This window comes from Lissotriton helveticus, chromosome 11 (genome assembly GCF_964261635.1).
Source record: "Lissotriton helveticus chromosome 11, aLisHel1.1, whole genome shotgun sequence".
Taxonomy (NCBI): domain Eukaryota; kingdom Metazoa; phylum Chordata; class Amphibia; order Caudata; family Salamandridae; genus Lissotriton; species Lissotriton helveticus.
In genome coordinates, this window is record NC_136072.1 from 508,881,791 (window position 1) to 509,025,969 (window position 144,179).

Sequence of the window (144,179 nt, forward strand, 5' to 3'; positions counted from 1 at the left end):
AATTCTTACACAGGGCAGGGCTCAAACCATTAATATATAAAATAAAAAGCAAAGGGGCGAGTACACAGCCCTGTCGGACGCCTCTTCTGATAAAAATGTCATCAGATAGTTCACCATCATTATTAATGCGTACTCTTGCCTTGAGGTCCCTATGTAGATATGAAAGAAAATATACTAATGCATCATCCAAACCATAGTCAAGCAATTGAGACCATAACCTAGAACGGTTGACAAAATCAAAAGCTGAACTCAAATCCATAAAACCTAAGTAAAGTGGGGATTTTTTAACAATAATATATTTAGCCATGATCAAATTTAAGTTGAGACACTGCTCAACCGTGCCCACATGGCTTCTGAACCCCAGTTGGCTGCTATGAAGCACGTTTTTATCCTCAGCCCATCCCCTTATCCTCTTAAATAGTACCCTACCAAGGACTTTTAATGTGTTGTCAATCAGTGAGATCGGACGGTAGCAGGCCGGGTCAGACCTGTCACCTTTCTTAAATATCGGTACGATGACACTGTTTGACCAAGATTCAGGGATTGAGCTGTCTGTCAGATTGTTGAATAGATTGCATAATAAAGGGGCCCAAAAATTGACTTCTGATTTAATCTGGTCAATAGATAGACCGTCGGGGCCAGGGGCTTTATTACTGGCGCTCTCCAAGATTGCATCTTCCACCTCGGATATTAAAAACTTCAGTTGTTTAGCGTTATTTAATAAAGATGCAGAATCTGCAATAGGGGCTGCTACAGTATAGATTGTGGAGAAATGCTCCACCCAGACCTCACCGTTTATATTACAGCTAATAGGTTGAATATTTGAACCAAAGGACCTGAGTGATTTGACTTCTCTCCAAAACCCCGCAGTATCTATTAGCGAGGCTGTCCGTGTGAGTAACTCCCAATGGTTAACCACTAAGGCCTCGGATCTTATCCGCAGGGCGAGTTTATATTTGGATCTTAATTCTCTCACTAGGTTAAAATCCCTAGGATTTTGTTGTAAAACTGCCCTCAATTCCCTGTTGGCCTTTGAGCATGCAGAGTCAAACCATCGGGGGCTATGATCTATATTGGGCCTAGATGGTTTAGAAGATTCCCTTTTAATAGCCCCACATAAATTACTGAAAGCAACAATTAATGCTTCGCCAGTACTATCAAGCGACAAGCAAGTCTCTATTATCAGAGGGTGCTTTTTAATTACCTTAGCCAGGATAGCTTTATTATCCACCCCTTTCCATATTAATTTTAGCCTATCGGTAGACAATACCAGATTCTGTGGCCCATTCTCAGTTCTCAAAGCAGCCTTTATGGATTGAGGGTTGTCTAAGTATATTCTAAGTGGGTAATGGTCACTATATGCAGAACAAATGACCTCAGCTTTTTGGATAACATCACACAGGGAAGGACAAAGAAATATATAATCTATCGTGGAAGCACAGCCTTGACCTATGTAAGTTGGTGCAGATATGTTTTCAGCATTAGTTCCAGCAATTTCCATAGAATTAACTAAATTACGGGATGCTAATAAATTCTTAAGCTCTTCACCGTTGCGACATGGAGCACTAGTGCGAAACATATGAGCGTTAAAATCACCCCCAATGCAGATTCCGTCAAAAGACCCATACTTCCTCCCTTCCACGATGTCATCAATAAAGTTAAATAAAGACAAAAAATTTCCATTGGGATGGTTAACAAAATCATTGTTATAAAAATTAATTATACATAAAATCATCCTATGAATGTATTTCACAGCCATAAAACATTTGCCAACTGTAGGGATCTGTTTGGTTTGTACCCCGGGTTTTATCTTAGACCAGATTGATAGCCCCCCACTGGGGCGTCCCATAGATGAAGTGGAGGCCTTTAAGTTATAACAACAAAAGCCCTCCACTGTGGGGTTAGCTAAACACCAAGTCTCTTGGAGCAACAAGATGTCACAATTATTGTTGACCCACTCCAACCATTCTTTAATTTTCAGTTTGGAATTAAGACCCGCTATATTCCAACTTACAAGAGAGAGGGCAGGATCCCCATGATTATTATTCATAGTTTGGCCTCTTCCGAAAGTCCCTGCCAAGGAACGCGAGGCTTCCTGAATTCCGGGCGTCAGAATTGGTAATATACCAGCTGGGTCAACTTTCTTTGTTGGAGAGGGTCAATCTAACATATCCAAATCTGACAAAGGTGCAAATCTATTGTATGTATTAAAAGGGAAAGCTACTGGCTGGAATTGCATAGCAGGTGGCTGAAAATACCTAGGTGGTGGATGAAATTGCAAAAAAGGTGGTTGAAAATGCTTAGGGGGTTGTCTGTAGAAATAACCTAAAGGTAGCATAGTAGCAACCGTAGAAATGGCCGAACAGTTACCATTTATGTTGAGCAAATGCCTTACGATGCCTGGATTTTTAAAGTTAAGAACTATGCAATCACCGTCCTTATCTTTAGGTAATGGTCCGATCCATGGCACCCTACGGACCGATATAATTTCTCTTGATATATCATATCCAACCCCTTTATGTTTGGTCAGCCAGTCTATGCAAGATATGGTGGAGGCCGGAATTTGGGGCCCACTGCATAAGTGTCTGTTTGCAGGTGCGAGGAGGTTCCAATCAAGAGAGTGATGAATAGGGTTTTGTTCAGGGCGCCAGGCACAGGCCTGGAGGAGGCTTCAGGAATTTCCTCGGGGGTACCGTCCTGCCGGAGAAGAGTCTGAGAAGCAAGGTCAACGCTAACGATGGGCCCAGAGGAGTATCAGCATGGAAAATGCCAGAACCAACACCACGTGAGGGGTGTCTCTAAAGGGCGTTTCTATTGTAAATGTGATTTTGTATTAGGGACAGCACCCCTGGGTGGAGTTAGGGCAGATGGTCTGAGGAACCTAAGAGAGCGGATGGGTAGGCAGATAGGTTAACTGCGAGATACCGATTTACAACGAAGACTAAGGGAAGTGAGTGATCTTCTTTGGAAGTCACCACTGCTGACACCTTTTTAGGTTAAGATTTTGCTAAGCAGGGATGTCACTTAGTCTAGTGTAGGGACAATCTAATCTGAATTTTCTTCCTTCCTGTAAATGACTCATAAGCTACAGCTTGTGTCGATTCTTGCTACTCTGATGATTTTCGAATTGGTTTTGGTGATATTCTTTTGCCGACTAAGAGCATTTAGAAAATTTATGTTTGTATTGATATCAGTATATCTTTTGAACCTTATTTTGAGATGTTTGTATCTCCAGGTAACTTTGGCTTTATAATAAACTTTTAAAACTTATTCGTAGTAGGTGGTTCTTTAGATTGGTGTAAGTCCTTATTAATTGACCTAGTAGTGGATTGCCTTTTACTTTATGACAGGTACCAACGGTTCAGTCGACCTGAGTTGGGATCTAGACCTATAGCCATAGATCAAAAATCCCGCCGTATCAATAGTCTGAGGAGTTTGAGAAAAAAGGTTAAAAGGTTAGCAATCTGAAGGAGAAAAGGAATGAGAGCACATCTTCTACCTATATTTGGCAGTGTGAATTGTCTTTTGTTGCCCAAAGTCCTAAGAGTCTGCACATTCTTAACTCAATAATATGGTACAATTGTAAAAACAGTTACACCGATAGTATATGAACTCTACAACTGTAAAGGAAATAAATACATCAAGAATTAGTCATTCGAAGTCAGAACATTTCTCATTTAAAAACAAATCCTATATTTAGTATGGTGGTGTCAGTAGTGTCTTATTGTCCAAAGTCCTAAGTTTCTGCATATATCTAACATTATAATTATGGATGCCACTATAGTATGGTTTACCGGAGTTTACAACAGTTACTCTGATAGTAAATACCCTGCATATCTGTAAGTGGTACCACAAAAGTGAACGTTTAATGGCATCATAAATGAACCATGAGGCTAATCCCATAGCTGCCAAGGTTTCAGATTGCTTATGTGTGACATTTTCATAATTTCAGTGTAATTATGAGTGACATTTCAACAACTACGAGTGACACTTTCTCGTGAGCAAAATCAAGCAATGAGGACTAGAGAAACATATAAATATCGGAAATTACACCCATTTGAGCAACGAAAAACTCTAAGAATATCTTAAAACTCCTGCAAAAACACCAGGAATGGAAGGGTACTAACCTAGTGTCCTTATATAGTGGTGCTGCTTGGAAGCTGTGCATCACTGCAGCCAGGCCCCAGGTTCAGGGGTTTTGAGGGTAGGGGGAGGTGTGAGAAGGCTACATGCATGAAGGGGTACCGCCTGAAGGGTTTGTGTCGTTGGAATCATGCCCCAGATTTAGGGTTTTTGTAGGAAGGAGAGGGGTGTGAGAAAGCTTCATAATGTTGCATGACACCGACCCTCGTGACTTTGGCCCCTCTCTGCTGCTAGCTCACACTTGGAATTTGCGGACGGCCAGAGTAAAAGGATTTCCATTTCCAGCACAGTGTACAAACATCTCCAAATAAGAAGCTCACTAACCAAAAATCTCTTTCTAAGATGACCCTCTGTAAAACAATAGCAGTACCATCTTCCATCACACCTTGAGGAAGTTAGCAGGAGTCCTGTGTGAGAACGACCACAAGGGGTATGTACTGGCAGAGGGCAGGGCAAGGAAAGAGAAAGCTGCCTCCTCATGTGATACATACATGTTTTGCAAGCGATGTGAGACGACACCCATCCATTTAAACTTGATGCAGGCAGCGTTTTTGCATTCGGACAATCAACAGCACCTAAGCTGACAAGTCCACAAAAATTAAACAGCCTATACAGTCTGACCTCTCACACGTCGTGTGCCTTCTGGAGACCGGGCAGCACCAGTGCTAGCATGCCAATGAAACAGAAACTGCAGCCGGCAGACTTGGTGTATCCGGGGACAAATTCAACTTGGGTCTCAGCTATATGCCAGGTGCGCTGACAAATCCATGTGGTATCTTTCACGCGGGAGCAAGGTTCAGCTTAATTAAAGCCCCGGGCAGGCTCAATGCTGCTCCTGCTGGGGTCGCTTCTGAGCCGCCAGACCATCAGACTCACGCACTGCCTCAGCAGCACGAACAGCTCAGGTACACCGTGTTGTTCTTCAGCGGCCGCCGGGTCCGTGGTGTGTCGCGGGGTCATTTATTTAAATTTACCGCCGAGCAGCGCCAGCGCTGCCAACATTTGCTGGCCTGCCACAAGTTTAACTGCAGCCAGCGGAAGCAGGACATTACGTCCTGCGGTGCGCTACGCGCCTATTGGACACAGCACTGCCGAGTTGTGACGTCAGTCGCTATGAATGCAGCACCGGGAAAACTATTATTAAATTACAACAGCCAAGTGAGTGAGTCACTGTCAGCCCCCAAGCCCAGGAGCAGCGTGCATGACACAGCACGCCGCTGCCACTCTTTTACTTTAATCAGCACTATCAGCGATGAGCTGCTATCCCATGTATGCGTGACGTTGCATTTCAGTGCGGTGATGCGGACCACCACACTGAAATGCGTTAGTGTCACGGCCGATGCGTGATACTTGACAGGGCTGAAATCCCCCAGAAAATATTGCATCTCGGAATCGCAATTTAACCCCCGTTCTACTGTATGTAATCTCATGATCCAGGTGGCTTCCCTTCTCCTGAGGTTAAGTTCCCTATTACCGCCCCAGAGATTTAGAGGGATCTGTTCAATTCCAAAAAAACAAATTTCTCTATGTGGGCCCTGTGCTGCGCAACATGCAGCATGGGTAGCCACTGGGTATCTCACGTCTTGTTGCACAAGTGCTCTGATGTGTTCCCCTATTCTCTCCTTCAGGGTTCTGATCGTACTTCCTACATATTGTTTGCCACATTTGCACTCTATTATGTAGATTGCAAACTTGGTCAAACAGTTAATGTTGGTTTTGATGTTATACGTTCTATTGTCACATCCACTAAATTTCTTGGTTCTGTGCTTAGCCCATCTGCACATCCCGCAAAATCCACATTTGTAAAAACCAGTATTGGTTGTAGTAAACCAATTGTCAGTCCTTATCATTCTCGGAACAGTGGGGCGAAGTCTGTTGCGAAGTGTTCTGTCCTTCCTGAATCTGATTTGTGGTTGTTTGGTAATGTGACTAGCTAGGGTATCATCCACTATCAAAATGTTCCAATGTTTCTTCAGGCTTCTACGTAAGATATGACTCAGTCCATTAAAGTCAGTGACCATACACGTAGTCTGGTTTGTAGTTGCTTGTCTTAACTTAGGTTTCAGAGTATCCACCCTCTTGACCTTCATTATTCTGTTCTCAGCTCTATTGAGGTGTATAGTAGAGTTACTCCTGTCCAGGAACATAAATCTCATGTCATTGATACACCTAATGAATTCCGACTCCTCGCTGCAATTACGCCTCGCCCTCACGTACTCACCATAAGGTATCGAGCTAATCTGATGTACTGGATGTGAGGATTCAGCATGCAGGACAGAGTTACATGCAGTATCTTTGCGGAACAAACGGCTCTTAAGCTTGTTCCCTTCAATATATATTTTGATGTCAAGGAAATTGATATGTGTATGGTTGTATTCCATGGTGAACTTCATACCAAATTTGTTACTATTCATATAGTTATGAAACAATTCCAGTTCATGCTGTGTACCAGCCCACAATAGTAGGCAATCATCTATATACCTGCCCCAAAAAATTATTTTGTCAATCCATTCATTTCTACTGTCACCCCAAATCCAATCTTTTTCCAGGCCACCCATAAATAGACAAGCAAAAGAGGGGGGAAATTTCGACCCCATTGCGACCCCCCTGATTTGCTTGTACCACTTCTCATCAAACAGAAAGCAAGTATTGTAAAGGATAATACGCATCATCATGATCAGCATCTCATTGTGTAGCCATTCAGAGGCCGGCCTAGAACTAAGTATACGTGCTAATGTGTGCAGCCCCAGATCTGGTTCAATGTTGGTATAAAGAGAGACGATATCAAGTGTCACTAGCAGCAAATCTGGTTGCCACTCTAAATCTGAAAGTACACTTAGTATATGTTTGGAATCTTGTATGTAGCTAGGCAAGTTCTGTACCAGGGGACCCAAGAAAAGGTCCACATACTCAGAAAGTCTTTCTGTAGGACCCCCTATGCCTGAGACTATAGGTCTCCCAGGTGGAAAAGCTCCCTGTTTATGCACCTTTGGTAAGGTATATAGGTAGGGGTAAGTGGGTCTGAAAACCTTAAGGTATGCTAGTTCATCATCATCAAGTAGGCTCTTGGAGTGCCACTCAGCAAGGTGTCTGTTGATTAGAATAGTGAGGGGGCCCATCGGTTTATGTGCAATTTGTTATTAGCAGTTGGAATCATTCAATTGTGACATTACTTCCTTGTTGTAATCTGATCTGTTCATAATGACCACATTCTCTCCTTTGTCTGCCTCCCTTATAAGAATATATTTGTCATTGCTAAGTTCTTCTAAAGCATGTCGTTCACCACTGTTGAGGTTATCTTTGAAGAATCTATGCCTTTTTTTAGAAGACTGATTAAAGTTCCAATCGTCAAGGTCATGTAAAACTCTTTTATAAAAAGTATCAATCGAATTTTCCCCCGGGAGAGTGGGTGTCCATCTGGACTTATTTTTAAGTCCACTCGAAATGGAAAGATCCATGTCAATTTCGAGGTCTTCCAAGAGACGAGTGATCGTATGGGGGGAGTCCTCTACTTCTGTAATTGACAGTAGTAGGTTAGTGGCTTGTATATCCTGAATACTAGGAACACCAGACACATCACGCAAAATTGCATTTGGGACTTTTTTATTTAATGCAGGATTACATGTGAACAATTTCTTCAATGTAAGCCCTCCAATAAATTTGAATAAATCAACTTTCATTTTACACAGATCACCCGGGTCTCTGGGATTGAAACTAAGTCCCTTGTTTAATAGGGAGATCATATTTGTGTCAAGGTCTTTGGAGGAGAGGTTAATGACTTGTAGGGAATCATCTGCTCTTCCTATTTGTTCCTGTCCCCGCCTGATCTCAGCTTCCTCCTGTAACACACACACACTACGTAACTATTGCTTGAGCGCCACAACTTCCTGATTACTAAAACCCGTCTCTATCCACTTACAATATGCAGAAGGTGTCTGCGTTTAAGATCTTTGAAAAAAACTTTGCCCCAATAGTTAAGGACAAGACTTATTAATTTATCTAACTACTCAGAATTCCTGCTATTATGCTATACATAATTGTACAATTTTGACTACTCTGCCTATGATCTGTGACAGTCACCTTACCACATTTATATTCTAGAAATAGTGGAAAAATGGTAATGTATCTAGACCACTAATAATGGCTCTCATAAGGCCCTAATTACGACTATGGAGGTCCAAGAACTGCCAGAGTCGCTGGGCAAGGCGGTGGCAGTCGAGCCACTGCTGCACCGGTGGTCCAAACACCCTATAAGGACTTCCCAGGCAGACCACCATTGAACTGCCACAGGTGCAAGGGAACCGGTGTTCCCTGGCAGTCTAGCAGCAGTCTGAGAGCTGCACTATGCTTGGTGGTGCCCTGAGGCCCGACATGCTCTGTCATGGAGGTTCTTCCCCCATGAAAAGGCTGGCGGCGAGTAAAGCTCTTGCCCCTCTGCATGGGGGTGCATGTAGGGGGCACATATTGTGCCCCCTATATTTCTGCACCTCCAGTTCCTGCACAAGAAGAAATGCACGACATGGTGCATTTCTTCTTGTGCCGCAAAGTGCACTGGCGGTCCCACAGTGGTGCTGTTTCAGGCTAACAATGAGCCTTTTAAACAGCACCGCCACAGGACCGCTGAGCTGCCCGCCCCCAGACTACAAAAAAAATAGTAATATGGAGGGTGGGCGGCGACAACTCATGGTGGTGTAGGGGCTGGTGGTGGCGAGCCACCCATCCTCACACTGCCAAAAGTCATAACCTGGCCTTTATAGATCTTGATGGGTGGCCCTCCATCCACCAGCTCTGCTGAGATAAACATTTCTGCTGCCTTTGCAAGCTACAACCCTCAATATTTCGAGATCTTTGCCAGGCTGGTGGAGTCTATAGGGTGTATTATGATAATAGGGCGGGTCGCCACCGCCTGCATGGCAGTGGCGATCCGCCCTACATCATCCCTGCCCACCTCCAATTTCCCCCCACCATATTATGTTGGCAGGGGTGACCGCGGCAGATGGGAAGATCCTCCACCGCTATTCCACCTGGTCGACGGGTCGACCAGGTGGAAAAGGGTTGCATATGGTGGCGGCATTGCCACCATGGAAAGGCATGCGATTCCTGAGTTGAGGGAGTGTGGAAGCACATGAGGGGTACCTATGGTACCCCAGAGCATTTGCATGCACAACATGGCAGGCACCGCGTGGTGCCTGCCACGTTGTGCCTGCTATTGCACACAGTGCAGCCACAGCATTCTGGCGGGCGGTGCTGTGAGCACCACCCTCCACAATGTTGTGCATGTTGGATGCCACCATATCGGTGGCATCCTAATTGCCGGTGCGGGACCGCCGAACCACTGACAGCCGGTCCCAATGCCGCTAGGGAGGCGAGAAGACAAAAGTCTGCCCGCCATCCTAATAGGCCTCTATGTCTTCGAAGCAGCCACCGACCGGTGATTTCTCTGAAGCACTGTAAGTTTGCTGAGAGGCCTCCACGTTTCATACAACTGATTAGCAAACATTATTGCTTTAATAAAACAAAGTCAAACTGAATGTTTATATTTTATAAATCAAATAAACAATGACCATGACACTCCAGGAGTTTTCCTATAGTCATTTTTGCTTTTTCTCTTTTCAAGGCTTTTCCTCTTGGTCCCGAAGAGAATAAAAGTACAATAGACTGTACCCTTTAAATTAACCCCTTGGGCGCGGCCGCGATTCTGCGCCTGTGTGGCAGAATCGCGAGTGGGCGGGTTTATGACGGCCCCCAGCCGTCATCAGCACACGAGCCCCGTGATGCATGACGGCTGGGGGCCGTCATCAGCATCAAAGGGGTTAAGCGGATGATCTGATCTTACACGAAAGGTCCCTAGTCTTTTGGGCCGTTTCCACTATCAGAACCAGCGGGAGCACCACCAGCAGAAACAAGAGGATTCACCTGAATCTAAATAGGTCAGGAAATCTGTCAGTTTGGGGGAAAGGATCCTCCGCCAAGTTTGTGGCACAATTCCCTGTCAGCCAAATTCTAAATGTAGCTGAATGTTGTGGGACGATCAACTCAATTCCGTTAAAAGTATTTCCCCCATAAAAAAGAACATCAAACAAAATTACAGAGCAATTTAAATTGTATAATATTGATTCATGAGTTTGCAAACACAATGTTTCTATCAAAAGTGAAGTTTTTCATTTCCATGCACAAAAATGATATAGATTAAACAGCTTAAGGCACATATAGCAATACTACTTGAAACAGGCAACTCACCAATAATGCTCCTCCCCATATAATATTCAATCCAAGTAGGAGTGATCGTAAAGAAGTCCACAATCGAGTTTAACTCCAGCCAGAATTTCAGTGTATCCTCTGCAGCAACAAACTACAAAATGTACAAATCATAATATGCATTATTACTATTTTCTCTCAATAAAGTTATCATAATTTAATGGAATCTGAAACTCAGTTCATGGATTGTTAACTTCTTTATTACAGTTTATCTTGTATTACATATAACAGGAAACACGGTTGATGCTGAAGATTAAATTTCAGCTATTATTCAAGTAAAATTATTCACAAATATTTCCACAATGTAGGGCCCTATTGTAGATTGGTATCACAGAAAAGATTAACTTACAACTTTGATACTAGGCAACATGTACATATCTTTTTTGAGCTCGCAAGTGGCCCATTGGGCCGTTTGCAACCACAAAAAAACTTTTAGGATGTACAGAACCCTATTTTGTGAACCAGTAAACGATTACCAAATTGCAACATGGGTTTCCGATATGTTTTTAGGAAAGGGAGTGTTTAGTCCATCCCTTCCTAATAGCGACTCAGAGTTGCATGTGTGAATATTTTGTGGATGAAATGCAGTTGCAAAACATTTGCATTTTACCAACTACTTCAAGTAGTTGGTAACCAAATCGCAAATGGGAAAGGGTCCCTTGGGACCCCTTCTCCTTGATGAGTGATTGTAATAACTTTTTTAAAGTGCAGACAGTGGTCCCACGGACCACTGCCTACTCTTAAAAAATGAAAAGAAAACTTTACATTTTTCTTTTTGAAACTCCACCAGATTTCCTGTAAGTAAAATGGGCTAGATTTAAAGAAAAAAACAGTACTTTATTTCAAAGCAATCACAGACATGGTGGCCTGCTGATCCACGCAGGCCACCATCCTTGTTTTTTTAGCGATTCCCAATAAGTAGCAAATTGCGACCTACCTCAGGAATATTAACGAGCAGGTCTATTTGCGATTCACTAAGAATCTCAAACAGAATTTAGTACATCACTGATTGTGATTGCCTAATAGCGAACTGCAAAGATTCGCTATTAGGTAACCGGAAACACAAAGCTATGTACATCTGGCCCATTGCACCTAATCCTTATCCCTCCACTATAGCAGACTGTGGATTTTGATGCAAATCTCATTATTGCATCGTGCTTCAATTGAATTTTCCATTTTGCATGAACAAATTGAGACAAGAAGCATCTGGTGAGTGGCTTTATTTCTTCATTGTGGGTTTATTGTGGGTTTATATTGCGCTAGGAATCGACTCCCGGAGGAGTATCTCCACGCTTCGACCGCTGGGGAACCCGTCCTGGCTCATTGAACCCAGCGGCAACTTGCAATATTATTTGCATGCATTGCTGGGGATATTTATTTCTTATATAATGTTCCTCAGACTCACCAACATTCCTGATTGGTATTTGTTCCTTTTTCCCCTTTTCATTCATAGTTCCTAAGTTGTTCTGGATCATTATTATATTGTTTTGTATGACATTTGACTGAACCAATTAAATTGTGCCTGGGTTCGAATTATATGTTTTTGTTTATAAATGTTACACCTGAAGTAGCACAATGGCATAAAGCATGTATGCATATCCACAGAGAGCAATAAGATATTAGTGTTGTTGGGTGGGCAAATGACCCACATAAGGGTTTACTTCTCATGAGCCATACCCCTGCCCACCCTCCACAAAATCCATAAATGGTACATTGCACTCTGCACATCTGCCCATGTAATGTATTCAGCTAAATAAGAAGGGGATACCCAATCAACACTGACACTTTTAGGCTAACTAACCATAAGTCACAGAAAGAGGTGAGTGCAGGAATTATTTTTAACAAGTATTTCTTATTAAAAAAATCACTAAATGTGTCTGGAAAGCCATCTAAGTTAATTATGGCAACAGATATCTAAAACAACTCCTGAAACCATACATTTCTAAACCTAGTAGTTGGCATAATTTTATTTTCTTTAGCATATTTTTTCATATGTCATTTGTTTAACAAACACTCATCAATATACACAAACAAAATTATTGTCCCTCTTTGCCTTTCCCGGAAATATTTGTACATCCAATTTCACATATGTGATGTTGGTTCCATTCTTCCTCCGTGTTAGTTTGAAATCAAACCACAAGTTAACATTTGCGGACCACAGTCTTTTTTATGACTTTCTAATTTAGTTCCACAACCAAGGATAATTGATTCCTCATTTCAATCTGGGAATGTTTGCTTCTACCAGAGGGGTAATGGTCAATGCATTTCCGCCTTCAAAGTATTTGCAGCCTCATCAGGACCTGAGGTCGGTCAGTCGGTCTCAGGATCGAGACAGTGTTGGGCAGACTTAAGTCTTCCCAACATCATAATTAGGCCCTTAGTGAGTTTGAACTATTGGTTAACAATAATTCCTGCACTCGCCTCTTCCTGTGATATACGTAATATGTTCAGTCACTCATCCAGCTGCTCACAGTGTTTTTGTGTTCTTACCCGCAGTCCAAAATAGAAGACGTACACAGTATTGATGGCAACATCAGCAGTGAGGATGTGCCCCCTGCTTGTCCTGCAGAAGGTGTGTAACCTAGAATAGAAGATTTCGTCAAGTTAGATTTCAATTTTCAAGTCTCAAAACAGACTTTTTTTTTATAGGATGCATCTAAATGGAATAGTGATGGACGGGGAGGCAGACTCCAAGAACAGTGCCACCACCAAGGACACGAGGGAGAGGACGAGGACAATGTGGCAGGGTAAAAGGAAGAAGCCAGGAAGGAATTGGTGGAGAAGAAAGTGACTCAGACAGAGGAAACAAAAGAGTAAGAATATGAGGAAAGAGGCTCATGGGAAACAAAACAACTGGCTGAAAGACACAGATGTAATGGATGATGACACGGTAAATAAAACAATCATAAACCTCTCCTACCAACCTCTATCTATGCTAGAAAAGAAAACACTCTGCCTAGGCCTGTCTTTCTGCCCGTCCAACAACTTCAATTATCCGGAAACTAGAATAGACATGTGAAAACTCAAACTTTAAAAATGGCACACTCTCAGGGGACCAAGACCACCTGACCAAGAATATATTACTAACAGTACAGAACCCAGTGGCAATAAGAACAGAGAAGACAGTAATATCCTCAGTGTAGGAGATATGGACACTCTACAAGCCTTTCAAGACCTTTATGTAGAAACAGGCTTAGGTCCCATAAAAGAGAACTGGGAGATCATTACTGACCGACCAGCAACAACCAAATTCAAACCAAAATCCATCTTCTTCCCCAACATGCCAAACAACAACATTGATGCATTCCACAATATAGTAGTAAGAGATATCATGCAATTCCGCAAAAAGAAAAGAAAAACACACACATCCTCCAATTTCTCCAAGAAGCAATAGGAAATCATTAAAAGCCTATCTGATGTTGAGAATCTAGTTGTACGACCTGCAGGAGGGAGCATTGTACTTTGGGACAGAAGCATGTACATCGAAGAGGCAGAGACAACTTTGTGACTCCACATTATATGTTGTAACCAATATGCAAGAGTATAATGAAAGCATAGTCGAAATATGGAGGATGTTGAAAACATGGAAGGACAATGGGATTCTTCATGGGGAAGAATACTGCTACCTAAAATGTGATTATCCTAAAATGTTTATCTTTTACCTCTTTCCCAAAGTTCACAATAATCCCACCAAACCACCAGGGAAACTGATAGTTTCCTCTATAGGGTGTGTCTCCGAACACATATCGAAATATGTAGACCACTTTCTCTGTGAGTATGTCATGTCACTACTACCATACATCAAGGACACCAAGGATTTTTTGGGGGAAATAAGAGACATCACGTGGGAGGAAGACTTCCTCTCAGTGACGATGGATGTGAACTCCCTGTATTCAATAATAGACCCCATCCTGGGCATACAGTATTGCCATCATTTTCTTAAAAAAAGAAAATCTGCTACCTGGAACACACAGGGATGTTAGTCGAAATGATGAAATTCTGTTTGTATAATAACATGTTTATGTTTAACGGCACACTATACAAGCAAATCCTTGGTACTGCCATGGGGACTTGCTTTGCCCCCAGTTTTGCCAACCTTTTCTTCGGAGTGTGAAAAGAGGAGGTTAAAAAAAATCTAGAACCAGACAACACTGGGGGCAAGGTAATAAAGTGCCTCAAGTATATATACGATGTATTCATTGAATGGAAAGGCAGTGATGAGAGTTCTAGAAGAACAATCAACAAACAAAACAAACTGAATGAAAAGGAGTTTAACCTTAAATTGACATACACGATGAGTAGAGAATCGATCAAATTCTTGGATGTTGTGGTTGAAGTCAGGAATAACCAGCTATGCACTAAATTACACCGCAAACTGACAGCAGGCAACAGTCTCCTCTACGCTCTCAGTAGTAACCCAGAGGCTTTGAAATGGAGCATCCCCTATAGGGAGCTGCTAAGAGCGAAAAGGAGCTGTAGTAATCAGGACAATTTCCTGACCGAACAAGAGAATATGATGTGCAGGTTCAATGAAAGAGGTTACCCTGAATGGGTATTGGAAAGAGTGAAGGAAAGGGTCAGCAAAATTGACAGAGAAGGACGTAGCTGCGTGGCTGAGCAAAATGGGCCTAGTTAAGGTGTCTCCGTGACTCCCTCCCGATACCGCTAATCCGACTCACAACTCCTTACCTCTGAGCACCGACCCCGGTTTTGTGAACGACGGACATCCAGAGCCGAAGTTACAGGCGCAGACATTTGAGACTGCCTCCGACGTGGGAACTGGGGCCTTGCATGGCGACCGGACCGGGAGGGTGATCGTGTCTGCCGGCGTGACTCCTCCCCGGACGGCCCGGATTATCTGAGTCCCAATTTGCCAAATCTGAGCAAGCTAAGATGCTCCGCGATCCCGTTGTCCCTGGACTCTTGCTGCCTTACTTACGTCGGGCCCCAAGTATTGATGAGTGGCACTGCCCTAAACACAGCGTATGCAGCGAGGATCCATGCGGTGAGTGGACCGGGTGCTGGAGGGACCCACAAAGGGGTCAAGAACTGCGGACTTGTGAGGGGACCAGGAGAGGGTGCTGCTGCGCCTTGATTATTGTGGGGTGTGAAGCCATTCCCCCCTTACAACCTGATTAAAGCGATCATGGGGGCCTCCATGGGCGGCTACTGTGGCGCCAACATCTAAGGCCCCACACTCCGGATTGCCCGCTCATGCCCATCACTTAACATGCTGTGATGGCCTGCAAGCTCCTTGACGTGAAGTGGCCCCCTCTGCATCTTTTATCCTTTGCAACTGACCGTCGATCAGCCTTTTACGGTCACCCTGAAAAGACCCAGCCAAAATCAAGGAGCTCCAACGGCCACAAAAGTCAGCTGAAGATCAGAAGACCAGGGGGGCACGCTCCTTACTCCCCCCCTTCCTGCCAGTAGTGCTCCAAGCGGGACCGGCCTGGGATAAGTGGTGGTAATACCAATTGCGGAGCTTGGACTGGGTGACCATAGGGGCCTCACCATGTCTGGAACAAAGGACACAAAATCAACCCAACAGAGCAGGCTGGACCGCTACACCTGCCTGAAAGCAGACTTGCCCGCGCGAGTTGGTGGGAGACAAGCAACCAGGAGGTGCAGAAAATTACTCTCCAGACCTTACACTGAGAGACGTAATGGAGGCCATAAACGGGGTGCGCACCTCCATGGAGCAACGAATGGACAGCCTTTCTTCTGAAATGATGCTTATCAGAGCTGACCTTACAAAACACAGAGAAAAGGTTAAACAATTGGAAATTACTACGACCAGCCTTGTGAAAGGTACCACGCAATTACAAACCGAAATCAAAGAACTCCAAGCGTTTCGTAAATTCACTGAAAATAAGCTGGATGATTATGAAGGGCGCACGAGGCGCAATAATATACGCATCCTAGGCGTGCCAGAAAAATCGGAAAGGCCTGCCACAGATCTTTTTGTGGAAACCCTAATCACTTCACACCTGCAACCAAAGGGCCTATCCAACCTGTTTGTGATCGAAAGAGCTCACAGGATGCGGGCAGTTGCCCGAGGCCAGGAACCCCCCTCCTGCCGATACTGGCCAGATTGCTGAATTACAGAGATAGGGATACGTTCCTGCAAGCCACCAGAGTTGCCCCACCAATCAAAGTGGATAACTCAGAAATCACTTTCTTTCCAGACTTTACACAAGCGGTGCAAAAACAATGGCGCTCCTGTCTTGATGTCAAAAAGAGACTACGTGACAAGGGCCTGAAGTACGCCATGCTTTTCCCGACTCATCGTCGAGGCCGAGGAAAAGACTAGTTTCTTTGATCTCCCTGAAGCTGAGTCCGAATGGCTTGATGGTTGGACGGAATTGATGGAGAAGAGTTCCAGTGGCAGTTGAAGCTGACCACCTGATTTCAGCAGTAGAACTCCAAGTGGTCCCTAGCCTCCTGCCCACCCTCTGGTTTGGTTGTCACTAGCCGATAACTGGTTCAAGTAGAAATTAGTTAAGAATGGTGTGCACTCGTGGACTTTGAACAATAATACATACTGAAATTTTGGTTCAACATGGCCCAGATAACTTATATCTTAGAGTATTGGGGAGGTGGAATGACAAGATTCCTAGGCCTCCCCCCAGTTTCTTCTTTTAGTAATTTGTTGGGCGACAGGCACTCCGCATTTTGTAAATTATGGGCAGTTTTGAGCCCAGAGTGCAGGGAAGCAGGTAGGGGGGTTGTTGGGCGGGATTGACTTCATTTGTTTGTGGTTATTGGGTTTGTATTGACAGTACAGAAAGTGATTATTGTAGCAGAAGTTACATTTTAACTTGTCGTCAATGTGTGCACAGTGGAAGAACGATATTAAAATATTGACTTGGAATGTCAATGTCCTTGGGGACAAGATTAAGCGCTGTGTCGTCCTGCAACATATTAAGAGATTTGTGCCAGACATTGTGCTACTCCAAGAAACTCATCTGGTTGGGAACTCATGCAGGGTAATGCATAGATGGGGCTATTCGATAAGTATGGGCGAAATTTGCGAATTCGCGTTCCGCAAATTCGCAATCTGCAAAATCCGAGAATTTGTGCAAATTTGCAGATTTTTGTTTTTTTGCGTGTTTGCGGGGGTTTTTGCGTGTTCGCGGGTTTTTTTGCGTGTTTGCGGGGCTTTTTGCGTGTTCGCGGGCCGCTTGCACGGCGAAGTTACTCATGCGGTCGTGTATGGGCACAGCACCCTCTGGTTCACCACTGCCACCCTCTGGTTCATCACTGCCACCCTCTGGTTCACCACTGCCACCCTCTGGTTCACCCCTGCCACCCTCTGTTTCACACTTGCCACCCTCTGGTTCACCACTGCCACCCTCTGGTTCACCACTGCCACTCTCTGGTTCACCCCTGCCACCCTCTGGTTCAGCACTGTCATCCTCTGGTTCACCACTGCCCCCCTCTGGTTCACGACTGCCGCCCTCTGGTTCATCACAGCACCTCTGGTTCACCACTGCCACCCTCTGGTTAACCACTTTCACCCTCTGGTTCACCACTGCCACCCTCTGGTTCATCACAGCACCCTCTGGTTCACCCCTGCCACCATCTGGTTCAGCACTGTCACCCTCTGGTTCACCACTGACACCCTCTGGTTCACGACTGCCACCCTCTGGTTCATCACAGCACCTCTGGTTCACCACTGCCACCCTCTGGTTAACCACTGTCACCCTCTGGTTCAGCACTGCCACCCTCTGGTTCACCACTGCCACTCTCTGGTGCACCCCTGCCACCATCTGGTTCATCACTGCCAACCTCTGGTTCACCTCTGCCACCCTCTGGTCCAGCACTGCCAGCCTCTGGTTCACCCCTGCCACCCTCTGGTTCATCACTGTCACCCTCTGGTTCATCACTGCCACCCTCTGGTTCACCACTGCCACCCTCTGGTTCACCACTGCCACCCTCTACCGAGACCTTTTGTGACGCAGCGGCAGCACAAAAGATGCGCCATGGTGCTGGGTATTAACAACGTGACGCATCTGAGAGTTGCGTCACGTTGTAAAGCCCTGCGCCATCAGGAGGCGTTCCTGTGCAGAGGAGGGCGTTCCTGCGCAGGAACGCCTCCTAAAAGTGTCTGAGTGAAATCTACAAGATTTCACTCAGTCACTTTTAGGCCAATGCTGCGCCAAAACCCTGCGCCTGCTTGAAGCAGGCGCAAGGCTTGATGCAGCATTGGGGAGATAGGGCCCCCAGAGCATTGCTGGAGCTGCGTCACAAGCATCTGTGCCGTTTTTGCCACATGGTGTGCCGCATTGTAAATGCGGCGCACCATGGGTGGCGGAGCTGCGGCGCACAATAACTGGCGCATCCCTGGGGTTGCGCCAGTTATTGTAAATCTGCCCCTATACTTTTAGCCAACGAGAGAGCACTTACTGATTAGACAGTAGAAAGTACTCCAGTTGAGTAGAGGTATTGCACAAAAAGGTGGCATCTTCGTGGACAAACACGCAGGGCGGGATTCATTCTGCCCCCTGTTAGACTCGTTTTTTGTGCCCTTCTGCCCTATGTTAGACTAGTTTTTCCCTTGCTTTTCTGCCCTTCAGCCCTCTGTTAGACTCGTTTTTCCCTTGTTTCTCTGCCCTTCTGCCCCCGTTAGACTCGTTTTTTGTGCCCTTCTGCCCTCTGTTAGACTCGTTTTTCCCTTGTTTTTCTGCCCTTCTGTCCTCTGTTAGACTGGTTTTTTGTGCCATTCTGCCCTCTGTTAGACTCGTTTTTCCCTTGTTTTTCTGCCCTTCTGCCCTTCTGCCCTTCTGCCCTTTGTTAGACTGCTTTTTGTGCCTTTCTGCCCTCTGCATCACCACATCATCACTCAGCGCTACCCCAGCATCACTCAGCACCACCACATTATCACTCAGGCCCCACCACATTATCACTCAGGCCCCACCACATTATCAATCAGCACCACCACAGCACCACTCAGCACCACCACAGCATCACGCAGCACCACCACAGCATCACTCAGCACCACCACAGCACCACTCAGCACCACCACAGCACCACTCAGTGCTACCAGAGCATCACTCAGCACCACCACAGCATCATTCAGCACCACCACATTATCCCTCAGCACCACCACAGCACCACTCAGCACCACCACAGCATCACTCAGCAACACCACAGCATCACTCAACACCACCACAGCACCACTCAACACCACCACAGCATCACTCAGCACCACCACAGCACCACTCAGCACCACCACAGCACCACTCAGTGCCACCACAGCATCACTCAGTGCCACCACAGCATCACTCAGTGCCACCACAGCATCACTCAGTGCCACCACAGCATCACTCAGTGCCACCACAGCATCACTCAGCGCCACCACAGCATCACTCAGCACCACCACAGCACCACTCAGCACCACCACAGCACCACTCAGCACCACCACAGCACCGATCAGCACCACCACAGCACCACTCAGCGCCACCACAGCATCACTCAGCACCACCACATCATCACTCAGCACCACCACATCATCACTCAGCACCACCACATTATCACTCAGCACCACCACAGCACCACTCAGCACCACCACAGCATCACTCAGCACCACCACAGCATCACTCAGCACCATTACAGCACCACTCAGCACCACCCCAGCATCATCCCAGTATCACTCAGCACCACCACAGCACCACTCAGCATCACCACAGCACCACTCAGCACCACCACAGCACCACTCAGCGCCACCCCAGCATCAATCTGCGCAACCATTCAACAACAACTGGTTCAAATATGTTCTCTCAATGTTTCAAACTTTATTACAAATGTCACAAAAAGATGTTAATATTTCACTTCTGTTCTTGGATTTTCGTCACAATAAAATACACTGAACATAATCTTCACAAAAGTTATTTACAAAAGTTTAAGCTATTGCCATTATAAATTAAAATCACTTTTATTTAAGTATTAATTATTTAAAAAAATTAAAAGCCATTGTAATTTGTAATATCAATACAGCTAAAACATGTTGCATTACAAATGCTATAGGTGTCACATTTGCGAAAGTTATAACTATTGGCATTGTAAATGACAAAGCTATTAATTTAGCTATTTTCAAAACCAACACATAACTATAAAAAATTGTCATTTACAAGACCAATAGCTCAAACTTTCCTAATGCGAGACCTAATGCATTGCAATTGCTTGTTTTTATATCTGTCAGTGCTTCCTGTTGAGGTTTAATTTTCGTGACAGGCGCCTCATTGCCTACTTGTAACTATTCTCTGACCCTGCTTCAAGGGTCAGAGCAGGGTTACAGCAGGGTTACAGCAGCAGGTGCCCAAGTTGAAGTTAATTTCTTTGTAACCCTTTTGTAAAAGGTTACAAAAAATTAGCTTCAACTTTTGCACCTGCTGCTGTAACCCTGTAAGTGCTTGGCTGAAAATTCGTCCCCGCTGATTTGCAGGTTTTACCGCGATTTCGCGAGATTCGTGGATCGCGAAATCGCGGAAAATCCGCAAATTCCGCGAGCGGAACAAATTTTCAGCTGGTCGCACACGCGAGCTTCACAACCAACTCACGGGGAGTGGGCATAATGATGAAAATAACATTTCCCCTATCGCTCATGTCCACTTGGGCTAACGATCGGGGTAGGTACATCGGGGTCACTGGCACATGGGAGGGGCGAACCATAATGTTCATGTCCATATATGCACCACCGGGCCTACAATCCACCACATTTACTGATCTAAGCGCTATATTGCTAGCATTACCAGATAGACTGTTGGTGCTTGGGGGAGACTTTAACTCCATACTCTCTGGTACACTAGACAGGAACCCCCCTCGTGCACTGCCTCAATCTTTGCATTCCTTCACCGGCTTCCTGGAGGTCATGGGGCTTTTGGATGAGTGGAGAACTTACAACCCAAACAAAATTCAACACACCTTCCATTCCGAGGCGCATAATAGCCTCCCCCGCCTGGACTACATTATAGTTCCCACCCCACAGGTCGCAAACATTCATGAGATCAGACACCTTGCCAGGGGCATTTCTGACCACTCCCCGCTATGGGTGCACATAGTCCTTGACCACACACAAATGGGAAGAATCATCCCCATAAATCCGTGGTACTTACGAGATCCGAAAATATGTAAAGACCTGATCAAATCCATAGACAACTACTTTCTAGAAAACAAGAAATCAGTGGACTCTCCCCAAACTCTGTGGGAGGCCTTCAAAACTGTACTCCAAGGTCAGGCCCTCTCACTGATAGGGGGAATGAGATGCGGAGTAAGAGATATATCGCCTGTAACAGGATATGGGTCCAGATATCATACATGACGCACTCCACACACTCCACCTCCACCAAGACGAATACAGGGCATTAGTGACTGACAGAGCCAAGACACTGGGACAGGATAAGATGGGTCAGATTTACGACTGGGGGGGACAAGGCATGGAAACTGATTGCCTGGCTTGACAAAAAAGAGTACACTAGCAGGCTGGTCCCAGAGCTCAAGGATGCTCAGATGGCTCTAATAACAGACCCCCAGGATATTGTTACCCATTTTGCCGACCACTTTCGAACTGTTCACACCTCGGTGGCGCCACACACCGAAAATGAATCCTTGGACCTCCTAAGGGACATTTCTCTCCCCACTCTTTCAGTCGAGGATCGAACATACCCGGACAGCAGCCTCTCCACTGACGAAATAGCACTCGCGATACCTGCACTACACCCCGGCATGGCCCTAGGGCCAAACGGCATCCCTATTGAACTTTATAAACTCCATCCAGATAAGCTGGCCCTTACCTAAAGGTCATGTACGAGAAAAGCCTTGAAAGAGGATTACTGCCTACAGATCAAAAATTGCAACCATTGTCACAGTCCATAAAGAGGGAAAAATGAAAAACGACTGCGCCTCCTACCATCCTATCTCACTTTTAAACGCGAACCCAAAATCCTTGCCAAGTTACTTGCTAACAGATTAATCAATGTCATAGGGGACCTGGTACATCCTTACCAATCAGGCTTTATGCACTGCGTTAAATCTGGCCAGGTAACACGGGTTTTTGATTTGGGCATCCACCATACGAGAACAGGCGATTGTTGTTTCCCTGGAGGCCACCATGGCTTTTGATACGGTTGAGTGGCCCTACCTCTTTGCCGTACTCACAAAGTTGGGATTTGGACCAGGTTTTATTCGTGGGTGCGTCTTCTATACTGCAAACCTATGGCTCAAGTAGTAGTAAATAACAAAAAAATCGGAGGCCTTTACTCTCAGTCGAGGGACCCGACACGGATGCCCTCTAGCCCCCCTTCTGTTCGCACTGGCCCTGGAACCCCTTGCGGCATGGATCCGGAGAGACCCAGTTATTCGCGGTATGCCCTGGTCCCCAGATCGGGAAGAACCGTATTTCTCTTTATGCTGATGATATCCTGCTACATCCCCCAAGAAATCTCTGATCGCAGTTCTCGACATTCTAGCTATTTTTGGCAGATGCTCTGGGTTTTGTATTAACTGGCAAAAATCGCTCCTCTATGTCCTCTGTGGAGACCCTCCTCCGTTACCTCCAAATTGCCCAATACAAACTGTCACGGAAGGTTTCAAATATTTTGGGATATTTATCTCTCTCGATCAGTCACTCCGGTATTCCCGGAACCTCATCCCTCCACTGCAGAGGTTCAAATGAGATATCACAAATTGGAAGTCACTTCCACTTTTAATGCTGTACAAGGCGGCCCTTTTTAAAATTATGTCATTGCCCCGTTTTTTGTATGCACTACAAAAGTCGGCCGACCCTGCCCCTAATTCCTACTTCAATAAAATAGAAGGGCTCCAGCGTGAGCTTCTGTGGGATGGGAAACCACGCATCACCTTGCACAAACTTACACTCAACTGGTATGATGGGGTAATCGGTTTGCCGGATATCAAAAAATACTACTGGGCTGCACATCTTGCCACCATTAATCACGGCATTCACGGCTGCTTTGATGACCCGGGATTCAAAATGGATAGATGTCTTCTCCCCGGAGGTGTCTACAATTGAGTACTCTACTCCAAACCAGGCAGACACCCACTCACCGGTCCCATCAAACACGCGGTTGATGTCTGGCACTCAACTAATAAATTGCTCGGACGGGACCAGAAACTTAGACTAGCAACAACCTTATGGGATTCTCAAAGACTGGGCGATTTGTGAAAAACAAAGGGCTTTGACAAGTGGGAGCTAATAGGCATCTTGCGTATAAAATATCTCTGGGGAGAGGGCGACGTAAAACCCTTTGCCACACTCCAGCGCCAACATGAGCTGGCAGATTCAGAGCGGTTCCGTTATTTGCAAATCAGACATGCTCTGCGATTGGCCTTGCCCAGAGAGTCCTTCCCTCCTGACGCTTCCCCACTAGAGGACAGGATACTTGACGGACACTTGCTTGAGAAGGGCATTTCCCTCATATATAAAAAACTTATAAACAACATGGAGGATCCTCTCCGCACGTTGCAGGATAAGTGGGTTAGAGATGGCATTGAAATAGAGGACGAGGATTGGCAAGTAGCAGTTTCCTCCCCTAGAACAGTCGCAATCCCAGCACGTCTCCAATTAATACAATTGAAGGTCCTCCACAGAATCTATGTCATGGGGTCTCAACTACTACACACGGGAGGGCCAGCTGACGGGAATTGCAGACGGGGATGTAATCAATTGGGCGCTTTCATGCATATATTCTGGCATTGTGACTCTATTCAACATTACTGGCAAAAGGTGCAAAACGTGATTAGTGAAGTTTTGGCAATTTATCTCCACCAGGAGGTGCGTAGATGCCTCCTAAATATCTGGAAACCCACTGACCTCAACACTCACACTACTCAATTGGTCACACTTGGACTCATGGTAGCCAAAAGAAACATTGCACAGCTCTGGGGAGGTACGCACGCACCCAAAATAGCAGACTGGAAGAAAGATCTCAACTGGTGTATGCATAGGGAAAAAATGGTCTATATTGCCCATGGCTGCCCCCGTAAATGGAGAGATCTGGGACCCCTGGAATACATATTGTGGTAATATCTGTATCCCACCACCAGACATCTTAGATCCAATAACCTCCGTCTTCTGTTGGTTCCTAGATTCAGGCTTTCTCGGACTGGCGGCAGATCTTTCACCGTCACTGCCGCCAAGCTCTGGAATAGCCTCCCCCTTGATCTCAGGTTCTGCGAATCTGAGCCAGCCTTCCGCCGCAAACTCAAGACCTGGCTGTTCACTAGGCGGTAGGACTTGGAACTTCCTACTCCTCACCGTTCCCCTTTTTCTCTGTAAGATATGATCTTGGTTACTCCTCATGGGGACAGTCATGTAATTTTAGCGCCGGGACACCTCCATCGGAGGTAGCTGCGCGCTCTATAAGCTTCATAAATAAATAAATAAATAAATAATATTGATTGTGACGATGCCCCTTCTCCTTGACCCCAATGAAATATCCTATTGTACTAGTATTGGTATTTGTCTCCACTGTAATTTCACATGTCATATCCACTGTACTGTATGTTCATGTCGATACATGTTAATAAAAATATATTTAAAAAAAATTTACAGAGAAAATACAGTCCAAGAGAAACCCACACCACTAGAAAAAGGTACCACAAGTGTTATTCTCATGTACAATGAAGAATCCAGATATTTAAAAAATTCTTAACCAGAATTGGAATGACCGAGCAACAGATCCCACCAAGGTACCAAATTGCCCAGAAATCACATACAGAAAAGGTAGGAACCTCAGGATATGCTAGTGAAGGGGGACATTGCCAACACAAGCCCTAACACCCACCTTGGCCTACAGGGATGTTTCCTGTGTGGTCATTGTAAGTCATGCTGTAACAGCACCATGAGGTAGACCTACCAAACACACATAGGGAAAAAACCATAAGTCAATTTCTCACATGTGGCACGAATTTTGTAATCTACATACTAGAATGCCAGCGCAAACTACGCTAAGTAGGAAGTACAACACTAGTTGCCAAGAAAAGAGTTCTTGAACATATGAGAGCCATTACTAACAAAGACCCACATTACTCTGTTGCTAAGCTGAGTACCACCTCTCAAACAACTCACTTCTGACGTATTTTGCTATTGAGCAAATACAACAGAATGCTAGGGAAGGCAACAGTGTACTTCACCTTTGCAAAAGAGAATCCTGGCATATGATAAACCTCCAAACTAAGACCCCCGGAGGACACAACTCGGACGAAGAATTAGGTATCCATCTCTATGAAAACTAAGCTCAGCCGAAGTGAAAGATACCAAACTATAAGCTGTGTTGTTGCACCTCCAGCAATAACAACATATTGTGGAATGTCTGTCAGTACTGTTTTGAAACCGTTACATTTATGTTTTTTTTTTTTTAATCACAGGAGAAAAGGAAGGGGCCATCTCCAGGACAGGAAACATTGACTCACCCCCTACCCTTTTCTTCGTCCACATCTGCAACTGGGTGTAGGGCAGCACAGACCAATAAGAGATAGCTCTTTGTCTTTTTTGAACATTTGTTCTTTACGATACTTGTCATGTAGGGGGGCATCAAGCAGAATAATGTATTTCCAAATATTTTGTTTCACTTATTCACCTGTTTGTGGAATCCATAGCTGATGGATTTGGGCATGGAAGGCATACAGGGAAGATCTTTGAAAGGAACAGAAATGTTGTTACTACTGCAACAGAGATATTCAACAGTGTGTTCTTTTCGTATTATAGCACTGGCAGAGCAGATCCGTAGCAACGGTACTGTAGTGCGCGGGGTACCATAATATAGTGCTCTTCTCATGAGACACTGCTCCTGACACTAGGTCACGCTCAATGCTACCCACAGCCCTACCAGGAACAAATCATAACCCACTTGGGGCACCAAAACCGCCCTTTCTCCATTTCCTTGTAGCAGAGTAATTACAGAGTATCGGGCAACATGCGGACACATCCACTACTTGACACCATGACTGCACGTCCTGTTGACACCTCACAATCTGCCAGCCACACCTATACTTGCGTAATGCAGACACCAAGGACACACACTACCAGAGTACCACTCCACTAGTCCGTGTTATTAAACTGGTATTTCTTTGGCACGCTATGTCACCTGAAAGTTTATTTGTACCAACAGTTATCTGTCCTAGAAAGCGTTGGCAATCCACAGCCATACGCGAACTGTAATGATCGTACAAGTCAAGGTGGTTATTTGCAACATTGATTGCACTGTCTGTAAATAGCCTGTACAATTGAAATGCACATAACTTTATAAACAACAGAAGCAGTAACAATTTTTATTTGAGCCATTATGGAGAACCTCTCTTGACTGCTAAACGTAACTGTTGTATTTGTACAGTTTGAGGCAAAAAAATACACCACTGATCTATACGTTTTACACGTCTGTACACCTGTAATGTAAGTAACTTGATCACTAGTAACTGGAATATGACACTTCAAAATGGATGCCAATTACACATTGCATTGTGCCACTAGCCCCTTTTTCCTCAGTGTGTGAGCAAGCTCACTGTGCGAGCGAAACGCATAACTGTAAATAAAACTACTGCTGTTGACTTATCCTTTGAGTGATCGCATTACTTACTTTGGACTGGTTATAATATACATGTATATATATATTCTGTCAAAATACTTCTCCGCTCTGAAGAGATGACAGGACACAGCTAGGCTTTCTTTTGCGGTTTCTTTTATTCAGAGCAACTTTGCAGACCGGTTTCGGCGTTGCTGCCTTTTTCATATGCTCGTGGTCCCAGCATTTCGTTTCCTTCTCTTGTATTCTGATTGGCTCCTCCTTGCCCAGTGGTTGTTGGCTCCCCTATACCTCGTGCCGGCACTTAGGAATAGAAAGGGACTACCAGTCCCATGATGCCCCAAGATGCTGCTTTGGTGCAGTGCAGTTCAGGAACGAAATTAACATAAAAAATGTTCTTTACCCTTTCACTCATCCACCGCCAGCTGCGCAGTTCTCAATCGTCACTCTCGTGACACAGCAGATGGTACGGTGGAGGGCCAGAAAAGTACTCAGTTTGAACGGTAAACTCAGGAAAGTCCCATGGTTTTCTGGCCTCAAGTATGAGAGGGTCCTGCCTGCGTGCCATGGAAAACACAGAAATATTCTGTCAAAATACTTCTCCGCTCTGAAGAGATGACAGGGCATAGCGGGGCTTTCTTTTGCGGTTTCTTTTATTCAGACCAACTTTGCAAACCGGTTTCGGCGTTGCTGCCTTTTTCATATGCTCGTGGTCCCAGCATTTCGTTTCCTTTTCTTTTATTCTGATTGGCTCCTCCTTGCCCAGTGGTGGTTGGCTCCTCTACACCTCGTGCCGGCAATTAGGAATGGAAAGAGACTACCAGTCCCATGATGCCCCAAGATGCTGCTTTGGTGCAGTGCAGTTCAGGAACGAAATTAACATTAAAAATGTTCTTTACCCCTTCTCTCATCCACCGCCAGCTGCGCAGTTCTCAATCGTCACTCTCGTGACACAGCAGATGGTACGGTGGAGGGCCAGAAAAGTACTCCGTTTGAACGGTAAACTCAGGAAAGTCCCATGGTTTTCTGGCCTCAAGTATGAGAGGGTCCTGCCTGCGTGCCATGAAAAACACGGAAATATTCTGTCAAAATACTTCTCCGCTCTGAAGAGATGACAGGGCATAGCGGGGCTTTCTTTTGCGGTTTCTTTTATTCAGACCAACTTTGCAAACCGGTTTCGGCGTTGCTGCCTTTTTCATATGCTCGTGGTCCCAGCATTTCGTTTCCTTTTCTTTTATTCTGATTGGCTCCTCCTTGCTCAGTGGTGGTTGGCTCCTCTACACCTCGTGCCGGCAATTAGGAATGGAAAGAGACTACCAGTCCCATGATGCCCCAAGATTCTGCTTTGGTGCAGTGCAGTTCAGGAACGAAATTAACATTAAAAATGTTCTTTACCCCTTCTCTCATCCACCGCCAGCTGCGCAGTTCTCAATCGACACTCTCGTGACACAGCAGATGGTACGGTGGAGGGCCAGAAAAGTACTCCGTTTGAACGGTAAACTCAGGAAAGTCCCACGGTTTTCTGGCCTCAAGTATGAGAGGGTCCTGCCTGCGTGCCATGGAAAACACAGAAATATTCTGTCAAAATACTTCTCCGCTCTGAAGAGATGACAGGACATAGCGGGGCTTTCTTTTGCGGTTTCTTTTATTCAGACCAACTTTGTAGACCGGTTTCAGCATTGCTGCCTTTTTCATATGCTCGTGGTCCCAGCATTTTGTTTCCTTCTCTTTTATTCTGATTGGCTCCTCCTTGCCCAGTGGTGGTTGGCTCCTCTACACCTCGTGCCGGCAATTAGGAATAGAAAGGGACTACCAGTCCCATGATGCCCCAAGATGCTGCTTTGGTGCAGTGCAGTTCAGGAACGAAATTAACATTAAAAATGTTCTTTACCCCATCTCTCATCCACCGCCAGCTGCGCAGTTCTCAATCGTCACTCTCGTGACACAGCAGATGGTACGGTGGAGGGCCAGAAAAGTACTCCGTTTGAACGGTAAACTCAGGAAAGTCCCATGGTTTTCCGGCCTCAAGTATGAGAGGGTCTTGCCTGCGTGCCATGGAAAACACGGAAATATTCTGTCAAAATACTTCTCCGCTCTGAAGAGATGACAGGACATAGCGGGGCTTTCTTTTGCGGTTTCTTTTATTCAGACCAACTTTGCAGACCGGTTTCGGCGTTGCTGCCTTTTTCATATGCTCGTGGTCCCAGCATTTCGTTTCCTTCTCTTGTATTCTGATTGGCTCCTCCTTGCCCAGTGGTGGTTGGCTCCTCTACACCTCGTGCCGGCAATTAGGAATAGAAAGGGACTACCAGTCCCATGATGCCCCAAGATGCTGCTTTGGTGCAGTGCAGTTCAGGAACGAAATTAACATTAAAAATGTTCTTTACCCCTTCTCTCATCCACCGCCTGCTGCGCATTTCTCAATCGTCACTCTCGTGACACAGCAGATGGTACGGTGGAAGGCCAGAAAAGTACTCCGTTTGAACGGTAAACTCTGGAAAGTCCCATGGTTTTCTGGCCTCAAGTATGAGAGGGTCCTGCCTGCATGCCATGGAAAACACGGAAATATTCTGTCAAAATACTTCTCCGCTCTGAAGAGATGACAGGACACAGCGGGGCTTTCTTTTGCGGTTTCTTTTATTCAGACCAACTTTGCAGACCGGTTTCGGCGTTGCTGCCTTTTTGACACCACAACTGCACGTCCTGTTGACACCTCACAATCTGCCAGCCACACCTATACTTGCGTAATACAGACACCAAGGACACACACTACCAGAGTACCACTCCACTAGTCCGTGTTATTAAACTGGTATTTCTTTGGCACGCTATGTCACCTGAAAGTTTATTTGTACCAACAGTTATCTGTCCTAGAAAGCGTTGGCAATCGGGTCCACAGCCATACGCGAACTCAAGATGGTTATTTGCAACATTGATTGCACTGTCTGTAAATAGCCTGTACAATTGAAATGCACATAACTTTATCAACAACAGAAGCAGTAACAATTTTTATTTGAGCCATTATGGAGAACCTCTCTTGACTGCTAAACGTAACTGTTGTATTTGTACAGTTTGAAGCAAAACAATACACCACTTTTCTATAAGTTTTACACGTCTGTACACCTGTAATGAAAGTAACTTGATCGCTAGTAACTGGAATATGACATTTCAAAATGGATGCCAATTACACATTGCATTGTGCCACTAGTCCCTTTGTCCTTAGTGTGTGAGCAAGCTCGCTGTGCGAGCGAAACGCATAACTGTAAATAAAACTACTGCTGTTGACTTATCATTTGAGTGATCGCATTACTTACTTTGGACTGGTTATAATATACATGTATGTATATATATATATATATATATTACCTACTGGCGGTCGCCAGTAGGTATATATAGTTAGGATTTTTTCCCTATGGGATTTTTGAAAATTCTATGTCTAATAACTTTGGCGTTTGTGGACGGAATTGGCTGAAATTTTCAGGAAAATGGAACATTTTGTTTCTGAGCAGCCCCTGGAAATTTGGGGGGAGTTGGTCCAGGGGGGGCCGAGAAAAAATGGGGGTCCCAAAACGTGTTTTTAACATTGAGTTTTCCATAGGGCGGTTAGCCTCACTTTTAGCCCGAACGGCTGAATGGATTTGCACGAAACTTGGCAAAATTGTAGGGACTGGTAGCCCGATGTGCCTTTTGTAGGTCTCAATATATGTGCTGCAGTGGATTTTGAGAAATTAACGTTCAAAAAAAGATATATATCTGTAAGCGCGGACCAGGCAGCGCCCCGGTTCGCGTACTTTTCGCGTAACGGAACTTCGCGTAGCGAAGCTGATTGGCTCTCCGGTGTCTGTCAACATTCTAAACAGTCCGGAGCGGCCGCCATCTTGTCTCTCGGTAGGATCGAGAGACAAGAGGAGGCCAAAACAAAGGGGGAAATAACTAAAAGGGGGCATAGTAGATCCTCGCTGACCCCCTAGGTTTAATGTGGAGGTTTTAAAGAGGTCCCGCGGGGCAAAAAAAAAAAATTTTTTTTTTGTTTTTTTTCGTGGTTAGCGCCCGGTACGCGAACCGGGAAGCGTTCTGGGGAGCGTACTACAATGAAAAATGAATGATAGACTTTTCAAATGCTGTATGTTAATTGATTGTTGGTTTTGTTGATTATTTTTTATTTTATTTTTATTTTTTAAGCATTTTTTATTGTGTTTCATAATTTATTAAACTTTCTAAAATTTCATTGTCAGAAATTTCATAATTATCATGGAATATACATTGTAGTCTCTGAGGTTGTAAAATGTCCTCATTTGCAAGGAGGTTATCTACTGCTTGTACACATTGCAGTAGTTCTTGGTCCCAAGTTTCATCCATAAATTCAATCTCATTTGGATCAATGATTTCTGTGTTGGACTCTGGAAGGACAATTTCAAATGAAATTTTTTGTTCACTTTCCATTTTCCCTGAAATTTGCATAAAAAAAATATATATTAGTAGAGGTAGGGCACTGTTGGGATTAATTTTAGATAGGCAGTTTTTAACAGTGAATTTATCTTTGGGCAGTGTATAGTATCAGAGTGGAAGTAGGAATATAAAAAAGTGTATCTAAATTTATAAGTACTACAGAGGGATAGTATATAACTAACAGAAAAAGTTTGCCATATTAACTTAAAGTGCACAATATACTTCAGTTTTAAAAATAACAACTTACCTTTAAAAAGAAGTTGAAGTTATTAATGAAAATCCTATTGAAATGTACACCAGGAAGTAGTAGTCAAAATGGCTGTGTTTCCTTCTCTTCCTTTATATATATTCGGGTACATAACCAATCAAATGTCAGGTAAAAAAAGTAGAAAATGAAAGTAACATTTTAATTGGTTGTCAATTCCAACACTTCAGATGTGTTTTGTGAAGTAATTTACCTCACGGTATTTAGAGAGGTCTACAGGCTAAATGGCTAAATGGAATTCCAATCAAATTTGTGAAAATGGTAGGGATTGGTATGTAGTATGAGCTAATCTATATTTGGAGAAATTGTCTCAAGTGGCTTTTGTGTGAACTACTTTCCCACCTTTTTTGATGGTGCGCTTCCCAGGGAGCGACCCGGTACGCGAACCGTTGAGCGCCCCGGTTCGCGGACCTTAAGCGTTCCGGGAGTCCACCATTTTGTGTTTCGGTCGAATTAAGATACAAGATGGAGGGCAATTAATGTTCGGAATGGGTAGAAGGGGGCACGGTAGAGTTATCTTGACCCCCTAGGTTTTCTGAGGGTGGCTGAGGAGGTTTATATGTGCGAAAAAAAAACATTTTTTTAAAAAATTTCGCGAGGTTAGCTCCCGGTACGCGTACCGGGTAGCGCCCCAGGGAGTGTACTTTGTTGAAAATTAGTGAAAAAAGTTAGAGTAAAATAATAATTGTGAGTGATTAGATGTAGGGTAGCTCTGAGAAGAGCTTTTGGGTTTATGGTACATTTAGGTACTTATAAGTAGGTACCAATGCACATTTTTAAATTCAGAGTGAAAATTCTGTTGCCCTCATTTGAGAAGTGAACTCCATCTCCTCTGTAGCTATCTTGCATGTAGTAACGCAAGTTATTGTTGTACAGGGAGCCCATTCCATGGTCTCTCATGTAAGCTGAAACAGATTTGTTTACATGCTTCCTCGACTTCTCAATTTGTGGACAAAATTGGTTTGACCACCTCCATTTCTGTCTTTGGCATATATTTGAATATACCAAGGCAGTCTGAGGAAAAAGTGCCATTAATTGCTCAAAGGTGTCCTTTAAAAGCATTTCCAGACCTACACCAGTCAAAGTGCCCAAGTCATTACCTCCACAGTGCACAATTAACAGGTCAGGTTTTGGCAAATGCATAAAGGTTTTCACCAATGGTATCAATTGGTGACATTTTAATCCTCTGTGGCCAAACCACTTAATTTCCACATCTTGTAAATTGAGGTTAGGTAAATTCCTGCTTTCAACGTACCTTTGAGCCCAGTGAATATAACTATGACCAACAATCCAGACAGAAAACATGGTGAGAGAAGGTTCTCCTGCAGTCAGATGAAGTGTGGCAATGAAATGGCAGTTGAAAAAATGAGAGTTTGAAATGAAAAAAACTGTGGAGTTTCTGTGTTCATGAAGCAGTAACAGTGATTGGTGGATTTTGATTGATGAAAACAGAAAGTTAGGGTGTACAGATGTGTTGTTTGAGAGATGTATTTTGAGTGGTCAATAAAAAATCATTAAATGAAAGAAAGCACTGGATATGCAGGTGCACTGAGAGTTCAGAGTTCAATTGCAACATTGTTGTGTGAACTTGCAAACACCAGAGTTTCTCCAAGAGGTGGTTGCTATGGAAAATAGGCAGAAAGGGCAGAGGGGGAAGGGTTTTCATTTGAAAAAAAGTGAGGGAAGAGTTTTGATTGGGTGACATGAGAAATATGTGTGAAGAATTACAGCATTTCTGTGCTTTTGATAGCTGCAGACTCTGGAGTGCATACCTTTTGCTCTGCTGAAGACAAATTGGTGTGTTTCTTAGACTGTTTTCAAACTCAAAGTATTTGCTAAGGTGAGAAAATATTTCTTTATTTTAGATAGAGAATAGTGTGCTTTAAGGAGAAAATTATGATTTATGTGGCGCAAATTGCTTGTAAATATGCTCTCACATGTGCATGGAAAATTTTGATTTTGAATGTTTGTGTTACATAGCCATGTTAAAAGTGACCCAACCATGCTGGAAAGCCAATCAAAAAATGATTTCATGTGTTTTAATGACATTTTAAGTCATTTTCTCATGTGCAGTGTTTAGAAATTATGATTTGAAAATCGTTTTTGTGGAAAAGGAATTGTTTTTAAATTCATGACAAGGATATAATGGTGTATGGTTCTTTATAAGGCAATTGACTGTCCCTGATGTTATTTTTCTCATTTTAGTGTAAGACCTTTCTCTGTGGCGCAAATTGCTTGTAAATATGCTCTCACATGTGCATGGAAAATTTAGATTTTGAATGTTTGTGTTAAATAGCCATGTTAAAAGTGACCCAACCATGCTGGGAAGGCAATCAAAAAACGCTTTCATGTGTTTTAATGACATTTTAAGTCATTTTCCCATGTGCAGTGTTTAGAAATTATGATTTGAAAATCGTTTTTGGGGAAAAGGAATTGTTTATAAAATCATGACAAGGACATAATGGTGTATGGTTCTTTATAAGGCAATTGACTGTCCCTGATGTTATTTTTCTCATTTTAGTGTAAGACCTTTCTCTGTGGCGCAAATTGTGTGTAAATATGCTCTCACATGTGCATGGAAAATTTTAATTTTGAATGTTTGTGTTACATAGCCATGTTAAAAGTGACCCAACCATGCAGGAAAGCCAATCAAAAAACGCTTTCATGTGTTTCAATGACATTTTGAGTCATTTTCTCATGTGCAGTGTTTTGAAATTATGATTTGAAAATCGTTTTTGGGAAAAAGGAATTGTTTTTAAATTCATGAGAAGGACATAATGGTGTATGGTTCTTTATAAGGCAATTGACTGTCCCTGATGTTATTTTTCCCATTTTAATGTAAGACCTTTCTCTGTGGCGCAAATTGCTTGCAAATATGCTCCCACCTGTGCATGGAAAATTTTGATTTTGAATGTTTGTGTTACATAGCCATGTTAAAAGTGACCCTACCATGCAGGAAAGCCAATCAAAAAACGCTTTTATGTGTCTTAAGGACAATTTAAGTAATTTTCCCATGTGTAGTGTTTTGAAGTTATGATTTGAAAATCGTTGTTGAGGTAAAGGAATGTTGTTAAAATTTATGTGCGCCATATGCCCCCAAATTTCTTTTTTAGAGTTGCAGCAGGGTGTTCTTGAGACACCCCTGCACCTTTGGAATAAATTCCTAATTTGTGATGAGCAAATTGTTAATCGCAAATTGCACCTTCATTTATATGAGCCTCCTAGCCCATGGAAATGAATGGGTAATTTGCAATTAGCAATTTTCTCATCGCAAATTTGGAATGGTAAAGAATCGCTATTTATTCCTTAAAATTCGCTTTTTTGGAAATGCAAAATAGTTATATGATACATATGGCGGTTGATGTCTAACAAGATAAGAAGCTTAGGGATACATTTATGATGACTGGCGCAATGAAGTAGAAATCACTTACTTCATTGGTAGGCCTTTACATGAATTATCTCCTCTGTATTCTTCATCAAGCGTAACTTTAATCTGCAATCCTGAGTAGGCCTCACCTTAAACAAACCTCTGGATAGGCCACATCCTATTGTCATCCTGAATTAATCATTTAAAATGCTAGGGACAGATTTATGATAGGTGTATACCTCTTTTGTGCCACTTAGAAAACATTGTCCATGGGGAAATGACTTAAAATGTCCTTAAGACACATGAATGTGTTATTTTAAAACGTTTGCAATTTTTTTGGGTCACTTTCAACATGGCTATGTGACTGAAACAGTCAAAATCTAAATTTGCAATGCACAGGTGGGAGCATATTTACAAGGAATGTGCTTCATGGGGAAAGGTCTTATAATGTAATATGGGAAAAATGACATTAGAGACACTGAAATGCCTTATAGAGAAGCATACACCATTATGTCCTTGTCATAAATTTGCAAACCATTACTATTCCCCAAAAACGATTTTCAAATTATATTTTGAAAACACTGCACATGTGGAAATTACTTAAAATGTCAATAATTCAAAATTTGCGATTCCTTAAATGCAATGTATCAAAAAAAAAATATGTAAAAAATGATATTAAGGATTTGGAAACTACCACCAACTTCTAGTTTGTGGTAATTTGCGAATTCTTTTCAAAAAGCATTTTTTTCAAAAAAAAAAAAGGTCCCATATGACGCCCATACATGCCATTAGGGCATGTAGGTGTGCCATGTGCTCTCAAATTTCTTTTTCAGGGGTGCAGCAGGGTGTTCTTGAGATACCCCTGCACGCTTGAAAAAAATCCTATTTTGTGATGAGCTAATTGCTAATCACAAATTGCAACCTTAATTCCTATGAGCCTCCTAGCCCATGGAAATGAATGGGTAATTTGCAATTAGCAATTTGCTCATTGCAAATTAGGAATAGTAAAGAATTGCTATTTATTCCTTAAAATTTGCTATTTAGGAAATGCAAAATAGTTTGATGGTACATATGGTGGTTCATCTGTAACAAGATAAGAAGCTTAGGGATACATTTATGATGACTGGTGCAATAAAGTGCACATTACTTACTTCATTGGTAGTCCTTTATATGTATTATCTCCTCTGTATTCTTCATCAAGCGTAACTTTAATCTGCAATCCTGAGTAGGCCTCACCTTAAACAAACCTCTGGATAGGACACACTTTATTGTCATCCTGGATTAATCATTTAAAATGCTAGGGATAGATTTATGATAGGTGTATGCCTTTTTTCTGCCACTGTGCGTCACTTTTATGATGCAGCGGTGGTGCAAAATATTTGCTATGAGGTGACAACATTAAAAATTGATGCATTTAGGCAGATATGTCATGGTGTAAAAAAAAAACGTACCACATAAAACCCAATCAGCAGTAATGCAAAAGATGCACCATGTCGCAAGACAGGCCTCACTTGGGGCCATATGTATCAAGCTAATTAGCATTTGCAAAGATCAAAATTCTATGAATTTCGGCCTTTGCGAATGTTAATTAGACAAATGGTATGTATCAAACAACTTTGATGCAAAATAAGGAGTAGCAAAATTTGCTATTCCTTATTTTGCGATTGCACTGAAGCATTTGTAAATTTTGTGACTACTTAAATGCAATGTATCAAACAAAAACTATGTAAAAAATGACATTAAGGATTTGGAAACTATTGTGGTAAATTAGTGGTAATTTGTGAATTCTTTTCAAAAAGCTTTTTTTCAAAAAAACAAAAGGTGCCATATGACGCCAACACATGCCCTTAGGGCATGTATGTGTGCCATATGCCCCCAAATTTGTTTTTTTAGGGGTGCAGCAGGTGTTCTTGAGACACCCCTGCACCCTTGGAAAAATTCCTACTTTGTGATGAGCAAATTGCTAATCGCAAATTAAACCTTCATTCATATTAGCCTCCTAGGCCATGGAAATGAATGGGTAACTTGCAATTAGCAATTTGCTCATCGCAAATTAGGAATGGTAAAGAATCGCTATTTATTCCTTAAAATTCGCTATTTAGAAAATGTAAAATATTTTGATGATACATATGGCAGTTCATCTGTAACAAGATAAGAAGCTTAGGGATAGATTTATGATGAGTGGCGCATCACCAGGGATGTGACAGTCATCCTGCGCCACTGCTCCGCCACCCATGTTGTGCTGCATTTACAATGCGGCGCAGCATGGGGCAAAAACGGCACAGATGCGTGACGCATCTGTGCCGTAAAGGTGGCGCATTGCTGGAGTTGTATCGCAAGTGCGATGCAGCTCCAGCAAGGCTCAGGGGTGCCCCATCTCCACAATGCTGCATCAAGACCTATGCCAGCTTCAAGCAGGCGCAGGGTTTTGACGCAGCTTTCTCCTATCTGATTGTAAGTAGTGTGTTATGTTTTTGATCACTATTACTGATTTACTGTTTGATAATAATGTTTATTAACATTTTTTATTATATTTTTCCTCAGATTCAACTGCAGATCATTTCAAGATTTCAATATGCCTACAATACAAAGACAGATAAAGGCTGCAAAACGTCAAAGACAGCAGGAGAAAAAAAAAACGCAGCAGTCCTCTAACAAAAAGATTTCTCAAGCCACGAAGAAAGCACCGGGTAAGAGCTCTAAATATTTCATAAGAAATATTTGTAATAAAAAAAATATTACTACAGAAAATGTTTCAGTCCATAACACGAGAAGTAAATCAAATGGAAAGAAAAGGACAATGGAAAATGTTACTGCTAGAGCAAGAGATAAATCTGTGCATGATAGTAGAAGGAAACAACAGTTTAGGGAGATTCGTAAACGAATGTTCCGCAACAGGATAATTGGCAATTTGTTAAAAAATATTAAGAAAGGTCAACAGAAACTAGTTTTTTATAAGAGAAAAAAAAAAGTTGAGAAAGTTATTGATCAGGCATTTGAAATTAAACGTAAGTTATTTATTTTGATAATCAATAGAATTAGGAAGCTAAACAAGGCAATTTTTGATTTCAAAAGAAATAGTAGATGGAAGAGAATAGTTAATCGTAGTAATTTTTGTGAAGTTTTTTTCTGGAGAATGGATGCATAGTTCAAGCTGTGAGGCATTTTTTAATGAAGAGAGTTATTTCCAGGATAATGATTTGGTGCATGCAGTTGACATCAGTGGTCGTGCTTATGAAGTGAAAGATGGTTGTCCAGTTGAAAAAGAAAAACTTGTGACAACAGAGGCAGAAGAGTTGTTAGGTAATGAGGTTTTAGGAAGACGTGCTAAGGGTCCTGTGTACACCTGGAAGTGTAGTAGTATTTGCAGTGTGCGACAGGATTCCATCAATTTGCTTTGTGATTTTGTACGGTCATTTAACAAAAAAAGTTTGAAGCAGAAAATGAGGTTGTTGCAAGAATTAGATCCTTGCAGAGTAAGAGAAGTGACAGGTTTGCATGGTCATTCACTGGCTTGTCTTTCCAGGAGAGTATGCCAGAGTGTTTTTCATCATTTCAGGATGCTAGCAGTGCATCATAACAAAGTGAGGAAATTAGTTAGAATGTTGTATTATGCTAAGAGTCCAGCAATTATGCTGAAACAATTATGCGCTGCTCTTTTGCATGGTTCTGAAATAGATGTGAAGAATATATGTGAAGAAATTGAGTTTTATTACTTTGGAAGTAAAGAGGAGAATGTTGAAATTGAGCAAGAAGTAGAGGGTCATTTGGAAGATAGTGTACATGTTTCCAGTACAGATAATTTCCAGAGGGAAATTGCGACGTTTGACATGAAATCAAGTGAGAGGCCTAATTTCACTTGTGTGTGTTGTAGACGCACTTATTATAAGAATCAGACTAAGTTAGTGGATTTATATGCAAAAAGTGAAAGGGAAAATAATAGTGAATGGAAGGATTTTGCAACATACTTGATGGTAGAAAATTGTTTTGATTTGGGATTGGATCAACGTGTGTGTACTTATTGTTGTAACAAATTAAAACAAAACCAGATGCCTGCTAGAGCAGTTCATAATAATCTGGAATTGGTTGAGATTCCTTCTGAATTGAAGGACTTAAATACTTATGAATCTATTTTGATTCAAAGTATCCATCCCTTTCAGGCTATTGTAAGAATGGAGCCAAAGACAGGGAAATTGCCTCCATCAGATTTACAGAGAGGATTAAAGGGAAGAGTTGTTTATTTGCCTCTAGATTTGAAGAAAAACATTAACACAATTGGAGTAGAAAAAGTGGAAGAGGAACCTCTGGTTATCTTAGTTAATGGGGTTCCGACAAAGAATAAGAAAATATGGCAAGATTTAGTAGATGTTAGGAAAGTTAAAAAGGCAACATTGTATTTGAAAAAAAATAATAAATACTATAAGAATGTATATGTTGCAGAAGAGGAAGTAAGTGAGGAAGAGGATAGCGATTTGTGTGCTGGTCAAATTGAGAAAGTAGAACCCTCTACTAGTGAGGAAATATATGAACATTATAGTGTTCATCCTTTGCATTCCAAGGAAGTCATGGGGAATGCTATTGAGTTGTTTCAAATGAAACAAGCCAAAGGGAGTCCCATTAGTGTTTGGGAGGAAAGTTTGGAAGCTCGGTGTTTCCCACAGCTTTTTCCAACAGGTCAGGGAGGAAGATATGATGAGCGACCTCATCAAATTCCTGCTTCTGAATACCGGACTTTGCGATTGTATGCAGGAGATGCTAGGTTTCGACAATGCATTCCTTATTTGTTTCATCTCCTGTTTGAAAGCGATCTGTCTGGACTGTCATATGCAGTGAACCACATCTTGAAAAGTGGTATACACATGCAAAACATCTCGGCAAGTGATTTTATGGATAAAGTGAATGTCCAAGATAGTATTTTGGATTCTCACCTGATTAATCTCATGGCGTGTCAGCGTGGTACTAATGAGTACTGGTACCGTCGTCATGGTGATTTAAAATGTATGCTGAGGAACTTAGGTACTCCCACATGGTTCCTCACTCTGAGTTGTGCCGAGTATGGCTGGGAAGACTTACTTCAATTTCTACGAGAGGCAAATGCTAACGTAGATAACATCGAATTCAAGACACCCGGAGAACTGTGCTCTTTGGATCCAGTCAATGTATGTAGGTACTTCAATCATAGATTTGAAGCTATGATGTCTTTCATCATGAATAAGAAGAATCCACCTCTTGGAGAGGTGTTGGATTTCTTCTGGAGAAAGGAGTACCAAGCAAGAGGTGCTCCTCATATACATATGTTGCTGTGGATCAAGGATGCACCTAAATTTGGAACGGATCCAGAAGACTCAGTGATGAGTTTCATCCAACAGTATTCTACGTGTGCTGTTCCAAACGCAAAGGAGAAGAAAAGCCTAAGAGAAAAAGTTCTGCGTTTCCAAAGCCATCGATGTGGAAAGTACTGCCGTCGTAAATTCCGAAACAAAGACAAGTTCTACACCAAATGTCGTTTCGGCTTTCCACGACCGGTGATTTCTAAAGGAAGAGTAAACAGTTTGATGTCTTCGCTGCGACATAATGTGATGAAGAAATCACCTAAAAACACATACAATTTGAAGAGGAATGAAGAGTCCAAGTACATCAACGACTACAACCCGGTGATTTTGTCCATGTGGAATGCTAACATGGATATACAGTTTGTGGCTGATAACTGTATGGCTGTGGCTCGGTATGTGACGTCTTACATCACCAAAAAAGAGAAGACAGAATTGAAGGATATGTGGGAGGACATTTCCCATGAAAAGAGCCTCAGCAAGAAGTTGTACAGTTTCAGTCTGAAGATGTTGTCGCATCGAGAAATCGGAGCGTACGAACGTTCTGACCGGTTGTCTTCAGCAAGTCTCTATGCCAAGTCCAGGAGTATCGTTTGGGCGAGTCTTGGTCTTGCTGCAACGCGTAATCGAGTTCTCAAACCTGTGCGGGAAATTGAGTATTTGGCGGAAAAGGAGCCAAACAGTACCGACATTTTGAAGACAAACATGTTGGATACATATTATCCAAATCGAAGCAGTCACCTAGAGAATGTTTGTCTGTATGAGGTTCTGCAAAATTACATATTCAAGAGGAACATCAAAGAAGATACTGAGAAAGGAGTGTATGGTGTAATAGGAAGTGAGGGATGTCTGGTCAAGCAAAGAAAATGCCACTTGATAAACCATCGAAAATTGAGTGGCGAATCTCCTGAAAAAAAGGAGTTTTTCTATTTAGCACTTTTGCAACTTTTCAAGCCTTGGCGTGCAGAAGAGGAACTGCTTGGAGATTTCCTCTGTTACGAAGACTCTTTCAATGCCGCCAAGGAGACCATAGAATGTCCTGCTTTTCCCAAATATGTAGAAATGTTGAATGCGGAAATTGAGCAGGAAGCAACGATTGCAGCCGAGATTGCCAGAGACAGTTCTCAGGACAGTCAGAGTTCTGCTTCATTGAGTCAGGATCCACTAGGAGGACCTCTTATTGAAAATGAAGCTGCCACTGCTATGAATGAAGTGGAAAGAGCCATGGCACATGCTCAAGAGGATGCGGTTAACTTAGAAGAGTTGGAAAGGCAACTCAACGTTGAGCAGAGGAAAATATATGACGAAGTTACCATGCAAATTGATCATGGATTAAGTCATGATAAGAAAGAGTGCTCATGTACGTCGTTGAAGCCTGTCCGACTGTACGTGAGTGGAGAAGCGGGAACTGGAAAAAGTTTCCTCATTAAAGCAATTTCATGCTATTTGCAGGAAAGGACAGAGTCATCGCTGTCTTGTGTTGTCACTGCTCCAACTGGACTGGCAGCACATAATATTAAAGGGATTACTTTACATCGTTTACTGATGCTGCCAGTGGAGCATGACAACAAATTAGAATATCACAAGCTATCTGGAGATGCTTGTTTTGAAGTTTCAAGAATCTTGAGGAAAATGAAACTTCTTATCATTGACGAAGTAAGCATGGTTTCCAATGTCATGCTTGCCTTTGTGCATTTGAGGATGCAAGAAGTTCTCAAAACAGAGTATGATGTGTTATTTGGTGGCAAACACATCATTGTTTTCGGAGATCTTCTGCAGCTGACACCAGTGAAAGGGCAACCTGTGTTCAAAATGCTCACGCATGAAGATACCAGGAAGTGCCTAGGCAGCATTGGCAACGTCAATATATGGTTAAACTTCAATTATGCTGAACTGCATGAAAATATGCGTCAGGCGAAGGATGAAGTTTACAAGACTATTCTACAAGATGTTAGAATTGGAAAAGTGACTGAGCATGGGAAAGAAGTTTTAAATGCACGATTACTGTCAAATTTATATCCAGAACAAGATGTTGTGCCTGAGAATATTTTTCAGAAAATTACTGAAAAGAAATCTGGAATATGTTTGATGCCAACTCTTGCAGAATGTGCCAAATTTAACAACAAAATGTTGCATTTAGAAAAGCAAGAGATTGTGAAACTGGAAGCTATTGATAGAGTAGAGCATATGGGATCAACAATTATTTTGTCTGAGAATCTGAAAACTAAATTGGATTCATTAGAGAAGAGTATATCTAAAACTGCAGGTTTTGAAAAGACTCTGAATGTGTGCTTGAACTGCCGTATAATTTTAAGAAGGAATTTACATGTTGAAAGAGGTCTGGTAAATGGATCAATGGGTAATGTTGTTGATTTTGTGAAATACAGAAATAGAGATGGAATTGAATTTTTAAAAATTAAATTTGATGGCATTGAGGAAGTACAGCTAATTGCTCGTTGTTCTGCTAGATTTTTGCTTGTAAAAGACTTATATGTTCGCCGTAAGCAGTTCCCTGTTTGCTTGGCATATGCGGTGACAATCCATAAATTGCAAGGTTTAAGTGTAGACAGTGCATTGGTGAATATTGGCAGTTCTGTGTTCAAGGAGGGTATGGCATATGTGGCATTGTCACGAGTTAGAACTTTATCGGGATTGTACTTGATTGAGTGTGATGTCAGAAACATTTGTGCAGATCTAGATTGTGTTAAGGAATACAATAGGTTAAGAAGAGAGTATGCGCCACATTTGCCTCAGTTTCCTTTGTTTGAGAAAAGTCTGGTAGGCCGGAAACGAAGAAATGAGAACAATACTGGGGAGGTTGTAGCAAAAAGACAAAAAGTGAATGAACCTAAAATTACAAGCAGAAACAAAGAGGATTCTGTTGAAGATGTTGTTGGTTTTCAGTTTGAAAACAGTTCTGGTGTCAACTGCTATGCTAATGTAGTAATTAATGTTTTGTTTTCTCTAAAAAATGTAAAAGAAGAGATTGTGGTCAATTCTGATCAAAGATTTTGCAGTTTGTTAAATTCTGTGTTAGAGAAATGTACCACTGATAGAAGAAACATAGAAAGTGTGTCTGAAATTAGAAATCTGTTAGATAGATGTTCAGGCCAAACACAATTCTCTCAAAATATTCAGCAAGATTGTCAGGAGTTTTTAATGTATATGCTTGATGTATTACATGCTGAAGGTGTAGATGTAGATCAGCTGTTTGGGCTTTCTTATCAATGGCAGCATGACTGCGAGAACTGTATGGTATCAAGTACTACTAGTGTAGACTCAGAAAGATTTATATATTTAACTTTGCCAGACAGTAAATCAGTCTCCTTTAATAAGCTAGTAAAAGCTGCTAATCACAACATGGAGTGTAGCCAATGTAAATCTGAAATGATGTCCACATTATTTATACGAACATATGGCCAGTACGTCATTTTAATGTTCCAACGATGTAGGACTGATGGAACAAAATTGACAACTTTAATAAAAAAATTTGTAGCTTCGCAGTTGTCAATATCAGGAAGGACTTTTGTAACTACAGCAATTATATATCATGACGGCCCTTCAATAACATCAGGACATTACACAGCTTATTTAAAGTCTAGAAATGGCTGGTCATTCTGCAATGATTCTGTTTTAGTTTTCAAAAAAAAATTGCCGTATGACCTTAAAAACTCTTACCTGGTGTTTTTAAAACCAACATTTTAGGGAAATAATCTCGGGATGTGCTCTGTGGAATTTCAAGAAGTTCTAATGGCTCCTACACAATTTGGCCTTGAGGATAAGTGTAGTTCAGAGACATAACTTCTAATCATAGGACTGGACATCATGGAGATATATGTGCACTTTGAATGAGTTCAGAAAAACTGTTTCTTTTCATAAGCTAATTGAAGCAGCCAATCAAAACATGGAGTAGAGGGAATGTAAGTCTGCAATGCTGTCTACTGTTTTACATTGCTTTGTGATTAAAAGTGATGTAGAGAATTAAATAATTGTAGTACTCATAGAGGTAGTGTAAGTCTGCTTCATATTAAGCAGTATCAGTGTCATAGGAAATGTAGAACATGACTGAGCAAGAAGGGGAAGATATTACTATTCCAGGATTGTGAAAATGATCTTCAACATTTTAATTGTGAAAGTTGCGGAAATGCCAAATGATGGGATTGGCTTACAAGAAATCCAAGAGTTATAAATATCTCTGACTAGATTTGGCCTTGTGGAAAATAGTGGTAGAGAGCAAGAAGTCATTTATTGCATGTAACGTGTTTTTAAAAACGATGGAGGTTTTCTTTCAGAAAGTGGCGGGCTGAAAGTAATAACAGCACAAAAGAGTGTAAGCTGTTCATAGGACATCCTTGGACGTCATGGAAAGTAAGTTAACTTTAAGGAGTTCTGAATTTTAATTTCTGATGTTGTATGGGTTTTTTAAACACAATCATTTTGATTGTGTTTTTTTTTCCCCGCTGTTACATGATGAATACCTTCAAGTCACTGTTTTTAGTGAATTTTGATACATTCTGAGAACAGCAAAAATAAACCATTTAACATGTATAATTAATTCTGTACTGTTTGCATTTATGATGTATATGTAGAACTGTGTAGGAGGCATGGAGAAGGTGAGTTTTCTGTAAGTGTTAAATTTATTGCATGCAGTGCTGCACTTCTACGTATTCTTTCATATGCTGGACTACATCTGCACAATGAGATACCTAAGCAAAGGAAACACAAGTGATGTGATTGTGAAATGAGCAAAATAAATTGCACATATTTCAATTACATCACCTGTGTTTCCTATCATTATGAATCACATTGTGCAGATCAAGTTTAGGTCTGTCCAGGGAAACATAGGAGGTTTCTACTTTGTTGAAGAGTGCAGTGGACATGACTCACTTCATTGGTAGACTTTCACAGATATTATCTCCTCTGTACACTTCAACAAGTGTAAATCTCATCTTGAACTCTGAGTAGGCCTCACCTCAAACAAATCTCTGGATAGGAGACATGTTATTGGCATCCTGAAGCGACACTTTTCTGAAACAAGAGCAATGCAAAAGATGCACCATGTTTTAAGATAGGCCTCACTTCATCTGCATCAAGATACTGTTAGTTTAAAATGTATATCTTTAGGATTGTGTAGAGGACCTGGAGAAGCAGAAGCTTCTGTCAGTGTCAAAGTTGTTGAAAAACTATTTGTCCTTCAATATTTTCCCTTGTCTTTTGTAATTTTTAAATACATGTTTTAATATTTTTCAAATGTTGGTTCTCTCTTTCACAGATTGAAAGTATAAAAATAAAATGTGATTAATTTAACGGCAATTACAAGGTAAATAGTTGTACTCTTTTCGTTACATTTCTATCACATTCACCTACTATTAGATCCACTGCTTCACTTCTTTAATCCTCAGTTTCCTGCCTTTGCTACTTTCCTCATTCCTTTCTCTATTACCTACTTACTCAACTCCTTCCACTCTTTTTCTCAGTCCCTCTGTTCTCATAGTTCCTCAGTCTTGTTCACTCACTCCATCTCTATTACTCTTAGTGTCTGTGAATTACTTTCCCACCTTTTTTTTTGGACCGCTTCCCGGGAAGTTGCCCGGTTCGCAAACCAGCAGCGTTATGGGAGTCCACCATTTTGTGTTTCGGTCGAATCAAGATACAAGATGGAGGGCAAATAATGTTCAGAATGGGTAGAAGGGGGCACGGTAGATGTATCTTGACCCCCTTGGTTTTCTGAGGGTGGCTGAGGAGGACCATAGTTCTTCACTCTTGTTCACTCTCTCTGTTTCTATTAATGTCACTGTTTATGACTGATCAAAAAAATTTTTTTAAAAAAAGAACAGTAACTATAAGGGAAGGAAACAGACAGTTATGTTAAAAGAAAGACAGCTATAGGGAGTAAACTAAGGATACTGTTACCTACAATCCACTGCTGTTGATGTTACTGACCATGTCATGAATGATGTAATATGTGACATCATCAGCAGTGGATTGTAGGTAACAGTATCTCTTGTTTACTCCCTAACGCTGTCTTTCTTTTCACATAACTGTCTGTTTGCTTACCTTATACTTACTGTTCTTTTTTTTAAAAAATATTTTTTTTGGTTTAGCTTCCGGTACGCGTACCGGGTAGCGCTCCGGGGAGCGAACTAAGAGAAATAGAGGTTGGCAGAGTTCCAAATATTCTACCAATTTTTTTGTAATGGGGAGTTAGTTCTGAAAAGAACTTTTTTTTTATGTTTTTGTTGTTTTATATTTTTTTTAGTATTTTTTGAACATTTTTTTACTTTTTTTGTATTTTCTGAACGTTTTTAAAAAATTTTTGGTTTTTTTTGGGGGGGGGGGAAACAAAAACGATCCATTGTAAAGGGCTCAACAGGAGCAACAAAAAAAAAATAATTTATTTTTTGGGGCGTCTCGGACAAACATTAACATGATTTTGAATAGCTCGCAAAATCAAACTGATGCTACTTTCCCTGTAGCAGATGAAAGCGCCACATTCCACGCACACTTGCTTTACGTGCCCAAACAACATTTGGATGTTTGCGATCATCTCCCTCGCCTCTGGTCCCGACACCTCTGGAACAACCGATCTTCTTGCCATTGGGAGGGGATTTTGTTGCTCGTCACGTAGCTGGGCAGCACTATAATTATTTGGGTGCCACCTACTCATATGCCGATGCATAGTGTGATTGCCGTAACTGTATTTTTTATCAGTTCCCCTTGACAATCTATCACCGCATATACGGCAAAACACGTAGCGTGCATTCACTTTTTTTTGCCCCTCAGGAATTCTATAGAATTGCCAGATGTAATTCTCCTTTCGATTGTACCTCCTGGGCTCCTCTGGCAAAAACCTTGGCTCTTCCTCCTCTTCCTCCTCTTCCTGTTCTTCCTCTTCTTGCAAAATTACTTCTGCAGGTGGTCCTCTCTTTCTTGGATTTGGTGGAGGTGGTGGGTTAGCACCAGCTGAAGCTACTAATGAAGCCATCTCAAAGTCTAAATAAAGGGTCTTTCTCTCACCAAGATGAAAGTCAGAGTGAGGAAAGAAGGAGGGGTTTTCATCATTTGGGAAAAACAAAAGTTCTAAACCAATGAAAAGTGTTCATTTTAGATCACATGACCTAGTATTACATCATTAGGAAACCAAAAGTGAAATGAACCAATGAAAAGTGTTATTACCGAGTCACATGACCTGCTGTGTTTACGTTACGCGGTCGGCGCCGCGCCGCGGATCGCTTCCGGTTCGCGTACCGCTGCGCTTCCGGGTACGCGAACGTAGCACGTAATATGACGTATTACGCGAGAACGCGAAACGTCATGCTGACGCGACGCGTCACGATGTTGTTTTGTAACGCGAGAGGTGCGCAAAAGGAACGTTTACCGGTTCGCGTACCGGGTCGCGCCTCCGGATTGAGCTAACGGGAAGCTAACCGGTACGCGTACCGGGAGCGAAACAAAAAAAAAATAAAAAAAAAATTGTATTAAAAACATGTAAAAAATATTTTTCTATTTAAAGAATAATACATTGTAAAGGTTTTGATATTAGCTATTAAAAAACCAATGAAATTCACTGAAAAAACCATAGGTTATAGACCATATATAGTTAGGAATTAGCATTTACAAAACCTTGAAAATTCACTGAAAAAACCATAGGTTATAGACCATATATAGTTAGGGATTAGCATTTAAAAAACCTTATTTTACTCACACAAAACCATTGAAATTCCATATATAGTTAGTTGTACTAACTATATATCACGCACCCGCAATCCACTGCTGATGATGTCACATATTACATCATTCATGACATGGTCAGTGACATCACTGATGACATCACTGATGACATCTCAAATGACATCACTGATGACATCACTGATGACATCTCAAATGACATCACTGATGACATCACTGATGACATCTCAAATGACATTACTGATGACATCACTGATAAAATCATTCATGTGATAATACGATGAACCTCTTCAGACTCTAATATAACCTTAGATACACTCAGTGTAAACACAGACTCACAGATTGTCACTCATCCATGAAGTTACACACACACCTAGACAGTCATGCAAACAATCAATCACACCTCCATTTCCTTAACTATACAGTTAAACACACCTTACTTATTCAAACATATACTAAAACATATTTACTCACTTATACAATCCTGGATACAAGTTCACAATGATCCATACAGCCACTCACACATTCACTGGCTCTTATGCACAGTTATTTATATATGTCAACTCTCACATGTATTGTATTTTACATATGTACTTAATTTGACATGTAGCACTGAGATATCTATTCACTCACCAATACAGTCATGCACACAGTCAACCGCCCATACAGCTGTTTCCAACATGCACTTTTGAACCCATACATCTATGCACAGAGTCATACACTTCCCAGCCACCCACACACACACTCAGTCTCCCATACAAATGCTTGGGCAACCAATCAATAACCCATATAGTTACTCATATAGCTACTGATCAACACATGCAGCAGTTTACAGAACAACAGACATAATGATGCACAAATTAAGACAGTTTAGTCACTAACCCATGCACTCAGTGAGACACATTTAATCACTCACTCATACATTCAGTCATGCACCTACTAAATCCTTCGTCCAGACACTTATACATCGACTCATTCATAAATATGTAAGACATATTTTAACTTTACAGAAAAATACAGTCACTGGATTTTGTCATCAGTGATGTCATCAGTGATGTCATTTGAGATGTCATCAGTGATGTCATCAGTGATGTCATTTGAGATGTCATCAGTGATGTCATCAGTGATGTCACTGACCATGTCATGAATGATGTAATATGTGACATCATCAGCAGTGGATTGCGGGTGCGTGATATATAGTTAGTACAACTAACTATATATGGAATTTCAATGGTTTTGTGTGAGTAAAATAAGGTTTTTTAAATGCTAATCCCTAACTATATATGGTCTATAACCTATGGTTTTTTCAGTGAATATATATATATTCACTGAAAAAACCATAGGTTTGACACCAGTTATAGTTAGCTGGGAATTTTACTGACATAAAACCATTGAAATTCCCACGTTATAGTTAGTTGGACTCACTATAACTTGCGTGTGAAATGCACTGCTGATGACGTCACATATTACATCACTCATGACATGGTCAGTGACATCACTCATGACATCACTGATGACACCATCCAGTGAATGTGTGTCTTTCTGAAAAATAAATATGTTTTATATATGTATATGTAAAAGTTGATGGAAGAATAAATGTTTAAAAAAGTGTCTAAATGGTTGTTTTAAATAAAAAAAATTGATTGGTTAACTGGCTTATTAAGTGTATCCTAGTGAATACATATATTAGTGAATAATGTTTAAATATTTAAATATATGTGTTAGTGTTTCACTTTGTGTATAAGTGGCTGCATGGGTTGGTGAGTAGCTACATGTGTATGTATATGGGTTATTAGATGTTTTTTTAGTATCAGTATGAGTGTCTGTATGGTTTGGTGGGTGTATTACTTAGCACATAGATGCATGAATGACTGACTCTCTGTTTGTATGTGTTTTGAAGACAGCATATGTGCAGGACTGTATGGGTGGATGAGTGTGTATATGTGTGTGTTACGGAGTGAATGACTGTCTCACTAGTGTCTTTATCAGTAACTACATATGTTTTAATGTAGTATATGTGAATATTGATGTATATAAGTGAGTATATGTGAGAGTAAGAGATTGTAAGAGTTCCTGTTTGAATAAGTATGTGTTTCTATAAGTGATTGTTTAAGAGAGTAAGTATGTGTAAGTTTCCTTAGAAGTAAGGTGGTAGTGTGTGTATAGCTGTATATGCAAATAAATGTATGTTCAATAGTTTATTTGCATGTGTGAGTATGTGTGTGAGTAACTTTTGGATGACTGTCGGTGTGTAACAGGATGTATAGGTGTATCACTACATATGATGAGTGAGTATATGTATGAGTGACTATATAGAACTGTTGGTGAATGAGTGGATGTGTATATAGATGGTGGAATTACTGAATTGGTTGTTGTAACTGGTATGGGTATCTCCATTTTTTTGAAAATTTTAGTTTCTATTTTTGAATATGTGTTTCAAGGGTTACATTACACTGAAAGGAGGTCTGTCACTCTGTCACAAGGATGGTGTCATCAGTGATGTCATGAGTGATGTCAGTGACCATGTCATGAGTGATGTAATATGTGACGTCATCAGCAGTGCATTGCACGCGCAAGTTATAGTGAGTCCAACTAACTATAACGTGGGAATTTCAATGGTTTTATGTCAGTAAAATTCCCAGCTAACTATAACTGGTGTCAAACCTATGGTTTTTTCAGTTAATTTCATAGGTTTTGTAAATGCTAATTCCTAACTATATATAGTAAGCATGGGCGGATTTTGCGAATTGGCAATCCGCAAACTTGCGTATTTACGGATTCGCAATCCGCAAAATCCGCGAACTCTCGCGAATTTAGCGGATTTTTTTTTGGGTTTCGCAAGAGTTTCTGCTGTTTCGCGAGAGTTTTTTACCAGTTCGCAAACGCGAACTTACTTGTCAGGTAGCAACGGTCGCGACCATGTTGTTTCTACGTATGGTTCATCACAGCACCCTCTTTTTCACCACTGCCACCCTCTGTTTCACCACTGCCACCCTCTGGCTCACCCATGCCACCCTCTGTTTCATCACTGTAGATTATGGGGGGGAAAGCACACCTGCCCTGCCTCAACTGACATGGCTGATTGATTAATGTGTCACTGAATTTGAACTTCCAGTCTGGCACCTGCTTCCTTATCTGTAATTGCTTTCTGTTGCAGTCTAATTTTTTTTAGCAGGACCTTTGGCATACTTGTAGCTAGTCTCTGAGCCTGCTGTGAGGGTCAGAGCAGGGTCATAGAATAGTTGCAAGTAGGCAACTGAACTCTGGAGGGGGCCCCTCATGAAGCACTAGAGGGAATTGTTACTAATGTTAAGATTGAACTTTTGTACCTGCTGAGTGCTTTCAGTTTTGCAAAAATTGTTTTTCTGCAATTTCGCGCGATTCGCGGGGCGTGAATTTGTGCGAGATCGATTTCGGAAGCCGCAAATTCGTGCAAATACACGATTTGGTTTTTTTGCGGCGTGTTTGTTCGCGTGATTTTTTGCGTGTTCGCAAGCCGCTTGTAGCGCAACGTTTGCGAAGTTACCCTAGCGGTCGTACATGGGCGCGGCCATCTTGTTTGCGTGACGTAATTCCGTTTCCGGGGGCTATGTGTAATCTCGCAAAGTGTGCGGCTCGCTAGTACATGTTCGTGTGTGATCGCGGGGAAAATCTCGCGTGAACTTACCCACGTGGTCGTCAACGGGCGCGGCCATCTTGTTTTTCATTCATTGCTATGGTTCTGGGCATGCTTTCTGTATCCTCTGTCACTCTCTGCCATCCTTTGCTTGTTTGAAGTTTTTTTGTTCTATTTTACTCTATTTTTCTAGCTCTATATTTCTCGGTTTTCTGCTACTTTGGGTTAATTTTAAACTACTTTTTTTTACCTCTTTTCTTTTCTTCTTCCCTATTCTATTTCTTCTTTATTATTTACCTTCCTTTCTGCCCAGACCATGGTAAAGGGAGCCGGGAAGCAGCCCGCGAAGGGGAAGGGTCCGGCACCCCGTGCCCGGCTCCCGTGCGGGTGTTTGAGGGGGGAGCAAGTTATAGCTCGGGAAATTTTTAGTGCGGAGGAGGTGGCCGCACTAGTCTTTCATGTCCAGCGCCGCCTCCCCAAGACCATCATGGGAGGCGGCAAGATCATCGCTACCGGCTACGGGATCCGGGAGCGCCGGAAGCGGTGGGAGAAGATGTGCCGGGCCATGTTTGAACACTCTGGGGTCTGCGCACCTACAACCAGGCCACCCACCGCTAGACGGATCTCATGGACCGGGAACGCGACTTGCTGGACGTGCTCGGCGTCGAGATCCCCGGGCTTGGCGAGTAGTAGTAGCTATTTCTAGCTATTTCATCACTACTCTGTTTTCTCCCGCTCTGTGTGTTATGATATTGCAAATTTTTGTTTTTTACCAAGAGCAATAATGCTGCCGATTACATTGTAGGTAAATTATATTTCAAAATCTTCTGTGCATTTCAGGTGCACTGCTCTCCTTCTCAGTAGCCTTGCTACTATGCTTATTTGTTTTCTGTTTTGTGTTCATTTCATTGTCCTGAGAAATGATGTATGAGTGTAGGGTAAAGAACTGCGTAATGCTAGACACTAAGGGTCAGATTTTCAATTACCGGCACATCCCTGCAAAGTAGCAGGGATGCGCCAGTAATTGTGCGCCACGCCACCACCACCCATGGTGCGCCGTATTTACAATGCGGCGTACCATGGGCCCAAAACGTCACAGAAGCCTTACGCATCTGTGCCGTAAAGGCGGCGCATTGCTGGAGTTGCGTGACAATGATGGCGCAGCTCCAGCAATGCTCTGGGGTGCCCTATCTCCCCAATGCTGCGTCAAGCCGTACGTCTGCTTCAAGCAGGCGCAGGGTTTGAGTCACGCATCATTGTCCTAAAAGTGACTGATTGACATCTTGTAGATTTCTCTCAGCCACTTTTAGGATGCGTTCCTGCGCAGGAACGCCCTCCCTTGTGCCGGAACGCCCCCTGATGACGCAGGCCTTTACAACGTGATGCATCTCCCATATGCGTCACGTTGTTAATATACGCCGCACCATGGCGCCTCTTTTGTTATGCCTCTGCGTCACAAAAGTCACGCAACAATGGAGCAAAAGAACCGCAAGGGGCTTGTAAATCTGCCCCTACAGACTCCAGTCCAGTCCTTCCTTTGTACACCTGGCAATAAGAAGAAATAGTGGTGGTGGATTGATAGTTTCAGTATTTTAATGACTGGTTAATGTAGTAGGAAACTTTTTAGTGTTGTCGCTGATCTGCAATCACGATGGAGTTTGTCTGTCACTTCGCGTGCTGCGGACTGCTGCCTGCCAGTCCTATGCGAACCTTTTTAGTAGTTTGTTTAGTGAGTTGCATAACTTTCCAAGTCGACGGTCCGCAAATCAAGCAATACTAATATCGTAGTAGACCACATGAGATAGGTCAATATATCCCGTTCAATAGTTGTCTATTTGCTATTTCGCCAAAAGATTTTGTTATTGTTCTTTTGAAATGTTTAATTTGGTTGACAACAATCATCCATGTTTTTGGGTCTTTCTTTCTTTCATGTTGTACATCAGCTCCCCCCAGGGGCAAGAGGACATTGGAGGAGGCAGCTGCTGCTGAACCAGGCCAGGATCAGTCAGGCGAGGGCTCCTTTGCTGGCCCCGGTAAGTTTTAATTTTAATATAGAGTACCTATTTTTTCCTAGCGTTCCTCATTCGATTTTTTCTAAATCGTCTTTGATCTTCTTGTACACTGTATCTAAATTCTTATCCTGCCTCGACTATGACTCCCTGTGGTATTACTAGATTATTCTTATTTGTCTGTCTGTGTAGCTAACTAAGATTGAACATTTGGCAAAAGGTGTAAAACGAAACTCCCATTCTAGTCTGCAATAGCTCTATGCTCTGAGTGCAGTCCTCTGGGATTGTCCATAATGTCTTTTCAAGTCTTCTAAATGTTTATGCTTTGACAATTACCAACAATAAAAAGGTGAATGACCACCAAGAAAGAATAAGATACTACTTTACTTTTGGTTTGGATAGGAGGACAATCCATACTACTACTGTTGCAGGGACAAATCTGTACAAACAGAACTATGGACACTAAAGTGCATTGTTTATCAATTATAATAGGCACAGGTCGACTTTCCACATACCTCAGTGATATCAGACTTTGAAGAACCCCCAATCTCCTTACTGACTAGATAGTGTGGCAGAGTCATTTAGCTCCCGAATTCATCGATGATTGATCCCCAATGATAATTATCCAACGCAGGACAAGAGTACGGAGTCAGAGTCCAGAAGTGTCAGAGGCACGGGCTCACGGGAGAAGTGTGGCTCAGTGGTTAGAGGAGGCAGACCTGGAAGCAGAGGTCAGCCCGGGACCAGGGTTCAATTCCCGGCTCGGCGGGGTCTTGAGTCCTAAAATGTCCATGGACTCGACAATTCTCGCTCCGGTGCCTACTTGATTCACGGGTTCACACTCTGCGACTCTGGGCAATAGCTTGCTTAATCTCCACAACGGCCCCTCGCGGCGGGATGCCTGGCTTTCACCTTGCGAATACCCTGCCGGGGTTATCTCACAGGGGAATACCAGGACGGGTTCCCTAAGCAAGCGCTTAGAAACCGCTTGGTGATTTGCGCTATATAAAAAATTCCTGTACATTCCTGTACATGCATTGCAAATTGCAAAACCTTTTGCTCATTCACTCATGACCAAAAACCACAGAGTCTATTTAAGTTTTAAAGCTTTATTAAAAGTAAAAATATTTATTGAAATCAAGCTTGTCATAAAACATAAACGGTTGATTAAAAATAGAAAAGTGCTTATAGTGATTTATTTCACACATTTATTGTGGGCGAGCCGAGCCCTCACCTGGTTTGAACTTTAATTTTTCTTTTTGGTGCTGAATCGTTGGTCCCTCCGTCCTAGTGATGATGATTTGTTCTTAGAAGTGAAGATTCTGTCTGTTATGAGACAAATGGTGCGTGTTAAAAAGCAAGCATTCATCAGTTGTGCCAAAAAGTGCAGCAAGACAACACCCTTCCCTGTAAAAAGGGACATTTTTACTTTAGAGTAGACAGTCACAAATTATTAGCTTGTTTTCAGTATTCACATTTCTTCATTCCTAGACAAAATACTAGTGATTGGTGTATGTCTATGACATCTAACATTCTTAAATGTACTTTGTAGGTGGAACATCTGGTGCTGGGCCCAGCGCGGAGGTGGAGGAGGAAAGTTCTGGGGAGGAGGCGGTGCACGTGCCGGACCAAACTGCTGTGCGGGTTGCCACGGTAGTGGCGGGCAGTGGTAAGCTCTTATATTCCTTACTTATTGAGATTGCAGACTGCATAGTGTGCTCCCCGTGAGAAAACGTAAGGTTTGTCCAGATGAGAGACATGAAGAAGAATGATTGACATATAGTTTGAATGGATGGATGCCTGGATCATGGTACTATCTGACTCTTAGATAGCATATGTGTATCACGACAGAGTAGACGGTCACTGGATGAACTAAGTGTTACTTTGAAGAGCATGTAACACCGCACCCGCACGTCCGTCCCAGTGTAGGAAAGGCAAGGAAAAGAAGTTGTAATTTTGTCCAAATACTACCATGAATAGTAGCAGTAGTTTTTATTGCAAGCACAGCATATATCTGGCTATTACGATGGCCGCTCACTACATCTGTTAATAAGTTTATTAGAACTCGGTCATTCTTGTGTGAATATATCACTGTTCACTCAATAAAAAGCAAAGCACCTAAAGTCATCCCATATGTAAGCAAATACATACCATATGCAGTGATAGATAATCAGATTATTTATCTTCTTCATTTTCCTTTTCTAGTATCTATTCATTGGCACTGTAGGGTGAAAGTTAAATTAATTAAGCAGTAGCCCTTGTAACAGAGTATTCTCAGTGCCACCCGTAATAGAAAAGTAAGAGCATCACCATCTACATGTACTGGACTGGTACAGTAACGCAAGTCTGTCTCTCTCATCATGGCGGGCGTCTGTTTTTCTCGGGTGCAAGTTGACTGCGCTGGCATTATGCTGGCTTGCAGAAGTTAACGTACCAATTTTGCTAAACAAGAGAGAAGAAGAAGAATAAGACTGGTGTACCGTCATAGTCGACTCTAATGGAGTGAGTCCATAGTGCTCGTAGAATTGATTCCTTAAACTCCCACTAATGTTAGAGCAAGGATGAAGAAGTGGGAGGTTAGATAGATACTGGCCACAATAGTTATGTACTGCGCTTCCAAGTTGCTAGTTCTACTGTGACATAACTTTCTGCTGAATCATTTTGTGTTAATCTTAAAGAGCATTGGTTACAGACTATGTCTTTCTTTCTTCATATAGATGCTCCTTCCAAACCAACAAGGAAGGAGCTGGCTGAAAGGGCCCGGCAACGGAGGCTGGAGGCGACTGTCGCCGAATATCGGCGGCTGGTGGCCCAGGAGGAGGAGGACACGCAGAGTATGTCAACAACATCCACGGCGACACCTGCATCCTCCTCCGCGCTCCCTGGGTCAGCCAGTCAGCGCAGGTCTCCAGCGGTATGGAGCTGGGGTACCGCAGCCACCCGCCACCACCGAGCAGCAAAGAAATCAGCTGCCCCCCACAGTAGTTGCAAAAAAAGGATGCACCGCCTTTCCCTGAGGGTTTCCTACCTCGAGCAGGAGCTCCTCAACACCAAGACCCTGCTCGAGACCCTCCGCAAGGAGCATGCTGACCTAGCTCGAAAAGTCAACAGCAGCCAGTAGGAGGAGACTGTCCCTTGCCCCTTTTTTAAAGACTTCTGGGGGGGTGGGAATTGGGAGTTGGGTTTTCTACTTTTTTGGACTTTGTTTTCAGGGACATTCCTTGGGGTTCGGGGGGGGGTTGGGCCTTGCGGGAGATTTATGTTACTGGATATATAAATATACTTTAAACTTTATCTTAGCATACGTGTTTTTTACTGCTTTTGAGGCTGGTGGGTGGGGGTTTAACAGTCCTGAAACTTAAGTGGCATCTTGATTCAAGTTGTGTAAGTACTAATGGCCCAAATGTTTTCAAAACTAAGTGCCTCTCACAGAGTAAGTGAATTAAATAGTCCTAGGACTAGTGTCAGTCTCTCGTATCTCCTAATACTTCATTATACTACCTCCCCCAAACGCTTATCTTACCTGTAATTTGTGTTTGGAAATAGGGCTAGGCACAGGGCTGGCTGCACGCGAAATGGCGATTAAGGTTGGCAATCCTGGGCGGATGAAATGTCATCATTGCGGTGGTACTTGTGGTGTTACACAGTGGCAGTTGCAGCATCTGAAAAAAAAGAAAATGAAACCTTGTTTGTCCTTATCGTAGCATTAGAACGGTACGATAGAGAATATAGCAGGTGACAGTACACTAGAACAGTGCCACAATGTCGCCTAACAAATGGTAAAGTATTTAAAGTATAACTACTACTTGCGTTGAATTTCTTTGACATTGGCTACTATTACAAGAAATAGTACTGAAGGTGAAGGACACAGCAGCGTAATAATTTCATTTGCCACGTCTAGGAGGAGGATGTTCTTGATGACCAATCAAGTTGATGGCGCACATGAAAATCTGCTTTCATTTGCCAATAGTGACTCGGTGTCAAGCTGAGTAAGAATATATCCTCGGATTCCTTCACCATCCTGTTGCTATGACCTTATCCTCCCCAGCATGTGTGTGGAATTATTGCTGTCATTTAGTCACACATCAATCAAAACCACACAGCCCGGGGGAAGAGGGCTAGTGTTTGGAAAATGGATGGGAATGGGGGTTTTTGGGAAAGTTTTGTTGAGAGAAGAAAAAAAAAGCACAGCATGGACAAACATTAATTGAAGATAAACAAATCTTTGGGTACAAAGCTAACCATGAATCTTTTAAGTGACATAAAGGAAGTGCATGCACTACTGCATGCATGGTTACTGAAAAGTAACTAGTACTTTCGACAACCGTGAATGAAAGAATGCGACAGTACAGGGCTGCAGTAATAATTATGCGTTTTCACTTGCCTATCTCTGCACTCAGAGAAACACTTCGTACATTAAATTAGGTTTGAAAAATAGCAGAAGTAAAACCTATCCAATGGCTGTAGGGATGAATTTAGAAGCAGAGATCAAAGAAATGCAGAGTCACACTCCTAGAAGTTCACAGCAATAACATTACTTTAAAGATAATTAGAAAAGAACGGATACTGTATCTGTATGTTGTTGTAGTTGTCCTGTTGAACTTGGGAAGTTGTAAGATGCATCCAACCATTCCTCTTATTAGCGGGACTCCTCCATTCCATCTGACGCTCCGTCCATCAATGTTGGTGACCAGAAGACACCCTGTCCACTGCCTGCCGGATGCTGAATTGCGGCTCGCTAATGTGAAGCCTGACTTCATCCTTTTTTTCCCATTGCACAGGCTGAAACCCGGCCTGTAATTATTGATGGAAAAACAGGAAGTGATATTAGAACACCAATGACAAATAAATATAAGGTATGTACGCTGTGTAGTGCAAAAAGTCACACTTTGAGATTCCTAATAGACAGTACAATATTTTTGAAAGTGCCTACTCTGTCTGAGTCTCCTTTTGAAGGATAAATAAGTATGGGCGAATTAATTTAGCGGATACTTCCCCTCAAGCTAGGTGTACTGTAAACTGTGTTTTAGAACAAAATTAGACCTTCCCAGCAGTGCTCCCAGACCCTTACTAAACCCAGTCGCAAAAATGTAGAAGACCCTAAGAAGACCCCCAATCAGATCTCAAAAAACGAGTCCTAGTAGAAAATGGTGACAAAATGTACTTTGAAAGTAAAGTAGGCCCAAATCCCCCCTTACCCACCGTGGATCGTATTCAAACCACTTGCAAGCAAGCAAAAGTATCCATACCCAGCATTGCTCCAAGACTCGCAAACCCCCCCACAAACAGCCCCCCGCCCAAACACATGCAATACAAATACTGCTAACCCTAACGAGCCCTAAGTTAAGAATAGTGGCAAACGCTTTCTTTAACTAGGCCAAATCCCCCCTTCCCCACGATGGATTTTCTCCAAACCACTTTTATCCGGTACTAGACCTTCCCAGCAATGGCCCCAGAGCCGTCAACCCAGGCGGAAACAAGTAGAAGACCCACAAACAGCCAAAAAGCAAAACTACAAAAGTGGGGACTTAGTAATTTTCCTGGCAAATTTCCAACATCACTCCACGCGCGCTCTGCAGCTAGGCCCTAAGTCCCCTTTGCCACCATGGATGTCCTGGAAAACAAATGCAATCAAAATTAGACTGTGCCAGCGTTGCTCCCAGACCCCAAAACCCACCCACAAACACAAGGAACCCCCCCAAACAGGCCACCGAAAACATGATAGTGAGCAAAAAGGCAAACACTTTTTTGCTCCGATTTTCTCCAAAACACTTTTAGCCGGTACTAGACCTTCCCAGTAATGGCCCCAGAGCCGTCAACCCAGGCGGAAACAAGTAGAAGACCCCCAAACAGCCAAAAAGCAAAACTACAAAAGTGGGGACTTAGTAATTTTCCTGGCAAATTTCCAACATCACTCCACGCGCGCTCCGCAGCTAGGCCCTAACTCCCCTTTGCCACCATGGATTTTCTTCAAACCACTTGCAATGAAAAGTATCCATACCCAGCGTTTCTCAAAGATCCCAAAACCCACCCACAAACACCAGGAAGCCCCCCAAACAGGCCCCCAAAAACGCTGTAGTGAGCGAAATGTCAGAAAATTAAAAAACGTTTTCCTCATGGATTTTCTCCAAAACACTTTTATCCGGTATTAGACCTTCCCAGCAATGCCCCAAGACCCGCCAACCCACTCGCAAAAAAGCACAACACCCCCAAACAGACAAAAAGCAAAAATGGAAAATCTCATACTTAGAATTCTTTTTCGGCCTTCTTTCAATTCTGTCCAAACGCGCTGTGCAGCAAGGTCCTAACTCGACTTTTCCACCATGGATGTCCTGGAAAACAAATGCAATCAAAATTATACTGTGCCAGCGTTGCTCCCAGACCCCAAAACCCACCCACAAACACCAGGAACCCCCCCAAACAGGCCACCGAAAACATGATAGTGAGCAAAAAGGCAAACACTTTTTTTGCTCTGATTTTCTCCAAAACACTTTTATCCGGTACTAGACCTTCCCAGCAATGGCCCCAGAGCCGTCTACTCACCCGCAAAGAAGTAGAACACCCCCACAAGTCTGCTTTGAGGGAAATAGGAGTCTGGAGGAGGAGGATAGAGGAGCATGTTCTTGTGAACTTGTGAACCTGAGGAATGCAGACTGCGGCACCTTCAAATCAATAAGCAAATAAGTGAAGACAGTTCTGCTGATGGGCTTGTTTTTTGTGATTAGGTGATTAAAGTTTTTGTTATATAGATTTTGCAAAACAAAGAAAGAGACACACAGGAATAAAAGTGAATGAGGACGAAACAGAAAGTTAGTGATTCATTGACTCATTTATTTTCAAGGCTCGGTGTCAGGGAAGAAGAGCTTGTCGTCAAACTCTGCGAATTCATACGGGAGTAGGTCACTTAACAGAGAAGAACTTCCCTCATCTAAGTTGGTGTCCTCCTCGTCTTCTTCCTGCGTGCATTCTCGTATTTTGTAATCTGGTGGTATGAGGTGCTGATTCATCTTGATCATTGTTAACCTCTCCACATTTTTGGGCGAGAGGGGGGTCCTTTTGGAAGTTACAATGCCACCAGCAGCACTGAAAACTCGTTCAGAAGACACGCTTGCAAGTGGGCAAGACAAGTCATTTATAGCCAGGTTGGTGATCTCTGGCCAAGCAACTGTTTTCCCATGCCAATACGCCAATGGGTCATGAGAAAGATGGACCTCTGTTGAGTCAGTCAGATAGGCCTGCACCATCAACTCGAGGTTCTCCCGGGTTCCTCCACTTTGCTTACTTTTTTCTGGGACCATTTCAGAAGCAAACCCAAGCTCAGTTAGCCAATCCTCTTCATCACCCGATATTACTGTTGTGTCTGGTGCAGATGATACGGTTGCTGGTGTCGTTAACGGCTGAGAGGGCAAATCACTCACTTCTGCCACAGCCACAAATGCAAAAGGGGATTTTTTTGACTGCGGACGGCCTGCTGATGCTGATGTACTGCCTTTTCCTTCAATTTCCTGCCGTTCTCTTTCAAACCGAGTGGCTGACACAGCTACCCAATGTTTGGACTTTGTAACATCTGCGTCATCAAAAGGAAAGAATACTCTGCCTGCCACTGCCTTTTTGAACCGTGGATCCAGAATAGTAGCACAAATGTAATGCTGTTCTGTCTTGATCATTTCAAGACGATCATCGCCAAGTAGGCGGTGTAATAACTTCTCCGCCAACTCTAATGCTTCTTCCTTTCCATCTTTTTCAAACTTAGAACACACCGCCTTCAGTCGGTGCTCTAGCATGCTCAACAATGGGATAGCTTTTCCCAAATTACAGTCCTCCCTGCTGACTGCACGCGTGAAGACCTCAACAGGACGAAGCATGTCTGTCAGGCTTTTAACTAGGTGCCATTACTCCACCTGTATCCTCATGTCCATCATAGGTGTACCCAGTTTAAAGAAATACTGATCGACTACCGCATACTGCTCATACAGACGCTCAAGCATGTAGAAGGTTGAGTTCCAACGTGTTGCCACCGCCTGGATGAGTGCTTTCACTGGCAATTTACGTTCATATTGCAGGCACCTCAGCTGCTTCCGGGCCTTAAAAGAATGGTTGAAATGTGTGCACATTCTTCGGCAGGTGGTCAGTAACTCGGCGACTGGACTTTCTTCACTCAAGAATTTTTTAACAACCAGGTTTATACAGTGCGCCAGACACCGCACTCTGAAATAGTTACCCATATCCATGGCCTTAACTACATTGGCGCCATTATCCGTGGAAACATAACCAATCATGCGTTTTCTTGGGGACAGCCATTGAAAGACCGTTGTGTTAAACTCATGCAAAATGTTTTCTGCTGTATGACTTTTCTCCATGGCAAACATGGCTATTGTTGCATGTTTCTGAGCAGCTTTATAAACGTTGTCCTCATCAACACCTTGCCTTATTTTGCCTTTAACCCCTGAAAAAGAGACCCAGTGTGCAGTGATGCACATGTAATCAGTGGCTGCACAACTGCTCCACATGTCTGTTGTCAGATGTATAGTGTGAACAGCACTCTTCTGCAAAGCTGCCCCAATCACCTCGAGCACATCTTCATGTAGTGCTGGAATCGCAACTCTGGCAAAATAGAACTGGCTAGGAACCTTCCATTTAGGGCAGAGCGTTGCCAGCCATTTCAAGAAAACCCACCCCTTCCACAAAAGAAAAAGGGAGAAGGTCCAGCGCTAGCATTTTAGCCAGCTTACTGTTATACAGACGCGCCATTGGGTGGTTGCGTTCATATGGCTCTTCTAGAAACAACATGCTTCTAATGGTGGGCTGGACCAATTTACGGGATGATGATGACTTCTGCGACCCAGTTACGCTCCGTGATGAACTTTTTTGCGTTGGTGTCTCACTCTCTCCCACACTCTTAGTGTGGCTCATAGATCTGCTGCTGACAGGGTTACTGGGTGTAAGTGAAGAAATGTCTGACGCTTCTTCTTCCTCCTCGTCATCAGCAGATGAAACATCAACGGATACTATTTGTTGATTTGCAATTCGGGCATCCTTGATCTCCCTTAGGTGCGCCAGCCATTTGACAGTGTGCTCTCTCTCAAGATGACCTCTCTGGCCTCCGGTACCATAGTTAGTACCAAGCTTACCACGACTAACTCGAACCTTATAAATGGTACAAATGGCTATGTTTTCCCTTGTTGTGCTAACACTAAAGAAGTCCCAAACTGCGGATTTCAAATGTCTGTGGGGAGCGGAGGAGGCGATACTGGGAATGCTGCTAATGCCAGATGAACTGGAGGATGTGTGTTGCCGAAATTTAGTACGTTGTGCACTTACAGCACCACTAATTGAGGACATGGAGGTCGAGGTGGATGGAGGTCCCTTCTGGCGAGAAAATATGGAAGCTGTAGGTGGTGGTGTTGGTGTACTAGTTAACTGCATTCCTGGTGGTCCCATTCCCACGTCGCCATTATCATCATCACGCTCAGCAGCATTTCGGGCTAGGGTGAAAATGTCTGTGTGCTGCATGCCCGCTGAGGCTGGATTGACGCCTATGATGACTGCGTCTTCGTCGTGAGAGTCTTCATCAGCAGGAGCAGTATACGCCCCTTCTTGTTCAGCGTCATCATCACACTCCATGACTCTGAGACTTTCAGGGACCTTCCATTTACGCTTAGCTACCTTTGTCAGATCATGGTGTGCCTCACTCTCAGACGGCCGTGGTGGTTCCCAAGTTTTATCCATATCATCAGAAGGAAGGGGGCTTGAAGAAGAAGTAGACACCATCCTTGATCTTTTCCTTGCTGGGGATCTGGAAGACAATGAATCATCAGGAGGAGTGGCTTCCTCATGTGATACCTCGGCTTGAATGTCGATTTCCGGATGTGCCCCTACTTCGGGAGGAACAACTATTGTGGGCACTTGTGCCACTCCATGCACCTCTGCTTGCTCCTCTCCTTGCACCGCCTCTCCTTCCACATGTACTTGGGCTTGTACTTGCACATGTGGTTGTTGTTGCGGCTGTGGTTGTTCAACACTCGTCAGATGAGTTACAACAACCTGTGTTGATTGAGGGATGCTGCTACTTTCTTGCGATGAGCCAACATCACTGGTCGATGGTGATTGAGCAACTATACTGGCTGCCTCTGCAGCACTCAAGGGCTTGGACCTACGTTGGCGTGGTGGTGGTGGCACTAAGCCCAATGCAGCGGAGGTGCTGCTCCCAGCTTGGTTCCCAGCAGACCACGCTGCTGCAGCAGGCGTACTTTTTTTAATCCCAAAAAATGTGGCGGTCGTCACACCAGTCTCCTTGGTAAGTGGCGCCAGTTGCTTCTTCTGCTCCTTGCTGGCAACTTTCTTGCTAGAGGAGCTACGGGCAACTTTTTTTGGGGCCATCTTCTTCAGATTACAGAACAGCAGGCCTCAGTTGCACAAGTTGCAGAGTTGTGTGTGGCCACACGTGACGTTGTGCTGCAAACACCGCAGCAGGACTTCTTCCTGGCACTGATGAGGAACGATGAGGCTGATGATTCGTCTTTCTGCACCTAAAAGCAAACGAAGCCAGAGGAACATCAGTTAAATAAATGTTGCATATGTAGCGCTTCAATTAATAGTTTGCAAGTAAGCAATTTTATTATACCCACCCCCCAAAATATAAAGTCCAATAAAATGCACCACTGACAGAGTACCCCTGGGCATAATGGATGAAAGGATGGCAGACTGGGTGCAGGCCTATGACACAACAAAGCACACTGCCTGCCTTCAAAATGGCCCCTTGCACCCCAAGCACATGGCCAGGGCCTGCCTGTACCAGGAGTCAAAATGGCCCCCACCCACATGGCCAGTCCCCATCAACAGTACACCCCAAAAAAACGAAAAACACACAAAAATCACCACAATCCAATGCCATCCATGCCCTCCATGATGTTTACATGAAAGAGACCCCACAGAAAGACTCAGTCCATGCACCACTGGGTACCCCTGGGCAAAAGGCCCCAACAGCAGCCAAAAAAATAAAAAAAAACACAAAAATCAGCACAATCCCATGCCATCAATAATGTTTACATTCAAGACACCCCACAGAAAGACTAGGCCCATGCACCACTCACTACCCCTGGGCATATTGGATGAAAGCTAGCCAAAATGAGTGCAGGCCTATGACACAACAAAGCACACTGCCTGCCTTCAAAATGGCCCCTTGCACCCCAAGCACATGGCCAGGGCCTGCCTGTACCAGCAGTCAAAATGGCCCCCACCCACATGGCCAGTCCCCATCAACAGTACACCCCAAAAAAACGAAAAACACACAAACATCACCACAATCCAATGCCATCCATGCCCTCCATGATGTTTACATGAAAGAGTCCCCACAGAAAGACTCAGTCCATGCACCACTGGGTACCCCTGGGCAAAAGGCCCCAACAGCAGCCAAAAAAACCGAAAAAAACACAAAAATCAGCACAATCCCATGCCATCAATGATGTTTAAATTCAAGACACCCCACAGAAAGACTAGGCCCATGCACCACTCACTACCCCTGGGCATAATGGATGAAAGCTAGGCAAAATGGGTGAAGGACTATGACACAGCAAAGCACACTGCCTGCCTTCAAAATGGCCCCTTGCACCCCAAGCACATGGCCAGGGCCTGCCTGTACCAGGAGTCAAAATGGCCCCCACCCACATGGCCAGTCCCCATCAACAGTACACCCCAAAAAAACGAAAAACACACAAAAATCACCACAATCCAATGCCATCCATGCCCTCCATGATGTTTACATGAAAGAGACCCCACAGAAAGACTCAGTCCATGCACCACTGGGTACCCCTGGGCAAAAGGCCCCAACAGCAGCCAAACAAATTGAAAAAAACACACAAATCAGCACAATCCCATGCCATCAATAATGTTTACATTCAAGATACCCCACAGAAAGACTAGGCCCATGCACCACTCACTACCCCTGGGCATATTGGATGAAAGCTAGGCAAAATGAGTGCAGGCCTATGACACAACAAAGCACACTGCCTGCCTTCAAAATGGCCCCTTGCACCCCAAGCACATGGCCAGGGCCTGCCTGTACCAGCAGTCAAAATGGCCCCCACCCACATGGCCAGTCCCCATCAACAGTACACCCCAAAAAAACGAAAAACACACAAAAATCACCACAATCCTATGCCATCCATGCCCTCCATGATGTTTACATGAAAGAGACCCCACAGAAAGACTCAGTCCATGCACCACTGGGTACCCCTGGCAAAAGGCCCCAACAGCAGCCAAAAAAATAAAAAAAAACACAAAAATCAGCACAATCTCATGCCATCAATAATGTTTACATTCAAGACACCCCACAGAAAGACTAGGCCCATGCACCACTCACTACCCCTGGGCATATTGGATGAAAGCTAGGCAAAATGAGTGCAGGCCTATGACACAACAAAGCACACTGCCTGCCTTCAAAATGGCCCCTTGCACCCCAAGCACATGGCCAGGGCCTGCCTGTACCAGCAGTCAAAATGGCCCCCACCCACATGGCCAGTCCCCATCAACAGTACACCCCAAAAAAACGAAAAACACACAAACATCACCACAATCCAATGCCATCCATGCCCTCCATGATGTTTACATGAAAGAGACCCCACAGAAAGACTCAGTCCATGCACCACTGGGTACCCCTGGGCAAAAGGCCCCAACAGCAGCCAAACAAATCGAAAAAAACACAAAAATCAGCACACTCCCATGCCATCAATGATGTTTAAATTCAAGACACCCCACAGAAAGACTAGGCCCATGCACCACTCACTACCCCTGGGCATAATGGATGAAAGCTAGGCAAAATGGGTGCAGGACTATGACACAACAAAGCACACTGCCTGCCTTCAAAATGGCCCCTTGCACCCCAAGCACATGGCCAGGGCCTGCCTGTACCAGGAGTCAAAATGGCCCCCACCCACATGGCCAGTCCCCATCAACAGTACACCCCAAAAAAACGAAAAACACACAAAAATCACCACAATCCAATGCCATCCATGCCCTCCATGATGTTTACATGAAAGAGACCCCACAGAAAGACTCAGTCCATGCACCACTGGGTACCCCTGGGCAAAAGGCCCCAACAGCAGCCCAAAAAATGAAAAAAACACACAAATCAGCACAATCCCATGCCATCAATAATGTTTACATTCAAGACACCCCACAGAAAGACTAGGCCCATGCACCACTCACTACCCCTGGGCATATTGGATGAAAGCTAAGCAAAATGAGTGCAGGCCTATGACACAACAAAGCACACTGCCTGCCTTCAAAATGGCCCCTTGCACCCCAAGCACATGGCCAGGGCCTGCCTGTACCAGCAGTCAAAATGGCCCCCACCCACATGGCCAGTCCCCATCAACAGTACACCCCAAAAAAACGAAAAACACACAAACATCACCACAATCCAATGCCATCCATGCCCTCCATGATGTTTACATGAAAGAGTCCCCATAGAAAGACTCAGTCCATGCACCACTGGGTACCCCTGGGCAAAAGGCCCCAACAGCAGCCAAAAAAACTGAAAAAAACACAAAAATCAGCACAATCCCATGCCATCAATGATGTTTAAATTCAAGACACCCCACAGAAAGACTAGGCCCATGCACCACTCACTACCCCTGGGCATAATGGATGAAAGCTAGGCAAAATGGGTGCAGGCCTATGACACAACAAAGCACACTGCCTGCCTTCAAAATGGCCCCTTGAACCCCAAGCACATGGCCAGGGCCTGCCTGTGGATACAAAAGGGGGTTGCTGAACTGTTCCTATGGAGGGATAGGGAAAATTTACCTGGCGTGACCAAGGGTGTTAGAATGACACCCTGGGGCATCCATTATGTTGGATGTAGTTGCCTCACACACCCATAAGGGTGTCATGCTTCATCATCGGCGGTTGCTCCTCGTCGGGGAGGCGGTGCAACCCCCGACGGGCTCACCTCAAGGAGGGGCTCTTTGGCGGAGATCTTTTTATCCAACAGCCTTATGGTGAGGTGAGGGTGTGTGGGCAGAATGGTGTATTGTTGTGGTAGGGTTATTAAAATGTAGCAAGGGGTACCGGAATTCACTTTATTCTGGGGGTCCCCTGGCTGCAATTAAAACGTGGGGCTAGCTCGCTAGGTGTCAACAGGTTAGGTCGAGTGACCCTAGAGGAGACTAGATGTGAACGTGGTCGACATGTATCTCGCAATGGGTTAATCACCCGCGATTCTTCAGGACCTTATAAAAGTGAGAAAAACAACATCATGCTAGTGTCATGTGTGTGGTGTATGTTACCTCTGTGGATTCTCCTATGCCTACTGGTCAAAACACTAATAGCCACATGAGGGATCGGCGGGACAGGACATCAGGGATGAGCCCTAAGGGTGTAGCTCTAATCTCCTGTGTCCGCGTGGGGAGACCTACCCATAACCGCCCATAACCGCCGAGCTCCCATGCCATCAATGATGTTTAAATTCAAGGCACCCCACAGAAAGACTAGGCCCATGCACCACTCACTACCCCTGGGCATAATGGATGAAAGCTAGGCAAAATGGGTGCAGGCCTATGACACAACAAAGCACACTGCCTGCCTTAAAAATGGCCCCTAGCACCCCAAGCACATGGCCAGGGCCTGCCTGTACCAGCAGTCAAAATGGCCCCCACCCACATGGCCAGTCCCCATCAACAGTACACCCCAGAAAAACGAAAAACACACAAAAATCACCACAATCCAATGCCATCCATGCCCTCCATGATGTTTACATGAAAGAGACCCCACAGAAAGACTCAGTCCATGCACCACTGGGTACCCCTGGGCAAAAGGCCCCAACAGCAGCCAAAAAAAATATAAAAAAACACAAAAATAAGCACAATCCCATGCCATCAATGATGTTTAAATTCAAGACACCCCACAGAAAGACTAGGCCCATGCACCACTCACTACCCCTGGGCATAATGGATGAAAGCTAGGCAAAATGGGTGCAGGCCTGAGAACACTGCCTGCCTTCAAAATGGCCCCTTGCACCCCAAGCACATGGCCAGGGCCTGCCTGTACCAGCACTCAAAATGCCCCCCACCCACATGGCCAGTCCCCATCAACAGTAAACCACTAAAAAACGAAAAACACACAAAAATCCCCACAATGCAATGCCATACATGCCCTCCATGATGTTTACATTAAAGAGACCCCACAGAAAGACTCAGTCCATGCACCACTCACTACCCCTGGGCAAAAGGCCCCCACAGCAGCCCCAAAAATAAAAAAACACACAAAAATCAGCACAATCCCATGCCATCCATGCCCTCAATGATGTTTAAATTCAACAAAACAGTTGTATGATGCACCCATAACTAACCCTGGTCCTACTGGATACTGTGGCTACCCACAATATATTTTATTTAATGTTCTGAAAAAGTTCAAAAATTGTAGTTGCAGCAACTGTAATGCCCCAAACAAACTTACTTGTGAAAGTTGATTTCTAATCCAAAAGTGATCCAAAGAAAGTCAAAAAGGCCTCAAATCCAAATATCCAGCAGTATCCACAAAAAGTAATCCTTCCAGGTCAAGATCCAAATGAAAATGACCAGCACATGAAGAAAGCACTGGGAGGAGCCTGCTTTACAGGAACAGGAAGTTGGAGACTGTGGGGCACTTCCTTCCCCCCCCCCAAAAATGGACTCCTTGCAAAAAAAGTGCAGGCAAATGTCAACCTTAGGAGTTATTCTGATAAAAATAATCATTTTTAGAAGGTTTATGCTGCTTGCTGGTGGATTCTTGTGCAAAAATGCAAATTTTGAAATTTTGCGAGTGCGAGATTGTTGCTGCTCGCCGCATCTACGTGTTCGCAATTGCGAACTCTCGCGATGCGTGCTGTGCAAGGTGGCAAGCCGCGATGACGTAATCGCGGTCGCCAAACTCCCGCGGGATCCCGCAGCAAGATCCAAAATGGCGCAGCACACGCAAAATATGGAGAAAAACAACTCTGCAAACGCTGAATGACGGTAAGTGAACGCCGCGCGCCGCAAAATTGTATCACCAAGCAAAAAAATCCGCTGCGTGCAAATTTGCGGATTTTTGGCAAATTTGCGCGAGTTCGCGGATTGCGAATTTGCCGAAAATCCGCAAAATCCGCGAGCAGAACGGATTTTACGCCCATGCTTAATATATAGAGCCTCAAACCTATGTTTTTTTCAGTGAATTTCAAAGGTTTTTTAATAGCAAAATTCTATAGCTATGTAAATGTAAATGTATTGCGACTTATATAGCGCACGTATTACCCGAAGGCATCAAGGCGCTTGCCTTGGGAACCCGTCCTGGCTTTTTCCCTGTGAGATAACCCCTACTGGGTATGCCCAGGGTGAAAGCCAGGCATCCCGCAGCGGGGTGGGCCGCCGTAGTGGAGATTAAGCAACTATTGCCCAGAGTTGCAGCGTGGGACCCCATGATTAGAATAGGCACCGAGGCGAGAATTATGGAGTCCATGGACATTTTGGGCTCAGGACCCTGCCGCGTCGGGAATTGAACCCTGGTCCCGGGCCAGACATCTGCATCAGAGTCTGCCGCTCTAATCAGTGAGCCACACTCCTCCACTATGAAATATAATATTTTTTATAATGAATCCTATATTGTATATTTATGTAATACTATTTTTTTTATGTATATTTTTCATGTTTTTTTTATTTCATTTTTTGCTTTGGAGCACTCCCGGTGCGCGTACCGGTGAGCGCACCGGTAAGCGCAGTGCTGCGGCGCGCCCCGGTGCGCATACCGGTGAGCGTCCCGTTAGCGCTATTGCCACGAACGAAAACATCATCGTGACGTATCGCGTAGCCGCGTGATGCGTCTTATGACGCACGGCGTAAGTGTACCCGGAAGCGCCCGAGCGCATACGATCGCGCTACGCTATGCGCCCCCGGGCGCGCCCGACGCGCTTACGCTACGCGCCCCTTGGCCCGCACCGGGGCGCGCCCCGGGGCGCGTAGCCTAAGCGCGTCGGGTCATGTGACCTGAAAATGACACTTTTCATTGGTTCAGAACAGTTTTTTTTTCCAAATGAGGAAAGCCCCCACCTTTTTTCCTCATTCTTACTTTGTACTTTGACTGAGGAAGACCTGTTTGTAGTAATGGCTACAGTAGCAGCAGCAGCAGGAGCATCTCAACCACCACAAGGACCACAACAACACCACAGTGGTGGTGAAGAAGAAGAGGAGGAGGAGGAGGAGGAGGAGGAGGAGAGGCGGTTCCTGCCTGAAGATAATCCCCCCTATAAACCAAAGGAGCACATTGTGTGGGAGTTTTTTAAAATCCCAAGGGGACTAAAAAAAGTAAATGCGCCAAAAGTGACATGTCTGATCTGTGGCACTGTACTTTCCAGGGGGAACCCTACAAAAAAGTACTCATTTGGCAACAATACTATGATTCGCCATATGCAACGCAGGCACCCAAACAACTATGCTGCGGCAGAGGTCAGAGAACTGACCGGAAACCCTCCCCAATCTTCTCCCAGCATCTCCAAAAGCAAACAACCCACTCCATCAGGTCCAGAGACAATGGAGATGGTCCCAAATATCCAACCCCAGTTTGGAGATTTTAAAATAGTTTGTATATTTTGCGGGACTACAATTTCCTATGGAGAGCAAAGTATAAAACTAATCAACCGCGCTGGAGACAACCACAACTGCAGAAAGAAACCTTAATTTGTTCCTGATTTTTTTTGCTCCAGTTGAGCCGTTTACAATTCCCTGTTTTTTGTTTGTCCCCATAAAAATTACAAAAAAATATAAAATTGTTCATAAAAGCCAAAAAAGTTAAAAATGTTCAAAAAAACAATAAAAAAATATAAAACAACAAAAATAATTTAAAAAACAGTTCTTTTTAGAACTACCTCCAATTTATAAAAAAATGCTACATTTTTAAAAAACTCTGTCATTCTTTTTTCTCCAGGGTACGCTCCCCGGTACGCTCCCCGGTGCGCGTACCGGGCGCTCCCCCCGCAAAAATCGGAAAAAAATAAAAACATTTTTGCCCCGCGGAGCCCTTTTATGGCCCCCACATCAAACCTAGGGGGTCAGGGGGGGGTCTACCCTGCCCCCTTTTGGTCATTTCCCCCTTTGTTTTTGCCACCTCTTGTGTCTCGATCCTACCGAGACACAAGATGGCGGCCGCTCCGGACTTTTGGAATGTTGACAGACACCCGAGAGCCAATCAGCTTTCCGCTCGCGTACTCGCGTAGCGCGCTGGTACGCGCCCCGGTGCGCGTACCGGGGCGCGCTTATAGATATATATATATTTTTTTTAACCTAAATTACTCAAAATCCACTGGAGCACATATCTTGAGACATAGCAAAGGCACATCGGGCTACACAGTCCCTACAATTTTGCCAAGTTTGGTGGAAATCCATTCAGCCGTTCGGGCTAAAAGTGAGTCCAACCGCCCTATGGAAATTAACATGGGGAAAACATGTTTTGGGACCTCCCTTTTATCTCGGCCCCCGCTTGACGAATCCCCCCCCAAACTTTCAGGGAAGGAGCGGAGCGGAGCTGGCCATTTTCTTGGAGAAATTCAGCTAATTCCGTCCATCAACGCCTAAGTTATTCCCAATAGAATGTTGCTGATTTCCTATGGAAACCAGGTCCTAACTATAACTACCTACTGGCGACCGCCAGTAGGTAATATATGTATATATATATATTACCTACTGGCGGTCGCCAGTAGGTAGTTATAGTTAGGATTGTTTTCCATAGGGAAATCGCAACATTCTATTGGAAATAACTTTGGCGCCGGTTGAGGAATCTTCCTGAAATTTTCTTAACTTTGCCTCACGGCGCTCCGGTCCTACCCTGAAAGTTTGGGGGGGATCCGTCAAGCGGGGGCCGAGATAAAAGGGGGGTCCCAAAACGTGTTTTCCCCATGTTAATTTCCATAGGGCGGTTGGACTCACTTTTAGCTCGAACGGCTGAATGGATTGTCACCAAACTTGGCAAAATTGTAGGGACTGGTAGCCCGATGTGCCTTTGCTATGTCTCAAGATATGTGCTCCAGAGGATTTTGAGTAATTTGGGTTTAAAAAAAAGATATATCTATAGCCGCGCCCCGGTACGCGCACCAGGGAGCGCACCGGACGTGCAACGCGACTTGCGCACGGAAAGCTGATTGGCTCTCGGGTGTCTGTAAACATTCGAAACAGTCCGCATCGGTCGCCATCTTGTGTGTCGGTAGGATCGAGACACTAGAGGTGGCAAAAAACAAAGGGGGAAATGACCAAAAGGGGGCAGGGTACACCCCCCTGACCCCCTAGGTTTGATGTGGGGGCCATAAAAGGGTCCCGCGGGACAAAAAAATAAAATAATTTTTGTTTTCGATTTTCGCTGGGGGAGCGCCCGGTTCGCACACCGGGGAGCGTACCGGGGAGCGTACCACGGGAAAAACCCAGTGAAATAGGAAAATAATAATTTAAAGTGATTAGAGGTAGGGTAGCTCTGCATAGAGTTGTTGTGTTGTTTGGCTGTTTTAAGTACCAATATGTAGGTACCAATGCTGAGTCTTAAATTTAATGTACACCGTTTCCTCTGTAGATATCTTGCATGTTGTTACAGAAGTTATTGTAGTATATGGAATCCATATCATAGTCTGTCAGGAAAGCAGAAAGAACATGGAGGCAGGAGATGAAAAAGAGATGTCAAATACACATTGGAGATAATAAAGTGGGAGATAGGAAGTAACTATGAGCAAAATTACTATGTAACACAAATAAGTTGCACAGTATACTATAAGTCTGACTTTATATTATAATCAATTTGGTACTAGTTTATGAATTACATATAAAAATGAATAATGTCTCGAACAATTTTTGATTATTAAATATAAATATATTTTTGTGATTGTTTTTCAAAATTTAATAGAACTTCTAACAACACATTGTCGGAAAGGTCCTCATTTTCAATCAGTGAATCTACTGCTTCTACACACTGAACTAATTCATGGTCCAGTGACTCATCCATAAAATCAAAGTCATCATTGTCTTCAATAATTTGTTCAGCGTTGTTCTCCAGAACAATTTTGAAGGAAATATTCTGCTCTCCTTCCATTTTCTTGCTGTAAATTGCATAAAAAATAAATATATCAGTAGAGATAGGGCACTGTTGGGTTTAAGTTCTGACAGGTGGTTTTGATTTTTTAACAGTGAAGTTATCTTTGGGCAGTGTATGGTATCAGGCTGGAAGTAGAAATATAAAAAAGTGTATGTCATAAAGCCTAAGTAAATTCATAATTATACAAGGCAAGCCTAACTCCATCCATAACTATAACAGAGAAGCCTATCTCAATCTATAACTATTACAGAGGGATAGTATATAACTATCAGAAAATGTTTTCCAAATTAACTTAAAGTGCAAAACATACTTCAGTTTTCAAAATAACATCTTACCTTTGAAAAAGCTGTTTAAGTTCTCAGTGAAAATCCTTTTGAAATGTACTTCAGGAAGTAGTAGTCAAAATGGCTGTGTTTTCCCTCTCTTTCTTTATATATATTCATGTACATAACCAATCAAATGTCATGAAATAATAGTAGAAAATGAAAGTAACATTTTAATTGGTTGTAAATTCTAACACTTCAGATGTGTTTTTGTCATGTAATTAACCTCAGGATATTTAGAGTGGGCTCCAGGCCAAATGGCTCAATGGAATTCCACCAAATTTGGGAAAATGGTAGGTACTGGTATGTAGTATAGCCTATTCTATATTTGGTGAAAGTGTCTCCAGTGGTTTTTATGTAAATTAATTTAAAAAAAATTTTGGGAGCGCTTCCCGGTGCGCGCCTCGGTACGCGTACCGGCAGCACTACGGGAGTCCTCCATTTTGTGTTTCGGTAGATTTGAGACAGAAAATGGAGGACAAACAACGTTGGGAATGGGTATAAGGGGGCACGGTAGGCACTCCCTGACCCCCTAGGTTTTCTGAGGGGGTCTTAGGAGGCCCATATAGGCAAAAAAAGAAAAAAAAGAAATTATTTTTAGCGGGGTGAGCGCCCGGTACGCGCACCGGGAAGCGTACCGGGGAGCGTACTTTGGTGAAAAATAGTGAAAAAGGTTAGAAAAAGATAATCATTTGGAGTGATCAGAGTTAGGGTAGCCCTGAAAAGAGCTTTTGGGTTCTGTGGCTGATTTAGGTACCTACAAGTAGGTACCAATGCACAGTCTTAAATTCAGGAGGAATATTCTATTCCCCTCATCTGAGAAGTGCACACCATCTTCTCTGTAAATATCTTGCATGTTGTAACGCAAGTTATTGTGGTATATTGAACCCATTCCATCGTCTCTCATGTAAGCAGAAACAGATTTATTCACATGTTTCCGTGCTTTCTCAAATTGTGGACAAAATTGGTTGGACCAATTCCATTTCTGTCTTTGGCATATATTGGAATATACCAAGGCAGTTTGTGGAAAAAGTGTCATCAATTGCCCAAAGGTGTCCTTTAAAACCATTTCCAGACCTACCCCAGTCAAAGTGCCTAGGTCATTTCCACCACAGTGCAAAATTATGAGGTCAGGGTGTGGCAGATGGTGAAAGGTTTTCACCAATGGTATCAATTGATGACATCTTAATCCTCTTTGGCCAATCCATTTGATGTGCACATTTGGTAAATCAAGGTTGTGAAAATTTATGAGAGCTGCATACCTTTGAGCCCAGTGGATATAGCTATGTCCAATAATCCAGACAGAATACATGGTGAGAGGAGGTTCTGGTGCAGTCAGATGAAGTGTAGGAATAAAATGGCAGTTGGAACAGTAGGAGTTTGCAACAAAAAAAACTGTGGAGTTTCAGTGCTCTTGAATCATAAGCAATGATTGGTGGATTCAGATAGTTGAAAACTGGAAGTTAGGGTGCATGGTTCTGTTCTGTGAAAGATGTAATTTGAATGGTTAAGAAAAAGTCATTTAAAGAAAGATTGCAGCGGATAAGCTGGTGTATTGAGAGGTCAAGCATCCTTGCTGAGTTCATTTGCAACATTGTAGAATAAACTTTTAACCTTGAGAGCTCAGTGAGGAGGGAGTTGCTATGGTAACAGGTAGAAAAGGCTGAGGGGGGGAAGGGTGTTGGTTTGAAAATAGAGAGGGAAGAGTTTTGATTGTTTACCATGAGCAATATGTGTGTAGAATTAGAGGTTTTTTGTGCCATTAATGGTTGCAGTGCCTGGAGAACATACCTTTTGCTCTGCTAAAGAAATATTGGTGTGTGTATCTTACACTGTTCTGAATCTCCCAAAGCATTTGTAAAGGTGAGTTATGATTCATTTAGATAGAGAGTTCAGATTAAGAAGCACATTGATTTTCTTTGCTGTTGGTTTGTGTGATGCTTTTTGAAAATGCATGGTTTCTATATTTGCAAAATAGAGGATTTGTATTTTGTGAAATAGTGATGTTTCAGTAGTGAAGTTGAATGGTTGTACATAGGACTTGCACTCTGTATCTAAAATGTTATTTTAAAAAACAATTTTAGGGTAAATCAATGGGTTTCAGTAGTGAAAATGAATGATTGCATTGGACCTGTGTTCTGTTCCTAAAATGGTAATTGAAAAACGATTTTAGTGCAAATCAATGGGTTTCAGTAGTGAAAATGAATGCTTGTATATAGGATCTGTGCTCTGTTTCTAAAATGTTAATTGAAAAACGATTTTAGTGCAAAACAATGGGTTTTAGTAGTGAAAATGAATGCTTGTAAATAGGATCTGTGCTCTGTTCTTAAAATATTGATTAAAAAAACAATTTTAGGGCAAATTAATGGCTTTCAGTAGTGAAAATGAATGCTTATACATAGGACCTGTGTTCTGTTCCTAAAATGGTAATTGAAAAACGATTTTAGTGCAAATCAATGGCTTTTACATTTTTAAGAAGGAATAAATAGTGTGTGCATAATTACATAAAAATATTTGAATCTTTTACAAACATGTTACCTGTGTTATCTCAGATTGGGAAGTAGACTGAGTTTCTTTGCTGTTGGTTTGTGTCATTTCTTTGGGTAATGCTTGGTAGGAATGTTTGCAAGAGAGAGGAAATGTATTTTGTAAAATAGTGAGTTTTCAGTACTGAAATGGAATGCTTGGACATAGGATTTGCACTCAATCAATCAATCAATCAATCAATCAATCAAAGCATTTATAGAGCGCACTACTCACCCAGAGGGTCTCAAGGCGCTAGGGGAGGGGGGTCCGCTACTGCTCGAACAGCCAGGTTTTGAGTTCTTTCCTGAAGGCGAGGTGGTCCTGGGTCAGGCGGAGGTGGGTAGGGAGGGAGTTCCATGTCTTGGCGGCGAGGTAGGAGAAGGACCGTCCCCCTGTGGTGGCTCTTCGGATGCGGGGGATGGCAGCGAGGGCATGGCCGGTTGATCGGAGCTGGCGTTTGGGAGCGTAGAAGTTGAGGCGACTGTTGAGGTACCCTGGGCCTTGGTTGTGTAGGGCTTTGTGTGCATGGGTGAGGAGACGGAAGGTGATTCTCTTGTTGACCGGGAGCCAGTGCAGGTCTCTCAGGTGTCCGGAGATGTGGCTGCGACGAGGGATGTCCAGGATGAGTCGTGCTGAGGCGTTCTGGATCCGCTGGAGTCTCTTCTGGAGTTTGGCGGTGGTTCCGGCGTAGAGGGAGTTGCCGTAGTCCAGGCGGCTGGTGACGAGGGCCTGGGTGACCGTCTTCCTGGTCTCGGTGGGGATCCACCGGAAGATCTTACGTAGCATGCACAGGATGTTGAAGCAAGATGAAGAGACGGCGTTGACTTGTCTGGTCATGGAGAGGGAGGAGTCCAGGATGAATCCCAGGTTGCGTGCGTGGTCTGTTGGTTTGGGTGCGCTGCCCAGGGCGGGGGGCCACCAGGAGTCGTCCCAGGCGGAGGGTGAGGATCCCAGGATGAGGACTTCCGTCTTGTCCGAGTTCAGTTTCAGGCGGCTGTTCTTCATCCATTCGGCTACCTCTTTCATCCCGTCATGAAGGTTGGCTCTGGCGGCGGCGGGGTCGTTGGTGAGGGAGAGGATCAGCTGGGTGTCATCGGCCATCGGCGTAGGAGATGATGTTGAGGTTGTGCTGGCGTGCGATGGCTGCGAGGGGGCTCATGTAGACGTTGAAGAGGGTAGGGCTTAGCGAGGAGCCTTGGGGAACGCCGCAGATGACTTCGGTGGCTTCAGATCTGAACACTGGGAGGCGGACTCTCTGTGTTCTTCCGGCGAGGAAGCAGGTGATCCACTCCAGTGCCTTCTCCTGGATTCCGACGTTGCTGAGACGCTGTACTAGAGTACGGTGGCAGACAGTGTCGAAGGCCGCGGAGAGGTCTAGGAGGATGAGGGCTGCTGTTTCTCCGTTGTCGAGCAGTGTTCGGATGTCATCGGTGGCTGCGATCAGGGCGGTCTCGGTGCTGTGGTTGGCCCGGAAGCCAGACTGCGAGAGGTCGAGGGATCCGTTCGTCTCGAGGAAGGCGGCCAGCTGTTTGTTGACGGTCTTCTCGATGACTTTTGCAGGGAACGGGAGCAGCGAGATGGGGCGGTAGTTCTTGAGGTCGGTGGGGTCGGCTGATGGCTTCTTGAGGAGAGCGCTGAGTTCGGCGTGCTTCCAGCTCTCCGGGAAGGTAGCGGTGTCGAAGGAGGTGTTGATGATGTCCCGCAGGTGGGGTGCGATGACAGCATCGGCCTTGTTGAAGACGTGTTGGGGGCAGGGGTCGGTCGGAGATCCGGAGTGGATGGAGTTTATCGTGCGGACGGTGTCTTCGGTGCTGATCGGGGTCCAGGCGCGGAGGGTGGTGGTGGGGGGCGGTGGTTCGGTCATGGCGTGCGTTGGTTGAGTGCTGAAGCTGTTGTGTATGTCCGTGATCTTGTTGTGGAAGTAGGTGGCGAGGGAGTTGCAGCTGTCTTGCGAAGGTGTGATGTCGTTGTTTCCGGCGCTGGGGTTGGAGAGCTCTTTAACGATGTTGAAGAGTTCCTTGCTGTTGTGTGCGTTGTAGTCCAGTCGTTCTTTGAAAGCAGTTTTCTTGGTGGCATGGATGAGTTGGTGGTGTTTTCGGGTGGCGAGCTTGAGGGCAGTCATGTTGTCCGGTGTTGGGTCTCTGCTTGTAAAATGTTATTCAAAAATCAATTTTGGGCCAAAGCAATTGGTTTTAGATTTTTGAGAAGGAATAAATAGTGTGTGCCTGATTATAAAAAAATATTTGAACCTTTCTCAATGATGTCACCTGTGTTACCTCAGATTAGGAAGTAGACTGAGTTTCTTTGCTGTTGGTTTGTTTCATTTTTTGGGTAATGCTTGGTAGGAATGTTTGCAAGAGATAGGAAATGTATTTTGTAAAATAGTGACTTTTCAGTACTGAAATGGAATGCTTGTACATAGGACCATAAACAACAAAACAAGTGCCAATACCGGATAATGCTTCACTATTTTTAGAAGCGACCCCTATGAAAAAAAGCATAAAGGTCCGTTTTTTGAGTTACGTCACTAGTTTATTTATTTATTTAGACACTAGTGGAAAACTTTATTTTCTTGAATAGCCAACTTAGTTATGGTGTATATACAATTAGAACAAAGAAAATCACACAAGAAATATATTTACAAATAATTCGTACTAAACAAATCAATTTACAGTATTTACAATACATCCAACCTTTCACACTGGCCAAAACATTCATGCATACACAGTCATACAAAACAACAGCACTAGTCCTCAGGGCCTAATGTCAAGCGAAATATATAGTATTTTAGTTCCTATGTACATATATACAATTGCACATCATGTAATTGAAACTTATTATGATTCATAGGGGTTAGTCCTGTTAATACACCCTATTTAAGATAGCTGTTTCAAATTTGACAAAAGGACCCAAAAGCAGGTCGACGCGTTTCGAACTCCCCAATGCGGAGTTCTCCTCAGGACCAACAACCTACAAAATAAACAAACCTTTTTAAGACTCAATGAATACAAAAAAACATTCTCAATAATGAAGTAGCATCTCCAGTTCACCCTTCTCACCATACCTTAAAGAAGTGAACAAAACACTCCACCAGTGGATGGCGTATGTACGATAGACAGCTGTAAATGGAGAGACATCACATACATTTATGGACACACCTACTATATCTATTGAAGCTCTAATTGTCCTAAGTAGGGAAACCCCACTTACCTATATTGGAGTATTTGTTGCCATATCTATAGGATAAAGAGATATATAGCAGATTTTGTAAGTGAAGCTCTCTGACGGCAGATCATTCGACTAAACGTCAAGGAAAGTCACTTACCATGTACTTTAAACATTTGGTTTCAAGCCAATAGCCGGCGCGCAGTGAATTTATTCGCACATAGCCTGAAGACAAAGACAAAGAAACACCGCGATACCGATTTAGTCCAGTTTATAGCGCATGGTTCTAAACTGAGCTTAGTTTATATTAAATTACGAACGAGGATTCTCGCTTACCGGCAGTAACTAGTTCGTTTCCTCAATAGTAGACTGGCGTGGTGTGCGGTAACAGTGTTGTGACACAACCACTGTTATTGGACGCTTCCTATAGCACGTGACCGCAAGCTCCGTGTGGTTCCCGAAGATGTTTAAAGCGGTAGCGTCATGGATTGCCGTATTGGATTCAAACTTTATTGATTGTGGACACTGATTGTGTTGCCGCTTGACGCAAGGAGGCAAATGATCTATCCAAACATGATATGGTATTAAAACGGTGTATTAATACACTCATGAAGAGTAGATTCCAGCTGGTTGTTGTATGCGAAGAATATGTTTGATTCTAGACCCGTCTGACGTTTAGTCATAATGGAGACAGCAATCCAATGGCTCTGTCTTTGCGAAACATGTCGATTTTTAAAAAAAACATGCACAATCCAAACAGGGGTGCATAAGATTCTAAACAGTAGCCCCACGAGTTGCTTTAAAAGATATACCCATACGCATGTCCAGGATTACTACCAAACGGGCCCCAGCTCATGGAATCACAGTGTACATGCAATGTTTTTAAATATCCACTCTCATGATTTCAGAGATCTCATTCAGTCCAGTAACCGCAGTATTGAATTTCATTATCAACATAGCTTCACGTTGATTCAATCTTTCCTCCACATTGCCTCCACGGTTACATAGGACATGCACTGTGTTTCTAAAATGTTATTGAAAAATCGATTTTGGGGCAAATTAATAGCTTTTATATTTTTGAGAAAGAATAAATAGTGTGTGCATGATTACATAAAATAATTTGAAGCTTTCACAATCATGTCACCTGTGTTACCTCAGATTAGGAAGCATACTGAGAGCCTTATTTATGATAACAGCGATGCGTCACTTTTCACTGTGCACTCCTTGTGACACCAATGATGCATTATATTTAATGTATGACGCATCATGTTTCTAGGACTTACAGATAAGTCAGTATTTCTGATGTATCTGTAAGCGCAAAAGTGACGAATTGCTGGAGTGTGTCACAAAAATGACGCAACTCCAGCAATGCATCCTTTCACATGGGGAAAGCCACATGTGAAAGCGTTTGCCTCAGTCTTACGCCTGCTGTGAGGCAGGTGCAAGATTTTGACGTAACAGTGTCCTAAAAGTGACGCAGTGAAATCTCATAGATTTCACTGCGTCACTATTACGAGGCTTTTTGCGTGGGAATGCCCCCTCTGTGTACATTACACCTGACAGAGGTATAATGTGGCGCAGAGGTTTAAAAAGTGATGCATCTACCTACATGCATCACTTTTTAAATATGGCGCAAAAAGGCACATGTTTTATGCCGCCGATGTGTCACAAAAAGTGACGCATCAGCAGTGAAAAACTGACGCAGGGCCTCATAAATGAGGTTAATCTTTTTTTGCACACTACTCCAGTTTAGTCCTGTCCACTGCACTCTTGGACACAAGCTTTACCTTTTGTGCTCCCCTGGACAGGCTTCATCTCATCTGCACTCCTGCTTAGGCCTCAGAATCTTTTTTTAGAATAACATTTGAAAAACAGAGAAAAGGTCATATGTATAAGCCTTTCATTACACTACTAAAACATTTTTGGCGCAAATCAATGACTTTCACATTTGCTTGGTTCATAAAATATTAATTAAAAAACGATTTTAGGGCAAATTAATGACTTTCAGTAGTAAAAATGAATGCTTGTACATAGGACTTGTGTTCTGTTCCTAAAATGGTAATTGAAAAACGATTTTAGTGTAAATCAATGGCTTTTACATTTTTAAGAAGGAATAAATAGTGTGTGCATAATTACATAAAAATATTTGAATCTTTTACAAACATGTTACCTGTGTTACCTCAGATTGGGAAGTAGACTGAGTTTCTTTGCTGTTGGTTTGTGTCATTTTTTGGGTAATGCTTGGTAGGAATGTTTGCAAGAGAGAGGAAATGTGTTTTGTAAAATAGTGAGTTTTCAGTACTGAAATGGAATGCTTGTACATAGGATCTGCACTTTGTTTGTAAAATGTTATTAAAAAAAAAAATTTGGGGCAAAGCAATTCGTTTTAGATTTTTGAGAAGGAATAAATAGTGTGTGCCTGATTACAAAAAAATATTTGAACCTTTCTCAATCATTTCACCTGTGTTACCTCAGATTAGGAAGCAGACTGAGTTTCTTTGCTGTTGGTTTGTTTCATTTTTTGGGTAATGCTTGGTAGGAATGTTTGCAAGAGATAGGAAATGTATTTTGTAAAATAGTGACTTTTCAGTACTGAAATGGAATGCTTGTATATAGGACTTGCACTGTGTTTCTAAAATGTTATTGAAAAATCGATTTTGGGCCAAATTAATAGCTTTTACATTTTTGAGAAAGAATAAATAGTGTGTGCATGATTACATAAAAAAAATTGAAGCTTTCACAATCATGTCTTCTGTGTTACCTCAGATTAGGAAGCACACTGAGGGCCTTATTTATGAAAACAGCGATGCGTCACTTTTCACTGTGCACTCCTTGTAACACCAATGATGCATTATATTTAATGTATGACGCATCATGTTTCTAGGACTTACAAATAAGTCAGTATTTCTGATGTATCTGTAAACGCAAAAGTGACGAATTGCTGGAGTGTGTCACAAAAGTGACGCAATTCCAGCAATGTGTCCTTTCACATGGGGCAAGCATGATTAAATACATATATTTCATCCTTTGACAATAATGTCCCTTGTGTTACCTCAGATTAGGAAGTAGATTGTGCAGATGAGGTGAGGCATGTGCAGAGGGACAGAGGAGGTGAGGCTGTGTTCAAGACTGTAGTAGGAGAGAGGCCTTTCCTGGAGAGGGTAGGTGGTGAGGCCTGTGTCTAAGAGTGCAGTGGACTAGGCTTCATGAAGCCTATCCTCCACTGCACTCTTAGACACAGGTCTCATCTTCTTTGCAGCCGTGGACAGACCTCTCTTCCAGTACACTCTTCAATACAGGCCATACCTCTTCTGCACCCCTAGACAATCCTCACCTCATCTGCAACCTTGAATAGACTTCAACTAATCTGCATGCTTAGACAGGCCTCAGCTTATTTAAAACCTTAGACATGCGTCACCTCATCTGCACCCAGTTACCATCAATTATACTCAATACATGTTAGGGTTTGTTTGTAAAGCGCACGTACGCCTGTTTAGAGGACAGAGATGAGGTAAGGCTTGTCCAAGAGTGAGATGAGGTTAGTCCTATCCACTGTAGTCATGGACACTGAATGCTTGTACATAGGACCTGCACTGTGTGTCTAAAATGTTATTTAAAAAACGATTTTGGTGAAAATGAATGACTTTTAGTTTTTTGAGAAGGAATAAATAGTGTCTGCATGATTAAATACATATATTTCATCCTTTCACAATAATGTCACCTGTGTTGCCTCAGATTAGGAAGTAGATTGTGTAGATGAGGTGAGGCATGTCCAGAGGTACAGAGGAGATGAGGCCTATGTTCAAGACTGTGGTGGGAGAGAGGCCTTTCCTGGAAAGCATAGGTGGTGAAGTCTGTGTGTAAGAGTGCAGTGGACTAGACTTCATGAAGCCTATCTCCTACTGCACTCTTAGACACAGGTCTCACTTTCTTTGTACCTGTGGATATACCTCTCTTCCACTACACTCTTCAATAGAGGTCTTACCTCTTCTGCACCCCTGGAGAATCCTCACCTAATCTGTAACCCTGAATAGACCGTTTGCTTTTTGTCATTGCTTTGTTGCTTGATAATAATGGTCTATAATGTGCTATTTTTTTCTTTAACACAGATTGAAATCAAGATTTCAAGAGTAAGGAAAGATGCCCTCAAGGCAAAGAAGAAGGAAAAATGATAAGCGGAAAAAACAAAAACAGCATCGGAATTACAGCACTCCTTCACAACAAAGACTTCAAAAAACAGGAAAGAAGCTCCTGGTAAGATAACTAAGTCTTTCTTATGGAACATATGTAGATCAAAAAAAATGTTGGACAGCATATAGAAAAAGAGAAGGAGAGAGTAAATTTGAAAAGGAAGGAGGGGCCATCAAAAAATCTTACTACTGGAGCAGGAGAGAATAATATGTATCGGAATAGAAGGCAGAATCAGTTTAGAGACATTCGTAAACGAATGTTTCGCAATAGGGTGGTTTTAAATTTGTTACAAAACATTAGGAAAGGAAAACAGAGAGCTGCTTTTTATAAGAAAAAGAAAAATGTAGAGAAGAATGTTGATCAGGCTTTTGAAGTTAAGAAAAAATTATTTATTTTAATAATCAATAGAATTAGGACACTTAACAAGACAATTGATGTTTTTAAATCAAACAGTAGATGGAAAAGAGTAATGAATCGGACTAATTTTTGTAAAGTTTTTTCAGGAGAATGGATGCACAGTTCAAGTTGTGAGCCATGTTTTAATGAGGAGAGTTACTTCCAGGAGAATGATTTAGTGCATGCAGTTGACACCAGTGGTCGAGCATATGAGGTGAAAGACGGTTGTCCGATTGAAAAAGAGAAACTTGTGCCTAGAGAACCAGAAGAGGTGTTAACTGATGACGTTTTAGGGAGACATACTAAGGGTCCAGTGTACACTTGGAAGTGTAGTAGTATTTGTACTGTGCGACAGGAATCAATTGATTTGTTTTGTAATTTCTTACGTACATATAGTAAGAAAAGTCTAAAACCATAAATGAAGTTGTTGCAAGACTTAGATCCTTGTAGAGTGGGAGAAAACACAGGTTTGCAAGGGCATTCACTGGCTTGTCTTTCTAGAAAAGTCTGTCAGAGTGTTTTTCATCATTTTAGGATGTTAGCAGTGCATCATACCAAAATGAGGAAATTAGTGAGAATGTTGTAATATGCAAAAAGTCCAGCACTTAAGCTTAAACAATTAAACAGTGCTCTTTTGCATGAAACTGAATTAGATGTGAAGAAGATTTGGGAAGAAATTGAGATTTCTTATTTTTGTGAAAAAGAGGACAGTGTAGAAATTGACATAGAAATTCAAGGTAATGTGGAAGACAATGTACAGATTTCAAGTACAGAAAAGTTTGACCAGGAAATTACAAGGTTTAAGGTGAAATCAAGTGAAAGGCCGAATTCTACTTGTGTGTGTTGTCGACGAACTCATTATAAGCATCAAACTAGATTAGTTGATTTATACGTAAAAAGTTAAAAGATAAATAATTGTGAGTGGAAGGATTTTGCAACTTATTTGTGGGTGGAGAATTGTTTTGATTTGAGTTCTGATCAGCGTATTTGTAAATATTGTTATGATAAATTAAATCAAAACAGAATGCCTGCTAGAGCTGTTCATAATAATCTGGAGTTGGTAGACATTCCTCCTGAATTGATGGATTTAAATACATATGAGTCTATTTTGATTCAATGTGTCCATCCTTTTCAGGCTATTGTTCGCATGGAGCCTAAGATAGGGAAATTGCCTCCTTCAGATTTACAGAGAGGATAAAAGGGAAGAGTTGTTTATTTGCCTCTAGATTTCAAGAAAAATATTGATACCATTGGTGTAGAGAAAGTGGAAGAGGAACCTCTGGTTATTCTAGTTAATGGGGTTCCGACAAAGTGTAAGAAAATCTGGCAAGATTTAGTGGATGTTAGGAAAGTCAAAAAGGCAACGTTGTATTTGGTCAAAAACAATGAGTACTACAAACATGTATGTGTTGAAGCAGAGGAAACAGCTGCAGATGAAGACAGTGATTGTTCAGCTGGCCAAATTGAAAAAGTTGATGTGTCTAGAAGTGAAGAAATATATGAACATTATACTGTTCATCCTTTGCATTCCAAAGAAGTGATGGGGAATGCAATTGACTTGTTTCAAATGAAAGCAGCAAAAGGAAGTCCCATTAGTGTATGGGAAGAAAGTTTGGAAGCTCGTTGTTTTCCACATTTATTTCCAACAGGTCGAGGTGGACAATATGACGATCGACCACTTCAAATTCCTGCATCTGAATATCGAACTGTAAGATTATATGCTGAAGATCCAAGGTTTCGTCAATGCATTCCCTATTTGTTTCATCTACTGTATGAAAGTGACTTGTCTGGGCTTTCTTATGCAGTAAACCATATACTGAAAAGTGGAGCACATCTGCAAAATGTTTCGGCGAGGGACTTTATGGAGAAAGTGAATCTGCAAGATAATATTTCAGAATCTTATTTAATCAATCTCATGGCATGTCAGCGTGGTACAAACGAGTATTGGTACCGTCGTCATGGGGAATTGAAATGTATGCTAAGAAACTTAGGAACTCCTACATGGTTCCTCACTCTTAGCTGTGCCTAGTATGCATGGGACGACTTACTTCAGTTTCTACGAGAGTCAAATGCAAATATACAAAATATAGAATTCAATACACCTGGAGAACTGTGTTCTTTGGATCCAGTGAATGTATGCAGATATTTTAATCATAGATTTGAAGCTATGATGTCTTTTATTACCAACAAAAAAAATCCTCCCCTTGGAGAGGTTTTGGATTTCTTTTGGAGAAAGGAGTATCAAGCGAGAGGTGCTCCTCATATACATATGTTGTTGTGGATTAAAGATGCACCCAAATTTGGAACAGATTCGGATGAGACAGTGATGAGCTTCATTGAAGAGTATTCAACATGTGCTGTTCCGAAAACTACCGAAGAAAACAGTTTAAGGCAACAAGTTTTACGCTTTCAATCCCATCGTTGTGGAAAGTACTGTAGTCGAAAATTCATAAACAAGGACAAGTTCTACACAAAATGTCGTTTCGGCTTCCACGACCAGTGATTTCTAGAGGAAGAGTCAATAATTTGATGTCTTCTCTACGACATACTGTGACGAGGAGATCACCCAAAAATACATACAATTTAAAAAGAAACGAAGAGTCCAAGTACATCAACGACTACAACCCAGTGATTTTGTCCATGTGGAATGCTAACATGGATATTCAATTCATTGCTGACATCTCTATTGCTGTGGCTCGATATGTGACGTCTTACATCACAAAAAAAGAAAAGACAGAACTGAAGGAAATGTGGGAGGACATTTCACATGAAAAGAGTCTAAGCAAGAAATTATACAGTTACAGTCTGAAGATGTTGTCGCATCGAGAAATTGGAGCATATGAATGTTCTGATCGATTGTCATCAGCAAGTCTCTATGCCAAATCTAGAACCATCATTTGGATAAGTCTAGGTCTTGCTGCAACACGAAACCGAGTTTTGAAATCTGTACAAGAGATAGAGTATTTGGCGTAGAAAGAACCAGAAAGTACAGATATTTTGAAGACAAACATGTTGGATACATACTATCCAAATAGAAGTCCTCACCTTGACAACGCTTGTCTCAATGAAGTTCTTCAAAGCTATATTTATAAGAGGAACATCAGAGAAGATATCAATAATGGAATATATACTGTCATTGGATGTGAAGGATGTCTAGTGAAACAGAGAAAAGGTCATTTGATTAATCATCGAAAATTGAGTTATGAAAATCCAGACAAAAGAGAATTTTACTATTTGGCTCTTTTGCAACTCTTTAAACCATGGCGTTACAGAAGAGGAACTACTTGGAGATTTTCTTTGTTATGAAGACTCTTTTAATGCAACGAAGGATACCATAGAATGTCCTGTTTTTCCAAATTATCTGCAAATGTTGAATAAAGAAATAGCAAGAAGCAACAATTGCTGCAGAGATTGCGGGAGACAGTTCTCAAGACAGTCAGAGTTCTGCTTCATTGAGTCAGGATCCACTAGGAGGACCAATTATCCAAAATGAAGCTGCCACTGCCATGGATGAGGTGGAAAGAGCTATGGAGCAAGCTCAAGAGGATGTAATTAATTTAGAAGATTTCGTGAAACAATTAAACCTTGAGCAGAAACAGATATATGACGAAGTCACAGAACAGGTTGAACATGGATTGAGTCATGAGAAGAAAGAATGCTCATGTACATCATTTAAGCCTGTCCGACTGTACGTGAGTGGAGAAGCGGGAACTGGAAAAAGTTTTCTGATTAAAGCAATTGCAACTTATCTGCAGAAAAGGACTGAATCACCGCTGTCTTGTGTTGTTACCGCTCCAACTGGGCTGGCAGCACATAATATTAAAGGGATTACTTTACATCGTTTACTGATGCTGCCAGTGGAGCATGATAACACATTGCAATACCACAAGCTATCTGGAGATGCGTGTTCTGAAGTTTCCAGAGTCCTGAAGAAAATGAAACTTCTTATCATTGATGAAGTAAGCATGGTCTCAAATCTAATGCTTGCTTTTGTGCATTTGAGAATGCAAGAAATTCTTAGAACAGACTATGGTGTCTTATTTGGAGAAAAAAACATTATTGTTTTTGGAGATCTACTGCAGTTGACTCCAGAGAAAGGTCAACCAGTGTTTAAAATGGTCACGCATGAAGATACCAGGAAGTGCCTAGGAAGCATTGGAAACGTTAATATATGGTTACATTTCAAATATGCAGAACTACTCCAAAATATGCTGCAGGCAAAGGATGAAGATTATAAAAATATTCTACAAGATGTAAGAATCGGAAAAATAAGTCAGCATGGGAAAGAAGCTTTACATGGACAATTAATTTCAAATTTGTACCCAAATGAAAAAATTCTTCCAGAGAATATTTTTAAGAAAATTAACAAGAAGAAATCTGGCATATGTTTGATGCCTACTCTGAAAGAATGTTCCATGTTCAACAACAAAATGGTAAAGTTAGAAAATGAAGCAATAGTGAAACTGGAAGCTATAGATAAAATAGAGCATATGGGAGCAACAATTATTTTGTCAGAAAATGTGAAATCAAAATTGGATTCATTAGAGAAGACTATATCTAAAACTGCTGGTTTTGAAAAGACTCTAAATGTGTGTTTAAATTGTCGTATCATTTTGAGAAGGAATTTAAATGTTGAAAGAGGTCTGGTAAATGGAGCAATGGGTCATGTTGTTGGTTTTGTGAATTACAAAAATAGAGATGGAATTGAAATTTTAAAAATTAAATTTGATGGCATTGACGAAATAGAAAAAAATTGTAGTTGTTCAGCTAGATTTTTGCTAGTGAAAGACTTATATGTTCGCCGAAAACAGTTTCCTGTTTGTTTGGCATATGCAGTGACAATTCATAAATCTCAAGGTTTAAGTGTAGATAGTGCTTTGGTGAACATTGGAAGTTCTGTATTTAAAGAGGGTATGGCATATGTGGCATTATCACGAGTCAGAACTTTATCAGGATTGTACTTGATTGAGTGTGATGAAACAAAGATTTGCGCTGATCTAGATTGTGTTAAAGAATACAATAGGTTAAGAAGAGAGTATGCTCCACATTTGCCTCAATATCCTCTGTTTGAAAAACGTGTGGTAGGCCGAAAAAGAAGAAATGAGAATAATTGCAGTGAGGTACTAGCAAAAAGACAAAAAGTAGATGAAACTGTAATTGTAAGGAGAAAGAAAAAGGATTCTGTTAAAGATGTTGTTGGATTTCAGTTTGAAAACAGTTCTGGTGTCAACTGCTATGCTAATGTAGTAGTTAATGTTGTTTTTTTCCTTCAAAATTTACAAGAACAGATTGTTGAAAATCGGGATCAAACATTCTGCTGTTTATTGAATTCTGTGTTTGAGAAATGTAGCAGTGATAGAGCAAAAATAGAAAGTGTTGCAGAAATTAGAAATCTTCTAGACATATGTTCTGGTCAAAATCAATTTTCACAGATAATTCAGCAGGATTGTCAGGAATTTTTAATGTATATGTTTGATGTATTGGAAGATGAAGGAGTAGATATAAAAAATCTTTTTAACCTTTCTTATCAATGGCAGCATGACTGTGATAACTGTACTTTATCAAGTAGTACTAGAATAGACACTGAAAGATTTATATATTTGAGTTTACCAGACTGCAAATCAGTGCCTTTTAATAATCTCGTTAAAGCAGCTGATCACAATATGGTGTGTACCCAATGTAAGTCTGCAATGCTGTCCACATTATTTCTACAAAGTTATGGTCACTATGTCATTTTAATGTTCCAACGATGTAGACCTGATGGAACGAAATTGACAACTTCTATCAAAAATGTTGTGGCTTCTCAGTTATCAATTTCAGGAAGAACGTTTGCAACTGTAGCTATTATTTATCATGACGGTCCTTCAACAACATCAGGGCATTACACATGCTATTTAAAAAGTTGTAAAGGTTGGACCCTTTGTAATAACACTCATTTGACTTTAAAACAACGTTTGCCTTTTGACTTAAAAAATTCATATCTAGTGTTTTTACAACCAAAAATTAAGTAAAGGTAATTGGCCTATGAAGACGGGAGCAGTTAATAAAGGTTAGTTTGCTGTTTAAAATTATAGTCTGAGTAAAAGTGATCAAGATAATATAAAAAATTGAGTTGTCATATAGGTACTGTAAGTGGATCTCATAGTAAGTGATATCAGTATTAAAGGAAATGATGAACATGAGTGAGTCAGAGATAGAATTACGAAAATTTAAATATTGTGAAAATGTTGTTTGAGTCTTTCTTTCAGAACGTCGGAAAAACGGTAAATTTAGAGTTTGTTTTAAGTAATTTGAAAATATACTGATACATCTGACACTATTTGGCCTTAAGGAATGGTGAAGGAATGAGTAAAGAGTCTTGACTGAAAAAAGGAGAATATGAAATAATGAAAATATTTCAGATGTTCTTGGAGCTTTTCTTCTAGAAAGTCGATGAAATTGATTTTTTAGTGAACAGCAGAGTACTTTCCAACGAGAAAAGGACCTTCATGATATACTATTTGGCCTAAAGGAAAAGTAAGTGAATCAAAGATTAGTGTACATTTGTCATTTGTCAGTATCTAAGTTTTTTTTAAAAACACAATCTTTTAGATTGTGGGTTTTTTTCCCGCTGTCATATGATGAGTAATTTGAACTCACTGTTTTAAGTGAAATTCAATATATTCTGAGAACAGCAAAATTAAACTATGTAACATGTTGTACAAGTTATTCTATACTTTGGATTGTGTAAATTAAATTGTATTCCCATTGTCTGACACTCACTTTCCTTTTTCTATCCTCTTTCAGGTCTTTTTACTCACTTATAATGTCTTTCTCTCACTCTTTGTAGCCCCCGTTCCTTTACTCCACTTCTTTCACAACCCCTCATTCTCATTTCAACTGTCTGCATCCCCTCTCTCCCTTGCATAACTTTTCAGCTTTCAGTCTCTCTGCTTTACTTCCCTTTTCCGTATTTTCCTCCTTTGCTCTTTTAGTAATTCCTCTTTACTCACTCAGCAGTATTGTCGCACTCTATCACTATAAATCACCCACTCTCCCTCGCCTATCTTTGTTTGCTCCTTTCTTATGACCTCTTCTCTCTATTTTTCGTTCACTACCTCTATGTCCTCAGTGCCTCACTTTCCTTGTGTTATGTTCACTTGTGTTTACGACCTTCTATCATTTCTTTTATAACAACTTCACTGCTCTTCTCTCATCGTTCTTCATCCCATTTCTTTTAGTCTGGTTCCATTACTATCCCTCATTTCCTTTCTTTCAATGTCCTTCTCTTTACTTTCATCACCAAATTATTTTCTCTCAGTACCACTGTTTTAGTCGTCTTCTCCTCTGTTTCCTTTTTTTGCTCCCTTACTCATTTCCTTTGCTTACTCATTGTACTCCACCTCACTCAGTTTTTCTCTTAGTGTGTCTGTCTACTAACTTCCTCACTCCATTTCCCTCAATCATTGTATATTATCCTCTCTCCCTTCATCCCTTCACTCTATGACTGTTCTTCACTTACTCTCAGTTATCTTCTATTCCTCATTCTTCTAAATGCATCCTTAATTAGACTCTTTTCCGTCTCTGTCATTATCTTTTTACTTACTACTGTTTCCTGACTTAGTTTTGCTAACTCACATTGTTTTAGTATCTTTCTTACCTACAGTTCATTTCTCTGTTCTTCTCTTCCTCTCTGTCAGTGAATCTATATGCCTTACTCTTACTAATTTGCTCTCCTTCTATTTCTTTTTCTCTCTTTTTGTCCTTCTACCTTACTTTATTTCTAAATACACTGTTATGCTTTTTAACCTCTTCATTTGTATCTTTTAATTTAAAATACATATTTTACTAATTATAACTTATTTCTTCTTCTCTTTCACAGATACAAAGTGTAGTAAAAAAAATGTAATTAAAGTTACATTTATTATATGGTAAGTGTGACTAAAAAAATGTAGTTTATTATCACCCTTTGCTTTAAGCTCACTAATATGTTCTCAACCAACCTCACTCCTGTTTCTTTACTCTGCTTCCCTCACTTATTCTTATTCTCCATCTTTACTCCAATTTCCCTATTTCCCCTCTCATATTCAACTTCTTTCAGTCCCTATTCTTTACTTCACTTACCCTCTGTTCCCTTCCTTTGCTTCTTCACTCATTCTGTTTTTCTTAATTATTTACCTTACTCCTACACACACACCTCACCCCCTCCCAACACATACACACACCTCTAACATACACCCCACACACACACCACACACACAAAAAATCCCCCCACACACACTCCTCACACACACACACATTCCATACACACACATACATCCCACACATATACACCCCACACCCATACACCCCTCACACATATTTCACACACCCTCACCTCCACCCACACCAAAACACCCCCCACACCCACAGACACACCTTACACACCCACACCCCGACCTACACCCACTGACTCCCTATAAGTCACACACACTGCATTACTTACCTTTCTTTGCTGTTTCACTCAAACCCATTCAGGCACTGTTTCCTTTACTCTCTTTGTCCTTTCTCTTTGTCACTCCCCATGTCTTATCCTAATTCAATTTTTCACTCTCTTTCACCCCTCTTTACTTACACTAACTGGTCTTTTCTCACCCTCCTTCACCGTTCTTCATTTATCCCGGTTCCGCCACTACCCTTCATTCTCCATTTTTTACTGTCCTTTCTTTTTCTTTCAACACCCACTCACTTTCTCCCACTATCTCTACTTTAGTCTTCTTCCTCTCTCTTCCTTTCTTTCGCTCCTTTAGTCATTTTACTTTTCTCACTTTCACCCTATCACACCTTCTCTGTTTTTTACTATGTAATAAACAATCCCTCTGTGTTTCTCCCTGTAGCTCTCTTTCTCTTAACATTACTCTCTTTGTGTTCTTCCCTCATGCTAACTCCTTCATTAATTTTTTTTTCTATTTTTTGGGTGCGCGCCCCGGTACGTGTACCCTAAGGAAAAAAAATTAACAGAGATTCTTTAAAAATATAGGTTTTTTTTTCTTCTTTTTGTTGTTTTATATTTTTGTTATTTTTTTTAACATTTTGTACTTTTTTTGGTTTTTCAAAACAGTTTTATATTTTTTCTGTATTTTTTGTGGGGAGAAACAAAAAAAAGGGAATTGAAAATGGCTCAACTGGAGCAAAAAACAAAAAACGGAAAAAATTAGGGGTTTTTGGGGCAATTGTGATTGTCACCAGCAAGGACGATGAGCTTTACGCTTTTCACCATTGGAGATGAGTTTGCCACAATGAATACATGTAATTCTAAAATCTGCAAATCATTGTTGAATGCAAGGCATCGTCTCCGTTGTTTCTGGTCCCGATGGAGTGGGTTGCTTTCTTTTGGAGGTGGTCCTTGAAGACTGGGGGAGGTTACTGGCCAGTTCCCTGATCTCTGCAGCAGAATAGTTGTTTGGATGTTTGCGGGTCATATGTCTAATCATGGTATTATTACCAAAAGAATATTTTTTGTTTGGGTTGCCCCTTGAGAGTTCCATGCCACAGATTAGGCAAGTTACCTTGGCCGCATTGACTTTTTTCTAGCTCCCTCAGGGATTGAAAAAAACTCCCATACAATGTGTGGCCTTGGCTTGTATGGGGTATTGTCTTCAGGCAGCCATCTTCTCCTCTCCTCCTCTTCCTCTTCCTCCTCCTCCTCTTCTTGACCACCAATGTACTGTTGTGGTGGTCCTCTTGGTGGTGGTGGTGGTGGTGCAGATGCTCCAGCTGCTGCTGCTACTGTAGCCATTTTAAAGTACAAAATAATTCACTTTGTTGTTGAAACAGGTCTTCCTCAGTCAAAGGACAAAGTCAGAATAAGGAAAAAAGGTGGGGTCTTTCATCATTTGGAAAAAAAAACTGTCCTGAACCAATGAAAAGTGTTATTTTCAGGTCTCATGACCCGGACTTTCATCATTTGGAAACCAAAACTGTTCTGCACCAATAGAAAGTGTTATTTTCAGGTCACATGACCCGACGCGCTTACGCTACGTGCCCTGGGGCGCGCCCGTAGTCGCGCTCCGGGGCACGCCCGGGGGTGTGTAGCGTAAGCGCGTCAGGACGTTCCGCGATCGTATACGCTCGCGTGCTTCCGGGTGCGCTTACGCTGTGCGTCATATGACGCATCACGCGGCTACGTGATACGTCACGATGTTGTTTTCGTTCGCGGGAATAGCGCTACCGGGACGCTCACCGGTACGCGCCCCGGGGCGCGCCGTAACATTGCGCACACCCGTGCGTTCACCGGTACGCGCCCCGGGAGCGCCCCAGGGTAAAAAAAAAACTATAAAAAAACTATTACATAATTATACAATATAAAATTTGTTATAAAAAATATTACATTTCATACCAATAGAGATTTGCTATTGAAAAACCATTGAAATTCACTGAAAAAACCATAGGTTTCACACTAGTTATAGTTAGGAATTAGCATTTGAAAAACCTATGAAATTCACTGAAAAAACCATAGGTTGCACACCAGTTATAGTTAGGAATTAGCATTAAAAAACCTATTAAATTCACTGAAAAAAACATAGGTTTCACACCAGTTATAGTTAGCTGGAAATTTTACTCGCATAAAACCATTGAAATTCCCACGTTATAGTTAGTTGCACTCACTATAACTTGCGCGTGCAATGCACTGCTGATGACGTCACATATTACATCACTCATGACATGGTCAGTGACATCACTCATGACATCACTCATGACAACATCCTTGTGACAGAGTGACAGAGCTCCTTTCACTGTAATGTAATCCTTGAAATAAATATTCAAAAATAGAAACAAAAATTTTCTAAAAAATGGAGATACCCATACCAGTTACAACAACCAATTCAATAAGTCCACCATCTATATACACATGCACTCAGTCACCAACAGTTCTATATAGTCACTCATACATATACTCACTCATCATATGTAGTGATACACCTATACATCCTGTTACACACCGACAGTCATCCAAAAGATACTCTCACACATACTCACACATGCAAAAAAACTATTGAACATCCATTTATTTGCATATACAGCTATACACACACTACCACTTTACTTCTAAAGAAACTTACACATACTTACTTACTCTCTTAAACAATCACTTATAGAAACACATACTAATTTAAATAGGAACTCTTACAATCTCTTACTCTCAGATATACTCACTTATATACATCAATATTCACATACACTAGATTAAAACATATATAGTTACTGATAAAGAAACTAGTGAGACACTCATTCACTCAGTAACACACACATATACACAGTCATCCACCCATACAGTCCTGCACATATGCTATCTTCAAAACACATACAAAGAGAGAGTCAGTCATTCATGCATCTATGTGCTAAGTAATACCTCCACCAAACCATACAAACACTCATACTGATACTAAGAAAAACATCTAATAACCTATATACATACACATGTACCTACTCACCAACCCATGCAGCCACTTATACACAAAGTGAAACACTAGTACATATATTTAAATATTTAAACATTACTCACTAATATTTATTTTTCAAAAAGACACACATTCACTGGATGGTGTCATCAGTGATGTCATGAGTGATGTCACTGACCATGTCATGAGTGGTGTAATATGTGACGTCATCAGCAGTGCATTGCACGCGCAGGTTATAGTGAGTCCAACTAACTATAACGTGGGAATTTCAATGGTTTTATGCGAGTAAAATTTCCAGCTAACCATAACTGGTGTGAAACCTATGGTTTTTTCAGTGAATATATATATATATATATATATATATATATATATATATATATTACCTACTGGCGATAGCCAGTAGGTATATATAGTTAGGATTTTTTTCCTATGGCATTTTTGAAAATTCTATGTCGAATAACTTTGGCGTTTGAGGACAGAATTGGCTGAAATTTTCAGGAAAATGGAACATTTTGTTTTTGAGCAGCCCCTGGAAATTTGGGGGGGTTTCGTCAAGGGGGGGCCGAGAAAAAAGGGGGGTCCCAAAACGTGTTTTTCCCATGCAATTTTCCATAGGGCGGTTGGCCTCACTTTTAGCCTGAACGGCTGAATGGATTTCCACCAAACTTGGCAAAATTGTAGGGACTGGTAGCCCGATGTGCCTTTGCTATGTCTCAAGATATAGGCTCCAGTGGTTTTTACGAAAATTAACTTTGAAAAATATATATTGGGCTACATTGGGCTATATATATGTTGGAGCCCAAATGTAGCCCAATGTAGCCCAATGTAGCCCAATGTAGCCCAAAGATGGCCACCAGAGACAAAAAAAACAAATGTAGCCCAAATATCAGCCAGATGTAGCCCAACTATAGCCCAATGACAGAATGTCCCAGAGTGTTCTAAAGAACAACTAGAGTGCTAACAGTCCTACTTATTACAAAGGTATGGCACACCTGAAGCCATCTTGATTGGAATAAAGTGGTAACTCTTAAAACATTTAATTTAAAAAGGAACAAAATGAGGGGGTTCATTTTGCCATAGAAAGGATGATTAGCGAATATATGACGAAATCCCGCATGTACTATTAGGCCGCAAATTAAAATAACGAAAACTTTTAGAACGAATATGCCTTTAGCATACACTAAACAACTAAACTACCCTAAACCCTAAAACACTACCCCCAGCATGACCCTACACTACACAAACAGTACAACACTACCCTAAACCCTAAAACACTACCCCCAGCATGACCCTACACTACACAAACACTACAACACTACCCTAAACCCTAAAACACTACCCCCAGCATGACCCTACACTACGCAAACACTACAACAATACCCAAAACCCTAAAACACTACACCCCAGCATGACCCTACACTACGCAAACACTACAACACTACCCTAAACCCTAAAACACTACCCCCAGCATGACCCTACACTACACAAACACTACAACACAACCCTAAACCCTAAAACACTACCCCCAGCATGACCCTACACTACGCAAACACTACAACACTACCGTAAACCCTAAAACACTACCCCCAGCATGACCCTACACTACGCAAACACTACAACACTACCCAAAACCCTAAAACACAACACCCCAGCATGACCCTACACTACGCAAACACTACAACACTACCCTAAACCCTAAAACACTACCCCCAGCATAACCCTACACTACGCAAACACTACAACACTACCCAAAACCCTAAAACACTACACCCCAGCATGACCCTACACTACGCAAACACTACAACACTACCCTAAACCCTAAAACACTACCCCCAGCATGACCCTACACTACGCAAACACTACAACACTACCCTAAACCCTAAAACACTACCCCCAGCATGACCCTACACTACGCAAACACTACAACACTACCCTAAACCCTAAAACACTACCCCCAGCATGACCCTACACTACGCAAACACTACAACTCTACCCTAAACCCTAAAACACTACCCCCAGCATGACCCTACACTACGCAAACACTACAACACTACCCAAAATCCTAAAACACTACCCCCAGCATGACCCTACACTACGCAAACACTACAACACTACCCAAAACCCTAAAACACTACCCCCCAGCATGACCCTACACTACGCAAACACTACAACACTACCCAAAACCCTAAAACACTACCCCCAGCATGACCCTACACTACGCAAACACTACAACACTACCCAAAACCCTAAAACACTACCCCCAGCATGACCCTACACTACGCAAACACTACAACACTACCCAAAACCCTAAAACACTACACCCCAGCATGACCCTACACTACGCAAACACTACAACACTACCCAAAACCCTAAAACACTACACCCCAGCATGACCCTACACTACGCAAACACTACAACACTACCCAAAACCCTAAAACACTACCCCCAGCATGACCCTACACTACGCAAACACTACAACACTACCCTAAACCCTAAAATACTACACCCCAGCATGACCCTACACTACGCAAACACTACAACACTACCCAAAACCCTAAAACACTACCCCCAGCATGACTCTACACTACGCAAACACTACAACACTATCCTAAACCCTAAAACACTACGCCCAGCATGACCCTACACTACGCAAACACTACAACACTACCCTAAACCCTAAAACACTAGCCCCAGCATGACCCTACACTACGCAAACACTACAACACAACCCTAAACCCTAAAACACTACCCCCAGCATGACCCTACACTACGCAAACACTACAACACTACCCTAAACCCTAAAACACTACCCCCAGCATGACCCTACACTACGCAAACACTACAACACAACCCTAAACCCTAAAACACTACCCCCAGCATGACCCTACACTAAACAACCACCACAACTCTACACTACACTAACACAACACTACACTACACAACACTACACTACACTACACAATCACTAACCCACGAAAAAATTAACACAAACCCACTTACCTCTCTCGTCATCGTGGTTTTCACAACGCAAATGCATTTACCATACATGCCTTTAAAACGTAATTCTTTGTAAAGGCATGCGCGATAAATGCACATGCGTTTTGAAACAATGCGGGATAATGGTATGCGAGGTCAATGACCTTGCGGGATAATGGTATACGGACTGAAAGTCTGCGGGATAAAAAATGCGGGAAAATGGCTGCAAACCATGATTAGCAGCAGACTTCCCTGGTGAGCACTAGCTTTACTACAGTGATCTAATGAGCAACTAGAGTGCTAACATTCAGAATTTATGGCAAATGTGTGACACATCTGAATGCCTTCTTGGTAGAACCAAAGTAAACAAGCATTGAAAATGCAATAGATCTCGCCCTCGTTTAAGTTAAAGCCATTCTGTTTGTAATGAGGTGGCTTTTTAGCTTTGCTTTTATTAGTGTTTTTAAAACTTTCATGTAAATAACAGGCATATGTATGCATATATGTATATGTATGCATGCATTTATATTTATATAGATATGCAGATTATATATGTTTATATATGTATATTACCTACTGGCGATAGCCAGTGGGTATATATAGTTAGGATTTTTTCTCTATGGGATTTCTGAAAATTCTATGTCTAATAACTTTGGCGTTTGTGGACGGAATTGGCTGAAATTTTCAGGAAAATGGCACATTTTGTTTCTGAGCAGCCCCTGAAAATTTGGGGGGGGTTTCGTCAAGGGGGGCCGAGAAAAAAGGGGGGTCCCAAAACGCGTTTTTCCCATTCATTTTTCCATAGGGCGGTTGGACTCACTTTTAGCTCGAACGGCTGAATAGATTTACATGAAACTTGGCAAAATTGTAGATATGGTTTGCCCGACGTGCCTTTGCTATGTCTCAATATATGTGCTCCAGTGGATTTTGAGAAATTAATGTTTAAAAAAATATATATATCTGTGACAGCGCTCCGGTTAGTGCCCCGGTTCGCGTACCTGACGCGTAACGGAACTTTGCGAAGCGAAGCTGATTGGCTCTCCGGTGTCTGTCAACATTCTAAACAGTCCGGAGCGGCCGCCATCTTGTCTCTCGGTACGATCGAGAGACAAGATGTGGTGAAAAACGAAGGGGGAAATGAAGGAAAGGGGGCAAGGTAGACCACTCCTGACCCCCTAGGATTGATGAGGGGGATATTAAAGTCCCCCGCGGGGCAAAAAATAAAAAATAAATTTTTTTTGCGATTTTACGCCGTAGAGGCGCATCCCGGTACGCGAACCGGGCAGCTCACCGGGCAGCTCACCGGGCAGCTCACCGGGCAGCTCACCGGGCAGCTAACCGGGCAGCTAACCGGCAGCGTAGCTGTCAACATTGTAAACAGTCCGGAGCGGCCGCCATCTTGTCTCTCGGTAGGTTCGAGAGACAAGATGTGGTGAAAAAAGAAGGGGGAAATGAAGGAAAGGGGGCAAGGTAAACCCCTCCTGACCCCCTAGGATTGATGAGGGGGATATTAAAGTCCCCCGCGATTTTTCGCGGTAGAGGCGCTTCCCGGTACGCGAACCGGGCAGCTAACCGGCAGCGTAACGGGAGTCTGCCATCTTGTGTTTTTGGAGCGTCCGGTTCGCGTACCGGGTAGCGGCCCGGTAAGCGTAACAAGGGGAAAACCAAGAGAAACAGTAAAAAAAAAATTAAGGGAATAGATTTCCAGCAAACTTGGCAAAATTGTAGGGACTGTTTGTTTGATGTACCTTTGCAAGGCCTCAAGATATGTGCACGTGTGGATTTTGTCTAATTAAGGTTAAAAAATATATATATATCTGTAAGCGTGCTCCGGCATGCTTACGTTACGGGTTTTGTTTGCGCTGCAGAGCCGATACGTCACGGTTATGCGACGCGCCATGAGGCGTCTCACGTGGCTACGTGATACGTCACGTAATAAAGAATATATTTTACAGCTATAGATATTAGCTTTTAAAAAACCAATGAAATTCACTGAAAAAACCATAGGTTATAGACCATATATAGTTAGGAATTTGCATTTACAAAACCTTGAAAATTCACTGAAAAAACCATAGGTTAGAGACCATATATAGTTAGCTGGACATTTTATTGACATAAAACCAATGAAATTCCATATATAGTTAGTTGCACTAACTATATATCGCGCACCCGCAATCCACTGCTGATGATGTCACATATTACATCATTCATGACATGGTCAGTGACATCACTGATGACATCACTGATGACATCTCAAATGACATCACTGATGACATCACTGATGACATCTCAAATGACATCACTGATGACATCATGACACACCAATACCAGTTACTACATACGCACTCACTGATTCCTACGTCTACACACACATTCACTCATTCACCCATACAATCACTCATACATACAGTCACTCATTATTACAACACTATCATATGCACTCATACACCTATGCAGACACTCACACACTGCCACTCATCCATGGAGTTACTCACACACCTAGTCAGTCCTGTAAAGAATCAATCACACTTCCATTTCCTCATCTATACAGTTAAACACAGAACACCATACTTCAGTGACATCACTGATGACATCACTGATGACATCTCAAATGACATCACTGATGACATCTCAAATGACATCACTGATGACATCATGACACACCAATACCAGTTACTACATACGCACTCACTGATTCCTACATCTACACACACATTCACTCATTCACCCATACAATCACTCATACATACAGTCACTCATTATTACAACACTATCATATGCACTCATACACCTAGTCAGTCCTGTGAAGAATCAATCACACTTCGATTTCCTCATCTATACAGTTAAACACAGAACACCATACTTTTCACACATATACTAACACATACTTACTCTCTTATACAATCACTGATACAAGTACACATTGATATGCACAGAGTCACACACCTCCCAGCCAGCCACACACACACTCAGTCTTCCATACATCCACTCATTCTTCAATATGTAAAACATATTTAAACTTTACAAAAACACACAGACACTAGATGATGTCATCAGTGATGTCATTTGAGATGTCATCAGTGATGTCATCAGTGATGTCACTGACCATGTCATGAATGATGTAATATGTGACATCATCAGCAGTGGATTGCGGGTGCGCGATATATAGTTAGTGCAACTAACTATATATGGAATTTCATTGGTTTTATGTCAATAAAATGTCCAGCTAACTATATATGGTCTCTAACCTATGGTTTTTTCAGTGAATATATATATATATATATATATATATATATATATATATATATATATATATATATATATATATATATATATATTCACTGAAAAAACCATAGGTTATAGACCATATATAGTTAGGAATTAGCATTTAGAAAACCTTATTTTACTCACACAAAACCATTGAAATTCCATATATAGTTAGTTGCACTAACTATATATCGCGCACCCGCAATCCACTGCTGATGATGTCACATATTACATCATTCATGACATGGTCAGTGACATCACTGATGACATCACTGATGACATCTCAAATGACATCACTGATGACATCACTGATGACGTCTCATTTGGCATCATTCTTGTGCTAATACGATAAACTTCTTCAGACTCTAATATAACCTTAGATACACTCAGTGTATACAGACACTCACACACTGCCACTCATCCATGGAGTTACTCACACACCCAGTCAGTCATGCAAAGAAACAATCTCACCTCCATTTCTTCAACTATACAGTTATACACACCTTACTTATTGAAACATATACTAACACATATTTACTCTCTTATACAATCCCTGATACAAGTTCACAATGATCGATACAACCACTCACTCAGTGGCTCTCATGCACAGTTATTTATATATGCCAACTCTCACATGTACTGTGTTTGACATATGTACTTACTATGACATGTAGCATTGAGATATCCATTCACTCATCAATACACTCATGCACACAGTCAACTGCCCATGTAGCTGTTTCCACATGCACTCTTGAACTCATACACCTAGTGAATAAACTGCTCACACATCTATGCACAGAGTCACACACCTTCCAGCCACCCCCACACAAACTCAATCTCCCATAGAAATACTTGGGCAACCAATTAATAACACATATAGCCTCTCGTATAGCTAATGATCAACACATGCAGCAGTTTACATCACAACAGACATAATGATGCACAAATTAAGACAGTTTAGTCACTAACCCGTGCATTCAGTAAGACGCATTTAATCACTCACTCATACAGTCAATCACGCACCTACTAAAACCTTCATTCAGACACTTATACATCCACTCATTCTTCAATATGTAAAACATATTTAAACTTTACAGAAACACATAATCACTGGATGTTGTCATCAGTGATGTCATCAGTGATGTCACTGACCATGTCATGAATGATGTAATATGTGACATCATCAGCAGTGGATTGCGGGTGCGCGATATATAGTTAGTGCAACTAACTATATATGGAATTTCAATGGTTTTGTGTGAGTAAAATAAGGTTTTCTAAATGCTAATTCCTAACTATATATGGTCTATAACCTATGGTTTTTTCAGTGAATTTTCAAGGTTTTGTAAATGCTAATTCCTAACTATATATGGTCTATAACCTATGGTTTTTTCTGTGAATTTCATTGTTTTTTTAACAGCTAATATCTGTAGCTGTAAAATGTATTCTTCTTTAAATCCAAAAATATATTTTATATGTTTATGAATAATTTTTTTTTTAAATATTTTTTTTTCTTCGTTCCCGCTTCGCGAATCGGGAAGCTTCCCGTTAGCTGACCTTGATGCCGCGAAATAGACCGCGAGCCGGTAAACGTTTCTTTACCGCAAGTGCCGCGTTAGAAAACAACATCGTGACGCCTCCCGTCCGCATGACGTTCCACGTTGTCGCGTGATACGTCATATGACGTGCTACGTTAGCGAACTGGTACGCGAAGCGAGTGCCAAAGCGCAGGTTTCTGGAAGCAAACCGGGAGGCCCTGCAAAGCGCTTAACGTAAACACAGCAAGTCATGTGACTTGGTAATAACACTTTTCATTGGTTCATTTCACTTTTGGTTTCCTAATGATGTAAGACTAGGTCATATAATCTAAAATGAACACTTTTGATTGGTTGAGAACTCTTGTTTTTCCCAAATGATGAAAATCCCTCCTTCTTTCCTCACTCTGACTTTCATCATTGTGAGAGAAAGACCCTTTGTGATCACTGAGCAATGGCTTCTTTAGTAGCTTCAGCTGGTGCTTCCCCACCACCTCCACCACATCCAAGGAAGAGTGGACCACCTGCTCAAGTTGTAATTCAACAAGAAGAAGAAGAAGAGGAACAGGAGGACGAGCACGAAGAGAGGCAGTTTTTGCCTGAGCAGCCCAAGACGTCTCACCGGAAAGAAAACTTCATTTGGCAATTTTTTAAAATTCCCAAAGGTCAGAAAAAAGTAAATGCAAGATACGTTACTTGCCTTATATGTCAAGATAGACTGTCCAGAGGGACCGACAAAAAATACAGTTTCGGAAACTACACAATGCATCGCCATATGACTAGGTGGCATCCTAACAACTACAGTGCTGCACAGTTTCGGAACGACCTAGATAATCTCCCTATTATGGCCAGAAGATCTGTTGTACCGGAAGTAACGGGACCAGAGGGCAGGGAGATGGTGCCAAATATACAAATGAGATTTGGTGAAGTAAAACACACCTGCGTATTTTGCGATGGATTCATTTCCTACGGAGAAAGAAGCATCACTCTGATCAACAGAGCTATTGACTATCATATGCAAGTTTGTCCGAAACGCCCAAAATAATAAATACTTCTTTTTTTTGTTTTGTTGCTCCTGTTGAGCCCTTTACAATGAATCGTTTTCATTGCCCCCTCCAAGAAAAACCCCAAAAAATATAAAACTGTTCCGAAAAATTCAAAAACATTAAAAAAATGTTCAGAAAAATAAAAAAAAAAGTTCTTTTCAGAACTACCTCCCCGTTATTAAAAAATTGGTACAATATTTGGAACTGTGCCAACCTCTATTTCTCTTAGTTCGCTTCCTAGTTCGCTCGCTGGTACGCGAACTGGAAGCGAACCAAAAACAGTAAGTATAAGGGAAGGAAACACACACTTATGTTAAAAGAAAGACAGCTATAGGGGAGTAAACTAGAGATACTATTACCCATAATCCACTACTGATGATGTCACATATTACATCATTCATGACATGCTCAGTGACATCATCAGCAGAGGATTGCGGGTTTTTTGGCAACATGCCTTATCCACGGTTTAATAACGCTGCCTTTTGCTTTATATAAGTTTTCAAATTGTATGAAATATATACCAATAGGTCTTTATGAACCTTTAGGTAGTGCTTTTGTTCATGAGGTCTGGTCGCTTCCATACACATACAGATGTTTCAAAGATGATCAAGAAGTTTATCTGAATGGAGAGGAATGCACTGAGACGCCAGATCATTCACTAATGTGTAGGCACATACAGTTACACGATTCATGCAACAAACACCGACCAAATATGGCTTGCGTGTTGCAAGGCACGCCAGTTCCTGCTATCATCCCCACGTTCAAGTTGTTGGAAAATGGTAGTTATTTGATGCTCAATAATGAAGATTGTTCTGAGTTAATTAAAAGTATTCCTTTTATCGTAACAGTAAGTGAACGGGTTATTTGCTGCAGAAATGTTCTATTTCCTCCCACACATGAACATAGGGAGTTTTCAATCTGGCCACAAATACCAACCTTGGGACACGTTTCAACGGCATGACAAGAATAAGAGCTCTTTTGTCTCAGAGAGAGGTGGCCTTGAGTTCGGCCCGTGAAACTTTCGTACTTCACATAGCGAACACCCGTACACAGGTTTGCCTTTCAATTTCAGCAACATGTTTCCGACTATCTTTAACGCATCCTCCACAAAATCCCTGACACACTTTTTTAAAGTTGTTACCAGTGGTCTCGTGACTTCATTTGAGAAAATCTTTGGAGTCATCCCTGCTCCCTTTCATTCCATTTTCTCCACTCTGGTTCGTGGATTGCATTTTTACTTGCATTACCAGCGGACGCTCTTGTGCTTTTTTACATTTTTAAATATGGATGTCCCTCCTATGCAACCTCCGACCCTGCAGCTGCTGACACTGTTCCGCAATCGCATGCTAGAATATTATGGCACAATGCCGTTGGCGATATTAAGCACGGCATATGGATTATCTTTTCGGTTCTCCTACTTCACCTGTGTCCAGCCTGTATTTCACTGCCTGACCTGTGATTTCGATTGGGCCATTGATTTGTGTCTCTGCGGACCGGTTTCTCCTGACGTCGACTTTAATCAGCTGATGACTCCTATCATTACTCACGAGTTGATTTGTCCTGGCGAAAGGATTATGGCTGTGGCATTGATGCATGGACTACTTGGTCCCTGGAATTTACTGGCGGCAGCACAGTCTTTCTTGGAACACAGCTTTCTTGAAAACCCACCGAGCTGTCCTCTGATGGTGATAGAGGATCCGGTGCTGGGAGAGCACGTATGTTCTTTTCCGCTTTTAAATTGGATGGCTGAACTGTTTTCGGATGAAGACGGTGACTTCCTGTTGGAGGCTGTTGCAGCTTATTTTGCATACACAGTTATGTCATAGACCTTTTTCATGTTTCATATGCTGAGTACTAGCATTTCATTGACAATTCATTGACTTAATTGTCAAGTTTTTATTATTTACCTTGCCTATTGGCTTAAGACTCGATAAAGTACTTGGCTGTTTTATTTTTCTTTAGCATTGAATTTTCCTAGTTTTTAATGCTTTACCTTGCGGACCGTCCACATATAAACTTGCAATCTGCTCTCATGAGATGGCACTTCTATTATCTTATTCAGTTCGTTTCCGGATCATGAGGAGGTGTCATCTAGGTCCTGGATATCTTTACACCGTGTTAAGTTAGCATGGGCTCATTACCGGTTTAAACGCCATTTTTCCTTTTTTGCAACTTCTGCACACGACATTTAGTTGTTGCTTTAGCTTTCCACCTAGTAGTTCATCGTGGTTTACATGAGAATAATATGTTATTGGTCTACTATCTGCTTTACTTGTTAAACTATATCTGTACAGCGAGTGCTAAAGTTTCAAGAACAACACGATACAGAATTGTTATGAGGTCTGATCTCCACGACTTCATACTCATAACATAAGTGCAACTTCTGCCAATTCTGGGCATGAGGCGGGTTTTATATTGCTTTGCCGAACACACATACACAACAGTTGATGCGGTTCACATGAAGAGAGAGCTGGTGTATGCTGATGTGATTCCTTCAAATCTAAGACACTAAAGTATGGGCACGCCCTAAACCAACACAAAGAGACCTTCTTAGCAAATAATATAATATGTGTATTAGGGAGGGTGAGATATAAGCAGCCGCGGGCCGTGGAGGGAGTTACGGTGAGGCAGGGAGGCGGGGAGGGGGAGAAGCAGGGTGGAGCCCTCTCTACCTTGCCCCTCCCCCTCCCCGCCTCCCTGCCCCACCGTAACTCCCTCCACGGCCCGCGGCTGCTTATAAGTGTTGCTAACTCTTATTCATTTACAGCATGTTAACATACTGTCACCATTCGCTTTTTATGTACTAGTAACTATGCTGGTAATTTTGCTACTGATAATATGTGTACTTGTATTCTCCACCCTGCTTCTCCCCCTCCCCGCCTCCCTGCCTCACCGTAACTCCCTCCACGGCCCGCGGCTGCTTATAAGTGTTGCTAACTCTTATTCATTTACAGCATGTTAACATACTATCACCATTCACTTTTTATGTACTAGTAACTATGCTGGTAATTTTGCTACTGATAATATGTGTACTTTTATTATCTAAGGTACTACGCCTGAGAAGACGGCATTAGTAAATAAACATTTCAAATACACATGTGTTCTTCTTAACTCCATGTTCTGGTTTCTAAGAAATATATAACGACCGACTGTTCATGAGTTCCACGTATCCTGAGGTACTATAAGTTCATATTCTGGATTGTCTAAACATTGAGAGTTTGTTATATCCAATGTGACACTGTACCTAGCTTGCTAAATAGTTTTTGATTACTAACGTGAGTTTTGGGACACCCTAATTCGCCGAGGTTCCAATCCTCTGTCCACAGTTCTGTGTGAGAACAGAAACCCTGCGACAGGGGCACCCCCGACCCTTGCTGGACCTTCATCACACTTGCGATACAACTCCAGCAATGCGCCACCTTTACGGCACAGATACATCACGCATCTGTGCTGTTTTTGCCCCGTGATGCGCCGCATTGTAAATGCAGCACACCATAGGTGACGGAACAGCGGCACAGAATGACTAACACATCCCTGGTGATGCGCCAGTCATCATAAATCTATCCCTATGCTTCTTATCTTGTTAGAGATGAACCGCCATATGTATCATCAAAGTTATTTGCATTTCCTAAATAGCGAACTTTAAGGAATAAATAGCGATTCTTTACCATTCCTAGTTTGCGATGAGCTATTTGCTAATTAGCCGAATGTAGCCCAATGAAGCCCAATGTAGCCCAATGTAGCCCAAAGATGGCCGCCAGACACACAAAAAAACAAATGTAGCCCAAATATCAGCCAGATGTAGCCCAACTATAGCCCAGTGACAGAATGACCAATCAGCTTCGCAAACCTCCGTTACGCGAAGCGGAGCGCTGTTACAGATATATATCTTTTTTTGAACGTTAATTTCTCAAAATCCACTGGAGCACATATATTGAGACCTAGCAAAGGCACATCGGGCTACCAGTCCCTAATATTTTGCCAAGTTTCGTGCAAATCCATTCAGCCGTTCAATTATTATTTTTATTATTTTTTTTTGCCCCGCGGGGCCCTTTTAAAACCTCCACATCAAACCTAGGGGGTCAGCGAGGATCTACTATGCCCCCTTATAGTTATTTCCCCCTTTGTTTTGACCTCCTCTTGTCTCTCGATCCTACCGAGAGACAAGATGGCGGCCGCTACGGACTGTTTGGAATGTTGACAGACGCCGGAGAACCAATCAGCTTCGCTTCACAAAGCTCCGTTGCGCGAAAAGTCCGCGAACCAGAGCGCTAACCGGTCCGCTGTTACAGATATATATCTTTTTTTAAACGTTAATTTCTCCAAATCCACTGGAGCACATATATTGAGACCTACAAAAGGCACATCGGGCTACCAGTCCCTACAATTTTGCCAAGTTTCGTGCAAATCCATTCAGCCGTTCGGGCTAAAAGTGAGGCCAACCGCCCTATGGAAATTAACATGGGAAAAACGCGTTTTGGGACCCCCCTTTTTTCTCGGCCCCCCCTTGACGAACCCCCCCCAAATTTTCAAAGGCTGCTCAGAAACAAAATGTGCCATTTTCCTGACAATTTCAGCCAATTCCGTCCACAAACGGCAAAGTTATTAGACATAGAATTTTCAAAAAACCCATAGAGAAAAAATCCTAACTATATATACCTACTGGCGACCGCCAGTAGGTAATATATATATATATATATATATATATATATATATATATATATATATATATATATATATTCACTGAAAAAACCATAGGTTTCAGGCCTTATATAGTTAGGAATCAGCATTTAAAAAACTTTGAAATTCACTGAAAAAACCATAGGTTTCAGGCCTTATATAGTTAGGAATTAGCATTTAAAAAAACCTTTGAAATTCACTGAAAAAACCATAGGTTTCAGGAGTTATATAGTTAGGAATTCATTCATATATAGATATTTCCTCTGGGTTGAACACTTCACAACCCGCCTGCAGACCAGCACTAATCCATCGTTTGGCTTCACTCCTTCACACCACCCCCCCGGACTGGCCGACACAGAGCCTTCTGGGAGTTGTAGTTCATCCATGGACACTGAACTACTACGGGTGTGACAACCTCATTAGGGGAGGAGCATCGAGTGTTGGAAAGTACTTTACACAGGTGGGAACTTACAGGTGAAGGACATTTGACAGCATAGCAGAGACAAAGACACGCCCACTAAAGGCGGTTCCACTTGAATAAAGAATGAATAAACAGGTGATGCAACTGTTGTGCCTTTATGTTCAGCCCATGAGGAAGAGGCGCGATTGCCTCGAAACGCGCCGGGCATGTTAGAATTTAAGGAGGACTGAGGCGCGAGCTGCAGCGAGGCAGAGAACACCACAAGGTGCAGGACAGCATTGAGTGCCCGCCTGAGCGCAAGGGCTTTGGAATAAAATTACTGGAACGCGGCTGCCCGAGCCGCGGTAACAGGCTGAGCACCATTTTGAACATTTGAAAGGCTGGGAAGAACAACAATTCCTCTCCATTCAGCATGCTGTTCATATGCAAATTTGAAGCCCGCTACCCCAGAAACTCCGTCCTACTATAGGAGAAAGGACAAGCTGGAAGATAACACAAAGGCACGCAACCTACTAAAGGAAAGCACTGGAAACTCACCTGAAGAACTGCGAAATCCATCATGCAACACGGCATAGCAGAGACAAAGACACGCCCACTAAAGGCGGTTCCACTTGAATAAAGAATGAATAAACAGGTGATGCAACTGTTGTGCCTTTATGTTCAGCCCATGAGGAAGAGGCGCGATTGCCTCGAAACGCGTCGGGCATGTTAGAATTTAAGGAGGACTGAGGCGCGAGCTGCAGCGAGGCAGAGATTACCGCAAGGTGCAGGACAGCATTGAGTGCCCGCCTGAGCGCAAGGGCTTTGGAATAAAAAAAAAATATATATATATATATATATATATTACCTACTGGCGGTCGCCAGTAGTTATATATAGTTAGGATTTTTTCTCTATGGGATTTTTGAAAATTCTATGTCTAATAACTTTGGTGTTTGTGGACGGAATTGGCTGAAATTTTCAGGAAAATTGAACATTATGTTTCTGAGCAGCAACTGAAAATTTGGGGGGGTTTGTCAAGGGGGGGCTGAGAAAAAAGGGGGGTCCCAAAACGTGTTTTTCCCATTTTAATTTCCATAGGGCGGTTGGCCTCACTTTTAGCCCGAACGGCTGAATGGATTTCCACGAAACTTGGCAAAATTGTAGATATTGTTTGCCCGATGTGCCTTAGCTAGGTCTCAAGATATGTGCTCCTGTGAATTTTGAGTACATTAGGTTTGAAAAAAGATATATATCTAGAGCCGCGCCCCGGTGCGCGTACCTGGGAGCGCTCCGGGCGCGCCACCCGACTTGCGCATGGCAAGCTGATTGGTTCTCGGGTGTCTGTAAACATTCGAAACAGTCCGCAGCGGCCGCCATCTTGTGTCTCGGTAGGATTGAGACACAAGAGGTGGCAAAAATCAAAGGGGGAAATGACCAAAAGGGGGGAGGGTAGAGCCCCCCTGACCCCCTAGGTTTGATGTGGGGGCCATAAAAGGGTCCCGCGGGTAAAAAAAATTTTAAAAAAAAATCGATTTTCACGGGGGGAGCGCCCGGTACGCGCACCGGGGAGCGTACGGGGGAGCGTACCATGGAGATAAAAAATTACACTATTTTTAAAAAAAAAAATAGCAATTTTTTATAAATTTGAGGTAGTTCTGAAAAGAACTTTTTTTTGTTTTTGTTGTTTTATATTTTTTTAGACTTTTTAAAACGATTTTATATTTTTTTGGGATTTTTGTCAGGGGAAAAACAAAAACAGGGATTCCAAAACTGCTCAACAGGAGCAAAAAAATGTGAAAATTTAGGGACTGGCAGGGCAGCGGTGTTGCTGTTTCTTCATGGCAATGAGTTCAACACTCTGCTCCCCATAGCAGAGCAGTTCTTCACACTCTGTGCACAGAAATTTGATGCCTGCAAACACCGGCTGAATGTTAGGGACCATTCTTCCACGGGGTGGTCCCGAAGGTGTTGCTCCACCAGTGGAGGTGCTGCCGCCATCTGTGGGTAAATTCCGTGCCAGCTCTCTGACACTCTCCCTGGCAAAGTTGTTAGGGTGTCTTCTTTTCACATGCCTGATTAAATTAGCATTTCCAAAACTATATTTTTTCAGAGGATTGCCTCTGGATAAAGTACTACCACATATTTTGCAGGTTACTTTTGGAGCGTTGACTTTTTTTTGCCCTTCAGGGATGTCATAAAATTTCCAGATGAAATGGTTTTTTTTCTTCTGCTGAGGAGGGTCCTCATCTAAAAATCCATCGGAATCACTGCTGGATGACTCTCTTGCAGCCATTGCTGTATGTAGATCAGAAAAGTAGGAGATGAACAAAGTACACAGAACAGCTCTTGCTCTCTCCAAGTACAAAGCAATAGTGAGAGAAATGGGTGGGTTTCACACAATTTGGAAAAAAAAAAGTTATGAACCAATGAAAAGTGTTATTTTAAAGTCACATGGTTTGACGCGCTTACGCTACGCGCCCCGGGGCGCGTCCCGAGGCGTGTTTCGTAAGCGCATCAGGGCGTTTACGTTGCGCGATCGTATGCGCTTCCGGGTGCGCTTACGCGGTGCGTCATAAGACGCATCTCGCGGCTACGCGATACACGCTTATGACGCAAGGCGTGGCGGCTACGCAATACGTCACGATGTTGTTTTCGTTCACGGCAATAGCGCTATCGGGACGCTCATCAGTAGGCGCCCCGGGGCGCGTCGCAAGATTGCGCTTACCCGTGCGTTCACTGGTCCGCGCCCCGGGAGCGCACCAAAAAGAATAAATAAAAAAAAGATACAATATAAAATTCGATTTAAAATTTATTATTTCTAAAAACTATAAAAATTTGCTATTAAAAAACCTATGAAATTCACTGAAAAAACCATAGGTTATAGACCATATATAGTTAGAAATTAGCATTTACAAAACCTTGAAAATTCACTGAAAAAACCATAGGTTATAGACCATATATAGTTAGGAATTAGCATTTACAAAACCTTATTTTACTCACACAAAACCATTGAAATTCCATATATAGTTAGTTGCACTAACTATATATCGCGCACCCGCAATCCACTGCTGATGATGTCACATATTACATCATTCATGACATGGTCAGTGACATCACTGATGACATCACTGATGACATCTCAAATGACATCACTGATGACATCACTGATGACATCTCAAATGACATCACTGATAACATCTCAAATGACATCCCTGATGACATCACTGATGACATCTCAAATGACATCACTGATGACATCTCATTTGACATCAATGGTCACATCACTGATGATATCATTCATGTGACAATACAATGCATCTCCTCACACTTTAATATAACCTCTGTTACACCCAGTGTTAAATACAGAATATAATTTTTTAAACCATTGACACACCAATACTAGTTACTACATACGCACTCACTGATTCCTACGTCTACACACACATTCACTCATTCACCCATACAATCATTCATACATACAATCACTCATCTTTACAACACTATCATATGCACTCATACACCTATACAGACACTCACACTCTGCCACTGATCCATGGAGTTACTCACACACCTAGTCAGTCCTGTAAAGAATCAATCACACTTCCATTTTCTAATCTATACAGTTAAACATAGAGTACCTTACATTTTCAAACATATACTAACACATACTTACTCTCTTATACAATCATTGATACAAGAACACATTGATCTGCACAGAGTCAGACATCTCCCAGCCAGCCACACACACACTCAGTCTCCCATACAAATACTTGGACAATCAATCAATAACCCATATAGTTACTCATATAGCTACTGATCAACACATGCAGCACTTTACAGAACAAAAGACATAATGATGCACAAATTAAGACAGTTTAGTCACTAACCCATGCACTCAGTGAGACACATTTAATCACTTACTCATTCATAAAGTCAGTCACGCACCTACTAAATCTTTTATTTAGGCACTTCTACATCTACTCATTTTTCAATATGTAAAACATATTTAAACTTTACAGAAACACACAGTCAATGGATGATGTCATCAGTGATGTCATCAGTGATGTCATTTGAGATGTCATCAGTGATGTCATCAGTGATGTCACTGACCATGTCATGAATGATGTAATATGTGACATCATCAGCAGTGGATTGCGGGTGCGCGATATATAGTTAGTGCAACTAACTATACATGGAATTTCAATGGTTTTGTGTGAGTAAAATAAGGTTTTGTAAATGCTAATTCCTAACTATATATGGTCTATAACCTATGGTTTTTTCAGTGAATATATATATATATATATATATATGTATATGTATATATATATATTTTTTATTACCTACTGGCGGTCGCCAGTAGGTAGTTATAGTTAGGACCTAGTTTCCATAGGAAATCCGCAACATTTTATTGGGAATAACTTTGGCGCTGGTTGAGAAATTTGCTTGTAATTTTCCAAAATTCTGGCCAGCTCCGCTGCGCTCCTTCCCTGAAAGTCTCGGGTAAATTCGTCAAGCGGGGGCCGAGAAAAAAAGGGGCTCCCAAAACGTGTTTTCCCCATGTTAATTTCCATAGGACCTTTAGACACGACTACAGCCCGAACCGCTGAACGGAATTACACCAAACTTGGCAAAATGGTAAAGTCTGGTACGCAGATCACGCTTTTGGTTAAATAGTGTAAATCCCTCCAGTAGTTCCTGAGAAAATTAAAGTTGAAATCAATTATATATCTATAAGCGCGCACCGTGCACGGCAAGGTGCGCGCACCGGGCGCGCACCTTGCCGTGCACGAGCTTCATGCTGATTGGCTGCCACTGTCTGTCAACCCTCCAAAACAGAAATGGATGGCAGCCATCTTGTGCCTCAGTAGACTGAGGCACAAGAAAGCAGAAAAAAAGTGTAGAACTCAAAAAGGGGGCAGGGTAGAAGCACCCTGACCCCCTAGGCCTGCTCAGGGGGTCCCACAGGGACCCCCAAGGTGAAAAAAAAAATATTCGAAAAATCGCGGGGTGCGCGCACCCCATGATTTCCCCCCCGAAAAAATGTGGGGTTTTTTTGCCTTGGGGGTCCTTGTGGGAACCCCTGAGCAGGCCTAGGGGGTCAGGGTGCTTCTACCCTGCCCCCTTTTTGAGTTCTAAAACTTCTCGAGCATGAGCTGCACGCTCATTGGCTTTCAACACTTCAAACCAGGAAGTGTTGGCAGCCATCTTGTGCTCGGTAGACTGAGGCACAAGAAAGCAGAAAAACAAACGTGTAGAACACAAAAAGGGGGCAGGGTAGAAGCACCCTGACCCCCTAGGCCTGCTCATGGGGTCTCACAAGGACCTCCACTTCCGCTCGCTGCAACATGCGAGGTACCGACGGAGAGAGCGGGGCCTCATACTCCCGAGCGGTCGCCGGGTGAGGTGAGGTCTTCACCCACACAAAGCTGGGAAGAAGATATATTGCTCTACCTCCAGTGAACACTTAAGTATTGAAGTTCATTATGGATAATCAATTAATATATTGTTTTGTAGTACATTTTTTCATGTCTTACACTTTAATATAAGTGCAGTAGCCATTCAATGTTTATAGGTCCTGAAGAAAGCCGGGGTAATTGCCCCTTTGGCTGAAACATGTCGACCGTTCTGCACTGTGCCAGTAGGTAGTCTTACTACGTGGCGCACTTTTTTAACAGTGACACATGGACTTCTGTTTAAACCCTTTTCAGAGTCTGCGTAGCCATTTTTATCTATCACTATTACTTTAGCACTGCACGTTCTCACCAGTATCACACTAGGATGTTTATTTTGACTACATTACTGTTATCCATTCCATCTCCGACACTACACAGTCGGACGGAGTGTTTAGCAATTCCCACATGACGCAATATCCACCAAAAAGGGTGGTCTGATGGGAATTGTCTTAAATTGCTTAAAGTTTTTCCTTAACAACTGTTGTTGAAATGTTTTTTCAATGTATTGATGCTGTCAGCAACCTTTACTCACACATGCACTACGTGTGACCACGGTGTCTGGTAGAGCCACACAGTGTCCCCAGACCTGGTCTGTTCTTTTTGTGTATTATATGTCTCACAAGGACCCCCAAGGCCAAAAATGTTTTTTTTAAAAACCTGGTATGTTTATTTAAAAATTACCCCCCAGGGGGACCAAATTGTGGGGGCATAGTGATAAAGAAGTGTGGGGGGTGCCCAATCCCCCCCACACTGCCCCGGGGACCGCCGCCCTCCGGGGCAAAGCAACGCAGCCCCCTCGCGCATACTGGAGGCTCCTGGTGGGCTAGTTGCCTCCCAGGGAATTAGTTTCCCCTCTGCAAACGCGCCCGTGGGCTGCGCTGCAGAGAGGTGTAAAAAAGGGTGTGGCCTCATTACACCTCTCTGCAATGCAGACCCCTGGGGAATACTGGAGGTTCCTGGTGGGCTAGTTGGCCCCAAGGGACCCCCAGTATGCAAGGGGAATTTGTTCCCCCTCTGCAAACGCGTCAGGGGGCTGCGTTGCAGAAAAATAATATATCTAAAAAAAATAATTTTTATAATAATAATAATATAGTAAATCAGTATTTTTTAATCAGTATCAGTATAAAAATATAACAATTATTACATAAAAAAATTTCATTTACAAAACCATTGAAATTCACTGAAAAAACCATAGGATTTTCACACATTATAGTTAGGAATTAGCATTTAAAAAACCTAGAAAATTCATTGAAAAAACCATAGGTTTTATATCAGTTATAGTTAGCTGGACAATTTAATCATACAAAACCATTGAAATTCCCACGTAATAGTAGTTGTACTCAGTATAACTGGCGCGCCCGCAAAGCACTGCTAATGACGTCACATATTACATCACTCATGACATAGTCAGTGACATCACTCATGACATCACTGATGACATCTCAAATGACATCACTGATGCTTTGCGGGCGCACCAGTTATAGTGAGTACAACTAACTATAACGTGGGAATTTCAATGGCTTTGTATGAGTAAATTGTCCAGCTAACTATAACTGATATAAAACCTATGGTTTTTTCAATAAATATAAATATATATATATATATATATATATATTCAAGAAAAAGTTAGCCCAAAGTGAGAAAAGGCCGCAGGCAGATTTGATTTTGTTCCTCTTTATTTAGTCTTCAAAGTGCAAGCCAGCCGCATACAGGATTCAGCCCTCATTTGTTAAAATGGCCAGACGCGTTTCAGGAGAATTCTACTCCTTTCATCAGTGGCATAGCTGCTGAAATCGACAGGATACTTCCACCTTTGCACCTGATTAAATTCAAAGTCCCGCCCTTGTGGGCGTAGCCACCCCCGTGGCTCCCTGGATCTTGTAGTGCAGGTAGGTACTGTTCAAATTAACTCCAGTCGACTTCGAGCCATAAATTCAATCCCCAGTGGGTTAGAAGTCGAACACTGTAAACTGCACCGCCTCTGCTTATCAATGACGACGGGAACTCCTGCCATCTCATGGAGTCAGCATTACCTGGTATTCCGAGCCTGCACGCAGGCAGGGGGCCTTTTCTCGCGGCCAGACTGAGCCGCTCACATTCAAGAAAAAGTTAGCCCAAAGTGAGAAAAGGCCGCAGGCAGATTTGATTTTGTTCCTCTTTATTTAGTCTTCAAAGTGCAAGCCAGCCGCATACAGGATTCAGCCCTCATTTGTTAAAATGGCCAGACGCGTTTCAGGAGAATTCTACTCCTTTCATCAGTGGCATAGCTGCTGAAATCGACAGGATACTTCCACCTTTGCACCTGATTAAATTCAAAGTCCCGCCCTTGTGGGCGTAGCCACCCCCGTGGCTCCCTGGATCTTGTAGTGCAGGTAGGTACTGTTCAAATTAACTCCAGTCGACTTCGAGCCATAAATTCAATCCCCAGTGGGTTAGAAGTCGAACACTGTAAACTGCACCGCCTCTGCTTATCAATGACGACGGGAACTCCTGCCATCTCATGGAGTCAGCATTACCTGGTATTCCGAGCCTGCACGCAGGCAGGGGGCCTTTTCTCGCGGCCGGACTGAGCCGCTCACATTCAAGAAAAAGTTAGCCCAACGTGAGAAAAGGCCGCAGGCAGATTTGATTTTGTTCCTCTTTATTTAGTCTTCAAAGTGCAAGCCAGCCGCATACAGGATTCAGCCCTCATTTGTTAAAATGGCCAGACGCGTTTCAGGAGAATTCTACTCCTTTCATCAGTGGCATAGCTGCTGAAATCGACAGGATACTTCCACCTTTGCACCTGATTAAATTCAAAGTCCCGCCCTTGTGGGCGTAGCCACCCCCGTGGCTCCCTGGATCTTGTAGTGCAGGTAGGTACTGTTCAAATTAACTCTATATATATATATATATAATTAATTATATTATATATATAATTACTTTTTTTCTATATGTTTTATTTTCCTTATTCATGCTCAAGGCTAATAGGCAGTCTACTGTGATACATTGTGTCAAATCGATGTTAACAACTAGAAAAATCCAGTTTGCTGTTTTAGGACACTTAAGCTAAGAGTTAATTTTACTATTTGGGTAATTTCCAGTGGAACTGCGTGGCAGCTGACATCCTTTGGCCAACAAAGTGAACAGGCTGTTGCAGAAGGTGCATAGACTACATAATATGGTTTCATAATGTTGGATTTCAATTGTCAAGACACAAACATTTTCTATATGTATCTTATTTTGCTTGTAACCGCATTAGGCAGTCTGCTGGGAAACATTGTATCAGAGAAATGTTGAAAGCCCCAAAATCCACACTGCTATAATATAGGCCTTAAGTTGAGGGTTAATTGGGAAACTCAGTTCCTAGATGCTGTTCCCATCTTTGGGGTCCAATTATAACCATAGTTTTAAATGTTGCTACTAGCACTACTTGGACAGTTTATGGCCCCCGTCTATTTTTGGCCCTTTTTTAAAAAGGGTGCCAAGAAACATTCCCATAGCTATCAACCAATTTCACTTTTGATAGGTTCTGGAGCACATCAACACAGTAACCACAAAGTGTCAAATACGTAATTAACTAGAATATGAGTCAATGGAAAAATTGAGGTGGACACTGAGGACCTTTATTATTACAAACCAAAAAATATATTATCTTGTGCTCCAATTGTTAGTGGGCAATCAAAGTTACAATATGTTTCAATATACAACAATGTTATCTTTAGAACAGTCCTTTTAACTTCTAGTCTGGCAATGTTTACGTTTTTTCTCTGCTTGCACTTAGGCCCTAGGGAAAGAGTATGGTTTAGAGTATAATGGTAAGCATACAAACATTTTTAATCTGGCTTGAGAAAGGTGAGACAGGGTTGCATTTTAGTCCTAATACTAATACTATGGATATTGTACATAATGATTAAGCGGTTGCTCTAGGGATACGGGCAAAGCAACCACAGGTAGGGTGATGTACAATCCCGGTTATTCTATATGCTAATGATACCATGCTCATGGCCCACACTTCCAATGACCTAAAGAAATTGTTTGTTTGCTTTGTTTCTTTTATAGAATATAGTGAGTGATTTAGACACCAACCAGTTTTAATAAGACTAACATTTTGAAATTGAGACCTAACTCCATGGGACACAGAACTTTTGTAATAAAAACATAGGTTCTTGACAAACTCCAGCTTGTCTGTCATCTTGGAGTAACATATGGCAATTCTGATTGATGTTCCCATCTTATGCGAACTAGGGAGCTAAGGTTTTTCCAGACACAAGGAGTAATTTTTAATTTTGCTATGAGATTTGGCAAAAATCTGCTAAACATTTATGTTAAAAACATACATAAAGTCTCATGCTTTTCCTCTGTCTGTAATGGCGCTGGAGTGTGAGGCTTCGTCAATATCACCAGTCTCCAGACAGAAGAAAAAAGACGTCTCTTGGCTTTATCACAGAGTACTCCTCACTTTTCTTTCCATGAAGAACCTGAACTGTCTTGTTTGGAGGATGCCATCAAGAGATCCCCCCTTTTAATGTGTGTGTCAATTCTGGTTAATCTGGCTACTGATTTAAATCGTCAACTTATAAAATTGTAGGAGAATGAATGCCCACTCTAAAATTCCGTGGCTTAATTATATAAATACAAAATCCCAAACTTGACCTCTTCATCAAGAAAAATAAGATTTGCATCATGAGTACTTTCTATCTACAGATACTTTTTAACTAGAATCAAAAGAGATAGTAAAACCTTCTGTTACATCATTTTTATTTTTAAAGACTACTAATGTTGTGAAATCATAAATATACTTTGTTATAAATACATATGAACATTGTTTATTATCCATGGTTAATGGTTCACTTTAAATTCTGATGCACTTTAAGTTTTTATCCAACTTTTATTAGTCTTGTAGACATTAGTTCCGTGTTCCCTTGTAAAGAATTATTGGATTCTCTAGTTGTAGTCTCATGTTATTATCAGGAGCGTAACACAGGCCCCCGCAGCCCCCGCATTGCGGGGGGGCCCGTGCTGCAGGGGGGCCCCACGCTACAGGGGCCCTCTCTTCACAAATGAAATGGTACGCAGTGTGCACGGCATGCCCAGACTCTAAATAATTTAAATGGTGAGCATGGTGACAGCACGCACACCTGGGCCCCGGCTGGGCCTCTGAGCCTCTTCATTAATTAAATGCCATGGGGGCCCGGCCGGGCCTCTGAGGCTATTTATATTAAGGGGAGCTCGCCTTAACTTGTAGAAAAAACAACTAATCTTCAGGAAGGAAAGTTACAAGCAATAGTACGACTTTCAGGGTGTGTACACAAGGGTGTCGATTCCGATCCGGTAAAATGCGCTCCGAATCGTCGTACGGGGCATTTTTTCCCCGTACGAATCGTATCCGTAGACGTGTCATACGTACGATGAAGTACGATCCGTACTAGGTGCCGAACTCCGTACGAGTCGTACAGGACTCCGTACGACTCAAATCTCCGTACGAATCTCACGCGGAACCCGCTGTACGCGACATCGCGGCTAGTTTTTACGACCCAGCAAGTACGATTCGTATCGGGTACGCACCGTACGACCCTTTTCCTACGGGAGCTGAAAACAGTCGTAAACGCACCGTTCGCGCCGAAACAGGTACGGAACGCCCCCCCCGGGTATGGGACGTACCCACCTGGACCCCAGGGGTACGCGCCGTACCCCTGTGATCATGCGGGGTACGTTCCGTACACCCAGCGTACATGGGGTACGCGCCGTACCCCATGTACGGTGGGTGTACGGCACGTACCCCATGTACGCTGGGTGTACGGCACGTACCCCGCATGATCACAGGGGTACGGCGCGTACCCCTGCGATCATGGGGGGTACGCGCCATACAGTGTGTAGGTGATCATGCGCTTTTCCGTACGAATCGACGTGTACCGTACGAATCGCGTCCAGGTCGGCCGATCGGAATCGTCCAGTCGTACGGCGTCCGTACGAGTCGTACGGAAACGGCTCCGGATACGAATCGTACGGACGGGGATTTTACCGGATCGGAATCGACACCAAGGTGTTTATTGTCGAACAGTGTAATTTGTTAAAAGTGTATTCTTAGAAATATTAAGGCAGATCAGAGTTCATTATTGAAGCACTGTTCATGACTTACAATAAAGTGGGGATTCGGTTCCGTGGGAGCACTGCGCTGAACGTGGACTTTTTTAATCTACAGTATCTGTTTGACTGTAATGCATGTATATTGTGGGCAACTGCAGCATTTAGAGTGAAGACAGACAGACATTGAATACATTGGGGCTCTGGAAAGAGCGCCACAGGCCAGGGCCTAGCAAGTAATTGTAGAAAAGCCCAAGTGAAAAGGAGGGGAAAGAGACTGATTAAGTTCTAGATGTAAGACAGGAGCGGAGACATTTGCGCACACAATTGCAAACTCCAAGTTTAAAGTGTGGACAGATTATTAGAATGAGGCACTGTGTCAAAGGGGGCAGATAGATGAAGTGAAGCCTGATGAAGTACACACTTGCACATATCTGAAGGTTTAAAAGCCATAAAATTCTCATTTAAAATTCCACAGGTTTATTTCCGCAACTGCACCTTTCTGTCTTGGTCTTTTCCAGTCCATGTCTCGATTGTCATTGACACGTGGGTCGTGAATTCACTACTCTTTTTTTTTTTTAAATAATTAATACTGATTTTACTTAAAATTTTTACTCACTCCAACATGCTTCATAAGAGCTAGTTCTAAAGTCTTTCACTAAAAATCATCCCACTCCAGCCGTCTCATTCCAAGTACTGCAACAAAGGTGAAAGTGAGCAGAATCGGTGCTTGTGGCGCTTGATTCTACTTTCTGAAGTTAGGAGAGATTGTGCTTGTGTTCCTGCGAAAATTCTCCTCAGGTAACACTCTGAGGAATTTGTTTGAGAAAAGCAAAGCATACAGTGGCATACTGTGTGCTTCTATCAGCCAGGAAGGTAGAAACAGCATATTATTTCCCATTCCTCAAAGAAAACTGAGGCAGCCATTAAACCCACCCTGGATATTATTGTGCGGTAATGCTGTATCCCCGGCAGATCCAGCAGTCCTAGTAGGCAAGGCTAGGTACGTCATAGCCACAGTAGCGCATACAAGTCTCTTCGCCGCTCTGCTCTCACCTCGTTTATTGATTTCTCTTCGGACTTGTGAAAAAGAAACCTTGTTCCATGAAAGCAACATTTTATTATGTCAATGTTTGCTTATGGTGCAGGTGGTTGGTGGTTCCTGGGTGGCCCAATGGCAGCAGGCAACCTGAATTCAGTCTCCATAGGAAGAAACTTGCATTAGCACACCCAGCAGAGTTAAGTATTGTATTGCAATGTTTATAAAGCGCTTACTACTCTTACGCCGGGTGCTAAAGCACTTGTGTAGAAGAGTAGCATGATACACCATATGGAGTGTGTGGCTGCAAGTATGTTGTCTTTGTTTTGATCCTATGTAGGAAGTGTTTCAGTGTCGTGCGTGAGGTACGGTTATAGTGTTATGGGACGCAGCCCTTAGCAGTGTGATGGATGAAAAATTGTGAGACAGAGGCGCACAGTTTATGGTTTTCAGTAATCTGGCATCTCTGTAGGTCCTTTTATTGTATTTTGTTAGGATCATAGTCCGCTTAGCTGGTTACTTTACTCGATTGTCCATTCTGAGGTATTTTGTTTAAAGTTTGTGGTACTGAGCAGGCATAGGTACAGAGATTCCCACCCAGATGTGCAAATGATTGTAGATGTGTGGGTCTCAAACTAGGTATACTACGATGAAAGTTGGCTTAGGAGAGCAGAACCACTCCCCAGCTATCATTGTCACTGTTCCCTGCTCATCACTCCAACCGCGCCTTCAGCCAGCCTGCCAGGGCTACCTTGCCATCCTGGACCATTCAGGACTTGTTTGCCTAGAGCAGAAATTTAGTGAGTGATCAGCAAGAAGCACAGTAAAGGCAATACCTAAACTAACATTGGCAAATCCAATAGGTATTGCCTATGAAAACCTTCATCAGTGGTTGTAGCCATGATGTACATAATACCTGAATCTATGCAGCATGTCCTTTTAAAAAGAGAAAAAAAGCAACACCCAGCCCAGCCATGTTGTTTTGTAGGCACATACCTACAGAATGTTGCTTTCGTTTTTTTTGTTTGCCGGTCTGAGTTCGATCTGTAAACAAAAAAAAGTAGCAAGGTAGGGGAAGCTACACAGGGGAAAGGGAATTAACTGGGTGCAGGGAGGAACAATGGAGCAACACTGAGGTGGAGCAACATGAAGGGGTGTACAAAGCAATTTGGTGGTGTGAAACACAGAGGGTGTAGAGAAGGAGCACCAATGGCAGGGGAAGAAAATAGAGAGAAAGAAGAACATGTGGGAGCATATGGATGAGAGAACACAACGGGGTGGTAAGGGGAGCAGCATATGGGCGAAAAGGCAACGTGGAGTGATATAAGCACACAAGGGCATCACAGGGAGGATGTGGGGGAAGCGCACAGGTAAGGTTTGGGGGCAGGGCTTAGAGCATGGCCAAGATGATGGCATTGAGTGGGATTGAGATTTTCTAGGTGTGCATCCACAGCGCCTGGTGATCTTAGAAAGCGGTAGGGTGTAATACCCGTTAGGAGTCTGTGGCTGAGTCAGGCGCACATTGGTGGTGAGTAGGTAATCATAGGGTCACACAGGGCGTCAGTGTTTGAGTAAGAATTGGATACTCAGGATGGTGAATGATCTTCTACAGGTAAACGCAGTCTCAGATTCACAGCCAAGAGCTGGACACAGGATAGGGAGCTGTCTATCCTCAGGGCACCCTGAGTAAGTGACTCAGTTAGGAGTTAAATCACAGCAGTGAATGTGCAATGCTCAGGTAACCCCTAGAGGCAGTAGCTGAGTCAGGCACTCACACGGAGTAAGAGAGCTATTGTTAGGAGGTGGATACATGAGGTTGCGTAGCCTTTGATAGATCACTCAGAGTCAGTGGCAGACTTCACCCTCCCCCTGCTCCTGCTGATGTGTCCAGTGTATGAAGCCTGCTTGGATGCTGATGGGCCCCCGAGCAGCTTTTTTTCTCAATCTGCCCAGGGAGGGCACTGCCCCATGGTTTGGAATGACTGTTCTGCTTCTACTCTCAAACCCTTGCGATTTTGTTACCTACGTTCATCCCCTCTCCCTCCCGTCCCCTCCCCTCCGCCTTGTTATGGTAGTTTAATGAGTGGAGGAGGCCCTGGAATATTTAACCTGATCCTTAACACTATGGATGGCTGTTAATGGCAAGATCACACAGATGAAGGCCTTATGCTAACAGCAGACCTTGGTGAGTGTATGCCCTCTGCCATGCTGTGCTTCTGTATTCTGAGTCAGGAATTCAGTGCTGCGATATTCTCGACCTTTCTCAGAATATTACCAGGGGTGGAAAGCAGGCACAACACACTTGCACACTTGCACAACTACACTGGCACTCCCACATGCACACAGGCAGACACACACTCCCACACGCTCACAGCATTCAGCACAGATGCACAAAAGCTCTCATCCAGCTAACATTCCTTTTTAGTATATCCTGTGTGCCCAGGAGCAAAGAAGATGGCACACCCTACATCACTTGTATAGGGTGAATAACACACTGGGGTTTGATTGGTCCCTGGGCTGTTAACCACAGTGTGATGCAAGGCCCATCCTGTCACCATATGAAATGAGCCATTGCTAGATAATTCAGCCGGGCCTAGTTCACTGACACTCCGGCTGTGACAGCCTCATCATCAGAATTGCAACACACCGTCACTTGAACCTGGTCCGGCCCTTGCTTAAACATCATTGGTACAGGTGCTCTCTTTGGCCAATGAGAAGTTCCTGTACAATAAGGGAGGAAAGTGAAAAGGGCCAGTACTCAGTACTGGTGAGTACCGGCGCATTTAAAGCACTGACCATAGCTTGTTACCCTGAATGTTGGGTGTGCAGGCCCACAAGGAACACTGCGCTCTCCTCTCCTCCTTTTGCCTACATCATCCAAAACCACTCCCTAATAAACTTTCATATATATTATTATTAATATTATATTCACAGGCAGACCCATTTTGATCTGAGAGTTTGACCTGGCGTAATATGAAATCAACAATCCATGATTAATGCATGAAAAACCCTCTCCCAAATCCTGTTCATCAATGTTTGTAACAATATGGTTCTTCTCACACTGGTCCGTGAAGGTCTCTTCTCTGTATGCTCACCACGTTTATGCAAGTGCCTGTCTCTATATACTTGACTCACAGACCTCGTATAGTTAAATGTTCACAACTTGTTAGAGAATTTTACTGTGCAGTCCCATCTCATGTATCTGCACCTGTCCACAGCCAAAAGCAACTACTTTGAATTGGTAGTGCCGACCACCCACCATAAATTGCAGGTACTTTTGATGCCATTTGTGTATGGCCAGGAGAAAATAAGCATCCTCTATATCTGGTGATGTAAATATTCTAGACGAATGATTGACAGAAAAATGTCCAGGCAAGAGCTCATCCTGAAGCCTTGCTTCTTTAGAACTTGTTTAGTGCTCTCAGATCCAAGAGGAGACACTACTACACACATTTTTCGCTGTCTTTCTGAATGTCTGAGGCTGTGCTGTAGAGTCAGCACTACATCTGACCCTCGAATTGCCTGTTAAAAAATAATAATATAGAGGTGGCAACTTCATGTCCACTTGGACCATCCACCCCAAGAAATCTCAAGACGTCATCTTCACAACTGCTATGTAGGTGACAACCTCCGCCCATTCTGATCCAAGACTTCGCAAACTACATGAATAGAACTACTTTTACATTTCACTTGTAGTCAGTCAGCTGTTTATAGTCCAAGTATTAAGTAAACAGTGAGCAAAATGTCTGTATACCCCAAAGCTATTGATGGTATTTGTTGTACAAAGTACAATCTGAAATGCCTATTGGTGCTTACTTTTAGACATGCAGGACTGGGTAAAGAGAACTGTTTTTTTCTGTACACGGGGTGGCCATTTAAGGGCCAGATCACTGTAACCGAACTGGTGTTGCTCTAGGTAAGGACGATATTCTGCACTGGAACAAGGACAATTTGAGTGTTAGATCTTCAGATTCCAGATGGAGATGGAAAACCAAAAATTCTTGTAATTGCTTGTGACACTACAGATTTTTGTGAGGTCCACACGGGGACCAGTTTCCTAACACCAGTGGGTGTAGATATTCTCTTAGGTGGATTATGAGTGCCAGCTGCTTGAACAGTATGTGTAGATTAAATGTACTAGTGCTCCCTATGCATTGCTCCCAAAGCAGTTTTGCTGGCACTTTTAGTTTCTGAGGATGCTTGAACAGGAACCTATGAGGGTGGGGAGAAAGACAGGAATGCGCTGGCAGTACTAATAGTTGAATACTGATGGGCTTATCAGGTGCACGGTTCAAAGAGAGGAAGCCAGACTGCATTTCAACGGATATCTCTTACTGTGAATTTGATAGTTGTATCTTGAGATTAATAACTGCTTTCCCACATGTTGATCATGTTGAGGTCATACAACTCCACAACTGTAGCCATTTGCGAGGCAAAATTAGGTGGAACAAACAAAATTGAGCTACAGCAGAGACAGGCTGGACTAAGACAAGCAGGGGCAGAACAGGAGACAGGCAGTGGTGACAGACAAGAGCAAGAAGCTTAGAGCAAGGACCTTCACACTCGGAGGCAGAACAGGACATTGGGAGAGAAATGGGACACAGGCAGGGTTTGGCAGCAAGAGTGACAGTACTAGACACCATTGAGGGGCAAAGAAGAGAGTAACATTGTACAATGGGTGCTTCTGATGATTCTCCAGCAAACAGCACCGCGGCAGTGTATTGAAACGTTCTAGTTAATTTGCTGTCATTTTGTAAAAGTGGCAGAGGGACAGCTAGTCCAGTTGGGCCACTCTGATGCAGTTGACCCTTGGCGTAAGACAGGCACCGCAACCCCCGCGGTGTGTGGGGGGCCTGAGCTCTAGGGGTCCCCCTCAGCACAGTACGGAGCAGGGGCCCCCTCCAAGTGCCTTGCAGGGGGGCCCCCTCAAGTTTCGTTACGCCACTGGTTATTATATTTGGAGATGTTGGCTAACCCCATAGTGTTTTACACTATGAGTGCTTTCCTGTGCACTACCATCAAGATTAGAGAAAAGATTCTTGGATTAGATACCACACAGCATGATGTCACTTATATGTTTTTTGCTCCACAGTTATAATATATTTATTATTAGAAAATGTATGTGTTCTTATTTATTTATAAAGTTTTATTTTCCACAAACATGACCCTTGCAGGTATCAGAGCGCTTTACAATGCTCGAGGGGACATGTATAAAAATATAAACATCATTAAGGAGGGACAGGGTATAGGAGAATCCCCTAAAGAAACCCACAGGTTCCAGGCAGACAACAACCAGTAAAATAATATAAGAACATAGAGACCACCACCGATAGGCCAATTTAATCAAGTTTACCACCCACTACATTTTGATGGTGGGCAGCTGTGTGGCGGTTGGAAAGACCAACTGATATGGATCTGACAGGCTCAAGGAGCCTTTCAGTCCTTTGGAGGGGTTTGTAGTCCCTACAATGCTGGGGGTGCACCGTCGTAGGGATTGCCATGTCCTTTACCCACCAGCCTTTCCATGGCAGGTTACCCGCCAAGGAAAAGCTGGTGGAGAGGGACAATGGGGGCCCGTAGCGGTCCCTCGTTCCGCCCTGGTCCACAGACATGGGACCTGGGGCGCACCTATTGTGCCCCTCTTCATATCCCTGCACCATGTGCCAGGTTCCTCATGGAGCCTTCCACCTAGTGCAGGGATATCTATGGGGTCTGTGTTTTGTATTGCAGTGGGTGCTGCAGAGTGCAGCACCTGCTGCAACACAAAACATGGTCAATGCAACCTCTACCGTGGCAGTTGCATTATAATTAGCCCTATGGAACCACCGCCTTATAGCCTAAAGTCTGTCCGCCATCATAATCACCCCCTTAGTCTGCAAGAAGTAAGCATGCATGCAGGCTAAGGGAGTAATCATGTTTTGGTGTATAGTTCATTCTTCAACAGCATAACTTTGTTCATCAGTGTCCTTTTGGCTCAAAGTGCATGTTTGCAGAAGAAGACATTTAATTATCAAACTAAGCATTAACAATAATTAATCAATTTTCTGGAACAACCCAGTGTGCCTGATTTGCAAGGATGTATGACGTTACAACGCATGCTTTTACCACGCATACTGTTACAACGCAGTTTTTACAACACAAACCTTTACAACGCATAGTGCTGGATAGTGAATAGTTTAATTTACTATTCCAACTCCAGTCCCCGTGGACACTAGGGAAGGTGTTGGATAGTAAATTAAATCTATTCCCTATCCTAGAGCGCCCCCCAGCGCAATGCGTTGTAATGGTTTTACGTTGTAAAACCTGCGTTGTAAAAGCACTGCGTTGTAAAAGTTTCGTTGTAAAGGATGTTTCCCGATTTGCAAAGGTAACTTACACTTTTCAGTACGTTTACGCTTTTGAGCAAGCTTACTACTTTTTGGACCTCAATCAGAAAGGTTACTTACAATTAAGCGTAAGTCTACATGTTTGAGTACGTTTACTGCTTTCAGTATTCACAAAGTTCAAGTCTGAGTTACTACTAAACAAAAAAAATGCAGTAAGACCAACAATATACATGGTCAACCACAGGTACGGCAACACACTCCGGTAGAAAATAATACAAGTTGCCGTACTGGACATGTGAGGTGTTGGATTTAGTACAACTTTTTTGTTTAGTAGTAACTTAGACTCAGAGCTTGTGAATGTCGAAAAGTAGTAAACATAGTAAATGTACACAAAGGGGCCAATTCCGAATCTGTAAAATCCAGTCCGAATCGCCGTACGGAGCATTTTTCCCGTACGATTCGTATGCTGAACCATACCCGTACGTACGATGTAGTACGATGTGTACTCAATGCAGTTCTCTGTACGAATCGTACAAAAGACCGTACGATTCAAGAAACTGTACAGATCGCACTCGGAACACGCAGTACGCGATGTTTGTACAGATCGCAGCAGCCTTTTATGACCAAGCAAGTACGATTCGTGTGGACACCACTCCGTACAACTCTTTTCTTACGGGAGCTGAAAACGTCTGGAAAAGCTGATTTCCCCTCGTAATGCGTACGGAACGGACCCCCCGGGTACGGTGCATACACCCCATGATTGCAGGGGTACGGTTCGTACACCCCATGATTGCAGGGGTACGGTTCATAGGGGTAAAGTTTTGTACACCCCCCCATCATTGCAGAGGTACGGTTCGTAGGGGTACGGTTCGTACAGCCCATGATTGCAGGGGTACGGTTCATAGGGGTATGGTTTGTACACCCCCCCATCCTTACAGGGGTACGGTTCGTACACCCCATGATTGCAGGGGTGTGGTTCATAGGGGAACAGTTCATACACCCCATGGAACCGTACCCCTGCAATGATGGGGTGTATGAACCGTACCTCATGGAACCGTACCCCTGCAATCATGGGGTATATGAACTGTACCCCTATGAACCGTACCCCTGCAATCATGGGGTGTATGAACCGTACCCCTACAAACCGTACCCCTGCAATCATGGGGTGTACGAACCATACCCCTACGAACCGTACCCATTGCACGGTGCGTATGTGATAATGTGGCTCTCAGTACGAATCGCTCATACCCGACATTTCCGTACGAATCGCGTTCTCATCCTCCGGGCCGGATCGTACTTGTCGGGTCGTACAGCATGTTTACGATTCGTACGGTTCACTGTGAGGGTCAGTGTCGTTCGTATTTTCCCTTGCTTTTTGTATGGTTTGCAAAGATTTGGTTGTATATTTTTCGTACAAATCGTACTACGCGATTCGGACGTAATTGTAAGATTCGTACTGGAAGGACTACGGATTCGAATTGTCGTACGGATTAGTTTACCGAATTGGAATCGGACCCAAAATGTTAACATACTCGAAAGTGCAGTTTGTGAATCGAATCAGGTACTCTATGGATGGTAATGCGCTGGTGTTGCAAAAAAACGAATTATGAAAATTTTTGCCTATACTTTATCATGTGGAGATCTCCACCCGCAACTTCGGATTCCCCTATGTAAATGTTTAGGGATTTTTTTTTAACCAAAAATAATTATTACAAATATTTTATGTCAAATAATAATGAAAATTCATTTTACATATTAACTTTAAATGTAAAACAACAGTTTAAAAGATGCTGCAGTTCTGTTAAGTCAATTCTGAATTAAAACTTTAATAATGGAATTATATTAAATTCATGATTTTTTTTAAAGTTTATAAATTTAAGAAATATATTGTGCAATAATAAGTATTAAAAGTTTCATATAGAATTGATCAAAAATAATATCTTGATTAAAAAAATTGATTGCTGCAATATATATTACATTCATCAGGTCATTAAAATTATGGATAATTAGATCATAAATATGTGCTATTATAACAACGCTTCGTAAGGTTAAATATCGGACAACAGTGAACATAGTACCCTTACGCCCTTTGTATCATAAAAATATAAATATATACAGAAAAACTATTAAGTGCACATTCTTCGTTCCCAATAACCAAATTCAACTCTCTCTATTTGTGATAGACACATGAATGCTTAAGTACAATGTCTGACTAAATACGTGAGCTAAAAACTCAGAAAAAAGTGCAGAATGCTGTCTTTTTGATGCTAAAGTACCACGCGCAAAACTATCTTTGACTGTCCATAAATTAATTGTCAACCCATCTTATGAGAAAGTGCCTTGTGCTTCTTTGAAGTATTCTACACAAAAAAAAACAAGTCCTCCAAAATGCAATGTGATTGTTGTTCATCCCTTCTGCCTCTTATTAGATTTCTTTTTTTACATTATAAAGTGCCATGTGTTCGAAACTAAAACTTAGTCTCCATCATAATACTGATTCTTCTGCGGAATGGCTTGCAGTCTCGGTTCATTAAAAATAATTAATCATCCATAGATGTACATGTAGGTCCTCTTCCAACTGTCTCAGGCACTATTCCCTATTAACTCCTCTACAATGGACTGGTACCTGGACTATGGCAAAGTAATGTTAATTCTCCAAGTTGCCATCATGCCCTTGCTCAAAGCATCTTGCCACTTGGTACGAGGAATCCTTATTAACAATTGCCCTAATGTGTTGCAATACTCTCATGTGGACATTTAAAATTGTGCTGTCTATATACATCTTTTGGCAAGTGCATCTCAAAACATATACTACATGGTCACTTTTGCAGTGTAATGAATGCCAAACTGTCCACTGTTGATCTGTCAGAAATATTCTAATATTCACTCCATATTTACATGCTTTGCACCTGTGGCACCTTGTAAAACCTCCTCTGCCACTCAATCATGATACACCTACCCTCATCTTAGGGCTGCTTACCACCAGGTCATCTCTCATTTATCTTCCTCTACGAAATGTCTCAAAAGGTGTTTTACTTATTTTGTGGCCAATGATGGGGTCATTGTGCAACGAATGGCAATTCTTCCAAAACGTCTGTCTAACTGTCTTATGCTCAGTATTGAATCTAGTTATAAATCTCAATTATTGTTCCGAGTTGTCCTGCACCTTCTCAGGGAACAATAGTTTGTCTCTTTCCCTACAATTTGATTTGGCTCTGGGTTCATTCAAAACTCTCTTACTGTATCCCCTTTTTGTGGATCTCTGCTCTAGTTCTCATTGTGCCACCTCTAGTTGTGTGCCCTCTCTGCAATTCCTCTGCATATGGAGCTTTTCTGCTCTCTCCCTGTCATGCAATGCAGCGCAGCAACTTTGGGTGATGTTCTACGTTCCATGATATTGATGGAGCAAGGTTTCAGAGAAAAGAGACTTGCTCGGAAGCAGTCCGTTCGATTAACTCACTAACAAGTTATTAATAAAGTTTTGTGGAAACTAATGCGCAATCACACAAACATCTTTGGGTTAATGAAGCTTGCGTATGGATGTGCTAACGCAGATAATATTAAAGAAGGACTAATACCCCTTTAAACAGGAAATAATTTTTGCGCATGCGTCAACTACATCTACGTAGGATGACGAGTTATTGCTTGGAGGGAAATTATGGCGCATGAGCAGAAGCTATTAATATGGCGTCTTAACGACTCACATGCATTGCACCTGCTTATTTAAAATTAAAACAAGCTTATTTACTAATGCTAATGTGGCGATAAGGTTAATAAATACAATGGGATAGAGTACAGGTGGGTGGTATACAGTGCAAACACTTTATCTGAGAAATGAACACCTGTCTTTTGACTTTTATTATTAGTGCGTATTTTAGGCCTTTCTCACATAACTGAATGAGCAGAGTGACGCGAAATCTGCGAATTTCCACTGAGTCAAACCATGAAGGCCATGACAAAGCAGATGAAAGGGAGCCAAGATCAAGTACTACATCATGGGAACAGGATGGTGCAGAGTTCAACTGTGAAGAGTTCTATTCATCATAATGTTTAAATGTTTCAATATTGATACAATTAGTATATGGGAATAAATTGTATGAATACAAAGTAAGGGGTTGGGTTTACGGATAAAGGTTTAACTGAATATTGTGACATGTAAGCATGGTGTGATGAAGAACCCCCTTTACCTGACCAATCAAATGTCCTATAAACCTGATGTTGAAACATTAATGGTTTGGAACATGCACAACAAAAGGTATAATTAAGGGAGCTTTAGCTAGTTAGTCCGACCGGAGATCTGAGAATGCTGGGGAGAAAAGCTAATGCTGTGAAATGCTAGAGTTGCTGATGAAGAGCTGATTGCAGAACCTGAAGCTGAAATTTCTATCCTTATTGAATTGGGTTAGATTTGAAGATTGCAGAAGAATCACGAGGAGGAAGAGAGTGAAGAGAGGGGTGCGGCGCAACCGTCGGTATGTTAGAGAGGGTAACTATCCTGTCCTGATTCCTGTCCTGAAGTTTTAGCCTCCTGAATCTATCTCAGGGGACCCCCAAAAGCCCTTTGGCCAGGAGGTTGGTCTTCCACACCATCCTTGGTAATTATAAATTTCTGTTATTTGCTAATGTTCTTGATCGTTTCTCTCTGTCCTCTCTCTTTCCGGTATCAATTATTGCGTGAGTCAGAGATAAATGCAATGTGTTTATTAATTGAATTTTCTCTCCTATGAATGATGCTGACTACATTATATTGAGATTGTTCACATGCATATAAAAATTTAGATAAAGATTTAAAAAACTTCTTGAGTGTGTGGTGATTCACTTATAGTATAAAAAAGTTAGTTTATGTAAATTATCGCCATCAACTAGATTCAACTAATGGTCCATCGACCAGAGGAAACAACTTATTGAATAAACTAATCCTAAACAGTTTGTGACATTTTAAAAAACTTGAGCCCCCCCGCCCCCAGTGGTTTAACCACTATGGGGCCGATTCCGATCTCGCTCAAAAGGGCTTTGAACGGGATCCAGCCAGAAAAAGTACGAGCCGTACTCGTGTTCTCCACCCGACTCGTACAGCTGTATGAGCAAGCAAGTACGATGCAAGAAATGCAAAATCACCGACTGAATCGTTTCCGGGTCCAAACCGCTCCGTTCGCCACATCCGTAAGCAAACCATGCCGTGCCATGGAGGTGATTTCCAACCAAGCTAGTACGATGCACGCGTCGTACAGCCGGATCGAGCTGAAGTTTACGGCTCGCAAAACATCTAGGAAGCAGCCTTTGGGGGTCCGTGTCGGACCCCTATCACCAGCAGCCTTACGACTCAGACACAGGGGGAGACCCAAGGGTCTCCCCAACACAGGCATGTACGGTGCGGATGGCACCGACATGTACCCACTGCAGGGGGCGCCCTTGTGCGAGACGTACCCATTTAGTCAATGGGAGTCCATGTATGAGTCGTACGACCGGCTCCCATTGACTTCTACGGGAGTCCGACCGAACCGCATCCGGCAGCATGCCGCCGCATCGTACTCGCTCGGTTGGACTGCAGGAGTCCGACTCGGTCGGAAAACACTCCGGTTCCAACTCGGTCGGAGAGCTTTCCAACCCAAATCAGAATCAGCTCCTATGAGTTTATGGGCCCAGGTGAATATATGGTAGTGGAGCATCTGTTGGTGGTGAACAGCTGGATCAATATCATTATAAATTTGAGCCTGTAGTTATAAAGTTTTCACCTAACGCATCAAGCCACCTTGCTGCACTGCATGAATGGGAATGGGCAGGAATGTGAGGTATTTACAAGTTTAAGGTGCATTCCTGTCCTTTCCTAATGCAGTGCACTTTTGGCTGCCTATCACCAATGCAGGCACCCTTACACCATGGAGCGAGGGCGCCAGGGTTGTAAACTGCATAATACAGCACACATAGAAAGAGGAAAAACAAGGACAAATAAAGTGATTTCTCTTCACTACACCACACTTGGGGAGACCTCGTTTTTGACGCACTCCCAGGTGCCCTACTAAAGGTAATTTGTGAATGTGCCAAAATCCATAGGTGGACCCACTCTCCACCCATGGAAAGCCTTCCTGCTGCAGAGTAATGCAAGGCAGCCATTTGCCCTGTCTTTCATTACTCTAGATTTATTAAGCAATGCAGGGCCATGCAAGGTGGCCTTGCATGGGCTTGATAAATCTCAAGTAGGTTTTTTGTTAGCCTTGCGCCCCCTTGAGTGGAGCAAGGGTGACACAAAACCTTGATAAATATGGGCCATGGGCCCTAGCAGTGATCAATGTGTGCCCATTTTAGTCCTTTGGTTTGAATGACCCCTTAAGTCTTCACGTTAAAAAAACAGAAAACCAAACTTTACTTACGTCAGGCAAATGGTCCAGTAGATTCCAAGAGATGCAAGATTCATCAAGAACATGACGAGTGTCTGCAAAAGGAAACATTTGATTCAGGTTGATCATGACAGTGTACTTAGAATTGGTTTACATTAATGGAAACATCAGCAAGGACTACTAAGCCATCCTAATTGCCAACATGCTCTACACATTTTTGCATCTGTTGATTTCCCCCCATTAAGCATACAAATTGCCGTCTAAATACCTAGATGATTTGTCAAATATTAAATGTCTTTACCATAACATTTGAATACTTTAAAGTGAGCTTGTCCTATTCTCAAATTTTAACTTGAATGGTGCTATGGTCGAATTTTCTTTTGGAAATAATGCTCATTTTGTTAAAAATACTTTTGTCTGTCATGCTTGCCATTCAGTTGGAATCCAACAAGTCATTGTACAAGGGGACTTCAACATCCCACTTATTCAGGAAACAGAGATAAATAGGCCCATATTGTCTAACTTATCGCCAAATGGCCTGCAGTAGTTTTGAGTCATGGCCACTTACTTTGGGTTTGTTTATAGGTGACCCAGAGGGGCAGTTGGAATTTATTGTCTTGATAAAATTTGATATTCCTGATTGTGGAATTTCTCAGATACAATAAATCCCACCTATTTTAACCTAATGGGACCACGATGCAGAGTTTGACCAAATCATGTTCCTCTATATACTGGTCACTTATCACCCATTAAATTCCAGCAGGTATGAACTGGCAAGATATTTCATGGAATGCTAAATTTACTGCACCTGTTAATTAATTGATCCGATAAACTCTGCAAAACTCACATTTCCACCCCTGCACAAATGTTGGGTTTCAGCAGGCCTCAGCATTTTAGAATATAGAGTTTTAATAAACTTGATCTGGTCATCATGCTCTTCTAAAGCGGTCGACTATTGCTACTCCTGCTTGAGGAACTATACCTAGAAACAAGCTCTGGAGAAAAGGAAAATAAAAAAAATAACTTTGAATAAAAAGCAATTTGTACCCAACATCACTGTCTAAAAGTCCCAGTAGCCATGACAAGAATGTTTGAATGCTTCCAAGGTAAGTTGTCAGGCATGGAATAGAATGCCACTCCATGGCACCAGAGGCCAAGACAGGGCAACATAGGAGGCCCATTATGGGGCTTTCAGATACTCCTCAAATGTTCCTGATCCTTTAAGTGTATCTGAAACGGCGAGACTAGTTGAAGCTATTTACGTTTCTAGAGCTATGTACCTGCTTTTACCTACAAAGACATGTGAAGGCACTGGGGTAAGATATACGATTTTCAAAAGGATCCATGTAATAAGCACCTATTTTTCTGCCTGAGTTTTCTAGAAGCACATCAGTGCATTCTGGAATTTGCAATTTTAGTTTAGTTCAATAAAGCAAATCAGGTTAAAACACCTGAAAATAATGAATTATAAAATTAAGAGTTTTGTCCCAGTGGCAGGGGCCATCTGATAAACCAATGCCAAAAGAGCAAATTTATGAACAGAATTCAGAACAATGTCATACATTCACCCCAGTACAGAGACCTGGGCCTAAATCCATTGTTTTTTTTGCTCCCCGCACCATTCCAGTTTGAACCCAGTCATATGCAAATCAGTCTTGACCCTGCGCCCAATGGGAACAGTCCAGCCTGAAGTGCCAGGCCAGGTCCTCCCTGGACTGGAAACAAGCATCCTAGTACATAACTTATTTTCTATGTTTCTACCATCATTACTCTTTGTAAGTTGTTTTAATATCATATTGCACCCTATGAGCCTATTCTTTGTGATCCTGGTAGTCAGTTGCCTCTACTAGGCAACAATTATGGCCTCTCCCCATCACCATGAGCCAGCCTTCCACTCATGCCCAGAGCCAGAAGAATATTTCCTAGGGGGCATGGCCCTCAGTTATGACTTAACATTTAAGCTGAGCTCCATAGGTGCATTATTTCCAAAATACTGTTGGTACTACTAAATAACAGCCCCCAGGATATTGTGGTACAAGAAAAAAGAGGATAGAATACTAAACTGTAAGTGCACATAGGAAGGTATAGATTTACTATTCCTAACACCACTTCTACATACCTTGAATAAATATATATATATATACACACACACACACACACACACACACACAAACATATATATATATATATATATATATATATATATATTTTTTTTTTTTGCAGGCTCACTTTCCGTCAACTTCCTTCACTCTCGACCGGGTGCTTGTAGGCGGGGCGACGGACACCACGCTGGTCTCCCAGACCTTAGCTCGATTTACAAAGTTCATAAAGTACAAAGTACACAGCACTCACAGGAACGTGCCCAACAGGTCTTTATTGGGCTTTAACATACACTTTCCAGATGCGTTTCGGCTACCGCCTTTGTCAATAGAGGCCGGCGCCACCATTAGGCAGGATTTAAATACATATGTTAATTAACATGAAAAAAGGACATAAACCATCAGTCAGGTATGCCACCATTTGTAAGTGTAAGTGGTAAATACAGTTCGTGATTCACCGTATCCCATTACGGTGAATCACGAACTGTATTTAAATCCAGCCTAATGGTGGCGCATCCTAAAGTCTCCTGCTGGGGGATGTGGGGGTACCCAAGAAACCCCCCTTTAAAACCATGCACTGTGTGCCAGGCACCATGAGATGCCTGTGACAGGGTGCAAGGTTTTCCGCAGACACCCCTTTTCTACATAGGTGCTTGTGTTTTCGTTTGAAACACAGGCTCCCATTGATGTCCTTGGAGACCTTCCGAACGGTTTTCAGGAGCATCGCAATCGTTTGTGCGGAATTGCTGACTGCGATTCAGTCGGAACCGATTCCGACAAGGAGTCAGGTGGTAAGTTACCACATGACCTCGTAATTGGCCCCTTAGTGTATTTTCTAAACTGTTCACGCTTTACACAATGCAAAGTTTATCGAGTTGTTTTAAAAAAAAAATACTGGGCTCAGCTCAGAGGCACATTAATTACAGCAAATAATTACTCTAAAAACTACAAACACTGCAAGAGAGGAAACTCTGCTGGATTCTTGCTACAAACAGTTATAGAAGAAAATATACATCTCTACAACTACATATCCAAGTAAGTAATACATTTATTTATACAAAAAATTTTAAATTACTAAAACAAAGTATTGTTAATTAACAAGTAAGAAGCAACACACTCTCTAACTATTATCGTTTTGGGCAGACTACCTGAAAGAAAAGAAAACAACTTCCAAACCAGCAAGCTACTACAAAATCTCATTTTTAACAACACACCAATTTATAAATTAAAGTAAGCAGAAACAATATAATAAATTAGAAACTCACCCAAACAGCACCCAAAAACAAACCAAACTCCTTAATTTTTCAACAAGCTAGTAAAAAATACCAATTTAACTTACTCTAACTTGTTTCCTCTTTCGACAGAAAACTAAAATCTGCTCCACGATTAAACGAGCTGAAAGGAAAAGCTACAAAACCATGCAAAACATCTAAAAAAATAAGTAAATTCAATAAAGTTTACTGCTTTGTAAATATATTAATAACTAACATACATAATTTAACTATAATATATATTTATATAATTAAACTACTTTCAGATATAAGGACAGAAGGCACCAAATGTATCACTTCACAAGAAGGAAAGCAATTATTGAGTCATATGGGCTACAACTAAAGGCAAGAAAGTGCATAGGCAGAAACCATGAACAGGAAATGTTCTAAATATTATTCTAATGCATGTCATGGAAGGGCAACTACAAAAGAAAATGTTTTAATTAATGTAAAAGAGCAGAGCCACCCCCAAATGTTACAGAAATAGAAGTGAGAGAATTCTACAAGACATAAGAGAGGCAACTACTAGTTCTCATCAACATACAACCAAAATCATTAAAAACATACAACCCAAAGTCCCTGAACACCTAACTGGCCAAATGCGATCTATACAAACTTTATAACATGTAATTACACACAATAAAAAAGCCACCCGTATCACCCCACCTGCTCCTAGAAGATATCAGGACATAGACATGCCAGACCATTTAACAATTACACATAAAGACAAACCCTTCCTTTTGCATGACAATAAACATAACGAAAAAGGAATGCTAATCTACTCCACTGCAACTTAATGAAACTTACCCAATGCCAAATGTGGATGATGGATGTGACCTTCAAAATAATTTCCAAACCAATCACTCAGATATACACTATACATCGTGAATATCAAAACAGCAATATCTATTTCATATATGCTTTACTCCTTATTAAACAGAGCAGTACCTACTATGAACTTCTAAACTATATAAAACAACAAACAAATAACTACCACCCACAACAAATAATCATAGACTTTGAACAAGCTATGATTCAAACATTGCTAAAAATATACCTCCACACAGCCATGCAAAACTGTTACTATCACTTTAATATAAGTATATGGTGACATGTCCAAAATTATACATTCTGGGGCCATTTACGAGTTAGGTGGTCCAATCGATAAACTGCCAATGTGGCGGTCAGGAAAACACCTCCAACCTGGGGGCTTCCTGACCCACATATTCTGAGAACAGTGTCTGGCTGGTGGTGTTCTGTCAGCAGTGCCACAGCAGTGACCTACTTAGGTTCATAGAAAGAGCCTGAAGCCTATGCCATGGGAGCGCCGTTTACACGTAAGTGCACCTTGTACCTTGCACCATCTTGTGCATGGCACACAATGCACTTATGACAGTGCATGCAGTGAGGGGCACAACATGTGCCCCATGCATATTGCTCCATGGGCAAATTAACCTATTAGCCCTGTTTGAGGCCCCTTCCCTGATTTTCTGCCAACCTTTGGGGTCGACAGACAGAAAGGCAGGTCGGAATTGGAATGGCAGTGCCAGCATCACCTCCATTATCTTCTGCTTTCCCACCCAACACCCCATCGGGATCCAGGATCCTGGCAGTGGTCTAGCATCAGGCTATTGGCGATTTGACAGCATAATCATGGGTCGGTCAGACGAGGAGGTAGCAGTCAGACTGCCACTGCTGGTTCAGTGGTCTTGGGACCGCCGTGTTCATAATTGGCCCCTAAGTGTAGACTATGCCACTAAAAGCCAATTCGCTTTCGAAGTCAAAATAATGATTACACTAGCTTACGTTCCTGTCACAGGGGTGATCAGCCACTATAACTTACTAATAGAAAGCCCTTTCTACCAAACAAATTAAGACAAACTTAGGTCCTGATTACCCTGTAGGCAAGATCGGTCCCGCCGTCACTTTTTCGGTGGTCCTCCCAGCCTCTTCTCTGGCGGTACGAGCGCTTGATTTGGAACTTAGTGGGAACTCGACTACAAGACCGCCGGAGTCTTGCTGCCTCCACCAATACTCCTGCTCCCGCGTCCATGGCGGGAGAGCCATAGGCGAGTCCATGGAGGAAGTACCACCGAGCTTCCTGCCATGCAGATTACAATCTGCCTTTCCGCCAAGCTTTTCCTGGCAGGGACATCGCCATGCGCAATTTGGCAAAATTATAGTACATGAGCTAAAAAATCGCATCATTGCGGGCCCCGCCTTGGAATCTGTGTCAGACACTATCATCCAGGACCTTCCTGTGCTGCTCCTGTGCTGCTCTCCTCAGCCCACAATGCTCAACAACTCTGTTGTCATCATATTCTGAAGTAGGCTTCTCTGTCACTACTCCAATATTGTGTATGGAACATTGACTTTCAGCTCATTTCCACAAGCGAAACATGACTGGGTCATGACTCTGCCGACAAGAGATCACCATCCCATTGGGAACATCTTAATAGGGCAGTTAGAAAGGCCTGCAGCTCGGCAGAGTACTCAGTCCCGCCATCGCGGCTGGATGGTGGTACGACTGTATACATCACAATCAGGCCCTTAGTCCCCTAATGAACTATTTTGAAGATACATCGGTGACAGACTGCATTGGTCAGGACACATACACCAAGAAAAATTCCAGATATTCTGGTGGAATGTCCATGAAGCACCCAGGCACAGGAAGCCAAAACAAACAATGTAGTGCAAGGATGGCATAATGCCTTCCAATCCGCTCTAGGCAAAACTCAACCTACATTATACAAACATTTTGAAAGCCCTAAAATTAACAAACTAAAAAATATGTACAACATGGAATAAAGTATAGTCAAAATGTTCATAAATCACAAAGGGTTAGACTACTTACAAGTAACTGCCAAATCGATCCTCTAAAATAAATATTAACCTACCAAAACCCTAAAAACTACTACATACTCAGACACAACAATCCAAATATATACTTTATAATAATAATAATAATATAAGTATTTTCTTACATCAGTGAAAAAATTATAGAAAATATAAAACCTATTAATCGCTGATGTAATAAAAATACTAATATTAATGAAAAAAATACTAAACAACTAAGCAACTTAATTTTTGTAATATGTAACATCAAATACATGTAACACATAATGCAACACAATACCACATATAAAAAAAATAAACATACCATAGACAATGGAATATAACATTTCCACCCACAACAAAAAAAACTAATAAAATATAATACTTCCAGTTCTGTAGGTGCGGATCTCTCACTAAATCCACGTAGCAAAAAATAGTAATCCCCAGAAAAATAGAAGAAAATTAATACAAAAAGGCCCTCCAAAAATCTAAAAATATTAACAATCAATTTAAATCTCTTGAAGCAATCCAAAGGCTGTAGGTTTGCACCGTTGCGCGGAGGGCGGGTCAGGGAGAGCCAGGCACTTCCTGTGGGGTGATTGCTGGAGCGGTTAGTGCTCTAGTGCCTGCTTTTCTCTGGGCGATTTAGCCCTCGCCCCCTCCTGAGCGCGCAGCGGTCGCGCGCAGAGGAGCCGAAGCTACGCCGATGAGAATCCAAAGAGTTGCCCGTCTGCGCCCGTCCGCGACCGAACGGGGCTAGGGGCGAAGGGCTAGATACTCTGTCTGATCTGAGATGGAACTTACGGAGGGCTTCAGACTAAGGTACACCTTCCAAGCGTTGCATAACCTACGACCACAGGGGGTGGGGGTTGTGCTCGTGATCAATGGCCATGCCCGGAAGGTCCCTTTTCATGCGAACAATGTAGATTTCAAGCATCTCATACCGCTATCTCCATTGGACACGCGGTTAAGGAAACGCCAGTGTCTAAGGGCTGGAAAAGTTTTCTTCTTAATGTACGTTCATTGCCCAAACATTACCTTGAGATATGGGATCTCATAAACTCTCTTAGTCCCGAAATTTGTTTCTTAACAGAAACTTGGTTAAAACCACATGCCACTCCGGCAATAACATTAGGAATTCCGGTAGGATATAAAATCCTAAGGCTCGACCGCCCAATTAAAACCGGAGGCGGGATAGCCATAATATATAAAGAAGACCTGAAAGTCTCCATAATTGAACAGAGTTGCTGCCCATCGATGGAAGTGATGATTTTAAGATAAAGTCAGGCTCCAAAGAAAATTGGAAAGGAGCTCTGATTATAGTCCGCCCGGGCCAAGTAATGGATTTACTTTATCCCTAACAGAATTATTAGCACGACATCTAGAAGCTAAAGAAAACTTTCTCTTATTAGGCGATTTTAACTTTCATGTAGACATCCCCGACCACCCTGAAACTCTGTCCCTGCTCTCTGACCTTTCCCTGTTAGGATTTCAGCTACAAAACAATGGACCTACTCATATAGGAGGCCATACCCTAGATTTAATTTTCTCTAATGGCCCCACAATATGTAGCCGCCCCCGACTCGAGTTAATTGGTCAGACCACTGCCTAGTTGAATTTACCCTCCCTGGATTAGCAAAACCTGTTTAACAACAATCCGCTCCCCCCATATGGTGCAGACAATGGCACACGGTTACTCTAGCAGAGATCCAGAAAGTATGGAAAGAACCGCTTATTACAGCAACAGATAATGCGGAGTCAGCTCTTTCCAAATTTAATACAACCCTTAAAGAAGCTGTTGATCTCCTAGCTCCGCTGAAACTTATGAAACAATATCCTACATTAAAGCAGGAGGTATGGTACACGGAACAGCTGAGATTAGAAAAGCAGGGTTGCAGGAAACTGGAAAAGGCATGGAGAAAGACCCACACTGAAGAAAGCCGGAAAAATCACTCAGAAGCTTTAGCTTCCTATTATAAAAACATCAGGCTAGCTAAAAAGAACAGTCTAACATCACAGCTAGCAGAAGCAGGGAACTCCTCTAGAGAGCTGTTCAGGATCTTACAGACCTTTGTAAAGCCCTTGGCCTGTGAGAGTCCTGATGAGTTCTCCCAATCCCTATGCGATGAAATCTCCCTCTTCTTTGGAAATAAAATAGACGCCATCTACCAAAAGATCACAATGGCTAAGAGCACTGGGGTTAGCACTAAAAGCACTCTGATACCTTTCGATAACAATCTATCTAGGTTGACTGATTTTCCTGAAACCAGTCAAACAGAAATCCTGTCCCTGATAAGTAACATCAAAACTGGCTCCCTGCTAGACCTTATTCCAGCAAAAACAACGGGTTTAATAAGAAACCTACTGTGCCCTATGATACAGATGATCATCAATCTATCTCTTAAAGAGGGACAAATTCCTCAAGACTGGAAAAAGGCGGTAGTAAATCCCATCCGTAAAAACACGGCCCTGCCATGGACAGAAGTATCCAACCTACGCCCCATCTCCCTACTACCATTCCTAAGCAAACTGGCCGAGAAGCATGTGAACACTCATGTGTTTAAATTCATCGAGGCTACAGGGGGTCTGGACCATTCTCAATCTGGGTTCAGACCCAACTACAGCACCGAATCTGCGCTCCTCTCCGTGGCAGATCACATCAAGGTGACACAGGATAGAGGAGGCTCCATGATTCCGGTGCTGTTAGACCTGTCCGCAGCCTTCGACACTGTGTCACATGAGATCCTTCTCGGCCGTTTGCAGAAAGTGGGGATTGGAGGTGTAGCTCTGTCCTATGGTCACCAGACTGGTGGCCTCTGGAGTTAGGACCCATCCCTTGCCCAAAACAATCAGTCAAGAATTTGGGAGTGCGACTGAAGCAGAACCTGGTTTGAAGCAGAACCTGGTTTTAATAGAACATGTGAACCTGGTGACTGGATCCTGTTACCGAACAATTGGTCTCCTAAGAAGGGTTTTCACCTTCCTATCAGACATTTACAGAAAGACCTTAGTCCAGGCACTCGTAATAAGTCGGTTGGATTACTGTAATGGCCTCCTTATATCTGCGAATGAACATG